At 49.9% G+C, this 144,179-nt stretch overlaps 1 protein-coding gene and 1 non-coding gene across 3 annotated transcripts; both read left to right on the forward strand.

The window, feature by feature from the left end:
- The first annotated feature begins 42,787 nt into the window (after positions 1–42,787).
- On the forward strand, positions 42,788–115,231 carry LOC139247611 (uncharacterized). Of its 2 annotated transcripts, none has more exons than XM_070871682.1 (11): positions 42,788–42,869; positions 51,719–51,828; positions 63,784–64,125; positions 67,904–68,173; positions 74,969–75,310; positions 75,389–75,658; positions 88,888–88,995; positions 108,532–108,609; positions 109,623–109,679; positions 112,596–112,639; positions 112,780–115,231. In XM_070871682.1, exons 2-11 carry the CDS (start codon positions 51,741–51,743, stop codon positions 112,849–112,851), a joined length of 1,671 nt encoding a protein of 556 aa, XP_070727783.1. In that variant the 5' UTR covers positions 42,788–42,869; positions 51,719–51,740; the 3' UTR covers positions 112,852–115,231. The 2 variants fall into 2 exon arrangements, with proteins under 2 accessions (XP_070727783.1, XP_070727784.1); XM_070871683.1 differs by having other exon boundaries at positions 75,395–75,658.
- Positions 115,232–139,630: 24,399 nt separating this feature from the next.
- On the forward strand, positions 139,631–139,792 carry LOC139247616 (U1 spliceosomal RNA). The gene has a single exon (XR_011590927.1). It is a non-coding gene; the product is annotated as a U1 spliceosomal RNA (small nuclear RNA).
- The last annotated feature ends 4,387 nt before the right edge of the window (positions 139,793–144,179 follow it).

Genomic DNA, 144,179 nt, shown 5'->3' on the forward strand with positions numbered 1-144,179 from the left:
TCATCAGACAGACCATCACCAGACACACCATCATTGGGCATACCATCACTGGGCACACCATCACCGGGCACACCATCACCGGGCACACGATCATGAGGCACACCATCACCAGACACACCATCACCAGACACACCATCACCCGGCACACCATCACCAGATACACCATCACCGGACACACCATCACCGGGCACACCATCACCGGGCACACCACCACCCGGCACACCATCACCAGACACACCATCACCAGACACTCCATCACCAGATACACCATTACCGGACACACCATCACCCGGCACACCATCACCACACACACCATCACCAGGCATACCATCACCGGACACACCATCACCAGACACTCCATCACCAGACACACCATCACCAGGCACACCATCAGCAGCCACACCATCACCGGGCACACCATCACCAGGCACACCATCACCAGGCACACCATCACCGGACAGACCATCACCGGACACACATCACAAGACACACCATCCCCGGACACACCATCACCGGACACACAATCACCGGGCCCACCATCACGATGCTCACCATCACTAGACACATGATCACCAGACACACGATCACCAGACACACCATCACCGGACACACCATCATCGGACAAACCATCACCAGACACACCATCACCAGGCACACCATCACCAGGCAAACCATCACCAGGCAAACCATCACCAGGCGCACCATCACCAGACACCCCATCACCGGGCACACCATCACCAGGCACACCATCACCAGACACACCATCACCAGACACACCATCACCAGACACTCCATCACCAGATACACCATCACCGGACACACCATCACCCGGCACACCATCACCACACACACCATCACCAGGCATACCATCACCGGACACACCATCACCAGGCACACCATCACCAGACACTCCATCACCAGACACACCATCACCAGACACACCATCACCAGGCACACCATCACCCGGCACACCATCACCACACACACCATCACCAGGCATACCATCACCGGACACACCATCACCAAGCACACCATCACCAGACACTCCATCACCAGGCACACCATCAGCAGCCACACCATCACCGGGCACACCATCACCAGGCACACCATCACCAGGCACACCATCACCGGACAGACCATCACCGGACACACCATCACCGAGCACACCATCACCAGGCACACCATCACCAGTCACACCATGACCAGGCACACCATCGCCACGCACACCTTCACCGGACACACCATCACCAGACACACCTTCACCGGACACACCATCACGAGGCACACCATCACTGGACACACCATCACCGGACACACCATCAACGGGCCTACCATCACCGGGCACACCATCATGATGCACACCATCACCAGACACACCATCACTGGACACACCATCACCGGGCACACCATCAACAGACACACCATCACCAGGCACTCCATCACCAGACACACCATCACCGGACACACCATCACCAAGCACACCATCGCTGGACAAACCTTCACCAGGCACACCATCACCAGACACACCATCACCGGACACTCCATTACCAGGCACACCATCACCGGACACACCATCATCAGACACACCAGCACCAGGCACACCATCACCAACACACCATCGCCAGACACACCATCACCGGACACACCATCACTGGACACACATCACAAGACACACCATCCCTGGACACACCATCACCGGACACACCATCACCGGGCCCACCATCACGATGCTCACCATCACCAGACACACGATCACCAGACACACGATCACCAGACACACGATCGCCAGACACACCATCACTGGACACACCACCACCAGACACACATCACAAGACACACCATCACCGGACAAACCATCACCAGACACACCATCACCAGACACTCCATCACCAGATACACCATCACCGGACACACCATCACCCGGCACACCATCACCACACACACCATCACCAGGCATACCATCACCGGACACACCATCACCAGGCACACCATCACCAGACACTCCATCACCAGACACACCATCACCAGACACACCATCACCAGGCACACCATCACCCGGCACACCATCACCACACACACCATCACCAGGCATACCATCACCGGACACACCATCACCAAGCACACCATCACCAGAAACTCCATCACCCGACACACCATCATCAGGCACACCATGAGCAGCCACACCATCACCGGGCACACCATCACCAGGCACACCATCACCAGGCACACCATCACCGGACAGACCATCACCGGACACACCATCACCGAGCACACCATCACCGGGCACACCATCATGATGCACACCATCACCAGACACACCATCACCGGGCACACCATCACCAGACACACCATCACCGGACACTCCATTACCAGGCACACCATCACCGGACACACCATCATCAGACACACCAGCACCAGGCACACCATCACCAACACACCATCGCCAGACACACCATCACCGGACACACCATCACTGGACACACATCACAAGACACACCATTCCCGGACACACCATCACCGGACACACCATCACCGGGCCCACCATCACGATGCTCACCATCACCAGACACACGATCACCAGACACACGATCACCAGACACACGATCACCAGACACACCATCACCGGACACACCATCATCGGACAAACCATCACCAGACACACCATCACCAGACAAACCATCACCAGACACACCATCACCCGGCACACCATCACCAGATACACCATCACCGGACACACCATCACCGGGCACACCATCACCGGGCACACCATCACCCGGCACACCATCACCAGACACACCATCACCAGGCACACCATCACCAGACACACCATCACCAGACACACCATCACCAGGCACACCATCACCAGACACACCATCACCAGACACACCATCACCAGACACTCCATCACCAGATACACCATCACCGGACACACCATCACCCGGCACACCATCACCACACACACCATCACCAGGCATACCATCACCGGACACACCATCACCAGGCACACCATCACCAGACACTCCATCACCAGACACACCATCACCAGGCACACCATCAGCAGCCACACCATCACCAGGCACACCATCACCAGGCACACCAGCACCAGGCACACCATCACCGGACAGACCATCACCGGACACACCATCACCGGGCACACCATCACCAGGCACACCATCACCAGTCACACCATGACCAGGCACACCATCGCCACGCACACCATCACCAGACACACCATCACCGGGCACACCATCACGAGGCACACCATCACCGGGCACACCATCACGAGGCACACCATCACTGGACACACCATCACCGGGCACACCATCACCAGACACACCATCACCAAGCACACCATCGCTGGACACACCATCACCGGACACACCTTCACCAGGCACACCGTCACCAGACACACCATCACCAAGCACACCATCGCTGGACAAACCTTCACCAGGCACACCATCACCAGACACACCATCACCGGACACTCCATTACCAGGCACACCATCACGGACACACCATCATCAGACACACCATCACCGGCACACCATCACCGGACACACCATCACCGGACACACCATCACCGGACACACCATCACCGGGCCCACCATCATGATGCTCACCATCACCAGACACACGATCACCAGACACACGATCACCAGACACACCATCACCAGACACACCATCACTGGACACACCATCATCGGAGAAACCATCACCAGACACACCATCACCAGGCACACCATCACCAGCCACACCATGACCAGGCACACCATCGCCACGCACACCTTCACCGGACACACCATCACCAGGCACACCATCACCAGACACATCATCACCGGGCACACCATCACGAGGCACACCATCACTGGACACACCATCACCGGACACACCATCAACGGGCCTACCATCACCGGGCACACCATCATGATGCACACCATCACCAGACACACCATCACCGGGCACACCATCACTGGACACACCATCACCGGGCACACCATCAACAGACACACCATCACCAGGCACACCATCACCAGACACACCGTCACCGGACACACCATCACCAAGCACACCATCGCTGGACAACCCATCACCAGGCACACCATCACCAGACACACCATCACCGGACACTCCATTACCAGGCACCCCATCACCGGACACACCATCATCAGACACACCAGCACCAGGCACACCATCACCAACACACCATCGCCAGACACACCATCACCGGACACACCATCACCGGACACACATCACAAGACACACCATCCCCGGACACACCATCACCGGACACACCATCACCGGGCCCACCATCATGATGCTCACCATCACCAGACACACGATCACCAGACACACCATCACCGGACACACCATCATCGGACAAACCATCACCAGACACACCATCACCAGGCACACCATCACCAGGCAAACCATCACCAGGCAAACCATCACCAGGCGCACCATCACCAGACACCCCATCACCGGGCACACCCTCACCAGGCACACCATCACGAGGCACACCAACACCGGACACACCATCACCAGGCACAGCATTACTGGGCACACCATCACCGGGCACACCATCACCGGGCACACCATCACGAGGCAAACCATCACCAGACACACCATCACCAGACACACCATCACCGGGCACACCATCACCAGATACACCATCACCGGACACACCATCACCGGGCACACCATCACCGGGCACACCATCACCCGGCACACCATCACCAGACACACCATCACCAGGCACACCATCACCAGACACACCATCACGAGGCACACCATCACCAGACACACCATAACCGGGCACACCATCACGAGGCACACCATCACTGGACACACCATCACCGGACACACCATCACCGGGCCTACCTTCACCGGGCACACAATCATGATGCACACCATCACCAGACACACCATCACCGGGCACACAATCACCGGACACACCATCACCGGGCACACCATCAACAGACACACCATCACCAGGCACACCATGACCAGACACACCATCACCGGACACACCATCACCAGACACACCATCACGAGGCACACCATCACCAACACACCATCGCCAGACACACCATCACTGGACACACCACCACCAGACACACATCACAAGACACACCATCACCGGACAAACCATCACCAGACACACCATCACCGGACAAACCATCACCGGACAAACCATCATCAGGCACACCATCACCACGCACACCATCACCACGCACACCATCACCAGACACACCATCACCAGGCACACCATCACCAGACACACCATCACCAGACACACCATCACCAGACACACCATCACCAGACACACCATCACCAGACAAACCATCACCAGCCACAACATCACCATACACACCATCATCGGACACACCATCATCAGACAGACCATCACCAGACACACCATCATTGGGCATACCATCACCAGACACACCATCACCGGACACACCATCACCAGGCACACCATCACCGGGCACACCATCACCGGGCACACGATCACGAGGCACACCATCACCTGACACACCATCACCAGACACACCATCACCGGACACACCATAACCGGGCACACCATCACCGGGCACACCATCACCCGGCACACCATCACCAGACACACCATCACCAGGCACACCATCACCAGACACACCATCACCAGACACACCATCACCAGGCACACCATCACCAGACACACCATCACCAGACACACCATCACCAGACACTCCATCACCAGATACACCATCACCGGACACACCATCACCCGGCACACCATCACCACACACACCATCACCAGGCACACCATCACGAGACACACCATCACCAGACACACCATCACCAGACACTCCATCACCAGATACACCATCACCGGACACACCATCACCCGGCACACCATCACCACACACACCATCACCAGGCACACCATCACTGAACACCATCACCGGGCACACCATCAACAGACACACCATCACCAGGCACACCATCACCAGACACACCATCACCGGACACACCATCACCAAGCACACCATCGCTGGACAAACCTTCACCAGGCACACCATCACCAGACACACCATCACCGGACACTCCATTACCAGGCACACCATCACCAGACACACCATCATCAGACACACCAGCACCAGGCACACCATCACCAACACACCATCGCCAGACACACCATCACCGGACACACCATCACTGGACACACATCACAAGACACACCATCCCCGGACACACCATCACCGGACACACCATCACCGGGCCCACCATCACGATGCTCACCATCACCAGACACACGATCACCAGACACACGATCACCAGACACACGATCGCCAGACACACCATCACTGGACACACCACCACCAGACACACATCACAAGACACACCATCACCGGACAAACCATCACCAGACACACCATCACCAGACACTCCATCAACAGACACACCATCACCGGACACACCATCACCCGGCACACCATCACCACACACACCATCACCAGGCATACCATCACCGGACACACCATCACCAGGCACACCATCACCAGACACTCCATCACCAGACACACCATCACCAGACACACCATCACCAGGCACACCATCACCCGGCACACCATCACCACACACACCATCACCAGGCATACCATCACCGGACACACCATCACCAAGCACACCATCACCAGACACTCCATCACCAGACACACCATCACCAGGCACACCATCAGCAGCCACACCATCACCGGGCACACCATCACCAGGCACACCATCACCAGGCACACCATCACCGGACAGACCATCACCGGACAGACCATCACCGAGCACACCATCACCAGGCACACCATCACCAGTCACACCATGACCAGGCACACCATCACCAGGCACACCATCACCGGACAGACCATCACCGGACAGACCATCACCGAGCACACCATCACCGAGCACACCATCACCGGGCACACCATCACCAGGCACACCATCACCAGGCACACCATCACCGGACAGACCATCACCGGACAGACCATCACCGAGCACACCATCACCAGGCACACCATCACCAGGCACACCATCACCAGGCACACCATTACCGGACAGACCATCACCGGACAGACCATCACCGGACACACCATCACCAGACACACCTTCACCGGACACACCATCACGAGGCACACCATCACTGGACACACCATCACCGGACACACCATCAACGGGCCTACCATCACCGGGCACACCATCATGATGCACACCATCACCAGACACACCATCACCGGGCACACCATCACTGGACACACCATCACCGGGCACACCATCACCAGACACACCATCACCAGGCACACCATCACCAGACACACCATCACCGGACACACCATCACCAAGCACACCATCGCTGGACAAACCTTCACCAGGCACACTATCACCAGGCAAACCATCACCAGGCAAACCATCACCAGGCGCACCATCACCAGACACCCCATCACCGGGCACACCCTCACCAGGCACACCATCACGAGGCACACCAACACCGGACACACCATCACCAGGCACAGCATTACTGGGCACACCATCACCGGGCACACCATCACCGGGCACACCATCACGAGGCACACCATCACCAGACACACGATCACCAGACACACGATCACCAGACACACGATCACCAGACACACCATCACCGGACACACCATCACCAGACACACCATCGCCACGCACACCATCACCGGACACACCATCACCAGGCACACCATCACTAGACACACCATCACCGGGCACACCATCACGAGGCACACCATCACTGGACACACCATCACCGGACACACCATCAACGGGCCTACCATCACCGGGCACACCATCATGATGCACTCCATCACCAGACACACCATCACCGGGCACACCATCATTGGACACACCATCACCGGGCACACCATCACCTGACACACCATCACCAAGCACACCATCGCTGGACACACCATCACTGGACACACCTTCACCAGGCACACCATCACCGGGCACACCGTCACCAGACACACCATCACCAAGCACACCATCGCTGGACAAACCTTCACCAGGCACACCATCACCAGACACACCATCACCGGACACTCCATAACCAGGCACACCATCACGGACACACCATCATCAGACACACCATCACCGGCACACCATCACCGGACACACATCACAAGACACACCATCCCCGGACACACCATCACCGGACACACCATCACCGGGCCCACCATCATGATGCTCACCATCACCAGACACACGATCACCAGACACACGATCACCAGACACACCATCACCAGACACACCATCAATGGACACACCATAATCGGAGAAACCATCACCAGACACACCATCACCAGGCACACCATCACCAGCCACACCATGACCAGGCACACCATCGCCACGCACACATTCACCGGACACACCATCACCAGGCACACCATCACCAGACACATCATCACCGGGCACACCATCACGAGGCACACCATCACTGGACACACCATCACCGGACACACCATCAACGGGCCTACCATCACCGGGCACACCATCATGATGCACACCATCACCAGACACACCATCACCGGGCACACCATTACTGGACACACCATCACCGGGCACACCATCAACAGACACACCATCACCAGGCACACCATCACCAGACACACCGTCACCGGACACACCATCACCAAGCACACCATCGCTGGACAAACCATCACCAGGCACACCATCACCAGACACACCATCACCGGACACTCCATTACCAGGCACCCCATCACCGGACACACCATCATCAGACACACCAGCACCAGGCACACCATCACCAACACACCATCGCCAGACACACCATCACCGGATACACCATCACCGGACACACATCACAAGACACACCATCCCCGGACACACCATCACCGGACACACCATCACCGGGCCCACCATCACGATGCTCACCATCACCAGACACACGATCACCAGACACACGATCACCAGACACACCATCACCGGACACACCATCATCGGACAAACCATCACCAGACACACCATCACCAGGCACACCATCACCAGGCAAACCATCACCAGGCAAACCATCACCAGGCGCACCATCACCAGACACCCCATCACCGGGCACACCCTCACCAGGCACACCATCACGAGGCACACCAACACCGGACACACCATCACCAGGCACAGCATTACTGGGCACACCATCACCGGGCACACCATCACCGGGCACACCCACGAGGCACACCATGACCAGACACACCATCACCAGACACACCATCACCCGGCACACCATCACCAGATACACCATCACCGGACACACCATCACCGGGCACACCATCACCGGGCACACCATCACCCGGCACACCATCACCAGACACACCATCACCAGGCACACCATCACCAGACACACCATCACGAGGCACACCATCACCACACACACCATAACCGGGCACACCATCACGAGGCACACCATCACTGGACACACCATCACCGGACACACCATCACTGGGCCTACCTTCACCGGGCACACGATCATGATGCACACCATCACCAGACACACCATCACCGGGCACACAATCACCGGACACACCATCACCGGGCACACCATCAACAGACACACCATCACCAGGCACACCATCACCAGACACACCATCACCGGACACACCATCACCAGACACACCATCACGAGGCACACCATCACCAACACACCATCGCCAGACACACCATCACTGGACACACCACCACCAGACACACATCACAAGACACACCATCACCGGACAAGCCATCAGCAGACACACCATCACCGGACAAACCATCACCGGACAAACCATCATCAGGCACACCATCACCACGCACACCATCACCACGCACACCATCACCAGACACACCATCACCAGGCACACCATCACCAGACACACCATCACCAGACACACCATCACCAGACACACCATCACCAGACAAACCATCACCAGCCACAACATCACCATACACACCATCATCGGACACACCATCATCAGACAGACCATCACCAGACACACCATCATTGGGCATACCATCACCAGACACACCATCACCGGACACACCATCACCAGGCACACCATCACCGGGCACACCATCACCGGGCACATGATCACGAGGCACACCATCACCAGACACACCATCACCAGACACACCATCACCCGGCACACCATCACCAGATACACCATCACCGGACACACCATAACCGGGCACACCATCACCGGGCACACCATCACCCGGCACACCATCACCAGACACACCATCACCAGGCACACCATCACCAGACACACCATCACCAGACACACCATCACCAGGCACACCATCATCAGACACAGCATCACCAGACACACCATCACCAGACACTCCATCACCAGATACACCATCACCGGACACACCATCACCCGGCACACCATCACCACACACACCATCACCAGGCATACCATCACCGGACACACCATCACCAGGCACACCATCACCAGACACTCCATCACCAGACACACCATCACCAGGCACACCATCAGCAGCCACACCATCACCGGGCACACCATCACCAGGCACACCATCACCAGGCACACCATCACCGGACAGACCATCACCGGACACACCATCACCGGGCACACCATCACCAGGCACACCATCACCAGTCACACCATGACCAGGCACACCATCGCCACGCACACCATCAAGGACACACCATCACCAGGCACACCATCACCAGACACACCATCACCGGGCACACCATCACGAGGCACACCATCACTGGACACACCATCACCGGACACCCCATCAACGCGCCTACCATCACCGGGCACACCATCATGATGCACACCATCACCAGACACACCATCACCGGGCACACCATCACTGGACACACCATCACCGGGCACACCATCACCAGACACACCATCACCAGGCACACCATCACCAGACACACCGTCACCGGACACACCATCACCAAGCACACCATCGCTGGACAAACCATCACCAGGCACACCATCACCAGACACACCATCACCGGACACTCCATTACCAGGCACCCCATCGCCGGACACACCTTCATCAGACACACCAGCACCAGGCACACCATCACCAACACACCATCGCCAGACACACCATCACCGGACACACCATCACCGGACACACATCACAAGACACACCATCCCCGGACACACCATCACCGGACACACCATCACCGGGCCCACCATCACGATGCTCACCATCACCAGACACACGATCACCAGACACACGATCACCAGACACACCATCACCGGACACACCATCATCGGACAAACCATCACCAGACACATCATCACCAGTCACACCATCACCAGGCAAACCATCACCAGGCAAACCATCACCAGGCGCACCATCACCAGACACCCCATCACCGGGCACACCCTCACCAGGCACACCATCACGAGGCACACCAACACCGGACACACCATCACCAGGCACAGCATTACCGGGCACACCATCACCGGGCACACCATCACCGGGCACACCATCACGAGGCACACCATGACCAGACACACCATCACCAGACACACCATCACCCGGCACACCATCACCAGATACACCATCACCGGACACACCATCACCGGGCACACCATCACCGGGCACACCATCACCCGGCACACCATCACCAGACACACCATCACCAGGCACACCATCACCAGACACACCATCACGAGGCACACCATCACCAGACACACCATAACCGGGCACACCATCACGAGGCACACCATCACTGGACACACCATCACCGGACACACCATCACTGGGCCTACCTTCACCGGGCACACGATCATGATGCACACCATCACCAGACACACCATCACCGGGCACACAATCACCGGACACACCATCACCGGGCACACCATCAACAGACACACCATCACCAGGCACACCATCACCAGACACACCATCACCGGACACACCATCACCAGACACACCATCACGAGGCACACCATCACCAACACACCATCACCGGACACACCATCACCAAGCACACCATCGCTGGACAAACCTTCACCAGGCACACCATCACTAGACACACCATCACCGGGCACACCATCACGAGGCACACCATCACTGGACACACCATCACCGGACACACCATCAACGGGCCTACCATCACCGGGCACACCATCATGATGCACTCCATCACCAGACACACCATCACCGGGCACACCATCATTGGACACACCATCACCGGGCACACCATCACCAGACACACCATCACCAAGCACACCATCGCTGGACACACCATCACTGGACACACCTTCACCAGGCACACCGTCACCAGACACACCATCACCAAGCACACCATCGCTGGACAAACCTTCACCAGGCACACCATCACCAGACACACCATCACCGGACACTCCATTACCAGGCACACCATCACGGACACACCATCATCAGACACACCATCCCCGGACACACATCACAAGACACACCATCCCCGGACACACCATCACCGGACACACCATCACCGGGCCCACCATCATGATGCTCACCATCACCAGACACACGATCACCAGACACACGATCACCAGACACACCATCACCAGACACACCATCAATGGACACACCATAATCGGAGAAACCATCACCAGACACACCATCACCAGGCACACCATCACCAGCCACACCATGACCAGGCACACAATCGCCACGCACACATTCACCGGACACACCATCACCAGGCACACCATCACCAGACACATCATCACCGGGCACACCATCACGAGGCACACCATCACTGGACACACCATCACCGGACACACCATCAACGGGCCTACCATCACCGGGCACACCATCATGATGCACACCATCACCAGACACACCATCACCGGGCACACCATCACTGGACACACCATCACCGGGCACACCATCAACAGACACACCATCACCAGGCACACCATCACCAGACACACCGTCACCGGACACACCATCACCAAGCACACCATCGCTGGACAAACCATCACCAGGCACACCATCACCAGACACACCATCACCGGACACTCCATTACCAGGCACCCCATCACCGGACACACCATCATCAGACACACCAGCACCAGGCACACCATCACCAACACACCATCGCCAGACACACCATCACCGGATACACCATCACCGGACACACATCACAAGACACACCATCCCCGGACACACCATCACCGGACACACCATCACCGGGCCCACCATCACGATGCTCACCATCACCAGACACACGATCACGAGGCACACCATGACCAGACACACCATCACCAGACACACCATCACCCGGCACACCATCACCAGATACACCATCACCGGACACACCATCACCGGGCACACCATCACCGGGCACACCATCACCCGGCACACCATCACCAGACACACCATCACCGGGCACACCATCACCAGACACACCATCACGAGGCACACCATCACCGGACACACCATAAACGGGCACACCATCACGAGGCACACCATCACTGGACACACCATCACCGGACACACCATCACTGGGCCTACCTTCACCGGGCACACGATCATGATGCACACCATCACCAGACACACCATCACCGGGCACACAATCACCGGACACACCATCACCGGGCACACCATCAACAGACACACCATCACCAGGCACACCATCACCAGACACACCATCACCGGACACACCATCACCAGACACACCATCACGAGGCACACCATCACCAACACACCATCGCCAGACACACCATCACTGGACACACCACCACCAGACACACATCACAAGACACACCATCACCGGACAAGCCATCAGCAGACACATCATCACCGGACAAACCATCACCGGACAAACCATCATCAGGCACACCATCACCACGCACACCATCACCACGCACACCATCACCAGACACACCATCACCAGGCACACCATCACCAGACACACCATCACCAGACACACCATCACCAGACACACCATCACCAGACAAACCATCACCAGCCACAACATCACCATACACACCATCATCGGACACACCATCATCAGACAGACCATCACCAGACACACCATCATTGGGCATACCATCACCAGACACACCATCACCGGACACACCATCACCAGGCACACCATCACCGGGCACACCATCACCGGGCACATGATCACGAGGCACACCATCACCAGACACACCATCACCAGACACACCATCACCCGGCACACCATCACCAGATACACCATCACCGGACACACCATAACCGGGCACACCATCACCGGGCACACCATCACCCGGCACACCATCACCAGACACACCATAACCAGGCACACCATCACCAGACACACCATCACCAGACACACCATCACCAGGCACACCATCATCAGACACAGCATCACCAGACACACCATCACCAGACACTCCATCACCAGATACACCATCACCGGACACACCATCACCCGGCACACCATCACCACACACACCATCACCAGGCATACCATCACCGGACACACCATCACCAGGCACACCATCACCAGACACTCCATCACCAGACACACCATCACCAGGCACACCATCAGCAGCCACACCATCACCGGGCACACCATCACCAGGCACACCATCACCAGGCACACCATCACCGGACAGACCATCACCGGACACACCATCACCGGGCACACCATCACCAGGCACACCATCACCAGTCACACCATGACCAGGCACACCATCGCCACGCACACCATCAAGGACACAACATCACCAGGCACACCATCATCAGACACACCATCACCGGGCACACCATCACGAGGCACACCATCACTGGACACACCATCACCGGACACCCCATCAACGCGCCTACCATCACCGGGCACACCATCATGATGCACACCATCACCAGACACACCATCACCGGGCACACCATCACTGGACACACCATCACCGGGCACACCATCACCAGACACACCATCACCAGGCACACCATCACCAGACACACCGTCACCGGACACACCATCACCAAGCACACCATCGCTGGACAAACCATCACCAGGCACACCATCACCAGACACACCATCACCGGACACTCCATTACCAGGCACCCCATCGCCGGACACACCTTCATCAGACACACCAGCACCAGGCACACCATCACCAACACACCATCGCCAGACACACCATCACCGGACACACCATCACCGGACACACATCACAAGACACACCATCCCCGGACACACCATCACCGGACACACCATCACCGGGCCCACCATCACGATGCTCACCATCACCAGACACACGATCACCAGACACACGATCACCAGACACACCATCACCGGACACACCATCATCGGACAAACCATCACCAGACACATCATCACCAGTCACACCATCACCAGGCAAACCATCACCAGGCAAACCATCACCAGGCGCACCATCACCAGACACACCATCACCGGGCACACCATCACCGGGCACACCATCACGAGGCACACCATGACCAGACACACGATCACCAGACACACCATCACCCGGCACACCATCACCAGATACACCATCACCGGACACACCATCACCGGGCACACCATCACCGGGCACACCATCACCGGACAAGCCATCAGCAGACACACCGTCACCGGACAAACCATCACCGGACAAACCATCATCAGGCACACCATCACCACGCACACCATCACCACGCACACCATCACCAGACACACCATCACCAGGCACACCATCACCAGACACACCATCACCAGACACACCATCACCAGACACAACATCACCATACACACCATCATCGGACACACCATCATCAGACAGACCATCACCAGACACACCATCATTGGGCATACCATCACCAGACACACCATCACCGGACACACCATCACCAGGCACACCATCACCGGGCACACCATCACCGGGCACATGATCACGAGGCACACCATCACCAGACACACCATCACCAGACACACCATCACCCGGCACACCATCACCAGATACACCATCACCGGACACACCATAACCGGGCACACCATCACCGGGCACACCATCACCCGGCACACCATCACCAGACACACCATCACCAGGCACACCATCACCAGACACACCTTCACCAGACACACCATCACCAGGCACACCATCATCAGACACAGCATCACCAGACACACCATCACCAGATACACCATCACCGGACACACCATCACCCGGCACACCATCACCACACACACCATCACCAGGCATACCATCACCAGACACACCATCACCGGGCACACCATCACTGGACACACCATCACCGGGCACACCATCACCAGACACACCATCACCAGGAACACCATCACCAGACACACCGTCACCAGACACACCATCACCAAGCACACCATCGCTGGACAAACCTTCACCAGGCACACCATCACCAGACACATCATCACCGGACACTCCATTACCAGGCACACCATCACCGGACACACCATCATCAGACACACCAGCACCAGGCACACCATCACCAACACACCATCGCCAGACACACCATCACCGGACACACCATCACCGGACACACATCCCAAGACATACCATCCCCGGACACACCATCACCGGACACACCATCACCGGGTCCACCATCATGATGCTCACCATCACCAGACACACGATCACCAGACACACGATCACCAGACACACCATCACCAGACACACCATCACCGGACACACCATCATCGGAGAAAAGGTGGTGTCTGCTGTGGGTTGTTCAGGGCAGTCTGTGAACCGCAGCCTCGTTTGGTCCAGGTGCTTTCTGCAAATTTGTCCATTGTCTAGTTTGACTACAAACACCCTACTCCCTTCTTTAGCTATCACCGTGCCCGCGATCCACTTGGGACCATGTCCATAGTTTAGCACATACACAGGGTCATTCAGATCAGTTTCCAGTGACACAGTGGCGCGACCATCATTTACATTTTGTTGCTGCCGCCTGCTCTCTACCTGATCATGCAGGTTGGGGTGAACCAGCGAGAGTCTGGTTTTAAGTGTCCTTTTTATGAGTAGCTCAGCCAGGGGCACCCCTGTGAGCGAGTGGGGTCTCGTGCGTTAGCTGAGCAGTACTCGGGACAGGCGGGTTTGGAGTGAGCCTTCTGTGACTCGTTTAAGGCTCTGTTTGATTGTTTGTACTGCCCGCTCTGCCTGTCCATTGGAGGCTGGTTTAAACAGGGCCGAGGTGAAATATTTGATCCCATTGCGAGTCATGAATTCTTTAAATTTGGCACTGGTAAAACATGGCCCGTTGTCACTGACCAGTATGTCAGGCAGGCCGTGGGTGGCAAACATGGCCCTCAGGCTTTCAATGGTGGTGGTGGCGGTGCTTCCCGACATTATTTCATATTCAATCCATTTTGAAAAAGCATCCACCACCACCAGGAACATTTTACCGAGAAACGGGCTCGCATAGTCGACATGGATCCTCGACCATGGTCTGGAGGGCCAGGACCACAAACTTAGTGGTGCCTCTCTGGGCACGTTGCTCAACTGAGCACATACGCTGCATTGCCGTACACAGGACTCGAAGTCAGAATCTATACCGGGTCACCACACGTGGGATCTGGCTATCGCTTTCATCATTACTATACCCAGGTGTGTGCTGTGCAGATCCGAGATGAACATCTCCCTGCCTTTTTTGGGTCGCACTACGCGGTTACCCCACAACAGGCAGTCTGCCTGAATGGACAGCTCGTCCTTTCGCTGCTGGAACGGCTTGATTAGCTCTTGCATTTCAATGGGGCTGCTGGCCCAGCTCCCATGCAATACACAGTTTTTTACTTGGGACAGCAGAGGATCTTGGCTGGTCCAAGTCTTGATCTCGCGGGCCGTGACAGGTGATTTATCATTTTCAAATAATTCCATGACCATCAACAAGTCTGTGGGCTGCGCCACCATCAACAAGTTTGGCAGACTGCGCCATTTCCACCCCCGTGGTGGGCAATTGTAGCCGACTGAGAGCATCCGCACAGTTCTCGGTGCCTGGCCTGTGGTGGATGGTATAGCTTTTCGCTGATAGTGTGAGTGCCCACCTTTGTAGGCGGGCTGAGGCATTAGTATTTTTCCCCTTGTTTTCAGCGAACAGGGATGTGAGGGGCTTGTGATCAGTTTCTAGCTCAAATTTGATGCCATGCAGGTACTGATGCATTTTCTTTACCCCGAACACGTACGCTAATGCCTCTTTGTCAATCATGCTGTAGGTCCTCTCGGCCTTAGACAAGCTCCTGGGAGTATAGACGACAGGTTACAACTTCCCTGCAACGTTAGCTTGTTGTAATACACACCCGACTCCGTACGACGACAAGTCACATGCTAGCACAAGGCTTTTACACGGGTTATACAACACAAGCAGCTTGTTGGAGCATAAAATGTTTCTGGCTGTCTCAAAAGCAATTACTTGTTTTTTTCACCATACCTAGTTCTCACCTTTGCGCAATAACACATGTAGGGGCTCTAAAAGGGTGCTTAACCCCAGTAGGAAGTCACCAAAATAGTTGAGGAGTCCCAGGAACGACCGCAGCTCCGTGACGTTCTGTGGCCTGGGCGCATTCCTGATAGCCTCTGTCTTGGTGTCTGTGGGCAGAATGCTGTCTGCCGCGATCTTTCTCCCCAAAAACTCCACTTCTGTTGCCATGAAGACGCATTTTGACTTCTTCAGCCGCAGCCCTACGCGATCCAGTCGCTGGAGGACCTCCTCCAGGTTTTGTAGGTGCTCAGCGGTGTCCCAACCCGTGACCAATATGTCGTCCTGAAAGTCCACCGTGTGTGGTACCGACTTGAGTCAGCTCTCCATGTTTCTCTGGAAGATCACTGCAGCCGACCGAATTCCAAACGGGCATCTGTTGTCGATGAACAGTCCCTTGATGCAGGTGAGACCCTTCGAAGACTACTCCAGCTCCTGTGTCATGTAGGCCGAAGTCAGGTCGAGCTTGGTGAACCTCTTGCCTCCTGCCAGTGTCGCAAATAGGTCGTCTGCTTTAAGTAGCGGGTGTTGATCCTGTAGCGAGAAACGATTAATAGGTACTTTATAATCGCTGCAAATCCTGACCGTGTCATCTGTTTTGAGTACTGGAACAGTCGGGCTGGCCCACTCGCTGAATTCCACTGGGGAGATGATGCCCTCGCGTTGCAGCCAGTCCAGCTCGATTTCCACTCTCTCCCTCATCATGTGAGCTACTGCTCGCCTGGCTCAAAAAGGGAAAGAAATTTGTTAAGAACCTGGTACATGAGGCCTCATCGACGTGTGATAGCGCTCGGATGTCATCCCAGTTCCAGCGGATTTTGCCCAGCCAGCTCCTTCCAAGCAGTGTGGGGCCATCGCCCAGGACAATCCAGAGTGGCAGTTCATGCACCGTACCCTCGTAGGTGACCTTCACCAGGACAGTGATAAGCTCTTTGATGTACGTTCTCAGTTTCGTGTGGATGGGGCTCAAGGCTGGTCTGAATGCCTTGTTACACCATCGTCTCTCAAACATATTTTTACTCCAATGGATTGGCTAGCACCAGTGTCAGTTCCATGGCTACGGGTAAGCCATTCAATTTTACGTTTAGCATTATAGGTAGACATTTCATCGAAAATGTGTGCACCCCGTGTACTTCAGCATCTGCCTCCTCTCTCTGATGCTCGAAATTGCTTTGATCCACCATGGACCGATCTTCTTCTGCCACGTGGTGGATAGCAGATTTTGCAGAGCTTGCAGCTCGCTTGCAAGCTCGTTGGAGGTGCCCCATTGTTCCACAGCTCTTGCAAACATATCCTTTGAAGCGGCTGAATGGAAGCCTCCACAACGCCAACAAGGTGTGAATTGCCTTGCATTCATCCTTTGTTGGGGATTCTGAGTCATCTGGGTCACCTGAGGCCTGCTGGCAGTTGCAGATTTGTGGGTTCTGCCCTGTACATTTCTGCTCGCAAACATAGTTCCAGTTAATTTATGAACATTGCTAGCACTTGTGTGCTGAGAGATTTGGTTGGTGTTATCACTGGTGGACTTAAAAGCCTGTGCTATCGCAATGGCCTTACTGAGGGCCAGTGTCTCTACAGTCAAACGTTTTCATAGGATAGTCTCGTGGCCAATGCCCAGAACAAAAAAGTCTCTGAGCATTTGCTCCATGTAGCCATCAAACTCACATTGTCCTGCAAGTCATCTTAGCTCGGCGACGTAGCTCGCCACTTCCTGACCTTCAGATCGCTGGCATGTGTAAAACCGATCCCTCGCCATCAGCACGCTCTCCCTTGGGTTAAGATGCTCCCGAACCAGTGTACACAGCTCCTCATACAACTTATCTGTGGGTTTCACCGGAGCCAGAAGATTCTTCATGAGGCTGTAGGTCGGTGCCCCGCAGACTGTGAGGAGGACCGCTCTCCTTTTTGCAGCACTTCCTCCTCTGTCCAGCTTATTGGCTACAAAGTACTGGTCTTGCCGTTCGACATAGGCTTCCCAGTCCTCACCCTCCGAGAACTTCTCCAGGATGCCCACAGTTTGTTGTATCTTTGCGTTGGATTCATATTCTCGTCGCCAGTTATTGTGTTCCTAACACAGATGAGACTGCACACAGGGAGGTTAAAGTAACAGTGACCTCAGTCTTTAATGAGACACTCCAGAGTGAGGAACAGGCCTTCGGGACTGGATGCTGGGATCCCTTGGGACTTTAGGGGATGCGCTCCCTGGTGGCGGAACATGGGAGTGCATGCTTTACAGATACACAACAGAATAAATTTAAGACAGAGATAGACAGTTTCTCAACCGATAAAGGGTTAAGGGGTTATGGGGAGCAGGCAGGGAAGTGGAGCTGAGTCCATGATCGGATCAGCCATGATTGTATTAAATGGCTGAGCAGGCTCGAGGGGCCGTATTGCCTACTTGCTTGGATGATGTGGAATCTATATGGGTAGAGCTGCAGAATACCAAAGGGCAAAAAACGTTAGTGGGAGTTGTGTACAGACCTCCAAACAGTAGTAGTGATGTTGGGGAGGGCATCAAACATGAAATTAGGGGTGCATGCAATAAAGGTGCAGCAGTTATAATGGGTGACTTTAATATGCACATAGATTGGGTTAACCAAACTGGAAGCAATACGGTGGAGGAGGATTTCCTGGAGTGCATAAGGGATGGTTTTTTAGACCAATATGTCGAGGTTCCAACTCGGGGGGAGGTCATCTTAGACTGGGTGTTGTGTAATGAGAGAGGATTAATTAGCAATCTCGTTGTGCGAGGACCCTTGGGGAAGAGTGACCATAATATGGTGGAATTCTGCATTAGGATGGAGAATGAAACAGTTAATTCAGAGACCATGGTCCAGAACTTAAAGAAGGGTAACTTTGAAGGTATGAGGCGTGAATTGGCTAGGATAGATTGGCGAATGATACTGAAGGGGTTGACTGTGGATGGGCAATGGCAGACATTTAGAGACCGCATGGATGAACTACAACAATTGTACATTCCTGTCTGGCGTAAAAATAAAAAAGGGAAGGTGGCTCAACCGTGGCTATCAAGGGAAATCAGGGATAGTATTAAAGCCAAGGAAGTGGCATACAAATTGGCCAGAAATAGCAGTGAACCCGGGGACTGGGAGAAATTTAGAACTTAGCAGAGGAGGACAAAGGGTTTGATTAGGGCAGGGAAAATGGAATACGAGAAGAAGCTTGCAGGGAACATTAAGACGGATTGCAAAAGTTTCTATAGATATGTAAAGAGAAAAAGGTTAGTAACTACAAACGTAGGTCCCCTGCAGTCAGAATCAGGGGAAGTCATAACGGGGAACAAAGAAATGGCGGACCAATTGAACAAGTACTTTGGTTCGGTATTCACTGAGGAGGACACAAACAACCTTCCGGATATAAAAGGGGTCGGAGGGTATAGCAAGGAGGAGGAACTGAGGGAAATCCTTATTAGTCGGGAAATTGTGTTGGGGAAATTGATGGGATTGAAGGCCGATAAATCCCCAGGGCCTGATGGACTGCATCCCAGAGTATTTAAGGAGGTGGCCTTGGAAATAGCAGATGCACTGACAGTCATTTTCCAACATTCCATTGACTCTGGATCAGTTCCTGTAGAGTGGAGGGTAGACAATGTAACCCCACTTTTTAAAAAAGGAGGGAGAGAGAAAGCAGGGAATTATAGACCGGTCAGCCTGACCTCAGTCGTGGGTAAAATGACGGAATCAATTATTAAGGATGTCATAGCAGCACATTTGGAAAGAGGTGACATGATAGGTCCAAGTCAGCATGGATTTGTGAAAGGGAAATCATGCTTGACAAATCTTCTGGAATTTTTTGAGGATGTTTCCAGTAGAGTGGACAAGGGAGAACCAGTTGATGTGGTATATTTGAACTTTCAGAAGGCTTTCGACAAGGTCCCACACAAGAGATTAATGTGCAAAGTTAAAGCACATGGGATTGGGGATAGTGTGCTGACATGGATTGAGAACTGGTTGTCAGACAGGAAGCAAAGAGTAGGAGTAAATGGGTACTTTTCAGAATGGCTGGCAGTGACTAGTGGGGTATCGCAAGGTTCTGTGCTGGGGCCCCAGCTGTTTACACTGTACATTAATGATTTAGATGAGGGGATTAAATGTAGTATCTCCAAATTTGCATATGACACAAAGTTGGGTGGCAGTGTGAGCTGCGAGGAGGATGCTATGAGTCTGCAGAGCGACTTGGATAGGTTAGGTGAGTGGGCAAATGCATGGCAGATGAAGTATAATGTGGATAAATGTGAGGTTATCCACTTTGGTGGTAAAAACAGAGAGACAGACTATTATCTGAATGGTGACAGATTAGGAAAAGGGGAGGTGCAACGAGACCTGGGTGTCATGGTACATCAGTCATTGAAGGTTGGCATGCAGGTACAGCAGGCGGTTAAGAAAGCAAATGGCATGTTGGCCTTCATAGCGAGGGACTTTGAGTACAGGGGCAGGGAGGTGTTGCTACAGTTGTACAGGGCCTTGGTGAGGCCACACCTGGAGTATTGTGTACAGTTTTGGTCTCCTAACTTGAGGAAGGACATTCTTGCTATTGAGGGAGTGCAGCGAAGGTTCACCAGACTGATTCCCGGGATGGCGGGACTGACCTATCAAGAAAGACTGGATCAACTGGGCTTATATTCACTGGAGTTCAGAAGAATGAGAGGGGACCTCATAGAAACGTTTAAAATTCTGACGGGGTTAGACAGGTTAGATGCAGGAAGAATGTTCCCAATGTTGGGGAAGTCCAGAACCAGGGGACACAGTCTAAGGATAAGGGGGAAGCCATTTAGGACCGAGATGAGGAGGAATTTCTTCACCCAGAGAGTGGTGAACCTGTGGAATTCTCTACCACAGAAAGTTGTTGAGGCCAATTCACTAAATATATTCAAAAAGCAGTTAGATGAAGTCCTTACTACTCGGGGAATCAAGGGGTATGGTGAGAAAGCAGGAATGGGGTACTGAAGTTGCATGTTCAGCCATGAACTCATTGAATGGCGGTGCAGGCTAGAAGGGCTGAATGGCCTACTCCTGCACCTATTTTCTATGTTTTCTATGTCTATGTTACTCCTGCTCTTATTTCTTTTATTTCCTTTAACAGGATAAGGCAGTGACTAAAAACAGCAAACTGGTCAAAACTGTCATTGGGTAATAATACAGAGGATCAGTGGGAGATGTTGAAAAATCATTTAGTTTAATGCAGAACTGGTATATAACCGTAAGTGGCAAGAACTCTACTTAATAAATAAAACAGCCCTGACTGATAAAAGAGCTGAGAGATAACATCAAACCAAAGGAAAGAGCAGACAGAAGTGTAACGATTAGTGTCGGTCCAGGGGACTGGGAGATATATAAAGACCAACAATACGACAATGATAGTAAGAGCTGCAAAAAGAGAATATGAAAAGAAAGTTGGGAGGGATATCATGATTACCACAAAAAAAGTTGTAATGATATTTGAAGATCAGGGTAGTCACGGTTAATGCGGGCCCTTTAATAACAGATGCAGGTAATATTACAAATGAGATGAAGTCATGGCTGTTACTGCTCTCGCCGCACACTCAACACTATACACCGCGACATGTACACTGTCGACCGCTCTCTTCAGCAGCACAGACTCACTCGATCTCTCAGCTGTCCTGGTCCACAGTTCCATTTCATCCTTCGTCTCATCCGGCACTTTAACAAATAACTTTTGTCCTTCCTTTCAGGTGTCAAGGATGGTAAACTTCAACAACTCTTGGGCACCTACGGCCTTCCAGAACCTTCTTCCCTCTTCACTTCCCTCTGATCTTATCCATTCTTCCAATCTCACTCCCTGCCATGTTTTCACTATCCCCTCTGACCTTCTCCTCTCTGATCCCGAATGATCAGTCCTCAGCAAAGGTCTGAGCTCCATTCCCTTACTGAGTCGAATACCTCTTGTGCTTTGAACAAAGCAGTCTTTATTACCGGCCAGTAAGACCTATCAGACAGAAGATATACTCTCTGGATAGAGCGTACACACTCCCTACGGATAGGTGAAGTTACATCGTAAAGCGTTAACAGTTATACAGTTTTGAAATCAGATAACAAAATACAAATGGATGGACAGTCTAACTCAGTCACTCATTAGTCAATCTATATGAGATGTTCTTCTTGAAAGCTCAAGTATTGCCTCTAAATGTTTCAATCTAATGGTGTGACTATTAACTGAGACCTTGCAATTCTGCAGATTTATTTCATGTTACAATTCGATGTCATTGGCAGGAGTAGTGACTTGAAACCTTGAGACAGACTGTTAGCTATGCTGATGTTGCACTATTTGCAATCTGACATTCTCCCAGCTATTCTTCCATGGCTTATACATTGTCATATATCCCGTTTACTTTACTGTCCTTAATTCCATATATTCCGTTCAGATATCCACAGCCCCACCTCAATGAATTTCGAGCTCGGCACGATGCTGAGCTCTTTTTCTGCCGCCTTCATCTCTGTACCCACCTCTTCGGCCAGGAGTCTTCCCCCGGCACAGCTGACCCTTTCTCCCGTTTTCAAAATTCTCACTCTGCCTGGACCCCTCTCTCTGGCCTCTGACCCTCTCTACATCTCTTCATTGCAAACTGCCGATGGAACATCGACTATCTCAATCTCTCTGCTCCCCTCACTCACTCCAACCTCCCTCCCTCTGAACTTGCAGCACTCCGCTCGCTCAGATCCAACCCCAACCTTGTCATCAAACCTGCTGACAAAGGTGGCACTCTTGTTGTTGGAGAACCGACCTCTGCCTTGCAGAGGCTAATCGCCAACTCTCTGACACCTCCTTCTACCTCCCCCTGGACCATGACCCCACTACTGAACACCAAGTCATCATTTCCCAGACTGTCACTGACCTCATCTCCTCCGGAGATCTTCCACCCACAGCCACAAACCTCATAGTTCCCCAACCCCACACAGCCTGCTTCTACCTCCTTCCCAAGATCCACAAACAGGACTTCCCCGGTAGACCCATCATTTCAGCCTCTTCTTGGCCCATGGATCTTATTTCTTCCGATCTCAACTCTATTTTTTTCTCCCCTTGTCCAGTATCTTCCCACCTACATCCACGACTCCTCCGACGCCCTCTGTTACTTTAACAGTTTCCAGTTTCCCAGCCCCAACCATCTCCTTTTCACCATCGTCCAATCGCTCTACACTTCCATCCCCCACCAGGATGGCCTGAGGGCGCTCCGCTTCTTCCTCGAGCAGAAGCCCAACCAGTCCCCATCCCCCACCCTCCTCCGCCCGGCTGAACTTTGTTCTCACATTGAACAACTTCTCCTTCAACTCCACTCACTTCCTCCAAATTAAAGGTGTTGTTATTGGAACCCACATGGGTCCTAGCTATGCCTGCCTTTTTGTGGGATATGTGGAACATTCTTTGTTCCAGTCCTACTCCGGTCCCCTCCCTCACCTCTTTCTCCGTCACATTGATGACTGTATTGGTGCTGTTTCCTGCTCTCGCCCTGAATTCGAAAATTTTATTCATTTTGCATTCAATTTCCACCCTTCCCTTCCTCGACTTCTCTGTCTCCATCTCTGAGGATAGGCTTTCGACCAGTATCCACTATAAGCCCACTGACTCCCACAGCTACCTGGACTACACGTCCTCCCGCCCCGCATCCTGTAAGGACTCCATTCCATTCTCCCAGTTTCTCCGTCTCCGTCGCACCTGCTCTGACGACGCCACCTTTCACACTAGTGCCTCTGACATGTCTTCCTTTTTCTTCAACCGAGGATTCCCCTCCACCGTGATTGACATGGCCCTCGACCTTGTCCGTTCTATTTCCCGCACCTCTGCTCTCACCCCTTCCCACCCACCACTCTCAGAACCACGACAGGGTTCCCCTTGTCCTCACCTTTCTCCACCAGCCTCCACACTCAACGGATCATCCTCCGCCATTTCCGCCACCTCCAGCATGATCCCACCACCAATCACATCCTCCCCTCCCCTCTCAGTGTTCCGAAGGGACCGCACCCTCCGCGACACCCTGGTCCACTCCGCAGTCACCCCCAGCACCCCCTCCCCTTCCCACAGCACCTTCCCGTGCAAGTGCAGAAGATGCAACACCTGCCCTTTTACCTCCTCCCTTCCCACTATCCAGGGCCCCAAATACTCCTTCCAGGTGATCAGCGATTTACTTGTACTTCTTTCAGTTTAGTATACTGTATTCACTGCTCACGATGTGGTCTCCTCTACATTGGGGAGACCAAGCGTAGATTGGATGACTGCTTTGTGAAACACCTCCGTTCAGTCTGTAAGGATGACCCTGAGCTTCCGGTCGCCTATCACTTTAATTCCCCGCTCCACTCCCACTCTGACCTCTCCGTCCTCGGTCTCCTACACTGTTCCAACGAAGCTCAACTCAAGCTCGAGGAACAGCACCTCATCTTTCGTTTAGGCACTTTACAGCCTCTGGACTCAACACCCAGTTCAACAATTTCAGCCGTAACCCCTGCCCATCTTTTGCTCTCTTTCCTCCTTTTTTAACCCCTCCCCCCCTCCCCCCCCCCACACCCCCCCTCCCCCCCTCCACCCCCCCTCCCCACACCCCCCTCCCCCCCACACACCCCCCCAACCTCCCCTCCCCCCCCCCCCCACCCCCGCTGATCTTATGTATTTTTTCTCTGTCTCTGTTTCCGATGGCAGCTGGTAATTATTCCACTGTTCACACCCAATCTAGACTCATCTTTTCTAACTTCCACCATCATCATCTCAAGGCGGCCCATTTTCCGTTTTCTCTCTCTAATCTCTCCTGTCTTCCACCCGATCACAGACCTTCCCTGTTGTTCTTTCCTCCCCTCCCCCTTTCAGTGCTTTTAAAGAATCTGTTCCTTTTGTACATTCACCGGTTCTGACGAAGGGTCATCGACCTGAAACATTAACTCTGTTTCTCTCCACAGATGCTGCCTGACCCACTGAGATTTCCAGCATTTTCTGTTTTTATTTCAGATTCCGGCATCCGCAGTATTTTGCCTTTGTGTTCAGTAATGGCAGACTTGCTGAATAATTACTTTGTGTCAGTTTTCACAGCGGAGGAGTAGGATAATATACCTGACATTCCAGGCAAACTAATAAAGTATCAAGGAGCGGAACTCACTAAAGTTAATGTAAGCAAGAAAATAGTATTGGAAACAATGATGGCACAACAGAGCACCAATCTCCAGGACCTGGAGCGAGCAGCAGTTTCACGGAAAGCCATGAACTCCGCCCGCATCAGACCCTCCGAGCCGGCAACATTCCGGCCAGTGTGACTGAGCACAGGGAGACATTTCAGCTGATTGGAGAGAGCCAACGTGGATTTGTAAAGCCTTTGTCATCTCTAACAAATTCATTGCCTTTTTTTGAGAAAGTAACTAAAGTGGTAGAGGAATGTCTGTGGATATAGTTGAACATCCAGAAGACATTAGATAAGGGAAGGGGAAGTCTGCAAAGCCCAAGAAGACATCGGGTGAACAATCAAGGAACAGCAAGAGGCAACGTGCAATCCTCATTGGGGCCTCCACCTTCAGGCACACAGACAGCACCCTTTGTAGTTGACCAACTGACTATTGAGGCGCCACAGTGCTGGGACCTCAACTATTTACAATCTATATTAATGACTTGGATGAAGGGACCGAGTGTAACGTAGCCAAGTTTGCTGATGATACAAAGATGGGTGGGAGAGCAAGTTGTGAGGAGGACACAAGAAATCTGCAATGGGATATAGGCAGGCTAAGTGAGTGGGCAAAACATAGTTGTATGGAGATGGAGTATAATGTGGGAAAATGTGAGGTTATCCACTTAGGCAGAAAAAAATAAAGAAGCAAATTATTATTTAAATGAAGAAAAATTACAAAGTGCTGCAGTACAGAGGGACCTGGGGGACCTTGTGCATGAAACACAAAAGGTTAGTATGCAGGTACAGCAAGTGATCAGGAAGGCCAATGGAATGTTGGCCTTTATTGCAAGGGGGATAGAGTATAAAAGCAGAGAAGTCTTGCTACATTTATACAGGGTGTTGGTGAGGCCACACCTAGTACTGCGTATAGTTTTGGTCTCCTTATTTAAGGAAGGATATACTTGCATTGGAGGCAGTTCAGAGAAGGTTCATTAGGTTGATTCTGGAGATGAGGGGGTTGACTTATGAAGATAGGTTGATTAGGTTGGCCCTCTACAAATTCGAGTTCAGAAGATGAGTGGTGATCTTATTGAAACATGTAAGGTAAAGAGGGGGCTCGGAATAAGGTGGATGAATTAACTGGGCAGATAGCAGTTAACGGATACGATGTGATTGGCATCACGGAGACATGGCTCCAGGGTGACCAAGGCTGGGAACTCAACATCCAAGGATATTCAGCATTTAGGAAGGATAGACAGAAAGGCAAAGGAGGCGGGGTGGCATTGCTGGTTAAAGAGGAAATTAATGCAATAGTAAGGAAGGACATTGGTTTGGATGATGTGGAATCGGTATGGGTGGAGCTGCAGAATTCCAAGGGGCAGAAAACGCTCGTGGGAGTTGTGTACAGACCACCAAACAGTAGTAGTGAGGTTGGGAACAGCATCAAACAAGAAATAAGGGATGTATGCAATAAAGGTACAGCAGTTATCATGGGGAACTTTAATGTACATATTGATTGGGCTAACCAAACTGGTAGCAATGCGGTGGAGGAGGATTTCCTGGAATGTATTAAGGATAGTTTTCTAGACCAATATGTCAAGGAACCAACCAGGGAGCTGGCCATCCGAGACTGGTAATGTGTAATGAGAAGGAACTAATTAGCAATCTTGTTGTGCGAGGCCCTTTGGGGAAAAGTGACCATAATATGGTAGAATTCCTTATTAAGATGGAGAGTGACAAAGTTAATTCGGAAACTAGGTTCCTGAACTTAAGGAAAGGTAACTTCGAGGGTATGAGGCGTGAATTGGCTAGAATAGACTGGGAAAGGATACTTAAAGGGTTGACAGTGGATCGGCAATGGCAAACATTTAAAGATCACATGGATGAACTTCAGCAATTGTACATCCCTGTCTGGAGTTAAAATAAAACTGGGAAGGTGGCTCAACCGTGCCTAACAAAGGAAATTAAGGATAGTGTTAAAGCCAAGGAACAGGCATATAAATTGGCTCGAGAAAACAACAAACCTGAGGACTGAGAAATTTAGAATTCAACAGAGGAGGACTAAGGGTTTAATTAAGAGGGGGAAAATAGAATATGAGAGGAAGCTTGCTGGGAATATAAAAACTGACTGCAAAAGCTTCGATAAATATGTGAAGAAAAAAAGATTAGTGAAGACAAACGTAGGTCCCTTGCAGTCGGATTCAGGTGAATTTATAATGGGGAACAAAGAGGTAGCAGACCAACTGAACCAATACTTCGGTTCTGTCTTCACGAAGGAAGATACAAATAACCTTCCGAAGGTACTAGGCGACAGTGGGTCTAGTGAGAAGGATGAACTGAAGGATATCCTGATTAGGCGGGAAATTGTGTTAGGGAAATTGATGGGATTGAAGGCCGATAAATCCCCGGGGTCTGATCATCTGCATCCCAGAGTACTCAAGGAAGTGGCCCTAGAAATAGTGGATGCATTGGTGATCATTTTCCAACAGTCTATCGACTCTGGATCAGTTCCTATGGACTGGAGGGTAGCTATTGTAACACCACTTTTCAAAAAAGGAGGCAGAGAGAAAACGGATAATTATAGACCGGTTCGTCTGACATCAGTAGTGGGGAAAATGTTGGAATCAATCATTAAGGATGAAATAGCAGTGCATTTGGAAAGCAGTGACAGGATCGGACCAAGTCAGCATGGATTTATGAAAGGGAAATCATGCTTGACGAATCTTCTGGAATTTTTTGAGGAGGTCACTAGCAGAGTGGACAAGGGAGAACCAGTGGATGTGGTGTATTTGGACTTTCAAAAAGCTTTTGACAAGGTCCCGCACAAGAGATTGGTGTGCAATATCAAAGTGCATGGTATTGGGGGTAATGTACAGGCGTGGATGGAGAACTGGTTGGCAGAGAGTTGGGATAAACGGGTCCTTTTCAGAATGGCAGACAGTGACTAGTGGAGTGCCGCAAGGCCCAGTGGTGGGACCCCAGCTCTTTACAATAAACATTAATGATTTGGATGAAGGAATTGAGTGTAATAACTCCAAGTTCGTGGATGACACTAAACTGGGTGGTGGTGTGAGCTGTGAGGAGGACGGTAAGAGGCTGCAGGGTGACTTGGACAGGTTAGGTGAGTGGGCAAATGCATGGCAGATGCAGTATAATGTGGATAAATGTGAGGTTAACTATTTTGGAGGCAAAAACACGAAGACAGAATATTATCTGAATGGTGGCAGATTAGGAAAAGGGGAAGTGCAACGAGACCTGGGTGTCATGGTACATCAGTCACTAAAAGTGGGCATGCAGGTACAGCAGGCGGTGAAGAAGGCAAATGGTATGTTGGCCTTCGTAGCTAGGGGATTTGAATATAGGAGCAGGGAGGACTTAATGCAGTTGTACAGGGCCTTAGTGAGGCCTCACCTGGAATATTGTGTTCAGTTTTGGTCTCCTAGTCTGAGGAAGGACGTTCTTGCTATTGAAGGAGTGCAGCGAAGGTTCACAAGACTGATTCCAGGAATGTCTGGGCTGTCATATGAGGAGAGACTGGATCAACTGGGCCTTTATTCATTGGAGTTTAGAAGGATGAGAGGGGATGTCATAGAAACCAATTAGATTCTGATGGGACTGGACAGGTTAGATGCGGGAAGAATGTTCCCGATGTTGGGGAAGTCCAGAACCAGGGGACATAGTCTCAGGATAAGGGGTAGGCCATTTAGGACTGAGATAAGGAGAAACTTCTTCACTCAGAGAATTGTTAACCTGTGGAATTCCCTGCCGCAGAGAGTTGTTGAGGCCAGTTCATTGGATATATTCAAGAGGGAGTTAGATATGGCCCTTACAGCTGAAGGGATCAAGGGGTATAGAGAGAAAGCAGGAAAGGGGTACTGAAGGAATGATCAGCCATGATCTTATTGAATGGTGGTGCAGGCTCGAAGGGCCTACTCCTGCACCTATTTTCTATATTTCTATGACAAGGTGGATGCAGAGAGGATGTTTCCACTGATGGGGGAGACTAGAACTAGGGGGCATAGTTTCAGAATAAGAGGCCGCCCATTTAAAACTGAAATGAGGAGGAATTTCTTCTCTCAGAGGGTTGTAAATCTGTGGAATTCTCTGCCCCAGAGAGCTGTGGAGGCTGGGTCATTGAATATATTTAAGGGGGAGATCGACAGATTTTTGAGCGACAAGAGAATAAAGGGTTATGGGGAGCGGGCAGGGGAGTGGAGCTAAGTCCATGATCAGATCAGCCATGATCTTATTAAACAGTGGAGCAGGCTCGAGGGGCCAGGTGGCCTACTCCTGCTTCTATTTTTATGTTGTTATGTAGAGGTAAGGCTCTGTCTAGAGCAGTTTTCTGTTTTCCAGGGGATAAGGTAGCTGATCTCCAGGATCTTGTACATAAACTGATGAAAGGTGAGTGTAAAGATACTGTAATAGGCTTACATATTAGAACTGATGATATTATGGATAGAAGACCATTGGTTTTGCAGGATACCTACAAAAGCCTCATTAATGTCCTTCAGCAAAGGGGTGCGAGGGCAATAGTCTCTGGGCTATTACCGGCCATGTCCCGATCGATGGAGAGGAATATCCGGATCGTGGGATTCAACATCTGGCTTCGGGATCTCTGTAAAAAGAAGCTTCACTTCGATAATTGGGAGCTGTTCGCTGGGCAAGGCAAGTTGTTTCGAAGGGACGGTCTCCATCTTAACTTTGTGGGAGCACAAAGGCTGGCAGAGGATATTGAGCATGTGTTCAGAAAGCATTTAAACTAAGTCAGAACGGGGAGAGTGGCGATAAGTTCAAAGTTAGTAATAACTACATACATGCTAAGCAGAAAGATGTACCAGGTAGGGAACAAATAATGAATAACTTTAAGAAATTTGATGGAGACCTTTAAATTGCTTTGCTGTAAATGCACGGAGTGTTAGCAGCAAATGCTGTGGTGAGGAATTTAAACGTATCGTGTATTTCTGAGACATGGCTGGATGACAATGATAGGTCAGACATTCACCTAAAGGGCTACGAGGGTTTGAGAAAGGATAGGGTGGGTCAGAGGGGAGGTGGGGTTGCTATTTTTATCAGTGAGAATCTAACAGCTAGACAGAGACTTGATATTGTCTGATCAGGCTCAGCTGGAGCTATCTGGGTTCCAGTGGACCAAGCTCACGGGCAGGGATTAATTATCGGTAATTGTTATAGTCCCCCGGGTCAGACACTTGAACGTGACGAGTTATTATGGAAACGGATCACTGATGTTTTTAATATAAAATGCCACCTTTGTCTGGTGGGTGATTTTAATTTTCTGCCATTCAGTGGCACCATGGTTTACCTGCTGCTGAGGTGGAAAGTGCAGCTGGAAAATGTATTGAACATTTACAGGACTGTTTCCTGAATCAACATGTGAATGAAGTAACTGGGGAAAACCATAGACTGAATCTGGTGTTCAGTCGTGAGCCTGACCTTGTATCAGGTCTCCGTATGGGGGAACATCTGGGCAACAGTGATCACATTATACATCCCAATTGGCCGGGAGAACCAAAGGGACTGAGAACCTGCAACTCAGACCACATTTCAGAAGGGCAACCTTCTCCAAAATGGCAGAGGTTGTGCAACAGGTAAATGGGCCAACCCTCCTCGTGGTGAAGCGTCCGATGTTGAATATAAATGGAAAGTTTTTAAGAATAAGATTAAAAATGTGGAAAACAAACATGTACCCAAGATCTAAAGGTGGAAATGTGGTAAGAAAAGGCCCAGGTGTCCGACTGACTCTGTACAAAGACAAATAAGATGTAAACAGAAATGTTTTTAGGAACTGAAGAAATTTAACACTCAACTAAATAGGGTTGATTACAAAGAACAACTAAAGAAAACTAAGGCTGCTATTAGATCAGCAAAAAGGCTGATGGAAAAAAGGATTGTCGACAACTGTGGCAGTAATGGGAAGAGCTTGTTTAGTTATGTGAAGAGTCAGAGAACTATCAAAGACTGTATTGGGCCACTGAAGGGTGTTCAAGGACATCATCATTATCACAGGCAGTCCCTCGTATCGAGGATGACTTGCTTCCACGCCAAAAAGGGATGAGTGCACAGGTGTTTCAATGAAGGACCGAATATTCCAGGTCCCAGACTCTATGTTGAAGGGTGGAAGATGCCTGTGTGTGGATGTTTTAACGTGGGGTGACCGTTGCACACCAGCCACCACACGGGCTTGACAGAGCGAGGTCTTGGTTCAGTGGCAAGGATGAACCAAGATGACTGGAGACCAGCTCTGCTGCACGGACCCAGTGTGCACACATATCACAGTGTGGGCTGGGCCGTGCTGCCCCTGGGCCCTCGCCTCTTCTGGGCCCCGAACTCTCGCCTCTCCTGGGCCCCGATCACATCGCTCCACAATCTCTCGCAGCTCCTTTGCCCCAACCTCGCCGCTCCTGCTGTACCTGCCCACGCTCCAATCAGCAACCTGGACCTTGGTGATGTCCAATCCAGTCATCCTCTCCACAGCCGTCGCTCTCCAGCCCGCGCTGTACCTTGAGGCGGTACGCTCCGCGCTGCTCCTTTGAAGGCCCCGACCTGTTGATGGTCCTTGCAGGTCGGGGCCGCTGTGCAGAATGCCGGATCGGGCCACACGTTCAAAGACAGGTTACTAATGACTCACTGAGTATGGCGGAAATATTGAATGAGTAATTTGTATCAGTATGCACCTTGGAAGATCATGCTCAAATATTAGACATTAATAATACTAGTTTTATCAGTAACATTAGCAGAGATAAGCACATCTGTAATGGATCCGTTGCTAAGGATCATGGCCTGCATGTCGCCGTGGAGCAGGTGAAGGATGATGGAAAACTTTTGGGGGCATCCGAAATGGAGGAGGACGTTCCATAGATTCTCGCGGTTGACATAGAAACATAGAAATGAGGTGCAGGATTAGGCCATTCGGCCCTTCGAGCCTGCACTGCCATTCAATAAGATCATGGCTGATCATTCAACCTCAGTACCCCTTTCCTGCTTTCTCTCCATACCCCTTGATCCCTTTAGCCGTAAGGGCCAGATCTAACTCCCTTTTCAATATATCTATCGAACTGGCCTCAACAGTTTTCTGCGGTCGAGAATTCCACACGATAACCACTCTCTGGGTGAAGACGTTTCTCCTCATCTCGGTCCTAAATGGCTTACCCCTTATCCTTAGACGGTGACCCCTGGTTCTGGAACTCCCCAGCAACGGGAACATTCTTCCCGCCTCTAACCTGTCTAATCCCGTCAGAATTGTATATATTTCTATGAGAATATATTTCTTCTAAACTCCAGTGGAGACAAACCCAGTTGATCCAGTCACTCCTCATATGTCAGTCCTGCCATCCCGGGAATAAATCTGGTGAACCACCGCTGTACTCCCTCAATAGCAAGAACGTCCTTCCTCAGATTAGGAGACCAAAACTGAACACAATATTCCAGGTGTGGCCTCACCAAGGCCCTGTACAACTGCAGTAAGACCTCTCTGCTCCTATACTCAAATCCCCTCGCTATGAAGGCCAACATGCCATTTGCCCTCTTCACTGCCTGCTGTACCTGCATGCCAAATTTCAGTGACTGATGTACCATGACACCCAGGTCTCGTTGCACCTCCTCTTTTCCTAATCTGTCACCATTCAGATAATATTCTGTCTTCCTGTTTTTCCTCACATTTATCCACATTATACTGCATCTGCCACGCGTTTGCCCACTCACCTAACCTGTCCAAGTCACCCTGCAGCCTCGTAGCATCCTCCTCACAGCTCACACTGCCACCCAGCTTGGTGTCAGCTGCAAACTTGGAAATATTACACTCAATTCCTTCATCTAAATCATTGATGTATATTGTAAATAGCTGGAGTCCCAGCACTGAGCCCTGCGGCACCCCACTAGTCACTGCCTGCCATTCTGAAAAGGACCTGTTTATCCCGACTCTCTGCTTCCTGTCTGCCAACCAGTTCTCTATCCACGTCAATACATTACCCCCAATACCATGTGATTTGATTTTGCACACTAATCTCTTGTGTGGGACCTTGTCAATAGCTTTTTGAAAGTCCAAATACACCACATCCACTGGTTCTCCCTTGTCCACTCTACCATCATCAAAAAATTCGAGAAGATTTATCAAGCATGATTTCCCTTTCATAAACCCATGTTGACTTGGACCGATCCTGTCACTGCTTTCCAAATGCGCTGCTATTTCATCTTTAATGATTGATTCCAACATTTTCCTCACCACCGATGTCAGGCTAACCGGTCTATAATTACCGGCTTTATCTCTCCCTACTTTTTAAAAAAATGGTGTTACATTAGCTATCCTCCAGTCCATAGGAACTGATCCAGAATCAATAGAATGTTGGAAAATGATCACCAAAGCATTCATTATTATTTTTGGGGCCACTTCCTTAAGTACTCTGGGATGCAGCCTATCAGGCCCTGGGGATTTATTGGCCTTCAATCCCATCAATTTCCCTAACACAATTTCCTGACTAATAAGGATTTCCTTCAGTTTCTCCTTTTCGCTACATCCTCGAACCCCGAGGATTTCCAGAAGGTTATTTGTGTCTTGCTTAGTGAAGACAGATCCAAAGTATTTGTTCAATTTGTCTGCCATTTCTTTGTTCCCCATTATAAATTCACCTGATTGTGTCTGCAAAGGACCGATGTTGGTCTTCACTAATCTTTTTCTCTTCACACATCTATCGAAACTTTTGCAGTCAGTTTTTATGTTCCGTGCAAGCTTCCTCTCATACTTTATTTTCCCCCTCTTAATTAGACCCTTTGCCCTCCTCTGCTGAATTCTAAATTTCTCCCAGTCTTCAGGTTTGCTGCTTTTTCTGGCCAATTTATATGCCTCTTCCTTGGCTTTAACACTATCCCTAATTTTCCTTGTTAGCCATGATTGAGCTACCTTCCCCTTTTTATTTTTACTCCAGACAGGAATGTACAATTGTTGAAGTTCATCCAAGTAATCTTAAAGGGTTGACAGTGGATAGACTTTAAGTATCATTTGCCACTGTCAACCCTTTAAGTATCATTTGCCAGTCTATCCTAGCCAAGGCCTTTGTAAGCTGAAAAAGGCCAGGTATAGGGCACTGAGCACTTCGAGTCTCAACGCAGAGAGCGTGCAGAAATCAAGCGCAGCCAGCAGAAAGAGCGTGCGGTAAACCAGTCCCACCCACCCCTTCCCTCAACAACTATCTGTCCCACCTGTGACAGGGACTGTGGTTCTCGTATTGGACTGTTCAGCCACGGAAGAACTCACTTGAGGAGTGGAAGCAAGTCTTCCTCGATTCCGAGGGACTGCCTATGATGATGATGATGATGAGATAAGCATGTTGTTTTAGAAAGAACAGGGCTCCTCAGGGCTCATATATCACAAACATTGAGAGGGTTCTGATCGCTCTGCTGTTTCTGTTTCTGTGAGGTGGATGGCCGCTGTATAATGGGTTTTACATTTAGAGAGAGAGAAAGGTGGATGGCCTGACTCGGTCCCCACCCCGTAATGTGTAGCCACACGTAGGGGATTTATTACAGAACAATAACATCTCCAGCGGAGACTCTCCCCTTCCCGTATCTTCAGTGCACCATCGCATCTCAAAGCACATTGATGTTCTCCATCTTCCCTCAGCTTTGGTCGTGGCCAGTGTTGTCCCGGCAACCATAAGGCTCCGTATCATGGTCTGTGGGAAACACCATCAGTGTAGTATTTACTCTTTGGCAGTTTTTAACTGATCAATGTGAACAATGTCTTGTACTTAACACCCTTGAACCTCCAACCATCCAACTCAGAGGCGAGAGTGTGACCACGGAGCGCAGGTCACTTGATGGTCCTTATATGAAATATTTTAACCCAGATCAGAGGTTTATTTGGTAAGTTTTAATTATAACTCAGAATACACAAATGAATAGTCACTAGCTCAAATTGTGAACAGGCTCCTTGAGCCTATTAACTGCCGTTCAATTAGATTATATCTGATCTCTCGATCTACTCCATTCACCCACCGTTGCTCCATATCCCTTGATACATTTACGCAACAAAGATCTTCCATCCTCAGCCTTGAACATTTCAATTGTCACAGCATCCACAAACTATTGGGGCAGTGAGTTCCACATTTTCACCAGCCTGTGTGTAAAGAAGGGTTTGCTTGCTGTAACATACGTTTTACAAATGATGCCCCTTCAGCACAGGAAGTGCTGCAGACAGGTTTCAGAGAAAAGCCAGCAACTCAGCCTGGCCATAAACAGACCACATTAGTTCTGTTCACAGATTGTGAAAGTCTGGGTGTATTCTGTAACATCAGCACGGAGTACAATGGAGGATGTACGAGGAAAGTGGAACGTTTTAAACACAAATAATTTCCCCAATTTCTCAACTTGTGAACCTGTCGTCATGGTGACTGACGTCCTGCTCCCCTCCCACTCCCCCACACTCCCCCCATACTCCTCCTCCCCCATACTCCCCCTTCCCCACACTCCCCCTCCCCCCACACTCCCCCTCCCCCACACACCCTCCCCTACACACCCCCCACACTCCCCCTCCCCCACCACACACACTTGCCCTCCCCCACACTCCCCCCACACTCCCCCTCCTCCACACTCCCCCCACACTCCCCCTCCCCCACACTCACCCCACACTCCCCCTCCCCCACACTACCCCCACACTCCCCCTCCCCCACAATCCCCCTCTCCACTCCCTCTCCTCCACCGCTCCCCCTGCCCCATAATCTCCATACTCCACCCCCTCCTCACACTTGCCCTCTCCCCATCCCACACCAACCCCTCCGCCTCCCACGCCCCCCACACCGTTCCCCTCCCCCCTGTACCATCCCCTCCCTTCTTCCCACTCCCCCTCCCCCACCCCCCCTACGCCCTCCCCCTCCCCCACACACACTCCCCCTCCCCCCCCACGCCCTCCCCCTCCCCCCACACACTCCCCCCCCCCCCCGTGTTACTGCCTGCCCGTACATCTGATGGACAGCTCCTTCTCCACACACTCGAATGTAACTGGCAAATGGTGCCTGAGACCAGGTGGACTGATGTTCCTGGTGTTTTTTTGGTATTTGCTTCTACATTAATCCAATTGAAAGGAAATCAGACCCACAGCAATGTGGTTGACCTTAACTGCCCTCTGCAATCACATAGCAAGCCACTCAGTTGTAACAAACCGCTACGAAAAACAAGAAGAATAAAACTGGACGGACCACCCGACATCGACCTCGGTACCTGCTTCACACACGACAACGGCCCACCCAGCCCAGCCCACCCGGCAAAGTCCTCCTCACCCACATCTGGGGACGTGGTAAAATTGGGAGAGCTGTCCTACAGACTAGTTCAGCAACAGCCTGACATAGTCATACTTACACAATCATACCTTTCAGACAATGTCCCAGACTCCTCCATCACCATCCCACCGGCAGGACAGACCCACCTGAGGTGGTGGCTCAGTGGTATACAGTGCAGAGGGAGTGGCCCTGGGAGTCCTCAACATTGACTCCGGACCCCATGAGGTCTCATGGCTTCAGGTCAAACATGGACACAGAAACCTCCTGCTGATTCCCACCTACCGCCCTCCCTCAGCTGATGAATCAGTTCTCCTCCATGTTCAACACCACTTGGTAGAAGCACTGAGGGTAGCAAGGGCACAGAATGTACTCTGGGTGGGGGACTTCAATGTCCATCACCAGGAGTGGCTCGGTAGCACCACTACTGACCGAACTGGCCGAGTCCTGAAGGACACAGCTGGCAGACTGGGCCTGCGGCAGGTGGTGAGAGAACCAACACGAGAGAGCAACCTACTTGACCTTGTCCTCACCAATCTACCTGTCACAGATGCATCTGTCCATGACAGCATTGGTAACAGTGACCACCACACAGTCATTGTGGAGACAAAGTCCCATCTTCACACTGAGGATACCCTCCATCGTGTTGTGTGGCACTACCACCGTACTCAATGGGATAGATTCAGAACAGACCTAGAAGATCAAATCTGGTCATCCCTGAGGCGCTGTGGGCCATCAGCAGCAGCAGAATTGTATTCCACCACAATCTGTAACCTCATGGCCCGACATATCCCTCACTCTACCATTACCATCGAGCCAGGAGACTAACCCTGGTTCAATGAGGAGTGGAGAAACAGCATGCCAGGAGCAGCACCAGGCGTACTTGAAAATGAGGTGCCAACCTGGAGAATCTGCAACACAGGACTACATACATGCTACACAGCAGAAGCAGCATGCTATAGACAGAGCTAAGCGATCCCACAATCAACGGATCAGATCAAAGCTCTGCAGTCTTGTCACATCCAGACGTGAATTTATGGAGCCTCCTCCTCCCATTAGTTGTTTAGTGGTGGACCATTAAACAACTAATGGGAGGAGAAGGCTCCACGAATATCCCCATCCTCAATGATGGCGGAAACCAGCTGTGAGCGTAAAAGACAAGGCTGAAGCCTTTGCAACCGTCTTCAGCCAGAAGTACTGAGTGGCTTTCTGCTGAGGTCCCCACCATCACAGAAGCCGGTCTTCAGCCAACTCGATTCACTCCATGTGACACCAAGAAATGGCTTAGTGCACGGGATACAGCAAAGGCTATGGGCCTTGACAACAGCCCGGCTGTTGCGTTGAACACGTGCTCCAGAACTAGTCTCGCCTCTAGCCAAGCTGTTCCAGTACAGCTACAACACTGGCGTGTACCTGACAATGTGGAAAACTGCCCAGGTATGTCCTGTCCACAAAAAGCAGGACAAATCCAATCCGACCAATTACTGCCCCATCAGTCTACTCTCAAACAAGTGTGGCAGCAAGGAGCCCTAGTAATGAAGTCAATGGGAATCAGGGGGAAAACTCTCCACTGGCTGGAGACATACCCAGCACAAAGGAAGATGGTTGTGGTGGTTGGAGTTCAATCATCCCTGACCCAGGACATCGCTGCAGCAGTTCCTCAGGGCAGTGTCTTAGGCCCAACCATCTTCAGCTGTTTCATCAATGACCTTCCCTCCATCATAAGGTCAGAAGTGGGGGATGTTCGCTGCTGACTGCACAGTGTTCAGTTCCATTCACAACTCCTCAGATAATGAAGCAGTCCATGCCTGCATACAACAAGATCTGGATAGCATTCAGGCTTGGGCTGATAAGTGGCAAGTAACATTCATGCCACACAAGTGCCAGGCAATGACTACCGAGAGTCTAACCACTGCCACTTAACATTCAATAGCATTACCATCACCGAATCCCCCACCTTCAACATCCTAGGTATCACCATTGACCAGAAACTTAACCGGACCAGCCACATAAATACTGTGGCAACAAGAGCGGGTCAGTGGCTGAGTATTCTGTGGTGAGTGTCTCACCTCCTGACTCCCCAAAGCCTTTCCACCATCTACAAGGCACAAGTCAGGAGTGTGATAGAATACTCTCCACTTGCCTGGATGGTGCAGCTCCAACAACACTCGAGAAGCTCGACACCATCCAGGACAAAGCAGCCACTTGATTGGCTCCCCATCCACCACCTTCAACACTCACTCCCTCCACCACCGGCGCCCCCTGGCTGCAGTGTGTACCATCTACAAGATGCACTGCAGCAACTCACCAAGGCTTCTTCGGCAGCACCTCCCAAACCCACGACCTCTACCACCTAGAAGGACAAGGGCAGCAGGCGCATGGGAACACCACCACCTCCACGTTCCCCTCCCAGTCACACACCATCCTGATTTGGAAATATATTGCTTTTCCTTCATTGTCACTGGGTCACAATCCTGGAACTCCCTCCCTAACAGCACTGTGGGAGCACCTTCACCACACGGACTGCAGCGGTTCAGGAAGGCAGCTCACCACCACCTTCTCAAGGGGCAGTTAGTGATGGGCAATAAATGCCGGCCTTGGCAGCAACGCCCACATCCTGTGAACAAATAAAAAAACATTATTTCGTGTAGATGAGACTAATTTTTTACTTTTAATTTTCACTTTAACAATAAATAGCAACAGGACCCAAAAGTGTAAAGACTGACAATAAGAGCTATGTGCAGAGAATGAGGGTAAACCAGTATTTCTGTGCCTGCCCCACACCAGCCATTCTGGACAGCAGCCTGGCTCCCATGAAGGTGAGCGCTGGGCTCAGGATTCCCTCAGACCCATTCCACTGTCCCCTGCTCATTCTTCCCCTTTGTTTTACTTTCTCAATCCCTCCTCTCTCTGGGAATGTATCCGATTCTCTCTTCATCCTCTGTCTACCATCTGATTCAATGGTCTTCCCTATTATCTGATCCCATCACTAATATCCTTTCAGTGAAAACATTCTCCCTGCCCTCGCTTCCTATGCAGAACTTAATTTGTGTCACCCGGTATGTCGCCCCTCATCATACGGAGCAACTTGTACAGATCAATTCTGTCTGCTCTCTAAGGATCTTGAACATTTCCGTCTGACAATCTCCAGGTGTGACTTCCTTAACCTTTCCTGATAAATTACACTCCTGATCTCCAAATCATCTTTCTTGCTCATCTCTGTAATCCTCTATTGGTAATAATATCCTTCCTGTTATTGGGTGACCAAAGATGTACACAGCAGTGCAGAAAGGGTTCCACTCATTGTCTGATAGATTTGTGGCTGTAAGATTTCAGTCCTTCTGAATCTGGTTATAATGTTCCTGATTTGCCCTCTCTCATTTTCTGCTATCTGGAGCTATCTCCCGATCCTTATCACCAGGAGTGGACCGAGGGGGAATCACAGATTAACCTGACAGGTCTGATGGAATCACCCAAACGTGCGAATGAACCCATCCCTGGGGATTTGGGGCGGCGTCAGTGTTTATGGCTAGAGATGGCCGGGAGATCTGCTCTGTCCCTGTTCTGTCGTGGGGCTGGAACCCCTGAATTTCAACCCTGGCACTTCATGGTAAACACTCCTTTCATTATCAAACAGCAGCTTCTCCCATTTACCATGAGCTCTGCCATTTGAGATCCTCCAGTAACATTTAAATGACCAAGACTAACCCCTTTGCCTCCCACCCCTAAATGTTTTTGAGCTTGATAAGTTCCCATTTTGAGCTGCCCTGTGTTTTATTTATTGAGCCAATATTCTATCTCAGCTCGAACAGGCACAGCACCAATGATGTCTGACCCCTGAGCTGAAAGGGAAGAGGAAGCTTGCCTGTCCTGTGCTTTCACAAGAGACTACGTCAGTTACTTTGTGCAGAGTAATGACTGAGACCTCAGAGTGTTGTGTATCGCTGGGAGCTTTGCTGCTCCGTCTCTAGACTCCTTCACTGGTCTCTTCCCACAAGGTAGGCAATCTTACTGCAATCATACTTCTTTTCAAAGGATTGATGTAAATGTGCTTTCAATAACTGATCCCATTTGGGCATTGCTCAAAGACCTTGTCCCTTGTTGATCTTTCACTCTTTCAGGTCACTTCCTCTGTTGCACCCTGTTCCTCTTTAGACTAAACACGGGCATCAAGTGCTTATTTATTTGGTTTGTCTCATTTTTCATAAAGCTCCAAGAAGGAGGTTTCTTACAACTAACTGATGGCCAACTTTTGTCTAAAATTAGGGTCTTAAATCTGAACAAAGCAAATTACGTAGGTATGAGGGGCGAGTGGGCTGAGGTAGATTGGGAAACGACTTTAAAAGATTTGACGGTAGTTAGGCAATGGCAAACATTTAAAGAAATAATTCACAACAAATATAAATTTGCTTAAGGAATAAAATCCCTACGGGAAACGTAGTCCAACCGTGGCTAACAAGGGAAGTTAAAGATAGTATTAGATTAAAGGAAGAGGCTTATAATGTTGCTAAAAGGAGAAGTAAGCCTGAGGGTTGGGAGGATTTTAGAATTCAGTAAAAGTGGACCAAGGAAAAAAAATAACAATTTTAGGCATTGCTCAACCGAGAGCCAATGTAGGTCAGCGAGCACAGGGGGTGATGGGTGAACAGGACTTGGTGCGAGTTAGGACCCGGCCAGTGAGCACAGGGGGTGATGGGTGAACAGGACTTGGTGCGAGTTAGGACCCGGCCAGTGAGCACAGGGGGTGATGGGTGAACAGGACTTGGTGCGAGTTAGGACCCGGTCAGTGAGCACAGTGGGTGATGGGGGAACAGGACTTGGTGCGAGTTAGGACCCGGTCAGTGAGCACAGTGGGTGATGGGGGAACTGGACTTGGTGCGAGTTAGGACATGGTCAGTGAGCACGGGTGGTGATGGGGGAACAGGACTTGGTGCGAGTTAGGACATGGTCAGTGAGCACAGGGGGTGATGGGTGAACAGGACTTGGTGCGAGTTAGGACCCGGTCAGTGAGCACAGGGGGTGATGGGTGAACAGGACTTGGTGCGAGTTAGGACCCGGTCAGTGAGCACAGGGGGTGATGGGTGAACAGGACTTGGTGCGAGTTAGGACCCGGTCAGTGAGCACAGGGGGTGATGGGGGAATAGGACTTGGTGCTAGTTAGGACCCGGTCAGTGAGAACAGGGGGTGATGGGGGAACGGGACTTAAACATAGAAACATAGAAAATAGGTGCAGGAGTCGGCCATTCGGCCTTTCGAACATGCATCACCATTTAATGAGTTCATGGCTGAACATGCAACTTCAGTACCCCATTCATAGAAACATAGAAACATAGAAAATAGGTGCAGGAGCAGGCCATTCGGCCCTTCTAGCCTGCACCGCCATTCAATGAGTTAATGGATAAACATGCAACTTCAGTACCCCATTCCTGCTTTCTCACCATACCCCTTGATCCCCCTAGTAGTAAGGACTACATCTAACTCCTTTTTGAATATATTTAGTGAATTGGCCTCAACAACTTTCTGTGGTAGAGAATTCCACAGGTTCACCACTCTCTGGGTGAAGAAGTTTCTCCTCATCTCGGTCCTTATCCTTAGACTGTGACCTCTGGTTCTGGACTTCCCCAACATTGGGAACATTCTTCCTGCATCTAACCTGTCTAAACCTGTCAGAATTTTAAACGTTTCGATGAGTTTCCCTCTCATTCTTCTGAACGCCAGTGAATACAAGCCCAGTTGATCCAGTCTGTCTTGATATGTCAGTCCCGCCATCCCGGGAATCAATCTGGTGAACCTTCGCTGCACTCCCTCAATAGCAAGAATGTCCTTCCTCAAGTTAGGAGACCAAAACTGTACACAATACTCCAGGTGTGGCCTCACCAAGGCCCTGTACAACTGTAGCAACACCTCCCTGCCCCTGTACTCAAATCCCTTCGCCATGAAGGCCAACAAGCCATTTGCTTTCTTAACCGCCTGCTGTACCTGCATGCTAACCTTCAATGACTGATGTACCATGACACCCAGGTCTCGTTGCACCTCCCCTTTTCCTAATCTGTCACTATTCAGATAATAGTCTGTCTCTCTGTTTTTACCACCAAAGTGGATAACCTCACATTTATCCACATTATACTTCATCTGCCATGCATTTGCCCACTCACCTAACCTATCCAAGTCACTCTGCAGACTCATAGCATCCTCCTCGCAGCTCACACTGCCACCCAACTTAGTGTCATCCTAATTTGGAGATACTACATTTAATCCCCTCATCTAAATCATTAATGTACAATGTAAACAGCTGGGGCCCCAGCACAGAACCTTGCGGTACCCCACTAGTCACTGCCAGCCATTCTGAAAAGTACCCATTTACTCCTACTCTTTGCTTCCTGTCTGACAACTAGTTCGCAATCCATGTCAGCACACTACCCCCAATCCCATGTGCTTTAACTTTGCACATTAATTTCTTGTGTGGGACCTTGTCGAAAGCCTTCTGAAAGTCCAAATACACCACATCAACTGGTTCTCCCTTGTCCACTCTACTGGAAACATCCTCAAAAAATTCCAGAAGATTTGTCAAGCATGATTTCCCTTTCACAAATCCATGCTGACTTGGACCTATCATGTCACCTCTTTCCAAATGCGCTGCTGTGACATCCTTAATAATTGATTCCATCATTTTACCCACTACTGAGGTCAGGCTGACCGGTCTATAATTCCCTGTTTTCTCTCTCCCTCCTTTTTTGAAAAAGTGGGGTTACATTGGTTACAATGCTGACACAGGTCAGTGAGCACAGCGGGTGATGGGTGAACGGGACTTGGTGTGAGTTAGGACACCGGTCAGCGAGCACAGGGGGTGAAAGGTGAGCGGATTCGGTGTGAGTTAGGACACAGGTCAGCACAGTGTGTGATGGGTGAGCGGGACTTGGTGCGAGTTAGGACACAGGTCAGTGAGCACAGGGGGTGATGGGTGAACGGGACTTGGTGCGAGTTAGGACACAGGTCAGTGAGCACATGGGGTGATGGGTGAATGGGTCTTGGTTTGAGTTAGGACACGGGTCAGCACCGGGTGATGGGTGAGTGGGACTTGGTGCGAGTTAGGACACAGGTCAGTGAGCACAGCGGGTGATGGGTGAGCGGGACTTAGTGTGAGTTAGGTCACAGGCAGCGAGCACAGGGGGTGATGGGTGAGCGGGACTTGGTGCGAGGTAGGACATGGGTCAGCGAGCACAGGGGGTGATGGGTGATTGGGACTTGGTGCGAGTTAGGACAGGGGTCAGCGAGCACAGGGGGTGAAAGGTGAGCGGATTCGATGCGAGTTAGGACACGGGTCAGCACAGTGGCTGATAGGTGAGCGAGACTTGGTGCGAGTTAGGACACGGCAGCAGACTTTTGGATGAATTTATGGAGCACAGGACGTGGGAGGCCAGCCAGGAGTGTGTTGAAATAGTCAAGTCTAGAGGTAACAAAGGCATGGATGAGGGCTTCAGCAGTAGATGAGCTGAGGTAGGGGTGGAGTTGGGCGATGTTACGGAGGTGGAAATAGATGGACTCAGTGATAGCACGTTCAACTGTATGAGGGACACCACCACCAGCGCTATTTAAATGTATCATAAAATACTTGCGGGTTAGTTGGTGGATTATTTCTTCTGTAAGTTGCTGAAATTCTATGGTTTGGATGTTTTCCATACTGGTTAAAAGTTTCAATATTCCACATGGAGCAGTCTGTCTGGTGCTGAATTACATTTTGGTAACGTAAAGGCTTGTGCACAAACCAGTTGCTTCCAGGCATAAGTGGCCTAGTAGGGTTTCCTCTTGGCTTTGAGCGTGACTGGGAGAGTGAGCAGAGGCCACGCAGAGCAGTACATCTGCTGGAAGAGGGAGGAGGAGGGAGGAGGAGGGGGGTAAGTGTGCTCAGCAGGAGGCCATATCCACAGAGAGCCTTCAGGGAGGAGGTCTGTTGATGAACAAACTCCTGGAGTGTTGTGATGCCCTGGAAAGTCCTTTGAACATTGGTATCTATGGCCACAATGGCAGCAGTCTGAGGATCCAATGACCACAAGCTGAGATTGCCTGACAACAGTCTGAGGATCCAATGAACACAAGCTGAGATTGCCTGACAACAGCGTGAGGATCCAATGACCACAAGCTGAGATTGCCTGACAACAGTCTGAGGATCCAATGACCACACGCTGAGATTACCTGACAACAGTCTGAGGATCCAATGACCACAAGCTGAGATTGCCTGACAACAGTCTGAGGATCCAATGACCACAAGCTGAGATTGCCTGACAACAGTCTGAGGATCCAATGACCACAAGCTGAGATTGCCTGACAACAGTCTGAGGATCCAATGACCACACGCTGAGATTACCTGACAACAGTCTGAGGATCCAATGACCACACGCTGAGATTACCTGACAACAGTCTGAGGATCCAATGACCATAAGCTGAGATTGCCTGACAACAGTCTGAGGATCCAATGACCACAAGCTGAGATTGCCTGACAACAGTCTGAGCTGCCAATGACCACAAGCTGAGATTACCTGACAACAGTCTGAGGATCCAATGATCACAAGCTGAGATTGCCTGACAACAGTCTGAGGATCAAATGACCACAAGCTGAGATTACCTGACAACAGTCTGAGGATCCAATGATCGCAAGCTGAGATTGTCTGACAACAGTCTGAGGATCCAATGACCACAAGCTGAGATTGCCTGACAACAGTCTGAGGATCCAATGACCACAAGCTGAGATTGCCTGACAACAGTCTGAGCTGCCAATGACCACAAGCTGAGATTGCCTGACAACAGTCTGAGGATCCAATGACCACAAGCTGAGATTACCTGACAACAGTCTGAGGATCCAATGACCACAAGCTGAGATTACCTGACAACAGTCTGAGGATCCAATGACCACAAGCTGAGATTGCCTGACAACAGTCTGAGCTGCCAATGACCACAAGCTGAGATTGCCTGACAACAGTCTGAGGATCCAATGACCACAAGCTGAGATTGCCTGACAACAGTCTGAGGATCCAATGACCACAAGCTGAGATTGCCTGACAACAGTCTGAGCCTCCAATGACCACAAGCTGAGATTGCCTGACAACAGTCTGAGGATCCAATGACCACAAGCTGAGATTGCCTGACAACAGTCTGAGGATCCAATGACCACAAGCTGAGATTGCCTGACAACAGTCTGAGGATCCAATGACCACAAGCTGAGATTGCCTGACAACCGTCTGAGCTTCCAATGACCACACGCTGAGATTACCTGACAACAGTCTGAGGATCCAATGACCACAAGCTGAGATTACCTGACAACAGTCTGAGCCTCCAATGACCACAAGCTGAGATTGCCTGACAACAGCGTAAGGATCCAATGACCACAAGCTGAGATTACCTGACAACAGTCTGAGGATCCAATGACCACAAGCTGAGATTGCCTGACAACAGTCTGAGGATCCAATGACCACAAGCTGAGATTACCTGACAACAGTCTGAGGATCCAATGATCACAAGCTGAGATTGCCTGACAACAGTCTGAGCTGCCAATGACCACAAGCTGAGATTGCCTGACAACAGTCTGAGGATCCAATGACCACAAGCTGAGATTGCCTGACAACAGTCTGAGCCTCCAATGACCACAAGCTGAGATTGCCTGACAACAGTCTGAGCCTCCAATGACCACAAGCTGAGATTACCTGACAACAGTCTGAGGATCCAATCACCACAAGCTGAGATTACCTGACAACAGTCTGAGGATCCAATGACCACAAGCTGAGATTGCCTGACAACAGTCTGAGGATCCAATGACCACAAGCTGAGATTGCCTGACAACAGTCTGAGGATCCAATGACCACAAGCTGAGATTACCTGACAACAGTCTGAGGATCCAATGACCACAAGCTGAGATTGCCTGACAACAGTCTGAGGATCCAATGACCACAAGCTGAGATTGCCTGACAACAGTCTGAGGATCCAATGACCACAAGCTGAGATTGCCTGACAACAGTCTGAGCTTCCTCTGCAACACTCAGACTTTGGGTGGGTGCTGCTTGTGTTGCAATGGAAGCTGGGACATTGGCCATCAGACGCTGCGTCCTGGTTGGTTCCACAGGTGTGCTGCTGGAGGTAGCCACCCGTTCCATGTTGGAAATGATGGGCTCCAAGCTCTGCACAAAGCCCTGTGCCAAGTTAGTGCCTGAGTTGTCCATGCTCCTTAACATTGAAGGTAGGCTTCTGGCAGGCTTTCCGGTGTGTCCACCCAGCAGCCTCTGGTGTAGCCTGGCCCATCGAAGTCATTAGCTGAGTCCTCTGTATCAGAACTAGTGCGTGGCCTCAACCTGCGGCGAGCTGCTACCTGAGCTGTCATTTCCCCCTGCCCTGGCTGCAGCGCACTTGTGCCCAGTGTCTCACCGTGTGCAGATCCCACCTCTTTCCTCTCGCAATTACACACAATGTCAGTATGTGAGCTGGTGGCTGCGACTGTGAAACCCAGTGACGGTGTGTCTTCCTGCTCTGCCTCCACTGTCTGGGCAGCTTGTAGTTCCTGGCTATTTCAAATGAAAAGTGACACGTGAAGGGTTGTGGTGAGGGGCGAGGAGAAAGTAAGAAGTGCTTGTTTACACCATCTGCAGCTTCTCAGTCAGAAGAGATTGTGGGATGGGACAGAGGTGGGATGAGAGAAGGAGGATTAGGAATGTGGATACCCTTATCTTCAATGGTCTCAGCCCCGCTGGTGGCCACGGCCTCAACAATGGCCCTTCCCAAAATGGCCAGCATCGTATCTCCATAGAGGTTCCAACATGCAGGCACGCCTCACCCTCTCCGGTTAGTCCCTGCTTCATCCGGTTCTGCATTACCTTCTCCACCGAGAAAGATGGAAGTGTGTCAGTGAGTATTGTGCAATCTGTCCGGGTGATGTGACTGACATGGTTGAATAGCTGCCTGTGTGTGCAAGCTGTGAGATGTTGGTTGGAGGATTGCAAAAGTGCTAAGTGTGTGAGGGTGAGGTGAAACACATGAATGTTTGGGTTGAGTCCTGATTGATAGAGATGAGAACGCTCTATCACGTTCTCAGGGGTTATTCAATTTAACCCCTACTGCCTTTCAAGAATTCTGTTTGGAAATATTTAAACGGAAGGATTGCTTCCCATTTACAGTTACCTGGGCCTTGACAGTTCAGTGAAGGATGTAAATGTGGTTAATGCGAAACAGTGACACTAAGATAACTATCTACTGCTTTGGGTCTCTCACATGACCAAAGTCAGGACCAATTAAACAAGCCCACCACTATTTCACTATTGTCCGACATTTCAAAGATTCATAAGAAAACATTTTAGCTCGTGTTTCGGAGTTGGTATTCTACGTTTTATTTGTAACACGAAATATAAAAATGATTAGTTTCACCTAACTTTCAGACACAAGACTCTGTATATAAGGTGTCAGCCGTGGCTCAGTGGAACACTCTCACAGATACGTTTGTGCATCTTTAAGGGAAAATTGGATAAATATTTGAAGCGGGGTAAGATTTAGGGCTGTGAGAGTGAGTGGGGCAGTGGGATTAGTTTTTGGATTGTTCGAGCAAAGTGTTGGCACAGACACAACGGGACAACTTCCTCTGATGTAATCTTCAATGTCCCTATAGAAAGGAGTGACGCCATTGAAGAATATAGTGAGCAATTATCTTTGTATCCATCAGAGAGAACCGAATCCTGGAGCGAATCAGTTACTTGTATAGATTCTGCCTGAGATGTAGAGAACAAGAAATGCTGCTGAGAGAATAAGCACAAAGTGGGAGATCTTGTACAAGGAATGGTGTCTCTTCAGCTTCACTCCAACCCAGTTCCACACACGCACACACGTGTATGTGCATGCACACACGCATTAGAGAGAAAGAACTGGTACTTATATACTGTGCTTGAAATCAAGACAGCATTTAACCAAGTGAGGCAGTAAGGAGCCCCTGTAAAACTGGTATCAGTGGGAATGAGCGACGACGATGGTTGTGACAATTTCAAGCCAATCATCTCAACCCTATGACATCGCTGCCCACCATATTGGAAGATTAGGGATCCAGCTTGTGCCCAAAAAATGGGCGCTGCCCCATCGAGTTTCCAGGCCTATGAGTCTCAGCCTCAAGATAGCTTCCAAATCCAGGCTGCTGATTTGATACAACCTCATTTACAAAGAGTTTCATTGGTCACTACAGAGAGCACCAACCTGAGGGAAGGCTGCCAAATAGATCACACAACTGAGGTGCAAAATGTAGCGGTGGTCAGGTGTGATGGAACTAAGTTAACTCTGATTTGGCTCAGTGTTAGTGATAGTCACACCAGGACTTTCCTTTTGCTAACTAGTTCTTTTAACCCCAATCCCGACCAGTAGTTTATGTTTTTACATCAGTTTGTGAGATGGTATCCTGTAATACCTTTTTGCCGGGGTGCATAACGGCCTGGTAAAGGTCTTTCAAATATATTTTATTTATAATTTTTCTCGGGATATGGGCATCGCTGGTACGGCTGGCATTTTTGCCCATCTCTAGTTGCCCTTGAGAAGCTGGTGATGGGCCGCCTTCTTGAACCACTGCAGTCCGTGTGGCAAAGATATTCCTACAATGCCCTTAGGGAGGGAGTTCAAGAATATAGACAGGGTGACATGTGACTTGGAGGGGAACTTGGAGGCGATGGTGTTCCCATGCGTGAGGAAATCATTTGGTAAGCTGTTTTATCTGTTTTATTTTTCTTCACAGTCCGAAGTGTTAAACATATTGAAGAAATGTGCCTCAGTTTTACGTCTGGTGGTTTTCTGGTACAATATATATCTGTATCTATGTGTGTATTTCTTACAGGGAAAGAGAGTGAACCTGTGAAATGAGTCAACGATTTGTCTGCAGCAAAATGCCAGCTGGTTTGATGTTCAGTTTCTGTGTGTTTCTCCTTCCGTCTGTTCTCACACACAGTAAGTGTCTTATTTCCACCAATCACAGTTTTACTGTATCACTGTTTAATGAATTCATTCAGCGGGTATTCAGGAAGTACGTAAGGTCTATGGCCTCAAATTTCCACAATGCTGTTTTTTTGCGTATTGCCAGAGTTACGCCTCAACTCCAAAAAAATAAGTAGCAAGTTTCCCCGTTCTATTGTTTGAAATTGGGGCCACGCAGCCTGCCCTGTATCTTCAGGGGGTGGAGCCTAATGTCTGCACCGAAAAAACAATGCCCCCCTTCTGCGCATGCGTGAAAAAAATGGATGTTTTTGACGTGATTGCTATGGGCGCGCATGTACAGGACAGCTCTCGGTCTGCTTTCGGCCATTTGTAAAGGACCAGTTGGGTGTGAGAACTTTAATTCTCATTGGAAAAATCCGAGCTGCAATACAAGATTTAACGCGGCACAAGGACCTAGAATTCCTTACAGGGTGAAGTGGACGCACTAGTTACTGTGATTGAGGCCAGATGGCACGAGCTGGACACCAGCAGAGGTCACATAAAAGTTTCACCAAAAGAAATGAAGAAACGCTGGAACCAACTTGCAGAAGATTACGGTGCAATGCTGACCACCCCGAGGTCTGGAGGTCGGTGCAGAGAGAAGTGGCAGGACCTTGGTCAAGTAGTCAGTGTAAGGAATATTTTCATTTATTCAATGGAATTGCAATTGTAAATGTGACCAGCTGCATGTCCCACCCAGCAGAAAGACACCCTCCCTCAAAAGTTATGTTTTCATCTTTGCAGAGGAAGCTGGCACACAACAAAAGGGAAAGAACTCGAACAGGAGGAGCCTGGTAAACCTGCACCCACTGACACCCTTGGAAGAGAGGCTCACTGCTTTGATGGTCCTGCCTGGAGAAAAGCAATCACCACGACACAAGCTGGGCCCACACTCGAGGGAGAGGGTAAGTCCTGCAAATTCCACAGTCTGCCTTTGCTAAATGTTAAGTACCGCGCGGGCTAGCCACGCTTCGGTTCATGGGGATGTCTCCATCAGCTACACTTCAGTTGATGCAATGTGCTATCATTCATCGTGGTCCTTCAAATCAGCCTGCTGCCTGCACTGTGTGAGCCTCCTCCTACCACCCACCCTGGCCCCTCCTCTGCTGCTAACCATTTGTGTGTTCTGTTATATTTTGCAAAACTTGAGGCCAACCTTGACGATGCAGAAGATTGAGACGCGGACGAGACAATCCCACCTTCCCGACCAAGAGCATGAGGGTGAGGGGGAGGGGTTGTACTCACTCTGGAGGAGGTGCAGGTGTCCCCCATTGAGGTGCCAACCCTTTTCCTGAGTGGTACGAGTGTTGCTGGGACATTCCATGGGTTCCCACAGTCCGAGGCTGTGGGTCCCAGTGGGATGTAGTGAGCCACACCCAGGGCCCCACTGTCTGAGGCTGTGGGTCCCAGTGGGATGTAGTGAGCCACACCCAGGGCCCCACTGTCCGAGGCTGTGGGTCCCAGTGGGATGTAGTGAGCCACACCCAGGGTCCCACTGTCCGAGGCTGTGGGTCCCAGTGGGATGTAGTGAGCCACACCCAGGGCCCCACTGTCCGAGGCTGTGGGTCCCAGTGGGATGTAGTGAGCCACACCCAGGGTCCCACTGTCCGAGGCTGTGGGTCCCAGTGGGATGTAGTGAGCCACACCCAGGGCCCCACTGTCCGAGGCTGTGGGTCCCAGTGGGATGTAGTGAGCCACACCCAGGGTCCCACTGTCCGAGGCTGTGGGTCCCAGTGGGATGTAGTGAGCCACACCCAGGGCCCCACTGTCCGAGGCTGCGGGTCCCAGTGGGATGTAGTGAGCCACACCCAGGGTGAGGAGGGGAAGGAGAGCTCGACAGCGCTCTCCTCAGGTGCAGGATCTAACAGATGTGGTTCAGATGATGACAATGAGTGCGGAGAGCATTGACCTTACACGATCACTCCTGGACACCAATAGTGGGGTGGGTGATGAGGTATCAGGACTGTCGGGAGAAGTAACAACACTCTCAGTAGAAATGGAAACACTGCGGGAACATGAGGAGGGAGTTTTGCAGGTGGCTGATACATTGTCGGTGAACATGAGGGAGGGAATGTCACAGGTAGGTGACACACTGTTAGTGAACATGAGGGAGGGAATGTTGCAGGTAGTTGACACACTGTTAGTGAACATGAGGGAGGGAATGTCACAGGTAGTTGACACACTGTTAGTGAACATGAGGGAGGGAATGTCACAGGTAGGTGACACACTGTTAGTGAACATGAGGGAGGGAATGTCACAGGTAGTTGACACACTGTTAGTGAACATGAGGGAGGGAATGTCACAGGTAGTTGACACACTGTTAGTGAACATGAGGGAGGGAATGTTGCAGGTAGGTGACACACTGTTAGTGAACATGAGGGAGGGAATGTTGCAGGTAGGTGACACACTGTTAGTGAACATGAGGGAGGGAATGTTGCAGGTAGGTGACACACTGTTAGTGAACATGAGGGAGGGAATGTCACAGGTAGGTGACACACTGTTAGTGAACATGAGGGAGGGAATGTCACAGGTAGGTGACACACTGTTAGTGAACATGAGGGAGGGAATGTCACAGGTAGGTGACACACTGTTAGTGAACATGAGGGAGGAATGTCACAGGTAGGTGACACACTGTTAGTGAACATGAGGGAGGGAATGTCACAGGTAGTTGACACACTGTTAGTGAACATGAGGGAGGGAATGTCACAGGTAGGTGACACACTGTTAGTGAACATGAGGGAGGGAATGTCACAGGTAGTTGACACACTGTTAGTGAACATGAGGGAGGGAATGTCACAGGTAGTTGACACACTGTTAGTGAACATGAGGGAGGGAATGTTGCAGGTAGGTGACACACTGTTAGTGAACATGAGGGAGGGAATGTCACAGGTAGGTGACACACTGTTAGTGAACATGAGGGAGGGAATGTCACAGGTAGGTGACACACTGTTAGTGAACATGAGGGAGGAATGTCACAGGTAGTTGACACACTGTTAGTGAACATGAGGGAGGGAATGTCACAGGTAGTTGACACACTGTTAGTGAACATGAGGGAGGCAATGTTGCAGGTAGGTGACACACTGTTAGTGAACATGAGGGAGGAATGTCACAGGTAGTTGACACACTGTTAGTGAACATGAGGGAGGAATGTCACAGGTAGTTGACACACTGTTAGTGAACATGAGGGAGGGAATGTTGCAGGTAGGTGACACACTGTTAGTGAACATGAGGGAGGAATGTCACAGGTAGTTGACACACTGTTAGTGAACATGAGGGAGGGAATGTCACAGGTAGGTGACACACTGTTCGTGAACATGAGGGAGGAATGTCACAGGTAGGTGACACACTGTTAGTGAACATGAGGGAGGGAATGTCACAGGTAGGTGACACACTGTTAGTGAACATGAGGGAGGGAATGTCACAGGTAGGTGACACACTGTTAGTGAACATGAGGGAGGGAATGTTGCAGGTAGTTGAAACACTGTTAGTGAACATGAGGGAGGGAATGTTGCAGGTAGGTGAGACGCAGTCGGGGCACATGAGGGAGGGAATGTTGCAGGTAGGTGAGACGCAGTCGGGGCACATGAGGGAGGGAATGTCGGAGTTAGCTGCTGCAATAGGGGAACGCGCTCAGACCCTGCGCCCATTGACAGAATCAGTTGCCACTCCCACTCCAATCCCCAGACCAGCCACTGAAGGGACCCAAGTCGGGCCTTCTACATTACCGCCCCTCCCCACCCCCCCGACCCCCCCATCAAGAAGTGTGCAATATCCGAGATGTTCGAAAGAATAAGCTTGGTACCAACCCAAGAAACGATGCGTGTCACCAACACCAAGTGCAGCGGGCGGTCTGAGAATAAGGTGGAGGAGAGATGGGTGCTGCCTTTCTTTGCTGCTGCTGTTCTTTTTATTATTGCTGTTACTGTTGTCACTGTTCTCAAATTAAACATTTTTGTAAGTTATATAAATTTACAAGTTTAAAAGTTTCCAAATGATCTTTAAGTTTTTAATGATCTTAGAGTTTGAAGTGATCTTAGATTTGCAAGCATTGTTAAAGTTTGAAAGTGATCTTAACTGAAAACTTTAAAGTTTGATCCAAGAATATTTTTATTAAAGGTAAGTACAAACAAATGTTTGTTAAACTTTTGAATAAAATATATTTTAAATTATAACTGAATCATTGCCATTATTTGTTCCATTACTAACACAAGATTTTGAAGTAAACAAGAATCATTGCCATGATTTGTTCCATTAACACAATTCACATTACGGAATAGTTGCTGCTGAGCCCTCGGCAGCAAAGTGTTCATGGATGAGCTGCTGGTGCAAGGCTCGAGCAATCGTTAAAGGGGCACGAAGGCCCGCTCTCCTCCGCCATCGTACTCTGGGTTCAGGTAGTTGCATGGCTTCCTCCTCCTCCTCCTCCTCCTCCTCCTCCTCCTCCTCCTCCTCCTCCTCCTCCTCCTCCTCCTCCTCCTCATCTGCAGCTTCCTCATCATCATCAGCCACTCTCACCTCAGGTGGGTCTTCACTACCAGCTGCTGCTGCCTCATGACTAAGTTATGCAGCATGCAGCACACAACAGTGAACTGACCGATAATCTCAGGGGAGTATAGCAAGTAGCCTCCAGAATGGTCCAGGCATCGGAAACACTGTTTCAAGATGCCAATGGTCCTCTCTATTATGCTGTGCGTCGCAATGTGCGGCATGTTGTATTCCCGGTCAGCTTCCGTCCGGGTTATACACAAGGGCATCATGAGCCAGGTGGCAGGCCGTACCCTTTGTCTCCCAGTAGTCAGCTCTGCCCTTCTGGCTGCTGCTGAAACATGGTAGATATAGCGCTCTTGCATAGGATGAATGCATCATGGGTGCTCCCAGGGTATCTTGCATCAACTGACATGATGCGATTCATGTCGTCACACATGAGTTGCACATTAATGGAGTGGAAGCCTTTTCTGTTCCTGTACAACTCACATTACTCCCAAGATGCACGCAAGGCGATGTGGGTACAATCAATGCCGCCTTGTACCCTTGGGAAGCCAGCAATCCTGGAGAAGCCCACAGCCCTTTCACGCATTGCCTGGGTGGACATGTAGTCATTCCTCCGGGCATATACTGCAGCAGTCACCTGCCGAATGCAGACATGTGTTGCATGTTGAGAAATGGTGCACACATCCCCAGTTGTAGCTGGAAACAATCCAGATGCATAGAATGAAAGTGCAGCTGGAAGCTTCACTTCAACTGACAAAGCAGTCCTCCTGACGCTTCTAGGTTGCAGGTCTGCTTTCACTAACTCACAGATCTCAGTTACAACTTTTTTGTGGAAATGCAGCCTTCTGACACAGTCTGCATCACTCAGGTGCAGGTACTAACACCTGTCTCAATATACCCGAGGTGAGTAAGGCCTCCTGCCCATCATCCTACATGTTCTGAGGTTCCTCACACGATGGTGTCTAATCAATTGTCTCCTCCGCAGCACCATCATGCAGAAGGCTTGCACGTAGTATGACATTGTCACTATTGCCCCCATGATTAAATTGTATCTTTGCAAGAAGCTCAAAACGACAGGCAGGACAAGTTTCTTTGTTGTCTCGCTCCCCAAGGTCAATGTCCCAGTATGGACCACACCCAGGTCTGAGCATGTGCAATGGGTTTGCATAGATCGGGAACCTCCCCCCGCTGGATTTATTTGATGCAGAGTGACATAGTGTAAGGGTTCTCATCCCTTCAGTTCAGATTCCACACCCCCCGCCACCCCCCAGCCCACCCCGCTGGGCTTTTCGAGCCGAGCCCCGAGCCCCTGTGTGCGGGCGAGGGACTGATTCTGCCGGTTGACGCTCCGACCCTCGAGCCCGGTTTGGAGATGTCCGGTGGGGGCGTGGCACTTTAAAAATTATCCAAACTTAAAGAATTGCACGAAAGCTCCATTCTCTGTATCTTCAGTTGGAAAAATGAAGCCCGATGATGTGTATTTATGTGTTCGTGACTCCCTCCAAAACTTCACCGAAACACAACGGTGTTTTTCTGCGTTGATTTTTTGACGTGCGCTGGTTTTTTGTAAGTGACCAGAAGGTTTTTTAGGAGTGGTCACATTCGCTGTCCTCGGAGAAATGGAAGTTGGCCAAACTTGCATAATTGTGTAAAAATGACGCAGACATCAGGTTACTATGTCTCAAACAAACCGTAACTAACTGAGTTACGCTGGCACACAATCTTTGGGGAAACTTGGACTTTAAAATTTAGGTCAAAAAAATGGCACAAATCACTGGGGAAAATTGAGACCCATAATTTTCATGTCCCTGCTCCTTTAGAATCAGAGAATCATCGGGGCTGAAATTGGGGAGCACCCCGTGTGGGCTGTTAACTTTTAAAAGTTTAAAAAATTAGTTCCAAACGCAAATCATTTCAAACTTTTACAACATTTTCCGTTTGCCCAGTGGGCAGTAAGGTTCCACTTCCTTCCTGGAGCGCGATGGGCAGCGGGCAGGGGGAGGGGTCACTGGCCTGGGGGGCACACTGGGCACAGGGGGGCACACTGGGCCGGGGGGGGCACGGGGGGGCACTGATCTGGTGGGGGGTGCACACTGGGCCGGGGGGGTAGGGGGGGGTCACTGAGTGGAGCCGTGGAGCAGAGACCTTGCAGAAAGCAGCGGTCCCAATACCGACCCTGGGGAACACCACTGTGTACCGACCCTGGGTAGCACCACTCTGTACCGACTCTGGGGAACACCACTGTGTACCGACCCTGGGGAACACCACTGTGTACCGATCCTGGGGAACACCACTGTGTACCGACCCTGGGGAACACTACTGTGTACCGACCCTGGGGAACACCACTGTGTACCGACCCTGGGGAACACCACTGTGTACCGACTCTGGGGAACACCACTGTGTACCGACCCTGGGGAACACCACTGTGTACCGACCCTGGGGAACACCACTGTGTACCGACCCTGGGGTACACCACTGTGTACCGACCCTGGGGTACACCACTGTGTACTGACCCTGGGGAACACCACTGTGTACCGACCCTGGGTAGCACCACTCTGTACCGACCCTGGGGAACACCACTCTGTACCGACCCTGGGGAACACCACTGTGTATCGACCCTGGGGAACACCACTGTGTACCGATCCTGGGGAACACCACTCTGTACCGACCCTGGGGAACACCACTGTGTACCGACCCTGGGGAACACCACTGTGTACCGACCCTGGGGAACACCACTGTATACCGACCCTGGGGAACACCACTGTGTACCGACCCTGGGGTACACCACTGTGTACCGACCCTGGGGAACACCACTGTGTACCGACCCTGGGGAACACCACTGTGTACCGACCCTGGGGAACACCACTGTGTACCGACCCTGGGGAACAACACTGTGTACCGTTCCTGGGGAACACCACTGTGTACCGACCCTGGGGAACACCACTGTGTACCGACCCTGGGGAACACCACTGTGTACTGACCCTGGGGTACACCACTGTGTACCGACTCTGGGGAACACCACTGTGTACCGACCCTGGGGAACACCACTGTGTACCATTCCTGGGGAACTACACTGTGTACCAATCCTGGGGAACACCACTGTATACCGACCCTGGGGAACACCACTATGTACCGACCCTGTGGAACACCACTGTGTACCGACACTGGGGAACACCACTGTGTACCATTCCTGGGGAACACCACTGTGTACCATTCCTGGGGAACACCACTGTGTACCGACCCTGGGGAACACCACTGTGTACCTCCCTCCAGTGCGATAAACAACTGTTGAGTTGATCTTCTCGCTGCAGATGGTCAGTAAATGTTTAGGGACCAGTATCGCCCCCCAGAGGTAACAACGGAGGTGCTCAGGAGGCCAATTCCTCGACCTCTGTGTTTAAACTTCACTGTGTATACATTGAGCATCGAACACTTTTATTTTTGGTAACTGTGATGTGAATTGCTATTTAATCTAGAGTCACAGATACTTGGAATTTATCACTTCAGCTAAGTTCATTTATGAACAAGTAAATTTAAAAATGGTTACAATGGGGATTGTACTGTTACCCTTGAGTATCCAATAATATTTGTTTACTGCTGTGCTTAGAGCGAAGGCACCTCATGAATCAAAGGAGAAAGTGCAGTTCTGTGATTGGTAGTGATGGACTATTGACTGAATGATGTGACCATTGTCACAGAGGCCACCTGGAAGTATCGGAATACATTAACCTAAAGTACATTTGTCACTGTCACAGCCACAGTTGACCAGGAGTTGTAACAGTAACATGGGGGTACTGGTGCATGAAACACAAAAGGATAGTAGGTAGGTACAGCAAGTGATCAGGAAGGCCAATGGTATCTTGGCCTTTATTGCAAAGGGGGTGGAATATAAAAGCAGGGAAGTCTTGGTACAGTTATACAGGGTATTGGTGAGGAGGCCACACCTGGAATACTGCGTGCAGTTTTGGTTTCCATATTTTTACGAAAGAATATGCTTGCTTTGGAGGCAGTTCAGAGAAGGTTCACTAGGTTGATTCCGGTGATGAGGGGGTTGACTTATGAGGAAAGGTTGAGTAGGTTGGGCCTCTACTCATTGGAATTCAGAAGAATGAGAGGTGATCTTATCAAAACATATAAGATGATGAGGTGGCTTGACAAGGTGGATGCAGAGAGGATGTTTCCACTGATGGGGGAGACTAGAACTAGGGGGCATGATCTTAGAATAAGGGGCCATCCATTTAAAACTGAGATGAGGAGAAATTTCTTCTCTCAGAGGGTTGTAAATCTGTGGAATTCGCTGCCTCAGAGAGCTGTGGAAGCTGGGACATTGAATAAATTTAAGACAGAGATAGACAGTTTCTTAACCGATAAGGGAATAAGGGGTTATGGGGAGTGGGCGGGGAAGTGGAGCTGAGTCCATGATCGGATCAGCCATGATTTTATTGAATGGCGGAGCAGGCTCGAGGGGCCGTATGGCCTACTCCTGCTCCTATTTCTTATGTTCTTATGTTCATAGTGGTTATGTTACTGGGCCAGTAATCTAGAGGCCTGGACTAATGATCCAGAGGCCAGAGTTCAAATCCCACCACGGCAACTGGGGAATAAAATATTCAGTGAGTTAAAATCTGGAATGAAAAGCTATTATCAGTAATGGTGACCATGAAACTATCTGATTGTTATAATCCCCATCTGGTTCACTAATGCCCTACCTGGTCTGGCCTACATGTGACTCCAGACCCACAGCAATGTGATTGACTTTGAACTGCCCTCTGCGGTTCAGGAAGGCGACTTACCATCAGCTTCTCACGGGCAATTAGGGAGGGCCACTAAAGGGTGACCTTGGCAGTGATGCTCATATCTCAAGAATTAATTCAAAAAAACATTTTTACAATTGCTGAAGTACAGAGAAAAGGAATAATCACTGGCCACAATGATCTAACACTACTTTGGGGGAAAGCTTGCCCTGTGCCCTGATTGGGGCAGTAAGTTTCTGGGGCCGGGACTTTGAGCGCCCGGAATTGCCCCACACAGGAAGTGGAACACAATCTCACGCGCTGCACTTCCTTTGGGGGTGGGACCCGGAGCACTATTGGGGAACTGAAGGAAGCTCTATGTGAATGCTCCACACAGTGTGCTGACACACTTCAACGCCTCTCCCCTTGCTCTCTGCAAGGCCTCAGATGTGGTTGACCCTTAACTGCCCTCTGCAATCACATAGCAAGCCACTCAGTTGTAACAAACCGCTACGAAAAACAATAATAAGAATAAAACCGGACGGACCATCCGACATCGACCTTGACACTGGCTTCGGACACGATAACGGCCCACCCAGCCCAGCCCACCCGGCAAAGTCCTCCTCACCAATGTCTGGGGACTTGTGGTAAAATTGCGAGAGCTGTCCCACTGACCAGTCAAGCAACAGCCTCACACAATCATACCTTTCAACCAATGTCCCAGACTCCTCCATCACCATCCCACCGGCAGGACAGACCCACCCGAGGTGGTGGCTCAGTGGTATACAGTGCGGAGGGAGTGGCCCTGGGAGTCCTCAACATTGACTCCGGACCCCATGAGGTCTCATGGCTTCAGGTCAAACATGGACACGGAAACCTCCTGCTGATTCCCACCTACCGCCCTCCCTCAGCTGATGAATCAGTTCTCCTCCATGTTCAACACCACTTGGTAGAAGCACTGAGGGTAGCAAGGGCACAGAATGTACTCTGGGTGGGGGACTTCAATGTCCATCACCAGGAGCGGCTCGGTAGCATCACTACTGACCGAACTGGCCGAGTCCTGAAGGACATAGCTCCCAGACTGGGCCTGCGGCAGGTGATGAGAGAACCAACACGAGAGAGCAACCTACTTGACCTCATCCTCACCAATCTACCTGTCATAGATACATCTGTCCATGACAGCATTGGTAGCAGTAACCACCACACAGTCATTGTGGAGACAAAGTCCCATCTTCACACTGAGGACACCCTCCATCGTGTTGTGTGGAACTACCACCGTACTCAATGGGATAGATTCAGAACAGATCTAGAAGATCAAATCTGGTCATCCCTGAGGTCCTGTGGGCCATCAGCAGCAGCAGAATTGTATTCTACCACAATCTGTAACCTCATGGCCCGACATATCCCTCACTCTACCATTACCATCGAGCCAGGAGACCAACCCTGGTTCAATGAGGAGTGTAGAAACAGCATGCCAGGAGCAGCACCAGGCATACTTGAAAATGAGGTGCCAACCTGGAGAATCTGCAACACAAGACTACATACATGCTACACAGCAGAAGCAGCATGCTATAGACAGAGCTAAGTGATCCCACAATCAACGGATCAGATCAAAGCTCTGCAGTTCTGCCACATCCAGTCATGAATGTAACAACTGGAGGAGGAGTCTCCATGAATATCCCCATCCTCAACGATGGCGGAACCCAGCACGTGAGTGCAAAAGACAAGGCTGAAGCGTTTACAACCATCTTCAGCCAGAAGTGCCGAGAGGGTGATCCATCTTGGCCTCTACCTGAGGTCCCCACCATCACAGAAGCCAGACTTCAGCCAAGTCGATTCACTCCACGTGATACCAAGAAAGGGCTGAGCGCACTGGATACAGCAAAGGCTAAAGGTCCCAACAACATCCTGACTGTTGTGCTGAAGACTTGTGCTCCAGAACTAGCCACGTCTCTCGCCAAGCTGTTCCAGTACAGCTACCACACTGGCATCGACCTGACAATGTGGGAAACTGCCCAGGTAAGTCCTGTCCACAAATGGAGGACAAATCCAATCTGGCCAATTACAGCCCGATCAGACTACTCTCAAGGCTTCTTCGGCAGCAACTCGCAAACCCGCGACCTCTACCACCTCGATAGACAAGTGCAGGAGGCACATGGGAACACCACCACCTCCACGTTCCCCTCCGAGTCACACACCATCCTGACTTGAAATATATCGGCCGTTCATTCATCGTCGCTGGATCACAATCCTGGAACTCCCTCCCGAACAGCACTGTGGGAGCACCTTCACCACACGGACTGCAGCGGTTCAAGAAGGTGGCTCACCACCACCTTCTCAAGGGGCAGTTAGCGATGGACAATAAATGTCGGGTTTGGCAGTGACGATCACATCCCATGAATACATTTTTTTAAAGATATTTGGAGCCTTTATATCCTGTAACCTGGAATGAACTATTTCCTCTCTTTTTATGTTGATAATTGTAGTAATGCTGTATGTTTTATCACTCTAGTAATGGATACACTGAATGTATAATGGAATTGTTCTGTTTTTCTCTGTAATAGTGACTGCAGTGAAGGTAACATGATCAGTTAAATATACAAATATGACTGTAAATAAATGAACTACATAAATAATTACTAACATTGGATTAAGGAATTGTGATTTGATATCAAAGTGCTGACATTGTTTCTCTTTCCAACAGGAAACACCAATCATATTTATTTTTTGGATGAGGGAGCTGACATTCGATTAAAAGGACCAGACAATCCTGGGGATGGCCCTGTTGTCTGGGAATGGAAAGCACACTCAGGGCAAGTAATGCGGCGGCTGGTTACTTTTCACAAGAGGAGTTCGGGCTGGTGGGACGCACAATGGAATGATCAGACTGGAGATCAGGACTTGTACAGAAAAGCACGGCAGGATTCTGATACCATCAATCTGAGAATTTACAATCCCACATTTAAACTTGCGGGATCATTCATCTTAACTCAAACACAGCCGAGTAATAAAACCCTGAAACTGTACGAACTATTTGGGATCAAAGGTGAGTGGGACAAAGAGCAGAAAAGGGTCAACAAAACGATTCTCGGTAAATAATTTCACATGTAACGATGAGAGATTGCCAGGACCACGTGAGATTGATATCACCCAGTGCAGAGAGCAGCTCTCATTAAACAGGGGAAAGATTTTGTTCGTTGTTTCTCCTGAAATGGTCAACATGAGTAAAAATGTGTTGATAATTTCACCAGAAATAGCAAACGGAGGAATCTAGCCCACAGAGAGTATTATGGTCTGTACACTGACGCACTCTCTGTAAGATAGAAACATAGAAACATAGAAAATAGGTGCAGGAATAGGCCATTTGACCCTTCGAGCCTGCACCACCATTCAAGATCATGGCTGATCATTCACCTCAGTACCCCTTTCCTGATTTCTCTCCATATGCCTTGATCCCTTTAGCCGTAAGCGTCATATCTAACTCCCTCTTGAATATATCCAATGAACTGGCATCAACAACTCTCTGCGGCAGGGAATTCCACTCACCTAACCTGTCCAAGTCACCCTGCAGCCTCGTAGCGTCCTCCCAGCTACCCAGCTTAGTGTCATCTGCAAACTTGGAGATATTACACTCAATTCTTTCATCCAATTCATTGATGTATATTGTAAAGAGCTGGGGTCCCAGCACTGAGCCCTGAGGCACTCCACTAGTCACTGCCTGCCATTCTGAAAAAGACCCGTTTATCCTGACTCTCTGCTTCCTGTCTGCCAACCAATAGGTCACTGTAGTAATAGGCCTCAGCACTGTGGGACAGGTATACGATGGGCCAGTATCACTGCTCCTGATTGGTGCCCACTGAACCCGTTAGATGTGGCACTTGGTTCAGGTCCCAGAGGATGTGGGGTGTCTGTGGAACTTGTGCTCTGCCAAAGAGTTAACGCCTTCAGGAAAGCGGGAAGGAACATGACAGAGAAAAATAGGTATATTGTGTCAATTCAATAATATTTAAAATCTTTAGTGTAAATAAATCAAAATCTTTAAATGGTGCCAACAAAAGATGTTGCTGAACAGCTTCACATCCTGGTTGATTGATGGGTGGAACATCTAAATGAGGCGAAGGTCACCGTCAAATGAACTTGACACAAAATATCATCCTATCCTGAAATATCATCATGGACAAAATATGATCGTGACAGTACTGTCCCTGGACCATTACATAGGAATACATCGGATATCATCATCATAGGCGGTCCTCGAAACGCCAAAAAAAGGACGAGTTCACAGGTGTTTCAATGAAGGACCTAATATTCCCGATCCCGAACTCCATGTTGAAGGGTGGAAGATGTCAGTGCGTGGATTTTTTAACGTGGGGTGACCGTTGCACACCAGCCACCACACGGACTTGACAGAGCTAGGTCTTGGTCCAGTGGCAAGGATTACCCAAGACAACTGGAGACCTGCTCTGCTGCACGGGCCTAGTGCGCTCACATATCGCAGTGTGGGCTGGACCGTGCTGCCCCTGGGCCCCTGGCCCTGAACTCATGCCTCCCCTGGGCCCCGATCACCTCCCTCCACAGTCTCTCACAGCTCCTTCGCCCTGACCTCGCTGCTCCTGCTGTATCTGCCCACACTCCAATCACTGACCTGGACCTTGATGACTTCACTCTTGGTTGCCGTCGCCCTCCTGCACCAGCTCGCGCAGTACCTTGCCGTGGTATGCAGCCACACTGCCCATGGCCATCGCTTGCTGCTACTTTTATGGCCCGACCTGCCGCTGATGTTCCCTCGCAGGTCGGGGTCTCCACACTGTCCATGGCCGTCGCTCACTGCTCCTTTTATGGCCCGACCTGCCGCTGATGTTCCCTCGCAGATCGGGGTCTCCACACTGCCCATGGCCGTCGCTCACTGCTCCTTTTATGGCCCGACCTGCCGCTGATGTTCCCTCGCAGGTCGGGGTCTCCACACTGCCCATGGCCGTCGCTCGCTGCTACTTTTATGGCCCCGAGGGGTCACTAAGGGGTTTCGGAAACATAGAATGAGCCATTGATCTCCAACCACTAAATTGATTGTTAATATCAAACATCCATCTGCCCCCTGTGGTTGTATGGTGGCTATATATCAGTTACAGATAGAGTATCCCTTCCACTTCTGCAACACCGCCCGACTCTTCCCCTACTCCAGCCTATCTGCCGCTAAAACTCTCATTCGTGTATTTGTCACCTCCAGACTTGACTATTGCAATGTTTTCCTGGCCGGCATCACACCCTCTACCCTCTGTAAACTTCAGCTTGTTCAAAACTCTGATGTCCAAATTCTATCCAACACCAAGTTCCACTCATCCATCACCCTTGTTCTTGAGGACCTACATTGGTTCCGGATCCCACAATTAATCTAATTGAAGATTATCATCCCTGTGTTTAAATCCTTTCATGGCTTCACCCTTAGGTCACTGTAACCTTCCCTAACCATGCAACCCATCCCTTCCATGCCCCATAACTGCATTCCTCTAACTCTCGCCTCTTGTAAATCCCCTCCTTCATCTCACCATCGGTGACCATGCCTTCAGCTATCGGATATACAGAACATAAACAGGCCATTCGGCCCAACCAGTCCAGTTTATGCTCCACTGGATCCTCCTCCCGTCTTACCTCATCTAAATCTATCAGCATAACCCTCCATTCCCTTCTCCCTCATAAGCTTATCCAGCCTCCCCTTAAATACATCGATACTATTCACTTCAACCCCTCCCTGTGGTAGTGAGTTCCACATTCTCACCACTCTCTGGGTAAAGAAGTTTCTTCTGAATTACCCATTGGATTTCTTGGGTGACTATCTTATATTGGTGGCCTCTAGTTCTGCTCTTCCCCACAAGTGGAAACTCTCTCTCTGTATCTACTCGATCAACACCATTCATCATTTTAAAGACCATTATCAGGTCACTCCTCAGCCTACTCTATTCAATAGACAAGAGAAAAGAAAATTGTTCCTGAGGTGTTGGCCCAAACTGCACCAGCACGAGTTGACCATGATAGAAAGTCCACCCATTTACACGTGTTAGTGGCACTCATGGTACATCGTGCGTGGTACATGGGGAATGCCACATGGGTCGGGCACCAGTGTGTTGGGTGCCAGCACCGAATGGATGCCACCATTATATTTGCCTGGCATTGGAAATAAAGTCCCTGTTGAAGATTTGATTTTTACTTGTTATGTTGTCGGTGGGACTGAACGTCAGGGTGAACATTTTTAGAACAAGTGTCTCCTGAAGTTCCATTCCTCGTGGAGGCTCAATGATTGGAGCTCTGCTCAGGAGCATTCTGGGAGCACACTCATTTAAATAATGTCTGGGACTGTAATGACCTTTGAGGTGGGTTTTGTGAACAGGCTCCCAGTGCATGTGTTGGCTGGTCTTACTGCAGTGTGCTCAGCCCATAGAGAACTGAGTAGGACTGGAGCCCTCTCCATGTCTGATAATATGGTGCTACATTTCCAGCACAGCCTCCTCTGGTGAGTTTCTTCACCTGACCATCCCCAAATACCATCCATACTGTGTAACCTTGACCTGACCCCGGATACTCCAGCAGGGTCAGGGGTAAAGTTCACCGACCCCACTCTGCCTCACTTACATTGGTGGAGCAGGACCGAGAGATTTCGGGCCCTATATTTTACTGATTAAAATGCACTGTGTGTAACCTGGCCTGACTCTTTAATGCAGCAAGTTACAAGTATTGATAATGGGCACATTCTACTGTCAGTTAGAACCTAATCATTGGATTGTACATGTCACGACGTACACTAAATCTTATTGATCTGTTTTTCACAGTTGAGAGAAGTCCACAGAGAGCTGTGGTGGGCAGTGACGTTACACTCAGCTGTACCATCTCCAAACTCTCAGATACAGTCAGTCTTCAATGGAAACCCAGAGATTCATCTCAGCAGGACAGGAGGAACACTGATCAGATCCGACTAAATAACACAGTCTATCTGATAGTCAGACACGTTGCAGTAGAGGATCAGGAGTTGTACACGTGTGAAGTGCAGGAAAATGGATCCAGTATTCTCACAGGAAAAGCACATTTCTCTGTGGCCAACAGTAAGTGCAGTTACCTCACAGTGGATATTAAAGAGTTACTAATATAAAACTGTTACATATAAAGTGGAACCATACATTACAACCATCAGCACCATGCCCACAGTCAGCATGTGGGGGCCTGGTGCACATATCAGCATTGAACACAAACTGGCCTCTCTCCCCTCAATGTCACTTCTAACCCAGTTCTGCTGCTATTGGAAGTGATTCCAGGCGCTGCATACTCTCAGCTTCAAATAAGCATTGAGCCAGGAGCAGGATTAAGGGAAGAGGGAAGGGCAGGGAATCAGTGGCCATGAACGGGAGAGGGAAGGATGGAAATGTTGGGAATGTAGAGGAGAGATGGTGGGCAGGGGGAAACGACAAAGGCTGGGAGTGGGGCTTTGGGGGAGGGAGAGAGGAAAAGCTGGGAGTGGGGCTTTGGAACAGAAGATAAGAATGTGTATTTGTGTGAAGTGTAGAAAAAATACTCTTATTAAAATAGCATCAAAACTATTGATGTGGATCTGGGTAAGCCCAGAACTACCTTACAGTAGATATTAAAGAGTTACTGAAATAACACTGTTCCACACAATGTCCAGGGAGCACAGAGACATCAGATGCTTTTACTACAGACTGGGCTGTATTTTCTCTTTGGAACATTGGTGTAAATATAACATTGCAATACTCTGGGCAAATATCAACAACCAGGTCTTGATGGATTGGATAATAAATAGCTAAAGGGTTAAAGGTGAACAGAAACATTCTCACACAGCTCATCAATGACCATAACACAGAGACAATTATTTTCTAAATATGGTTCACTTTACTCACTGCACAGGCACAGAATTACAGTCCAGCCCTGACTGACTACTCAGTGCTCTCCCAATACACACACATAGGGGACAATACTGAGTGACTTTGGTTGAACATCATTGGTCGTACCAGAAGTGTACAAACAGTTATGGTGCTGTGTGGTCGTTAGCATCTGATATCAATAGATTGGGAGTGGAGGGAGGGTGGGTGGTTATAATGTGGCCGGTTCTGTACAGGTAACTGAATGGGGAACCACTTCACCAGCTGTTGAGAGGCAAGTGGAGGAGAGTGACAAGGCTGCAGTCAATGTTGGTTTATCTTGTCTAGAATTGACAAAGTAAATGAAGCAGTTCAACACTGGAAGGTAGAAAATCTGAATTGCAGCGTTTTTTTAATAAATGGTACCGGAGATAAAACAAAAACAGAAAATGCTTTCAGTAACAGCACCTTGAAGAAAGAAATAAAACAATGCTTCACTGAGGAAGAATGAAGTGGACATCGGTATTAGTGAGAAAGAGAGGTGACTGAAAGCTTGGTCAGAGATAGGTTTTCAGTGTGTGTGTAGACAAAGTAGGAGGTTTTAGTGTGGGAGAGAATGTGGATGGGTCATTTTGACTTTGTGCAATAGTAAGTTATCTTTGTGAGATGTAAAATGTGTTTCCAATTCACTACCAGCTGTTTTACACTATCACATAATAGAGCTCAACCTGGTGGACTACTGATCCACCTAGTGGACTACTGTGGTAATGTAACTACTCACGTATATACAATAAAAGCATCATGTGACAAGGTCACCTGACAAGTTCCAGTACAGCCATCTTGTGTATGTGTGTGTTTGTGATGTTGTAAGGAAGATATCACATTGGCGATGTAGGATGGGATTTCTGGATTCCCGAGCTGAAATTTTTTTGGTGGCTGTTCCAGCCAACCAGCAGAGAGACTTTGAGAGATTCTTTGATTTGCAACACAACTAAAAATCCAAGGTAAATTTCAAGCACACTGTTGACATTGCCAGAGTCCAGATGGCCACACCTATGGGAATAATAGGGTGCTTGGGTGAGTTCCATCCTGACTGAGAGACTTTCGAGCATACATGGAGTGGCTAGAAATGTTTTTCACTGCGAAAAGTATCATCGAGGTCCCCGATGATGAAAACCGTAACCGGGTGGTGTTAGAAAGAAAACGGGCTATTTTCCTGACTTAATCAGGCCTGGAGGTGGATGCAACCCTGAAAAATGTGCTTGTTCCTGACAAGACAAAGGGCCCGCCACTGACGGAGATTGTTAGCACGACAGTCCTGAGCCCCTGGAAGTTGCTGAAAGTTAATGTTTTGGAATATGAAATCAATTCATTGACGAGAGTATCAGTGAGTACATTGTAGCTTTAAAAAAGCTTCCCATTCACTGTCATTTCGTAAACTTTCAGGACCAAGCATTGCGTGACCACATTGTCTGTGGAATGAAAAATAAAGCAATCAGAAGAAAGTTGTTGACAACCCCTAACTTGACTTTTGATTTAGCTTGTAAGACAGCTATGTCGATGGGTATGGCAGACCAATATTCCCGAGAATTTCACGCCATTTCCAGTCTTCAGACAACCGAAGTGACTCGGCTTCAGAATAGAAGTAAAAGGCAGTTGGACCTCAAGGCCTCCGCAACTGACCAAGGTAACAGCGCATTGAAGTCATGCTATCGGTGATTGGGACAACACATCGTTCAAAATTGTACGTATGTGAAGGCAGAGTGTTTCTTCTGCAAGAAAACTGGATATCTTGCGAAGGCATGCCGACTGAAGGGTAAACTATCAGTAGAAATCACCAGAGACTATGTAGCATTGAACAGAAGCATCAGGATGAGGAGGTTCTGAAGACACACGTCATCAGGAGCACAACGGTACCTAACAATAATTCATGAAGTATCGTCATCCAAGTAGACGTTGCAGGAACCAGGATACCCATGGAAATCAACACTGGTGCATCCGTGAGCGTAGTACTGGAATTGTTATATCTCGACAAGTTGAGTGATTTTTCACTGGAAAAGTCAAACATAGAACTGCGAGGCTACTCAGGAGAGCAAATCCCTGTGGTAGGATGTATCACCGTACCGGTAAAATACAAGGATCAGTTTCAGAGCTTACCTCTCTTAGTCATAGCAGGAGACAAGCCTTAATAGGTAGAAATAGGTGGGGATCATTGAAACTGGATTGGAGTGAGATTTTTTGAGTTGAAACGAGATTTGCATCGAAGGATGATGTCATCAAACGGTATCCAAAGGTGTCCGTGAAACAGGCAGTGCAATCCTAGGTTTCAAGGTGAATGTCAGGGTACAGAAGAATGCTTGACCAGTTTACTGCAAGCCATATCCCATGCCATACGAACTCAAAGAGAAAGTTGGTCAAGTACTCAAAAGACTAGAAACTGAGAACATTATCTCTAAAGTAGACCTAAGTATTGGGCTATACCCATTGTTGTTGTACCTAAGTCAGATGGTAATGCTGATGCTATGTCCAGGTTGCCATCCCCATCACAAGTTACACCCAATGAGGAAGAAGTGTTCTATTTTTCATACATTGATCAGTTGCCTGTCACAGCTGAAGAGCTTGGTAGAGCAACTAAGCATGACTCAGTTATGTCAAAGGTGTATGATTGTATAGCAAATGGCTGGCCAAACCAGATATCAGAGGAAGATATTCATCCATACTTCGTCCATAGGAATGAATTATCAGTCTATAAAGATTTATCATGTGGGTGCAAGAGTAGTTATCCCAAATAAGTTCAGGTCCAAGTTGTTAGGAGATCTTCATGACCAGCACCTGGGAATGTGCCTGACCAAGAGTTTTGCACACAGTTACTTATGGTGGCCAGGTCTAGATAAAGATACAGAGTGCATCATCAGTCAGTGTACAATATGTCAATCGGTAAGCAAGATACCACCATCAGTACCATTACAGCCATAGAAATGGCCTCCCAGGGTGTGGCAAAAGTTACAAGTAGATTTTGCTGAGCTAGAAGGACAACAATTGTTCATTGTGATTGATAATCATTCGAAATGGGTAGAAGTATTTCCGATGCAGAAAATAACAACAAATAAAATAATAGACAATTTGCAAAGATTGTTTTCTTCATATGGTGTCCCAGAAGAAATTGTTTCTGATAATGGGCCGCAATTTTGTTTAGAAGAATTTTCACAGTTCATGAGCAGGAACAGTGTGAAACATACCAAGGTTCCACCATACCATCCTGCTTCAAATGGTGCACCGAGTGCACAGTACAAATTGTAAAACCCTGTCCTCAACAAGCAAATATTGGATCCAAATCCAAAGAAATGGCAGTTGTCATTGGATCACAAACTAGCAAATGTTCTGATTATGTATCGTAATACTCCTCATACAACTACTAGTGGAACACCAGCAGAATTGTTTCTCAAACGACAACCACGAATCAGGTTCTCGTTGTTGAAGCCAAACTTGGCACAGTTAGTAGAAGAGAAACAACTAAGACAGAAAAAGAATCATGATAGAGGTAAAATAAGAGAGAGAAGTGTGAAATTAAATCAGAAGGTGAGAGTGAAGAACCATCACCATAATTGGTTAAAATGGTTACCAGGAAGCGTAGTGAGGATATGCGACTCTCGAACATATTTGGACAAGATGTTTGATCATGGAAAGGTTAGGTTTGTTCACATTGACCATATTTTACCTACAGATGTGGAAGGAGTTGAAAGTTGGAATGATTCGATTATTTCTGATGAGACAGATAGTCTTATTACAAGTAGAGTACCAGTAGCAAATCCTACATCAGATGTTCTAGAAACAAGTCCAAAAGAAAGTCAGAATTTAAGTCTGAGTCTGAGTCAGGCAGACAGATAGTCTGAAGTTGTAGAGAGTCAAAATGTAGATCAAGGGTTGCCCTTGAAGAAAAACTCTCCTCAGGCTCAGCCTAGAATGAGTTTAAGTTCGACATCAAGTTTGGAAAGATCTGTTCGAGAGTGAAAGTATCCTCTTCGAAACAGAAAACAAGTGGTAAAGTTTGATTTGTAAAAATGGAAAAATAAGTCTATATTTGTTGTGTTTAACCATGCAAATTATGTATGGTGATTGTTTAGAAACATAGGAAATAGGTGCAGGAGTAGGCCATTCGGCCCTTCGAGCCTGCACCACCATTCAATATGATCATGGCTGATCATACAACTTCAGTACCCCATCCTGCTTTCTCTCCATACCCCTTGATCCCTTTAGCCGTAAGGGCCACACCTAACTCCCTTTTGAATATATCTAACGAACTGGCCTCAACAACTCTCTGCGGTAGAGAATTCCACAGGTTCACCACTCTCTGGGTGAAGAAATTCCTCCTCATCTCGGTCCTAAATGGTTGCCCCTTATCCTTAGACTGTGACCCCTGGTTCTGGACTTCCCCAACATCGGGAACGTTCTTCCTGCATCTAACCTGTCCAGTCCTGTCAGAATTTTATATGTTTCTATGAGATCCCCCTCATTCTTTTAAATTCCAATGAATATAAACCTAGTCGATCCGATAAGATTACTGCACAAGAGATTACTCCAGAAGATTAAGGGGTGTGGAATTTGGAGGAGGATAGCAAACTGGATTAAAAGGAAGGTGAAAAAAAAAGTAGGGGTTAAAGGCAGTGTATTTTTATTTGTTCCCAATGATGTGGGCGTCGCTGGCAAGGCCGGCATTTATTGCCCATTCCTAATTGCCCTCAAAGTTGGCGATGAGCCGCCTTCTTGAACCGCTGCAGTCCGTGTGGTGAAGGTGTTCCCACAGTGCTGTTGGGGAGGGAGTTCCAGGATTTTGACCCAGCGATGATGAAGGAACGGCCGATATATTCCCATGTCGGGATGGTGTGTGACTGGGAGGGGAACGTTGAGGTGGTGGTGTTCCCATGTGCCTGCTGCCCTTATCCTTCTGGGAAGTAGAGGTCGCGGGTTTGGGAGGTGATTTTGGAGAAGCCTTGGCGAGTTGTTGCAGTGCATCTTGTAGATGGTACACACTGCAGCCACGGTGTGCCGGTGGTGGAGGGAGTGAATGTTTAACGTGGTGTATGGGGTGCCAATCAAATGGGTGCTTTGTCCTGGATGGTGTCGAGCTTCTTGAGTGTTGTTGGAGCTGCATTGTTATGATTACTTCTTCATTAAGAAGGGAGAAGTGTAATAGAGCTCCACTTAGTGGACTACTGTGGTAATGCAACTTCTCATGCAAATTCAATACAAGCATCATGTGACAAGACATAATAAGTTCCTGTCGAGCCATCTTGTGCATGTGTGTGTCTGTGATGTGGTAAGGCAGATATCACATTCACTATCACCTCTTTTACACTATCGCACAAGGCCAAATTACCCCCATGTTTTTGAAAGAAAGTATCGTGATTGCCCCTTGGACAATAAGGAAAGGTTTTCCAATTTTCCCATCTTGTCAACTGCCAAGTTGTATTGCAAAAGCAATTAAAATGACTCTGGGTTAGTCTTGCTGAGAAAATGTGAAGGCTTTAGTGGAAATAGTGAAAGAAATATCAGGAGAAAGAAAGAAAGTAACAAAGAAAGAATAGAAAAGGCACAGGTATAAAGTCTGTGCAGAATGTTCAATACAGAAGGAGACAGATGCTCACTGTGAATGAACCACTCCACTGAATACAAACTGAGTATCGTGAGCAGGTTATTGGTGAGTAAGGGCTGCTTGATAGCTCTGTTGACGACACCTTCCATCACTTTGCTGAAGATTGAGAGTAGACTGAAGGGGCGGTAATTGGCTGGATTGGATTTGTCCTGCTTTTTGATTGTAGGACATACCTGGGCAGTTTTCCACATTGTCGGGTAGATCCCAGTGTTGTAGCTGTACTGGGACAGCTTGGCGAGAGGCGTGGCTAGTTATGATAATCAAAACACAAAATAGTTTTATATAATTTTTGCCAATAATTATTCTGGCTTTTCTCTCTACCTTAGAAACTGTTAAATTCTAACACGTTGTTCTCTGTCTCTCTATCACAGATTTATATCAAGAGAGTTACACACTTTATCGGTCAGGCACAGATCGCAGTGAACTCGACCTGATTTGCTATTCTGTTGCCTCTACTTACAATGCTGCTGCATGGACCTGGAGCTCACATCATCTTCCAAATCAGGAGAAAAAAATAGCAACTGCTTCGAAATCTCAGCCTATCGATGTGAACAGGACCGACTTTGGGAGTCGACTGGTGCCCACAGTGGGACATTTTAATGGCAGGACCTTCAGTGTGAGGATTGTCCCTGTACTGTTTGACGATGCAGGAGTTTACACATGTTCTCTGGAATCAAGTAAATTTGTGACCATTAAACTAATCACAGTTAAAGGTAGGACACAGAATGTTGCTGGTGTTTTCAATGATAAAGTCATTGTGTAAAAGCTGAATGATTTTCCTGTTTCCCCAGTCACAGCTGAACCATCTGATGCAGAGACTGAGGGAGACACCGTTACCCCGACCTGCTCTGTGTCTGATGTCACTGAACCAATGAGACTGGTTTGGATCAATAGTGACGGCAGAACTGTTGGAGAGAAAACATTGAATGGACGGAATGGGGAAGAGAAATCATTGCGACTGATTATTCAGAAAGCTGACAGAGGCAGAGGGAACTGGATATGTGCTGTGTTTTATCAAAACCAGCCCCAGGTTTTAGTCCCGTACTATCTGGAGCCCAGTGGTAAGTGACTCAGGGTTTGCTCTTTAGTCTTATAATCTCCACAGGAAATTCTTGTCACTTATTGTTCTTGTTGCCAGGAGTAACCCCTCCTTTATATCCTGTGTGTGAAGCTGTACAGTGGTTCAGAGCCTCAGGAAATCTACCCTGAGATAACTCAGCACAGCCTGGGATCGAGCGAGGAACTTTCCTGGTCTGTGTGCCTCAACTACGCTCTTGGTAAACTCACTGAGACAGGACAAGCATTTAAGTTTGACAATCCAGTGGTACAGAAGTCATTTCTGTTGGTTTTCTGACACAGAATCAATCAGAATGCTCCGAAAAATCAGAGCAAATAATTCCCAGCTGCAAATATTGCAATTGGAAGTCTTCCCAAAGCCCATCTTGGAGAGCACGCCCATCAGGTACGTGTGCGATATCCTGTCAAAGGCCTTCTCCTGGTCCAAGCTGATTAAACAGGTGTCCACCCTCCTGTCCCGCACGTAGGCGATCGTATCCCAGAGTAGCGCCAGGCTATCAGAGATCTTCCTGCCGGGGACAGCGCAGGTCTGGTCCGGGTGGATCACCAGCTCCAGAGCAGACTTGACCCTGTTGGCGATGACCTTTGACAGGATCTTGTAGTCCACATTGAGCAGCGAGATGGGCCGCCAGTTTTTGAATTCCTCCCTCTCCCGCTTCTGCTTGTAGATGAGGGTGATGATGCCTTTCCTCATTGATTCTGACATACTGCCGGCCAGAAGCATACCCCCGTACACTTCCAGCAGGTCTGGGCCCATCCAGTCCCACAGAGCCCAATACAACTCGCCCGGTAAGCCGTCGCTTCCGGGAGTTTTACTCGTCGCCAGGGACCGGACGGCCTTTGTCAGCTTGTCCAGAGTTAGCGGGTGGTCCAGACTCTCCCGCTCGCTGTCGTCTAAGACCTCTGAGATAGACGACAGGAAAGACTGGGAGGCCACACGGTCTGTGGGCTTGATGTCGTACAGCCCGGCATAGAAGGATTTGCTGATCCTCAGCATGTCGGGCTGTGAAGACATCACAGAACCATCTTCTTCCTTTAGACTGGTGATCACAGAGCTCCCCGTGTGTACCTTTGGGAAGAAGAAACGCGAACACGTCTCATCCTGCTCGACGGAGCGGACTCTGGAGCGGAAGATGATTTTGGAGGACTCTGAGGCAAAGAGCGAGGCTTGCTGGCCCTTCACCTCTTGGAGTTCCTCCGCGACATCGACCCCCATCGACTGCAGCAGGAGCAGGTTTTGTATACTCTTCTGGAGTTGGGACAATTCCCTCTGTCTCCTCTCGCCTCCTGAACACCTTTGAGGATGAAGAGCCTCTTGATGTTTGTCTTGATTGTTTCCCACCAGTGCATCGGGGAATCACCGAGGGGTTTTACAGTTCTCCAACCTTTGTAATCCCTCTTGATTCCTCAATGGTTTCCGGAGTCAACAGTTTCATGTTGAGTTTCCATATCCCCTTGCCAACTTTCTGGTCTTCCTGTGGGAGGCAGTCGGCCAGTAGGAGGCAGTGGTCAGAGAAGAACACCGGCGTGACGTATGTGGATCGACCTTGAGCGTGTGGGACACAAACAGGAAGTCTATTCTGGAATGGACGGACCCGTCTGGTCTCGACCAGGTGTATCTGCGCGGTGCTCCGTCTGCAGGGTTGCTGAAGATGTCGCACAGCTTGGCATCTTTTACCGCGTCCATCAGGAGTCTGGACGTGGTGTCCAGTTTGCTGTCAGCTCTGCTGGATCGTCCAGCCACATCGATGGTACAGTTGAAATCACCGCCCAGAACGACCGGTCTGGATGTCGCCAGCAACAGTGGGAGCTGCTGGAGGAGGGCCAGTCGCTGGCTTCTGAGATGCGAGGCATACACGTTAATTAGCCTTAGAGGAACATTTTTATACAATACATCTGCTACGAGGAGGCGGCCGCCCACCACCTCCTTAACTTCGGTGATGGTGAAGTGACCTCCCCGCAGCAGAATGCCCAGGCCGGAGGCCCGGCAATCGTTGCCTCCTGACCAGACGGATGGTCCATTGCGACCACTGCCAGTAACTGCTGAAGTGCGGCAGGCCACACTCCGGCAAGAACAGCAGGTCTGCCTTGACCTTGGCGAGGTACCCCAAGGTGGAAACACATCGCGTAGATGACTTAATGCTACGCACGTTAATGGATGCTATCTTTAAACCCATTTTTAAATTGGTGATTACAATCCAAACATTACATTTCAAACACGCAGTCCTTTGGCCCTGTGGCCTGTTCCCGTATACATAGGTTAACTTTAAACTTTTCTACTGCACCTTGGCTGAGATATGGGTTGTCCTCTGCCTTGGGGATGGTTTGACCAGGGGACACCAGCAGTATGGACGGGGGACCTCCATGTTAACTGGGCTGCCCTTGCCTGGTGTTGGTTGTTCCTTGTGTGCATCCCCTGTGGTGTCGTCACTCCCAGAGATCCGGAGCGGGGGTGCATCTGTCACTTCATCGCTCCCAGAGATCCGGAGCGGGGGGCATCTGTCACTTCATCGCTCCCAGAGATCCGGAGCGGGGGTGTATCTGTCACTTCATCGCTCCCAGAGATCCGGAGCGGGGGTGTATCTGTCACTTCATCACTCCCAGAGATCCGGAGCGGGGGTGGATCTGTCACTTCGTCGCTCCCAGAGATCCGGAGCGGGGGTGTATCTGTCACTTCGTCGCTCCCAGAGATCCGGAGCGGGGGGCATCTGTCACTTCATCACTCCCAGAGATCCGGAGCGGGGGGGCATCTGTCACTTCATCGCTCCCAGAGATCCGGAGCGGGGGGCATCTGTCACTTCATCGCTCCCAGAGATCCGGAACGGGGGGGCATCTGTCACTTCATCGCTCCCAGAGATCCGGAGCGGGGGTGCATCTGTCACTTTGTCGCTCCCAGAGATCCGGAGCGGGGGGCATCTGTCACTTCATCGCTCCCAGAGATCCGGAGCGGGGGGTATTGGTGACATCACTGCTCCCAGGGTCCCGGAGCTGGACTGCGCTGGTCACATTGGTGTTTTGCCCCTTCTGCTGGTGGTAGTGGGGGCTTTTGCCTCGCCCTTCGTCATCGGGTGAGCTGCAGCCACTGCTGTCCGTCGTGGACAGTAGCTGTCTTTTGCCTCTCGTTTCTGCAGGAGGCCTCTTTTCCCTTGACTTGTGGGCCGCCTTCTTCTTCATCTTGACAAGCTGCCATTCGTGTTTTCCTTCTGCTCCTGCTCCCTCCTCTTCCATGGACTCGGTGTCTCGGGGGGAGTTTCACTGCTGGGTGCTAGTGTCTGGCGGCTTGCTGTGGCAGACTGCCCTTCCTCCTCTCGGTCAGTGTCGACTAGGGCAGTGGTTTGTTCGCACGGTGTGTTGGGAGGGAGGGCGGTGTCGGTCTCCTCTGGAGCATTGTGTTCCTCAGCTTTCTCCTCACGTGTCACCATGTTCTTTGCCGCCTGCGCAGAGCTGACATTGTGCTTGGGGCAGGCCTTGTACAGATCTCCAGCCTGACCACAAAGGTTGCAGCACTTGGTCTCCTTACAGTCCTTTGTCTGGTGGCCTTCCTTCTTGCAGTTGCAGCAGATGACAGTTGTGCAGCTTGCCACCACGTGGCCTGCCTTCCCGCAGGTCCGGCACACGTTGGGTTGTCCGGCGTACACCATGTAGCCCCGACTTCCTCCGATGGTGAAGCTGGAGGGAGGGTGCAGGATGGTTCCGCTGGCGTCCACTTTCATGGTGACCTGGATCTGGCACTTGCTGGTCTATATCCCGTGGAGGTCTTTCAGGTCGATGCTGCTTCCTGCCCCATCGACATACCTGGCGAGGAATGTCAGCACATCAATGACCGGGATGTGGGGATTGTACATCTGCACTGTGATAGTGTGTCTTCTCTGCGACGGGAGGATGAACAGTGGTTCCCAAGTCAGCATTGACCGCAGTGGTTCACTCACCTCCTTCAATCCCCTCAGGAACTTCAGGCATAGGGTGATGTTTCTGAAGGACACATCAAAGTAACCTCTCTTCGGGATGTCCTGCAAGGTGAAGATATCAGCGACTTTCATGCCGCATGTTCCAAGCAGGACTTTCTTCACGAAGAGGTCCCGGTGCATCGTTGTCTGTCCTTCCACTTTCTTCACCCTCACTCGGATGGTGTTTCGGACGCCCTGGTTCACCGCTTGGTTGGCCACCATCCATTTGCAGATTCCTCCTTTCAGCTTGTGTTTTGGCCGAAGCCTCCAATCTTTCGTGGTGCCAGTCCGGCACCTTGGCTGACCGTTGGTCGTTCGACGTGCAGATTTCTACAATTGGTGCTTGTCCCGAGCAAAAAGACCAGACCCAGCCAAACTGGAAAGATGAGTTTCTGCAATTAGTCAATTAGCACATGAATGGCCAATCCACAGAGAGTGCCACTGAGCAGCAACACTTCAAAGCACTCAGCTCCCAAAAGGGACTGCCTATGATGATGATCCCTCCTTTTTTTTAAATTTCAAAATGTACTTTATTGATATAAAAATGTGCACAATACATTGGAGGCAGTTCAGTACATTTGGATGTGGTCAGTAATTCCATACAATACATTTGGGTGCTGACGGCAGTTCAGTTCAATACATTTGCTTGCTTTACATTTCGAGGTATATTTCAGTACAATCCAGGATACATTGTAATACAGTCATCATATTACTTTACTAGTGACACTATACGGTACACGGAATGGGTGAGGGTACAGTTACATTTCTTTGCAACATACATTACTAAACAGAACTTGCATTATACATGGCACTACACAGGTGTTTTCAGATCATGGTGCTCTATGTATACAACAAGTTTACAAGTACAGCCCGAGGGGAGTTTTATACTGATTCCAGCCCCTGGGTTTACCGTGGTGGAAGGGCTTTAAACTGTGGCCCTTCCCCACCGTGCCTTTGCGGCGACTGCACCAATTGTTAGTGTGACCCTCAGCACGTACTCCTGGATCTTGGATTGTGCCAGTCTGCAACACGCAGACGTGGACATCTCCTTGCTCTGGAAGACCAGCAAGTTTCGGGAAGACCAAAGTGCGTCTTTCACTGAGTTGATGGCCCTCCAGCAGCAGATGATGTCTGTCTCGGTGTGTGTCCCTGGGAACAGCCCGTAGAGCACAGGGTCCTGTGTTACCTCGATGAACCTCGACAGCAACCACTGCATCTCCATCCAGACCTGCCTTGCAAAGGCGCAATCCCGAAGGAGATGGATGACTGTCTCGTCCGCACCACAGCCAACTCTGGGGCAGAGGGCCGTGTCTCTGAAACCCCGGCTGTGTATGAAGGATATGACGGGTAGGGCCCTCCTCACCGCCAACCAAGCCACACCTTGGTGCTTGTGTGAAAGCTCTGGCGATGAGACGTTCTGCCAGACGAGTTCGACAGTCTGCTCGGGCTTGTGCACTGTGAGATCAAAAGCAGGAAATTCAAGGCTGCAAATCCACTGGCCCTCCTTATAATGTATGTAAATGAGCTAATTTGGGAACTCCACAGGCAGATTGTGGGCAGGGACATTCCCGGGGATTAACGTTGGTATGAAAATTAAACAACTTCTTCTGCATTTCACTGTCAGAAACATTTACACTGGGAGTGTGGAATTGCTGAGTTTACTCTCAGTCAGTGAGCACTGGTTGGGAGGTCCCCCTCAGGTACAAATCTCTTCACCTGTGCAGCCTTCTGTAAGCAGATAGAGAAGAGACATTTTCTGGTATTGTGAGCAGAGACAGTGCCACCCTAGACCGAGCCTAACATCCACCGTTTGTGAGTCTGTGAACACGCAGTGTGCAGATATCTTGTGTTGGCAGTGTGCTCGGGTGTACAGTGTTTCTGTGTATTTGCAAAGTGGGTGAACAGTTGTCAGAGAGCTGTACATTTTCCCACCTTGATGCCCCATTAAACTTGCAGTGAAGTGCTGACAGCCTGTGTTGGAAGGTCAGATTGTAAAAGGAGGCAAAGTGTAAGCACAGTTACCATAGCAACCCTTGGGCGATTAGTGAATGTCTTCCTCCTCGGATCACGAAGCAGTGTGTAAGATGGGGGAGAGGAGGGAGCAGAGGAGCCACAGGCTGCCTAGCTTTTGGTCAAAACGTTCCATTAACTCATTGCACAACAACAATAACACAACAACTTGTATTTATAGAGCGCCTTTAACGTAGTGAAACATCCCAAGGTGCTTCATAGGAATATTATGAGACAAATATTTGACACCGAGCTGCATAAGTAGAAATCACGGCAGGGGACCAAAAGCTTGGTCAGAGGTATGTTTTAAGAAGTGTTTTGAAGGAGGAAAGAGAGCTAGAGAGGCGGGGAGGTTTAGGCAGGGAGTTCCAGAGCTTGGGGTCTAGACAACAGAAGGCATGGCCACCAATGGTGGAGCGATTCTAATCAGGGCTGTTCAAGAGGGCAGAAATAGAGGAGCGCAGACATCTCGGGGGATGGGGGGCGGGGGGTGAGGGGCTGGAGGAGATTACAGAGATCGGGAGGGGCGAGACCATGGAGGGATTTGAAAACAAGGATGACAATTTTGAAACCGAGATGTTGCTTAACTGGGAGCCAATGTAGGTCAGCGAGCACAGAGGGTGATGGGTGAGTGGGACTTGGTGCGAGTTAGGACACGGACAGTCGAGTTTAGGATCATCTCTAGTTTACGTAGGGTAGAATGTGAGAGGCCAGCCAAGAGTGCTTTGGAATAGTGAAGTCTAGAGGCAACAAAGGCAAGGATGAGGGTTTCAGCAGTGGTTATCATGGCCAACAGTGGAGGCTGTGGGAAGGGAGGTCTGAAGAGGTAGTACAGTATGTGGTAGAGGAGGAGAGTTTGCAGGGGTCCAGCATGAACCTGGAGTGTTGGGGATATTTGGTCACAGGGCGATGCCATGAAAAGGTCCAGAATGTGCTGCCCACCCTCTGGAGGGTAAGAAAGCGCACCTAAAGTTCTGGAGTTTTTCTCTGCCCTGGTCCATAGACTCGATACCTGTGGAAAAGCAAAAACGTAGATGAGGTTGAAAAAGGCAGCTGGTTGTTTCCGAATATAATGTTCCTTCCTTTTCCTAATCTACATGCTGCGTCTCGGTGACATCATGCACGGGGTCACTGCCCGTGTGTTGAGGACACCCAGCTCTCCCACTCCACTATTTCCCCTGACTGCCGTGACTACCTTTGATCTTCAGCCTTCAGCCAGAGTCTGGAAATACCACAAAACTTTCCTCCTCTTCATTTCTCCGCGCTGCTTTAAAAACATTCTCCTATTTTTTTTAATATTGAGTCTCATCTCCTAATTTTCATATCGAGGTTGGATGAAACCCTCCGAGATCTCTGCTCTCCTACAATGTTGGCATTTTGTGCAAGCCTGATTTTCATTGCTTCACAATCGGTGGGTGTGGCTTCAGCTGCCTATGCCCTGAGCTCTGGAATTCCCTCTCTGTCATGTATGTACTTTTGGGCTCACTAGCCACTAGATGGCGTCACTGTTGGAGGCCATTGGGCTGCATGCACCCAAGTATAAAAGGCCAGCCATTTTGTATATGAGTCACTTTGGCCTTAATAAAGCAGAGCCAAGGTCATACCTCTTGGAGTTACACAGTACTCAGTCTAACAGTTATTGCATACACAACACTCTCTAAGGCCAGAATTTCTATCAGGAGGTTGGGTGGGAGAGGGGGGTGCTAGAAGCTGATAACTTAATGGTTTTCCTTGCATGCAGTGTTGCTATGTGGCTATTTAGATGCTCAGTTCAGTCGATTCTCCCCTTAAATGTTTGGGAACATTTTTCTTTTGGTATCCCATCTCTTGCACCATGTCGTGTGGAAAATGCTAGAATCTATTATTAAGGATGTGGTAACGCCATTTAGAAAATAATAATAGGAGTGGGCAGATTCAACAAGGATTTATGAAAGGGAAATCATATTTGACAAATCTGTTGGAATTCTTTGAGGTTGTAACCAGTAGAATAGATAAGGGCGGACCAGTGGATGTGGTATATTTGGATTTTCAGAAGGCATTTGATAAGGTGCCACACAAGAGGTTATTAAACAAAATTAGGGTTCATAGGACTGGGGGTCATTTTTTAAATTCCTGGGATGTGGGCGTCGCTGGCAAGGCCGGCATTTATTGCCCATCCCCAATCGCCCTTGAGAAGGTGGTGGTGAGCCGCCTTCTTGAACCGCTGCAGTCCGTGTGGTGAAGGTACTCCCACAGTGCTGTTAGGGAGGGAGTTCCAGGATTGTGACACAGCGATGATGAAGGAACGGCCGATATATTTCCAAGTCAGGATGGTGCGTGACTCGGAGGGAAACTTGGAGGTGTAGGAATAAACGGGTCATTTTCGGGTTGGCTGGCAGTAACTAGTGGGGTGCTGCAAGGATCAGTGCTTGGGCCCCAGCTATTCACAATCCATATCAATGATTTGGATGAGGGGACAAAATGTAATTTATCTAAGTTTGCTGATGATACAAAGCTCGGTGGGAATCTAAGTTGTGAGGAGGATACAAAGAGGCTTCAAGGGGATATAGAAGGCTGGGCAAGAACATGGCAAATGGAATATAATGTGGAGAAATGTGAAGTTATCCACTTTGGTAGGAAAAATAAAAAAGCAGAGTATTTTTTAAATGGTGTGAGATTGGGAAATGTTGGTGCTCTTGTTCACGAATCACTGAAAGTTAATATGCAAGTACAGCAAGCAATTAAGAAAGCAAATGGTATGTTGGCCTTTATTATATAAGGATTTGGGTATAAGACTAAAGACATCTTACTGCAATTATATCGGGTCCTGGTGAGACCACACCTGGAGTATTGTGCACAGTTTTGATCTTTTTACCGAAGGAAGGATATACTTGCTGTAGAGGGAGTGCAACGAAGGTTCACCAGACTGATCCCTGGGATGGGGGGATTGTCCTATGAGGAGACCTTGAATAAACTAGGCCTATATTCTCTAGAGTTTAGAAGAATGAGAGGGGTTCTCATTGAAACATATACAATTCTAACAGGGCTTGACAGGGTAGATGCAGGTAGGATGTTTCCCAGGCTGGAGAGTCTAGAACCAGGGGTCACAGTCTCAGAATAAGGGGTCGGTCATTTAGGACTGAGCTGAGGAGAAATATCTTCACTCAGAGGGTGGTGAATCTTTGGAATTCTCTACCCCAGAGGGCTGTGGAGGCTCAGTCGCTGAGTATATTCAAGGCAGTGATCGATCGATTGTTGGATATTAAGGAAATGAAGGGATATGGGGACAGTGCAGCAAAGTGGAGTTGAGGCATGATCGACTCTCGAGGGACTGAATGGCCTACTCCTGCTCCTAAACCTTATGTTCTAGGATCTACCTGAGACAGTGTGGACAGGTCTCTACCAAAGGTGCCCTCCAACCTGCCACAGGGAGGTGCATGAGGTGAGTTGTTGCCGCTGCATTTTTTCATCCTCCCTGGGGAATGCTCATCCACACTTTTTCTGAAACTTGGACTGAGATTGTATGTTTGGGTTGTGACACATCGTGGTCACAATCTCATTCCATGGTCATGTCTTGCTGCTCTAATATACATTGTCAGGCCATACCTGAGGGAGCACTGTCATGGATTAATTATTGCTCAAAATTATAGCCAGGAAGATATTGTACAAATTTTCTGTCAAAATTATCTGTCTGTTTCTCCTCTTTCCTCTTCACCTCCCATGTTGGGGTAGATCTTCATAGAATCATAGAAATTTACAGCACGGAAGGAGGCCATTCGGCCCATCGTGTCCGCGCCGGCTGACCAAGAGCTACCCAGCCTAATCCCACTTTCCAGCTCTTGGTCCGTAGCCCTGAAGGTTACGGCACTTCAAGTGCATGCCCAAGTACTTTTTAAATGTGGTGAGGGTTTCTGCCTCTACCACCCTTTCAGACAGTGAGTTCCAGACCCCACTACCCTCTGGGTGATAACATTTCCCCTCAAATCCCCTCGAAACCAATTACTTTAAATCTATGCCCCCTGGTTGTTGACCCCTCTGCTAAGGGGAATAGATTTTTCCTATGCACTCTATCTAAGACCCTCATAAGTTTATACATCTCAATCAGGTCTCCCCTCAGCCTCCTCTGTTCTAAAGAAAACAGACCCGGCCTATACAATCTTTCCTCATAGCTAACATTCTCCAGTCTAGGAATCAGCCTCGTAAATCTCCTCTGTACCCTCTCTGTGGCAATCACATCTTTCCTGTAATGTGGTAACCAGAAATGCACATAGCACTCCAGCTGTGTCCAAACTAGTGTTTTATACAGTTCAAGCATAACCCCTCTGCTCTTATATTCTATGCCTTGGCTAATAAAGGCAAATATTCTGTATGACTGTCCCTGATTAATCTATGTCTTTCTCAATGAAGATTTATTCTGTCCCTCAGTATTTTCTCCAACAATTTTCCCACCACCGAGGTTAGGCTGACTGGCCTGTAATTACTCGGTCTATCCCTTTCTCCCTTTTAAATAAGGGTACCACATTAGCAGTCCTCCAGTCCTCTGGCACCTCACCTGTGGCCAGAGAGGATTGGAAAATGATAGTCAGAGCCTCTGCTGTTTCTCTTAACAGCCTGGGATACATTTCATCCGGGCCTGGGGAGTTATCCACTTTCAAAGCTGCTAAACCCCTTAATACTTCCTCTCTCACGATGTTTATTTCATCTAATATTTCACACTCCTCCTCTCCGATTGCAATGTCTGCATCGCCCCTCTCTTTTGTGAAAACAGACACAAAATATTAATTAAGAACCAAACCCAGGTCTTCCGCCTCCACACACAGATTACCCTCATGGTTCCTAATAGGCCCTCCCCTTTCTTTAGTTATCCCCTTACTCTTAATGTATTTATAAAACATCTTTGGATTTTCCTTGATTTTACTTGTCAAAATGTTTTCAAGGTCTCTCTTGGCTTTCCTAATTTCCTTTTTAATGTCACCCCTGCACTTCTTATGCTCCTCGATGGTTTCTGCAGTATAGAGCCCTCGGTATCTGTCATAAGCCTCCCTTTTATTCTTTATCCTACCCTGTATGGCCCATGACATTCAGGGGGCTCTAGTTTTGTTAGCCCCACCCTTTTTCTTTAAGGGAACATACTTGCTCTGAACCCTCAGGATCTCCTCCTTGAATGCCTCCCACTGCTCTGTCACTGATTTACCTCCCAGGAGCTGTTTCCAGTCCACTGTGGCTAAATCACCTCTCAGCTCAGTAAAATTGGCTTTCCTCCAATTGAGAACTTTTATTCCTAGTCTATCTTTGTCCTTTTCCATAACTACCCTAAATCTAACTTAATTATGATCACTAGCACCAAAATGCTCTCCCACTGATACCCCTTCCAGCTGCAAAAGCAGAAGGCATTTGACAAGGTGCCACATAAAAGGTTACTACACAAGATAAAAATTCACGGGTTTGGGGGTAATATATTAACATGGATAGAGGATTGGCTAACAACAGAAAACAGAGAGTTGGGATAAATGGTTCATTTTCTGATTGGCAATCAGTAACTAGTGGGGTGCCGCAGGGATCAGTGCTGGGACCCCAACTATTTACAATTGATATTAACGACTTGGAAGAATGGACCGAGTGTACTGTTGCCAAGTTTGCTGACGATACAAAGATGGGAGGAAAAGCAATGTGTGAGGAGGACACAAAAAATCTGCAAAAGGACATAGACAGGCTAAGTGAGTGGACAAAAATTTGGCAGATGGAGTATAATGTTGGCAAGTGTGAGGTCATGCACTTTGGCAGAAAAAAATCAAAGAGCAAGTTATTATTTAAATGGAGAAAGATTACAAAGTGCTGCAGTACAGCGGGACCTGGGGGTACTTGTGTATGAAACACAAAAGGATAGTATGCAGGTACAGCAAGTGATCAGGAAGGCCAATGGTATCTTGGCCTTTATTGCAAAGGGGATGGAGTGTAAGAGCAGGGAAGTCTTGCTAAAGCTATACAGGGTATTGGTGAGGCCACACCTGGAATACTGCGTGCAGTTTTGGTTTCCATATTTAGGAAAGGATATACTTGCTTTGGAGGCAGTTCAGAGAAGGTTCACTAGGTTGATTCCAGGGATGAGGGGGTTGACTTATGAGGAAAAGTTGAGTAGGTTGGGCCTCTACTCATTGGAATTCAGAAGAATGAGAGGTGATCTTATTGAAACGTATAAGATGATGAGGTGGCTTGACAAGGTGGATGCAGAGAGGATGTTTCCACTGATAGGGGAGACTAGAACTTGGGGGCATAATCTTAGAATAAGAGGCCGCCCATTTAAAACTGAGATGAGGAGGAATTTCTTCTCTCAGAGGGTTGTAAATCTATGGAATTCACTGCCTCAGAGAGCTGTGGAAGCTGGGACATTGAATAAGGGGTTTTGGGGAGCGGGCTGGGAAGTGGACCTGAGTCCATGATCGGATCAGCCATGATTGTATTAAATGGCGGAGCAGGCTCGAGGGGCCGTATGGCCTACTCCTGCTCCTATTCCTTATGTTCCTATTATTCCCTAGAACAAATCCAGAACCGCCCCCTCTCTTGTTGGGCTTGCGACATACTGGCTAAATACGTTCTCCTGAATGCATTTTAGGAATCCCGAACACTCCATACCTATCACATTACATCTATCCCAGCTAATATTAGGGTAGTTGAAATCCCCTTCGATTACAGCCCTATAGTTTTTGTACTTCTCAGAAATTTGCCGACATATTTGCTTTTCTATCTCCCTCTGACTACTTGGGGATCGATAGTATACACCCAGCAGTGTGATCGCCTCTTTTTTGTTCTTCATTTCAACCCATATGGCCTCATTTAATGATCCCTCTGACATATCATCCCCCTCACAGCTGTAATTGTTTCTTTAATCAATACTGTGACCCTCCCTCCTTTTCCCCTCTCTATCCCGTCTGGAAACCCTGTAACTGGGAATGTTGAGCTGCCATACCTGCCCTTCTTTCAGCCATGTCTCAGTAATAGCGATAATGTCGGACTCCCAACTCTATCTGTGCTGTCAGCTCACCTGCCTTATTCCCCAGACTCCTTGCATTGAAGTATATACCATGTAGCACGGCCAAACTCCATTGTTGTCTATTTTCTCTCCGTTTCCAGGAATGAAACCGAGGGCCCTCTGCTCTGTATGGTTCAATGGTGAATCAGGCAGTAGGTTTATCCACTGGGTCATTGGGGCAGCCTATTTTTGTTTAAGAAGTTAATGTATAAACTAAACGTGAAATCTATGCTTATTCTTCTGCCAGATGATTACACTTTTAAACACACCAATGTGGTTATTTTCGGGAGTCTGGCTCTTCTCCTCGTCATTGTCCTGACAGTGGTGCTGTGTCTGAGAAAACGCAAGGTTGCAGGTAAGATCTGGAAATTGCTGCAAACTATTTCAGGTTTCATACATGTGATAAAATGTGAATGTGGCACATGATTCCAAAAATTAGGAATGACAATTATATCCTTGTTTGAAATTGATAATTTAATCCATTAGGATTAGATTAACCAATGTGTTTGCATTTCTATGTGTCAAATATTCTCGGGAGGCAATAGTTCCTGAACTGGTCAGAATGATAGGAGTTCAAGACTGGGTTATCCAACTGGTCACAGATAAATAACAACAACAACTTGCATTAATATAGTGCCTTTAATGTATTAAAATCTCAAAAGGCACTTCACAGAAGCAGTATAAAATAAAATTTGATACTAAGCCTGTTGTGGAGTGTTACAAAGATACTCAACACAAGTCTGTTTTGGAGAAAAGAATTGTTTATTATAAAGTACTCGATCAAGGAAGAGACAGCTTCTACACGAGTTTAGTAACTCGGTGACCCAAACCAGCCGTTCTCTTCGAACAATCATCGGGTTACTGTTTTTATACAGTCAAAATACTTTCCATTTGTTGTTTCCCTGCCGCATCACAAAGTTTCGACTAACTACTATGATTACAAATATTAATTGGGTAATACAATTATATTGACAGCAAGCTTCATTACCTCCCCTGTGCGCCTTTTATCTGATCAGTTACGTGCTACATCATTACTTTTCTACGGTTAAGCAATTCCTGTGAAAGTACTTTTTCCCAGACCTATTTGTACTTGGCCAAATCTTCTGTTAATAAACAGACAAAGCTGGGGTGTTTATCGATATCTCGTGTAATTCTGTCTATGCTAGGACATCTGCCAAATACTCCCTTCTCGAGAGTTATACGTTCTGGTCCCACGCTCAATTTAAGCTTAGCCACAAACTTTTTAGAAATACTAAATGATTTTTAATTCCTTCAGATCCACACAAGGAGATATTGGGATAGATGACAAGAAGCTTAGTCAAAGAGGTCGGTTTTAAGGAGCATCTTAACTAAAGATAGGCAGTTGGCACGGCGGAGAGGTTTGAGGAGGAAGTGCCAATGCTTAAGGTCTGGGCACGGCGCCATGATGCAGAGATGATCATTGGGGATACGCAAGCGGCCAGAATTGGAGGAGTGCAGAGATCTCGGAGGTTGTAGGGCTGGGGGAGTTTACCGATGTAGAGGGGGCGAGGCCATGGAGGGATTTGCAAACAAGGATGAGAACTTTAAAATCAAGGCATTGCCAGACTGGACATTGTATCGGTTACAAGATTTGACGGGTATTCTGGATATTTTCTGTTATCTTTGAAACCAGGGGAAACATAATTTGGGATATTTAGTAAGTTGGTTGGATTTCACAATAGGACCATCTGCACACGGTCTGCCGGAGGAATGGGTTTAATGGGCTGAATGGTCCTCATATTATCTTTGGCACTTATTTTGGTTATATCTGGTAATGAAAAGATTTGTATGGCACTGGAATAAACCAATATATTATAATATTCTCTCTAGCTCTGTTCATTTTCTGAAGTTTATCCAGGAGATGTAGAATGTTGCCTTGAATAATGTTGATTATGTCCTCGAGTTTTTCATGAAATGTGTGGATGGGCACATTTGTAGAGAAGAAGATTGGGCCCAACAGTGAGGCTCCAGGTTCACACATGACGGCCGGTTGCTCAGTTGAACAGGTCCCCTGGTGAGAAAGTGGAAGCACACAGGGGTCGAGATTGGTTATGGCCGTTTTTGGAGCGGTGTCACTGCCTGAGTGCTGATTTTAGTGCCGGACGTTAGGCGCAGCCTCAGAGTCCTCAGTTCAGTTTTTACACCCAAGGATGAGAGAGCAACACCAACAAGTGGTGTTGTACACTGATCCTCGAACAGGAGCTCAGCAGGCCGACTGAATCTCTCATCGGGAGGCTGCCGACATGCTAGAGAAAAAAGGGAAGAAAAAATCACTCACACTTCTACGATCCACACACACACACTTTGTCACTCTTAAAACTAATGAAAACACGCAGAAACGAATAAAGATTCTGCCCGAGATCCACTCGTTTATGACCACCTTTTCCTGGCTGTACAGCCGCCTCCTGTTACACCAGCCGTACAAAGCAAATCTCGCGACAGAGGCGACAGAGGGATTGTACGCTGGATGATGTCACCTCGGGGGTGATGTTGGCTGGTGCAGCGTTGCCTCTGGCACCTCTGTCAAAGAGCCGACTGAATTTAGGATGCAGCGTCAATGCCGCTTACTGTCGAAGGAAGTCCTTTGCCACCCGTTAGTCACCTAACACCGGGTGTTAACAGGCAGCGTTATCAAGCAAGTTTCACCCTGTTGTGTTCATACTCCGTTTGTTTGTTACACGAACCCTCACTAGGCAGGCATTAGGACCCTGCAGGAGATATTCACATACTGCTGTAAACATGCTGGTTCATGCTGGTTTGGGGACAACCATTTTGGGAGTTGCTTTAAAGGGCACAGTTAAGTTACATTACTCCTGTTTCAGTTAGTCTGTTATTTATGTACACAACATAGTTTGGTGACGAGGATGTGTTGTGTATCTGGACTTGTATATATTCTGTACAGCCACCAGAGGGCTCATTCCCCAGAGTCCCAAGGGATCTGATAATCCCTTAGGAGCACAGGTATTTAAGAGTGCTTCACAGGTTGGAGAGGCACTCTCGAGACCTGCAATAAAAGGCTAAGGTCACACTTTACTTTGAGTCTGTTCAGTCTGACTCTTTCTCCATACACCACAACTGGCGACAAGATACAGATAGTGAACCAAAAGATGCAGAGAACAGTGGGCATCCTAGAGAAATTCTCAGAGGGAGATGATTGGGAAACTTTTGTGGAGCGACTCGACCAATACTTCGTGGCCAACGAGCTAGATGGGAAAGAGAGCGCTGCCAAACGAAGGGCGATCCTCCTCACCGTCTGTGGGGCACCAACGTATGGTCTCATGAAGAATCTGCTCACTCCAGCAAAACCCGTGGAAAAATCATACGATGATTTGTGCACACTGGTCCGAGAGCATTTGAACTCGAAGGAAAGTGTTCTGATGGCGAGGTACCGGTTCCACACCTACAAAAGATCTGAAGGCCAGGAGGCAGAGGAGGCCAGAAAGTTATGTCGCTGAGCTAAGATGTCTTGCAGGACACTGCAAATTTGAAGGACATTTGGAGCACATGCCCAGAGACTTTTTCTTACTTGGCATTGGCCACGAAATCATACTTCACAAACTTCTGACTGTAGAGACCCCAACCTTGAGTAAGGCCATAGCGATAGCCCAGGCGTTCATTGCCACCAGTGACAATACGAAGCAAATCTCTCAGCACGCAAGTGCTGCTCCAAGTACTGTGAACAAAGTGATGTTGTTTTCGAGTTGTAACGGACAGGGCAGGTCACACATACCTGCAGCTACACGTCCACAGATGTCTCAGAGTCCACCATCAAGGGTGATGAATGCAAGGCCATTAACTCCTTGTTGGCGCTGCGGGGGTGATCATTGTTTCCATTCATGCTGATTCAAAGGATACATTTGCAAGGGCTGTGGAACAATGGGACACCTCTAACGAGTGTGCAGGCGAGCTGCTCGGCCTGCTAAATCTGCAAACCACCACGTTGCAGAGGAGGACAGATCCACGGAGGATCACGATGAAACAGAACCTCTGATAGAGGAGGCAGAGGTACATGGGGTGCACACATTCACCACGAATTGTCCCCCGATAATGCTGAATGTTGAACTAAATGGACTCCCGGTGTCAATGGAGCTGGACAGAGGCGCGAGCCAGTCCATCATGGGCAAAAAGACTTTTGGAAGGTTGTGGTGCAACAAGGCCTCAAGGCAAGTCTTAATTCCAATTCGCACGAAACTAAGAACTTGCATGAAAGAACTGATACCTGTCATTGGCAGTGCGACCGTAAAGGTCTCCTACGATGGAGCGGTGCACAAGCTCCCACTCTGGGTGGTACCGGGCGATGGTCCCACGCTGCTCAGCAGGAGCTGGCTGGGAAAGATACGCTGGAACAGGGACGATGTCTGAGCACTGTCGCCCGCTGACGACACTTCGTGTGCCCTGGTCTTAAACAAATTTCCTTCGCTGTTCGAACCAGGCATCGGGAAATTCCAAGGAGCAAAAGTGCAGATCCACCTAATTCCGGGGGCGCGACCCATCCATCACAAGGTGAGAGCAGTACCGTACATGATGAGAGAAAGGGTAGAGATCGAGCTAGACTGCCTGCAAAAAGAGGGCATCATCTCACCGATCGAGTTCAGCGAGTGGGCCAGTCCTATTGTCCCAGTCCTCAAGAGAGACGGCACCGTCAGAATCTGTGGCGATTACAAAGTTACTATCAATCATTTCTCCCTCCAGGACCAATACCCAGGACCAAAAACCGACGACCTCTTTGCAACGCTGGCGGGAGGAAAGACGTTCACGAAGCTGGATCTGACTTCAGCCTACATGACGCAGGAACTGGAGGAATCATCGAAGGCCCTCACCTGCATCAACACGCACAAAGGTCTTTTTGTTTATAACAGATGCCCGTTTGGAATCCGATCAGCGGCGGCGATATTTCAGAGAAACATGGAAAGTTTACTGAAGTCAGTCCCGCACACCGTGGTCTTCCAGGATGACATCTTGGTCACAGGTCGGAACACAGTCGAGCATCTGCAGAACCTGGAGGAGGTTCTTATCGGCTCAACCACGTGGGACTTAGGTGAAGTGCGTTTTCCCGGCACCTGAAGTGGAGTTCTTTGGAAGGAGGATTGTGGCGGATGGCATCAGGCTCACCAATGCGAAGACAGAGGCAATCGAGAACACACCGAGACCACAGAATGTGACGGAGCTGCAGTCGTTTCTGGGACTCCTGAACTACTTTGGTAACTTCTTAGCGTGTCTCAGCACACTGCTAGAACCACAACCTGTCTGACTACGAAAAGGGGGCGAATGGGATTGGGGCAAAAGCCAAAAAAATGCCTTTGTAAAAGCAAGAAAATTGTTATGCTCAAACAAATTGCTTGTGTTGTATGATCCAGTAAACGTTTGGTACTAGCATGTGATGCGTTGTCATATGGTGTCGGGTGTGTATTGCAACAAGCTAATGATTTCGGGAAACTGCAACCGGTTGCTTATGCATCCAGGAGTCTGTCTAAGGCCGAGAGAGCCAATAGCATGATTAAAAAAGAAGCATTAGCGTGTGTCTATGGGGTAAAGAAAATGCATCAATACCTGTTTGGGCTAAAATTTGAATTGGAAACTGACCATAAGCCACTTATATCCCTGTTTTCCGAGAGCAAAGGGATAAATACCAACGCATTGGCCAGAGATGGGCTCTCATGTTGTCCACATAAAACTACACCATCTGCCACAGGCCAGGCACAGAAAACTGCGCCGATGCTCTCAGTAGGCTGCCATTGCCCACCACGGAGGTAGAAATGGCGCAGCCCGCAGATCTAGCCATGGTTATGGAAGCATTTGAGTGTGAGCAATCACCCGTCACTGCCCAGCAGATCAAAACCTGGACAAGCCAGGACCCCTTATTATCCCTAGTCAAATGCTGTGTGCCTCATGGGAGCTGGTCCAGTGTCCAGTGGAATTGCAGGAAGAGATAAAGCCGTTCCAACGGCGCAAAGATGAAATGTCTATACAGGTAGACTGCCTTCTGTGGGGCAATCGAGTAGTGGTCCCCAAGAAGGGCAGAGACACCTTCATCAATGACCTCCACAGTACCCACTCAGGCATCGCAATGATGAAAGCGATAGCCAGATCCCACATGTGGTGGCCCGGCATCGATGCGGACTTAGAATCCTGCGTTCACAGATGTAATACACGCTCGCAGTTAAGCAATGTACCCAGCTAAGTTTATGGTCTTGGCCCTCCAAACCGTGATCAAGGGTACACGTCGACTATGCAGGCCCGTTTTTGGGTAAAATGTTCCTTGTGGTTGTAGACCATGAGTCCATTTGAGTCCAAGTGGATTGAATGTGAGATAATGCCGGCCAGCACGTCCACTACCACCACTGAAAGCCTGCGGGCCATGTTTGCCACCCATGGCTTACCTGATGTCCTGGTGAGCGACAATGGGCCATGTTTTACCAGTGCTAAGTTCAAAGAATTTATGACCCGTAACGGGATCAAACATGTCATATCTGCCCCGCTTAAACCAGTGTCCAATAGTCAGCCTGAGAGAGCATTGCAAGGCTTGAAGAGGGTAACTGAAGGCTCACTGCAGACTCATCTATCCCGAGTCCAGCTTAGCTGCCGCACGAGACCCCACTCACTCACTGGGATACCACTTGCTGAACTGCTCATGAAAAGAGCATTTAAGACAAGGCTCTCGTTAGTTCACCCTGATCTACATGAACAGGTAGAGAGCAGGCGGCTTCAACAAAGTACATACCATGATAGCGCAAATGTGTCACGCGAGATTGAAGTCAATGATGCTGTATTTGTATTAAATTATGGACAAGGTCCCAAGTGGCTTCCTGGCACTGTCGTGGCCAAAGAGGGGATCAGGGTGTTTCGGGTCAAACTTTCAAATGGACTCATTCACCGGAAACATTTGGACCAAATCAAACTCAGATTCACGGACTACCCTGAGCAACCCACCTTGGACCCTGCCTTTTTTGATCCCCCAACATACACACCAGTGGCAACCAGCACCACGGCTGACCACGAAGCAGAACCCATCATCCACAGCAGCCCAGCGAGGGACTCAACAACACCAGCCTTCACACCGAGACGATCAACCAGGGCAAGAAGGGCCCCAGATCGACTCACATTGTAAATAATTACACGATTAACTTTAGGGGGGAATGTTGTTATGTATCTGGACTTGGATATACTCTGTACAGCCACCAGGGGGCTCATTCTCCGGAGTTCCAAGGGATCCCATAATCCCTTGGGAGCACAGGTATTTAAGGTGGCTTCACAGGTTGGAGAGGCACTCTGGAGACCTGCAATAAAAGACTAAGGTCACACTTTACTTTGAGCTCACAGTGTTCAGTCTGACTCTTTCTCCATACACTACAGGATGAATCAAATTAACCTCCCTACGCCCCAACCCACTGACCCCGCCTTGCCTCTCCACACCCGGGGACCCTCCAATCCCGTGGCCGAGATGGATAAAACGTTTTTCGACCTACATCACGGTGAGTGGGTTAGACGGTGACAACGCAACACCAGCTCACCACCGTGCAATACTTATCCACTGCCTCAGCACCGAAGGCCAACGCATCTTTGGCCAAATCGAAGACACGGAGTCCTACGACAAAGCGGTAAGCGCCCGAGAGAAATATTTTTGGCCGAGGAAAAGTATCATGATGGAAAGATTCCATTTTCATCAAAGGGGGCAAGAGAACGGTGAACCAATCAAACAGCACATCATTTCATTAACTGAACTGGTCGCTACGTGTAACTTTGGAGCATCACCGAGGAAATGATCAGGGATCAAATGATTGAGAAAACAACGATCTCCCGCATTCGGGAACGCTTGCTAATGGAAGGTGACAAATTGCCATTTGACAAAGCAACTAATTTGGCCATCCAAATCGAATCAGCGTTTTCCGATTCAAAAGTGATCAGATCCCCTGCTCCCCCTGTGCAGTCGACCAGTTACAGCCCATGTGCAAGGCGTTCGTCCAAAGTGGGAATCACAGCAGAGACCCAGGGCTGGTAATAAGCCACCCACTATGGATCACGGGCTTAACTTCCACTGCTTTAACTGTGGAGACAAATCACATGCAGCAAAGAGTCCTAACTGCCCTGCACGTGGGAAGAGATGCTCTGCATGTGGTAAAATGAACCATTTTGCTTGTGTCTGTCGCTCATCGCAGCATATTCTACAGGTGGATAACTCCAATAATGATAAACCCAGTATGGTTTACACCGTTAGTGACATTTCGCAAATCGGTTTGGGCAAACTCAAGGACTGTGATGTAAACATTGACGGCACGCCCATCTGCCTCCTCATTGACCTTGGAGCCAAAGTCCCCATTTTGAGCGAGGCTGTGTACAAAACCCACTTCACGCACTGTCAACTGCAGCCCGCAACTTCCACTCGACATGGGCACTCCGACTCCAAAATTGAGGTACTTGGGGTCATATATGTCCCGATATACTACAAGGGCATAACATTGGAGAACTTTTCCTTTCATGTCGTGAAGGGACGAAGCATCATGGGTGTTGACCTTTTTGACAAGCTTGGGTTCAAAGTTTACGACCCAACCGACACACCTGTATACACGGTGGACTTTGACAAGCAGTATCCCTCAATTTTCACAGGGTTTGGAGTGACAACAAAATTCTGCCGTTGTCCCTGCATTGACCCTTCCGTCAAACCAGTTACGCAGTGACTTCGCCGTCTCCCATTCGCGGTTTGTGACCAAGTATCCGCAGAATTAACGCGACTCGAATCTCAGGGAATCATTGAGAGCATCGACTCCTCACCCTGGATCTCGAACTTAGTCATTGCTTGGTGTAAACATGGGGAGATCCGCCTATACATCGACCTGAAAAAGGTCAACAAGGCCATCATCCCCGACAAGTATCCTCTTCCTACCATCGTCGAACTGTCTTCAGAATTCCACGGCTCAATAGTTTTTACGAAACTCGACATGCGCCGCAGTTACCTGCAAATACCCCGAGCGGAGGACAGCAAACTGCTCACGGTATTCACGACACATGATGGTCTGTATCAGTATCGACGCATGCCCTACGGACTATCTTCTGCACCAAGTGCATTTCAGAAGATTGTCACTACTATGCTAGCAGGCATAGAGGGAGTCCTCAATCTGCTTGACGATATCGCAGTCCATGGACGGACAATGGAAGAACATGACCAGCGACTTCACACATTTATGGCTAGACTTGCTACACATAACATTACACTTAATGCCAATAAATAATGTACATTCGCTGCTGGAGAAATAAACTTTCTGGGCTACAGAGTCACAGCACAACATTGAGGCGATCCAGCGAATGCAGGAGGCTACCAATGTCGAAGAACTTACATCATCCTCGGCACTTGCAACTTCTATCTGAAGTTGGTCCCGCACTACGCGCACATTGCCGAACCACTTCTCAAGTTGCTGTGCAAGGACATCCCTTGGGAATGGACAGATCCCCAGGCTCAGGCATTCACCACTCTTAAGGGGAAAATCACATCCCCTCCTATCCTTGCACACTTTGATCCGAATGCCACTACATATGTCACCATAGATGCATCAGGCACCACCATGGGTGCTGTGCTCTGGCAATGGATTGAGGGCCTGGAACATCCAGTCGCATTCGCCTCTCACACGCTCTCGTCTGCAGAACGTAAATACTCTACAGGAGAACGCGAAGCACTCGCTTGCATCTACGCATGTGAACGCTGGCACATCTACCACTATGGCAGGAAATTTACCCTCCGTACAGATCACCAAGCACTAACTACGCTACTCGCTACAACTGGATCTGGGCACAGACCACTACGGATCAGCCGATGGTCAGATCGCCTTCATCAGTATAACTTTGATGTCCAGTACATTGCTGGCAGTCACAACCACGTAGCTGACATGTTCAGCCGCTCGACACCTGTTTCAGACTCTGGTGCTGACTTGTTCACAGATGACGACACACATGTCACGTTGATCATCACTCAGTCCATCGCAAATCTTTTCTCCTGCGACAAATTCGAAGGCCTTTGTGAGGTCAAAGAAAGCCATGTACAGAGGTTGATGCTGCTCTCTACATTTTACGTGGATTTTTCACGTGGTGAAGATCATGTCCGTTGTGTCCCTTAGTGGGTGGAATCCACATTGCGACTCTGGGAGGAGTTCTTCAGCCACTGGGAGGAGATGATTGAGGAGGATTCTTGTGATGGTTTTCCCTGTGGCAGACAGCAGGGAAGCTCTTGTTTAATTACCGCAGTCGGACTTGTCTCCTTTCTTTAATATGGTCACGATTATGGTGTCTCTGTGATCCCCTGGCATGCTCTCCTCCTTCCAGATCAGAGAGAAGAGGTCATGGATTTGTGCCAAGAGTACTTCTCTGCCATGTTTTAGTGCTTCAGCGTGGATTCCAGCTGCTCCCGAGGCCTTGTTGTTCCTCAGTTGTCGGATGGCCTTTTCAACCTCGTGCCGGGCTGGGGTTTTATTGAGATGGTGACGGGTGACATGCTGCGGGATGGAGTCAAGGACACTCAGGTCAAAGACAGAGTTTTGGTTGAGAAGATCCTCGAAGTGCTCCTTCCAGCGGGCATTGACCTTTCTAACCTCTCCTTGACTCTCAGTGGTATTGGACCTTGAGTGCTTGGGCCGTAGGTGGACTTGATGGCGCTAAAAATTCCATGCACCTCGTGATTATCGGTTAGATGCTGGATCTCCTGCGCTTTTTCCAGCCACTGTTTATTCTTTAGGTCGTGAGATTTTCATTGGACCTCGGCCTTCAGTTGTCTGTAAGTCTGCTTTCTTTCACTCCAATTGTGGAGTTGTTTCAATTCAAAAATGCCTTGTATTTGCGGTTTATTAGCTCCTGGATCTCCTGATCGTTCTTGACAAATCTTCTGGAATTTTTTGAGAATGTAACTAGCAGAGTGGACAAGGGAGAACCAGTGGATGTGGTGTATTTGGACTTTCAAAAGGCCTTTGATAAGGTCCCACATAAGAGATTGGTGTGCAAAATCAAAACATATGGTATTGGGTGTTAATGTTCTGGCATGGATAGAGAATTGGTTTGCAGACAAGAAGCAGAGAGTCGGGATAAACGGGTTCTTTTCGGAATGGGAGGCAGTGACTAGTGGAGTGCCGCAGGGCTCAGTGCTGGTACCCCAGCTCTTTACAATATACATTAATGATTTGGATGAAGGAATTGAGTGTAACATCTCCAAGTTTGCAGATTACACTAAACTGGGTGGCGGTATGAGCTGTGAGGGGGACGCTAAGAGGCTGCAGGGTGAATTGGACAGGTTAGGTGAGTGGGCAAATGCATGGCAGATGCAGTATAATGTCGATAAATGTGAGGTTATCCACTTTGGGGGCAAAAACACGAAGGCAGAATATTATCTGAATGACGGCAGATTAGGAAAAGGGGAGGTGCAACGAGACCTAGGTGTCATGGTTCATCAGTCATTGAAGGTTGGCATGCAGGTACAGCAGGCGGTGAAGAACGCAAATGGCATGTTGGCCTTCATAGCTAGGGGATTTGAGTATAGGGGCAGGGAGGTCTTACTGCAGTTGCACAGGGCCTTGGTGAGGCCTCACCTGGAATATTGTGTTCAGTTTTGATCTCCTAATCTGAGGAAGCACGTTCTTGCTATTGAGCGAGTGCAGTGAAGGTTCACCAGACTGATTCCAGGGATGGCTGGACTGTCTTATGAGGAGAGATTGGATCAACTGGGCCTTTATACACTGGAGTTTAGAAGGATGCGAGGGGATCTCATAGAAACGTATAAGATTCTGACTGGACTGGACAGGTTAGATGCGGGAAGAATGTTCTTGATGTTGGGGAAGTCCAGAACCGGGGACACAGTCTTAGGATAAGGGGCAGGCCATTTAGGACTGAGATGAGGAGAAACTTTTTCACTCAGAGAGTTGTTAACCTGTGGAATTCCCTGCCGCAGAGAGTTGTTGATGCCAGTTCACTGGATATATTCAAGAGGGAGTTAGATATGGCCCTTACGGCTAAAGGGATCAAGGGGTATGGAGAGAAAGCAGGAAAGTGGTACTGAGGGAATGATCAGCCATGATCTTATTGAATGGTGGTGCAGGCTCGAAGGGCCGAATGGCCTACTCCTGCACCTATTTTCTATGCTTTCTATGTTCTCATCGAACCAGTCTAGATGTTTTCTGGTAGAGTGACCGAGTGTCACTTCTCAGGTGCTAATTATGGTGGACTTGAGGACAGACCAGGCACTGTGGACACTCTGCGGCTCCGGTTCATTGGAAGTCGTCAGGTTGTCTATGAGGTGTTGGCTGACTCGGGCTTTCTTTGTCGGGTCTTTTTGATCCTCTTGCGGCAGTCATTCTGTTGCCACAGTATTTTGAGGCTACATTGATGGACATCACCGAGGGGTTTAGGCAGTGGTCCGTCCAGCAGCTCCTGTCATGGCGCGAGTGATGTGCACACCCTTGCGATCTCTCGCTCGAACGATGATGTAGTCGAGCAGATACCAGTGCTTGGAGCGAAGGTGTTGCCAGGAGGCCTTGTAGTTACGAAACAAGGTGTTTGTTATAACAAGCCCATGTTCTGAGCATTTTGTCAGGAGGCAGATACCATTGGAATTGGTTTTCTCTACCCATTCCCTGCCACTCACCCCTCCCCAGAGCTCTGTATCCTTTCCAACTCTGGCATTGAAGTCGCCAAGGAGGATCAGCTTGTCGCCCGTTGGGAGTCGGGACAGGGATTGTTCAAGGCTGGAGTAGAATTCCTCATCAGTAGCTTCCAGGTTTGGGACATATGCACTGATGACCGTAGCACACTGGTTCTGGGTTAGGGTGAGCCGAAGGGCCATGGGGTGTTTGTTTATCCTGTAGGGGGAATCTCTGAGACGGCCCACTAGCTCATTTTTGATGGTGAAGCCAACCCTTACTACTAGGGGGATCAAGGGGTATGGCGAGAAAGCAGGAAGGGGGTACTGAAGTAGAATGTTCAGCCATGAACTCATTGAATGGCGGTGCAGGCTAGAAGGGCCGAATGGCCTACTCCTGCACCTATTTTCTATGTTTCTATGAAACAGCATTCTTCTTCTGGTTTGCCTTTCAAGAAGAAAGTGTATCCAGCACCTTGTTCCTTGAGCTGACCTTCTCCTGCCCGACGCATCTTGCTCAGGGTTTTTTTTAATTTCAAAATATACTTTATTCATATAAAATTTGGACAGTACATTCAAAAGCAGTTCAGTACGTTTAGCTGCGGTCAGCAATCCCATACACTACATTTGGGTGCTGACGGCAGTTCCGTTCGATATATTTCCTTGCTTTTCAGTCCAAGTACAATTAGGTCCAATACGGGATACATTGTAGTACATTCAACAAATTACATTACGTGTGTCACTATACAGGACACGGAATGGGTGACGGTACATTTACATTTTTCCTTTCCAACGTGCATCACGAAACAGACCTTGCATTATACATGGCACTACACAGGTGTTTTCAGATCATGGTGCTCTATGTATACAACAAGTTTACAAGTACAGCCCGAGGGGAGTTTTATACTGATTCCAGCCCCTGGGTTTACCGTGGTGGAAGGACTTTAAACTGTGGCCCTTCCCCACCGTGCCTTTGCGGCGACTGCACCAATTGTTAGTGTGTCCCTCAGCACGTACTCCTGGATCTTGGATTGTGCCAGTCTGCAACACGCAGACGTGGACATCTCCTTGCTCTGGAAGATCAGCAAGTTTCGGGAAGACCAAAGTGCGTCTTTCACTGAGTTGATGGCCCTCCAGCAGCAGATGATGTCAGTCTCGGTGTGTGACCCTGGGAACAGCCCGTAGAGCACAGAGTCCTGTGTTACGGAGCTGCTTGGGATGAACCTCGACAGCAACCACTGCATCTCCATCCAGACCTGCCTTGCAAAGGGGCAATCCTGAAGGAGATAGATGACTGTCTCGTCCGCACCACAGCCAACTCTGGGGCAGAGGGCCGTGTCTCTGAAACCCCGGCTGTGTATGAAGGATCTGACGGGTAGGGCCCTCCTCACCACCAACCAAGCTACACCTTGGTGCTTGTGTGAAAGCTCTGGCGATGAGACGTTCTGCCAAACAAGTTCAACAGTCCGCTCAGGGAACCACCCGACAGGGTCCATCATCTCCTTCTTCCGTAGGGTGTCCAGGGCCTTACGTACCGACCACTGCTTTATGGCCTTGTGGTCAAAGGGGTTTTTGCACATCTTGCTCAGGGCGGTGATGTCGATGGCGTAGTGTCTGAGTTCCCGGGTAATGATAGTAATACGACGTAAGTCGTGGAGTACGGATGGTGGCGGCCCAACGAACAGGTGTCCCAACGAACAGGTGTCCCAACGAACAGGTGTCCCAACGAACAGGTGGCCCAACAAACAGGTGTCCCAACGAACAGGTGTCCCAACAAACAGGTGTCCCAACGAACAGGTGTCCCAACGAACAGGTGTCCCAACAAACAGGTGTCCCAACGAACAGGTGTCCCAACGACGACATCCGGCGGCAAGGTACGAGAATCCAGTAAAAAATGTAGCGCCGGGGGCCATGGGTGGTGATAATCGGCGGGTGGCAGGAATTGGAGAATCGGCGAGCGGCAAGGAGCGGAGAATCGGCGAGCGGCAAGGAGCGGAGGATCGGCTGGATCGGCAAGGAGCGGAGAATCGGCGATCGGCAAGGAGCGGAGGATCAGCGAGCGGCAAGGAGCGGAGGATCGGCTGGATCGGCAAGGAGCGGAGGATCTGCGGGCGGCAAGGATTGCCAACAGGGAGGTGGGGACCCAGGGAAGGCTCAGCATGGACCAGCAGCGAGGTCGGGACACGAGGCCAGAATATGCGTGGTCACTAGTAAAGAACTAACGGCCAAAGCGTGAGCGGCTGGAGAGAGCGGAGAAGTGCAGGAGACCAGTGCGCTGGAGATGCAGCCTCGGGGCCCAGGGCACAATGTCAGTATTTTATGGACAAATTCACAAGCTGCTCCAAGATGCCTTCACCTACACTGCGATCTCTGAAAAGCAGAGCGAGAGGACCTGAGGGAGGGAGGAAGGGAGGCAGGGGCTCAGTAGGAATGTAGGCCAGACCCACAGTAGGAGTATGTTTGTGTCTATGTACTAGGCCCATGTAGCGGAGCCTGGTCTCCAGTCGTGTTTGATCCCATTGCCACTGGACCAAGACATCGCTCTGTCAAGCCCGTGTGGCGGCTGGTGTGCAGTGGCCATCGCACGTTAAAAAAATCATCGCACAGGCATCTTCCACCCTTTACAATGAAGTTCGGGACCTGGAACATCAGGACCCTCATGGACAACCCCAACAGTGACAGACCGAACGTCATACTTCTATCATTGTCTTGAACATAATCAAGGACTGAGCCTCCACAGCCCTCTAAGCTAGTGAATTCCAAAGATTCACCACCCTCTGAGTGAAGAAATTCCTCCTCATCTCAGTTCTAAATGGCCGACCCCTTATTCAGAGACTGTTACCCCTGGTTCTCGACTCCCCAGCCCGGGGGAAACATCCTCCCTGCATCTACCTTATCAAGCCCTGTAAGAATGTTGTACGTTTCAATGACATCACCTCTCATTCTTCTAAACTCTAGAGAATACAGGCCTAGTCTATTCAATCTCCCCATCCCAGGAATCAGTCTGGTGAACCTTCGTCGCACTCCCTCTATGGCAAGTATATCCTTCCTTACGTAATAGATCAAAACTGTACACAATACTCCAGTTGCGGTCTCACCAGGGCCCTATATCATTGCAGTAAGACGTCTTAATCTTATACTCAAATCCTCTTACAATAAAGGGCAACATACCGTTTGCTTTTTTAATTTCTTGCTGTACCTGCATGTTAACTTTCAGTGATTTGTGTACCAGGACACCCAGGTCCCTCTGAACACCAACATTTCCCAATCTCTCACTGTTTAAAAAATATTTTTCTATGTTTCCTACCAAAGTGGATAACTTCACTTTTCTCCACAATATATCCCATTTGCCATGTTCTTGCCCACTCACTCAGCCTGTCTGTATATCCGCTTGAAGCCTCTTTGAATCCTCCTTACAACTTACATTCCCACCGAGCTTTGTATCTTCAGCAAACTTGGGTATATAACATTTAGTCTTCTCATCTAAATCATTGATATAGATTGTGAAGAGCTGGGGCCCAGCACCGATCCTTGCGGTACTCCACTAGTTACAGTCTGCCAACCCGAAAATGGCACGTTTATTCCTACTCCCTGTTTTCTGACGGTTAATCAATCTTCAATCCATTCCAGTATATAATCCACAATACCATGAGCACTAATCTTGTTTAGTAACCTCTTGTGTGGCAACTTATCGAATGTCTTCTGAAATCCAAATACACCACATCCACTGGTTCCCCCTCATCTATTCTGCGAGATACAACCTCAAAAAACTCAACAGATTTATCAAACATGAATTCCATTTCTTAAATCGAAGTTGCCTTTCCACAATCCTATTAATATTTTCTAAGTGCCCTGTTTCCACATCCTTAATAATAGATTCTATCATTTTCCCTCCGACTGATGTCAGGTTAACTGGTCTGTAGTTCCCCGCTTTCTCTCTCCTTCCTTTCTTAAAAAGTAGGGTTACTTCCATAGATTCTCATTGGATCTTTGGTTCTCCACTCCAGGGAGGTTTTTTACATCTTCTTCTGTGAGAATATGGACACAAAGTATTTGCTTATTTTCTCTGTCATTTCCATATTCCCCATTATAATTTCTCCTGTCTCAGCCTATAAGGGACCCACATTTACTTTCGCTAACCTTTTCCTTTTTACATACCTATAGAAGCTTTTACAGTCTGCTTTTATGTCTCTTGCCAGTTTACTCACATTCTATTTTCCCTTTCTTCGCCAATTTCTTGGTCCTCCTTTGCTGAATTTTAAAACCCTCGTAATCCTCAGGCTTACTGCTCTTTTTGGCAACATTATAAGCCTCATCCTTTGATCGAATACTATCTTTAACTTCTCTTGTTAGCCACAGTTGGACCACTTTTCCTGTGGGGTTTTTGTGCCTTAAAGGTGTGTTTGTTGTAAATGATGTATTAGTTCTTTAAATGTCAGCCATTGCTTGTTTACTGTCATACCTTTTAATGTCATTTCCCAATCTATCTTAGCCAACTCATAGAAACATAGAAACATAGAAAATAGGTGCAGGAGTCGGCCATTCGGCCCTTCGAGCCTGCAGCACCATTCGATAAGATCATGGCTGATCATTCCCTCAGTACCCGCCCCTCATACCTACGTGGCTTGCTTTGTTTAGATTGAAGACCCTAGTTTCGGATTTAACTAAATCACAATGAAACTTAATATAAAATTCTATCATATTATGTTCACTCTTCCCTAAAGGCCCCTTTACTACAAGGTTATTAATTAACCCTTTCTCATTGCACAAACTATAAACATTCAGAAATCACATCACACAACAATGCAACCTGCATTAGTTTAAATCTCACTTACAGTTAGCCATGTATCTCAATTCATCATCATCTCATCCCTGGAACCAGGATGACTTGCTTCCACATGAGTTCACAGATGTTTCAATGAAGGACCCGATGTTCCAGTCCTGATCTCCAATTGAGGGGGTGGAAGATGCCTGTGTGTGAATTTTTTTAACGTGTGGTGACGTTGTACATCATGCACCACACGGGCTTGACAGATCTAGGTCTTTATCCAGTGGCAAGGGTTAACCAGGACGACTGGAGACCTGTTCTGCTGCACAGACCTAGTGCGCACACATATCGCAGTGTGGGCTTGGCCCGTGTTGCCCCTGGGCCCTCGGCTCTTCTGGGCCCCATATCCTCATTTGCCGTACCTCAGCCATGATGGTCCAGGCCCGGTGCTCCAGCTCTATTTATAGCCCCGACCTGCGGTGATGTTCTCACACAGGTCGGGACAGCCCATGATGTTCCAGGGCCCAGTGCTCCAGCTCTATAGCCCCGACCTGTGGTGATGTTCTCACACAGGTCGGGACAGCCCATGATGTTCCAGGGCCCAGTGCTCCAGCTCTATAACCCCGACCTGCGGTGATGTTCTCACACAGGTCGGGACAGCCCATGATGTTCCAGGCCCCGGTGCTCCAGCTCTATAGCCCCGACCTGCGGTGATGTTCTCACACAGGTCGGGACAGCCCATGATGTTCCAGGCCCCGGTGCTCCAGCTCTATTTATAGCCCCGACCTGCGGTGATGTTCTCACACAGGTCGGGACAGCCCATGATGTTCCAGGGCCCAGTGCTCCAGCTCTATTTATAGCCCCGACCTGCGGTGATGTTCTCACACAGGTCGGGACAGCCCATGATGTTCCAGGGCCCAGTGCTCCAGCTCTATAACCCCAATCTGTGGTGATGTTCTCACACAGGTCGGGACAGCCCATGATGTTTCAGGGCCCAGTGCTCCAGCTCTATTTATAGCCCCGACCTGTGGTGATGTTCTCACACAGGTCGGGACAGCCCATGATGTTCCAGGGCCCAGTGCTCCAGCTCTATTTATAGCACCGACCTGCGGTGATGTTCTCACACAAGTCGGGACAGCCCATGATGTTCCAGGCCCCAGTGCTCCAGCTCTATTTATAACCCCGACCTGTGGTGATGTTCTCACACAGGTCGGGACAGCCCATGATGTTCCAGGGCCCAGTGCTCCAGCTCTATAGCCCCGACCTGCGGTGATGTTCTCACACAGGTCGGGACAGCCCATGATGTTCCAGGGCCCAGTGCTCCAGCTCTATAACCCCGACCTGTGGTGATGTTCTCACACAGGTCGGGACAGCCCATGATGTTCCAGGGCCCAGTGCTCCAGCTCTATTTATAGCCCCGACCTGCGGTGATGTTCTCACACAGGTCGGGACAGCCCATGATGTTCCAGGGCCCAGTGCTCCAGCTCTATTTATAGCCCCGACCTGTGGTGATGTTCTCACACAGGTCGGGACAGCCCACGATGTTCCAGGCCCCAGTGCTCCAGCTCTATAACCCCGACCTGTGGTGATGTTCTCACACAGGTCGGGACAGCCCATGATGTTCCAGGGCCCAGTGCTCCAGCTCTATTTATAACCCCAACCTGTGGTGATGTTCTCACACAGGTCGGGACAGCCCATGATGTTCCAGGGCCCAGTGCTCCAGCTCTATTTATAGCCCCGACCTGTGGTGATGTTCTCACACAGGTCGGGACAGCCCATGATGTTCCAGGCCCCGGTGCTCCAGCTCTATTTATAACCCCGACCTGTGGTGATGTTCTCACACAGGTCGGGACAGCCCATGATGTTCCAGGGCCCAGTGCTCCAGCTCTATAACCCCGACCTGGGGTGATGTTCTCACACAGGTCGGGACAGCCCATGATGTTCCAGTCCCCAGTGCTCCAGCTCTATAACCCCGACCTGAGGTGATGTTCTCACACAGGTCGGGACAGCCCATGATGTTCCAGGCCCCAGTGCTCCAGCTCTATAGCCCCGACCTGCGGTGATGTTCTCACACAGGTCGGGACAGCCCATGATGTTCCAGGGCCCAGTGCTCCAGCTCTATAACCCCGACCTGTGGTGGTATTCTCACTACTTTATATTCTGATTAATAGCTGTATTTTGAGTCCTCTTCCCCTCCAAAAGCGTGGTCACACATTTACTAAACTATCACGCTACAACCCTTAAATACCTCGAGCACACGTCACAAATACTCCAGTGTTTCTAAATCCACTCGTAACATCTAATGCCAAAGATTCAGTATAACGTGAATATCTTTTCTAGGCAATATTGCTTTCTCTGAAGGACTGATCCCACTTTGCTGATCATTCCAATATATCTCATTCGCAATGGAGAAGCTTTTGTAGAAATACCTGATACAGCTTTCTGAAAATCAGGCCATGCTAATGTCTTCATCATAAAAATATATTTTCCAGGTGTTACCGAGATGCCGGTGCCTGAGACAAGTCGTGTGGCTGAAAATACAACTGTCAATAGAAAGGCAAAAGTAGACGGTGAGCAGATGAATCATATTATGTGGTTCTCTCTGTGTAGGGATTGTTAACATAGCAACTGTCAGAGTTCATAAAATGTTGTTTCTAGTTTCATACTTTGGCTCAGGAGCTCTCCAGATATGTAATGTTAGACTCTGAAATACTTGAACAATCTTCAGTAAAATAGATCTTTGTGATGCTGGTCCACTATAAAAGGTTTCACGCACAATACAGAAACCTATTTATTCAGTCACTTTACTGATTGTGTATATCACAAGTTTGCAATAGGAATGGCTGTTTAGAAACAATATGAATCACTAAAAGAAAGTAAACAAGTAGCAACAAGTGCGGATGTCAGGATCCCGCTCAGTTTGAGACTCCACATGATCTGAGAGCTTCCCAACACTTCATATCCAGGCTCACACATGAAGCACCAACATTTGAGTTATAGACTGGAGGACTGTCAGGCCTTGTGGACCCAGAGCCCAGTGAGAGTCAGGAGAGGTGGGAGAAAAGAGAATCAAATGGGAAAAGTCCTGATCCGTGAGCAATGCTTTTCATTTAACTTGTTTAGTAAATCTGCAGCCACAGAACCACTTTGTTCATTCTCCAATTTATGAGTCAACTTGTCATTTTGGGGGCAGGAACTTGTGGGTTCAAGCCCCACTTCAGACTTTCACAGAATCATAGAATGGTTACAGCACAGGGGGCCATTCGGCCCATCGAGCCCGTACTCTTCACTGACACTTCAGGGGATTGCTGCATTTTCAAAAGTGCTGCCTTTCAGTTAAGACCTTTTTTGGTGAATGTTAAAGACATCATTGTATCTATTGATGGCGAGCAGGGTGTTGTCCTGACATAATTCTTCCCTCAACCAACACCACCACATTTCCTGCTTGTGGGACCTTGAATGGTGTTTGTTTACCTGACAACAGGACTTCCACTTTAACAGTGATCATTACTTGCTTTGGGATATGGCCAGCCGCGATATATATATCGATGCAAATTCTTTATCTCCATCTTATTCTCTGCAGACACAGAAAGAGAAGATATTCATTACGGATCCATCGCTTTTCAGACAAGTTCACCAGGTAATGAAACCCAATATTGCTATTTCTTTCTCTCAGTTTTGTGTTCTTCAAGGTGAGGAATGTTAATGCTGGGTAATAAAACTCGTTGCTGCCTCTGTTTTTTCCCCGGAGGGGCGGTAATGGCGGCAGAAAGCATTTCCGAGCCGGGGGCCAGCATCCAGTGCCCTGCCGGGACATTCGGTGTCAGGTACCCGGCGGGCGGGGGAGGGGCAGTACGGCCTGGGGGAGGTGAGCCGTGTGTGTGTGTGTGTGGGGGGGGGCAGTACGGCCCGGGGGAGGTGAGCCGTGTGTGTGTGTGGGGGGGGGGGCAGTACGGCCTGGGGGAGGTGAGCCGTGTGTGTGTGTGTGGGGGGGGGGCCCGGGGGAGGTGAGCCGTGTGTGTGTGTGGGGGGGGCAGTACGGCCCGGGGGGAGGTGAGCCGTGTGTGTGTGTGTGGGGGGGGGGGCCCGGGGGAGGTGAGCCGTGTGTGTGTGTGTGGGGGGGGGCCCGGGGGAGGTGAGCCGTGTGTGTGTGTGGGGGGGGGGGGCCCGGGGGAGGTGAGCCGTGTGTGTGTGTGCGGGGGGGGGGGGCCCGGGGGAGGTGAGCCGTGTGTGTGTGTGTGGGGGGGGGCAGTACGGCCCGGGGGAGGTGAGCCGTGTGTGTGTGGGGGAGGGGGGCAGTACGGCCCGGGGGAGGTGAGCCGTGTGTGTGTGTGGGGGGGGGGGCCCGGGGGAGGTGAGCCGTGTGTGTGTGTGTGGGGGGGGGCAGTACGGCCCGGGGGAGGTGAGCCGTGTGTGTGTGGGGGAGGGGGGCAGTACGGCCCGGGGGAGGTGAGCCGTGTGTGTGTGTGTGGGGGGGGGCAGTACGGCCCGGGGGAGGTGAGCCGTGTGTGTGTGTGGGGGGGGGGGCAGTACGGCCCGGGGGAGGTGAGCCGTGTGTGTGTGTGGGGGAGGGGCAGTACGGCCCGGGGGAGGTGAGCTGTGTGTGTGTGTGGGAGGGGGGCAGTACGGCCCGGGGGAGGTGAGCCGTGTGTGTGTGGGGGAGGGGGGCAGTACGGCCCGGGGGAGGTGAGCCGTGTGTGTGTGTGGGGGGGGGGCAGTACGGCCCGGGGGAGGTGAGCCGTGTGTGTGTGTGTGTGGGGGGGGGGGGCAGTACGGCCCAGGGGAGGTGAGCTGTGTGTGTGTGTGTGTGGGGGGGGGCAGTACGGCCCGGGGGAGGTGAGCCGTGTGTGTGTGGGAGTGGGGGGGGGGCCCGGGGGAGGTGAGCTGTGTGTGTGTGTGTGTGGGGGGGGGCAGTACGGCCCGGGGGAGGTGAGCTGTGTGTGTGTGTGGGGGGTGGGGCAGTACGGCCCGGGGGAGGTGAGCCGTGTGTGTGGGGGGGGGGGGGGCCCGGGGGAGGTGAGCCGTGTGTGTGTGGGGGGTGGGGCAGTACGGCCCGGGGGAGGTGAGCCGTGTGTGTGGGGGGGGGGGGGCAGTACGGCCCGGGGGAGGTGAGCCGTGTGTGTGTGGGGGGGGGGGGCCCGGGGGAGGTGAGCCGTGTGTGTGTGGGGGGGGGGGGGCCCGGGGGAGGTGAGCCGTGTGTGTGTGTGGCGGGGGGGCAGTACGGCCCGGGGGGAGGTGAGCCGTGTGTGTGTGGGGGGGGGGGGGCCCGGGGGAGGTGAGCCGTGTGTGTGTGTGGGGGGGGGGGGCCCGGGGTAGGTGAGCCGTGTGTGTGTGTGCGGGGGGGGGGGGCCCGGGGGAGGTGAGCCGTGTGTGTGTGTGGGGGGGGGGGGGGCCCGGGGGAGGTGAGCCGTGTGTGTGTGGGGGGCGGGGGGCCCGGGGGGAGGTGAGCCGTGTGTGTGTGGGGGGGGGGGCCCGGGGGAGGTGAGCCGTGTGTGTGTGGGGGGGGGCCCTGACGACTTCCAGTGACCCAGAAATGCAGAATGTCCAGAGTGCCTGGTCTGCCCTCACCTGGGACAGCACCGGACCGAGATAGCAGTGGGTCATGTAATCTCCCAACAATCACAGAAGGAGCTTTGTTCATTAATGACCACCCCTGTGGCTCACTGTGTAAATGCAGGGCTCAGTGTGGATCTGAGTCATACAGAGGACAACTGGGTTCACTGTCAATCACTGTCTTGCTGATCATTGGCTGTCCCAGTGAAATGCAGTAAGTTGGCCCAGAATTCCCGGTTTCTTCTTCCCGTGGGCGTTCGACTACCAATAGGACAGAAGATGCGCACTTACCTTTTGGTCGAATGCCCGCCAGAGATCCCGGACTTGAGGTCTCCTCTTCTTGCGCAACGGAGCGTGCTCACATCGGGACGTGCGCAGGCCGGGAGCTGGAGTCACATGGCTCTGGGCAGCCAATCAGGTAAAGTATATTCCCATTATTATGAATGAGAACCCTCCCCAAAACACTAATATGCAATAATAAAAGTTATTATTATAAAATATTAAAAACATATTTTTATTAATTTAATTTTAAATTATTTATGTATTTTAAAAATATTTTTCCAATTTTTAAAAAAGTTTTTAAAATTATAGTTTAAAATAAACTTACTGTAGTGGGGAGGGTTTTAACAATAATACGTATTTTTAAAATGTTACTTTACAATGTGTTTGTGTGTTTTAAAACTCTTATGCCTGTAACAGTGGGCTATGCACCTGGTTTTATCAGGCGCGAGAGTTTTGAGGATATTTGCCGGGCAAGATATGGGTAAATCCCACAATCCTGCCCGTACAAATATCCTCGCTCCCGAGATGTGCGAGATCTGTCAAGCAAGAAACTTGACAGATCGGAAAAGCCGGTCTCAGCGCATTGCGTATTGCGTAGACGCTCCGTACGGACTCAGGGAGTCCGGGATTTCCGGGCCATTGGTTTACCGTTAGTCAGGTTTTATTGTTAGAGCAATCGATCAATGTCATCCTTTAATTGTGATATTTGCAATTATCACAGGGTCCAGACACGGTACGCAGTGCAATAAACAATCTTCAGATCCTGTAAGTATATCAATCCCTATTGGTGAAATCACACAACCGACAATATTAATAACGGCAACAAATTTGTAAAGTTGTTATCTGATGTTAGGAGATGCAATAATAGATCACATTATTATAAATGGTTAATTTCTCTCTTGCAGAACCTGGCTCCTTCAAAGGAAGATGGTTCATCTGTCATCTATGCACAAATAGCACAAGCAGACTATACATGAGTTGCACAGGACAGAGAGGAAGAGCTTGGAGTTCGATATGTGGAACATAACATTTTGGGAATTTATATTTTTACCTGAGAACAGATATGGAGCTTTCTTCCTGGTATCTGCTCTGATTTATCACAATCATTGCAGCACGCTTTTCAAACATGAACATAACTTATGAATGATAACTTGCAATAGAAATGGTTCTTTTAACATTGCTTCAACAACGCTTCTGCAGACGCTATGTAAACACAAACATCGGCTACATTATGGAAATTAATTGGATGTTGCACGTAATTTTGTTGCCCACTCAATTAATATCTCAGAAGTGTAATAACCAACAATGATGATTCAACTGCGCAATGTATTGATTAAGCTCAAATTTTTCTGTTCCCGACTGGGTTAATTTGGATAAATTCATCCCATTAACAGCCACCAGCATTGAATTAGTTCACTCAACAATGCATCGACTGCTGTTATCCTTATTTACTAGTGTCAGTTCCATCTAATGCGGCCATTTTTCACCACACCCGACTAAAAACTCAAAATTAAAAATCAACTTTTTATGTAGAATTACTTTTATACGGGGCCTGAAATTGCTGGAGGCTCCTGCCCCTGATGGAAGTGCAGGGGATGGGATTTCCCATTGTCAGCATGGCCCAGCGTTGACCCTGTCCCGAGGGCCTGTGGCCCCACAGGGTGGCTGGCAGTACAGAGGGGCAGCTTCCCACTCTCGGGGTGCCGGCCCCTACAGACAAGGGTGGGTTTTATTCAAGATGATCCTCAGATTGCTCCATTTTTAATGTAAATAAAATCAATGTCCATTTTCACTCTAGAATTTAAAATTCTGAAAAATGGTCAAAAAATTAAATCTTGTGCCTTCGAAACTGGTGCTCTCCTAAAACTTTCATAAACTTCTGACTTTTCTCGTTCACGATGAGTAATAATTTTGGGTGCACTTTGCAGCATAAATGACCACACACATTGTACACTCACATTCAGGCTGGCTTGGGAGTTGTTGGTCTTTCTGATTGTGTGGCAACTTTCTTTTGAAGCTGTTGCTTAGCTTTTAGTCAATGGCAGTGTATTTATATCTTGACTTCAACACGTTGAGGATGTGGGTAAGAGGCAGAATGAGTCAGATGGCAAATCTGTACCTTAGGAGGAACAAGGAGAAAAGCTCAGAGAAGCATTGACTACAACAGTATGGTTAATATAGCACGACAAGAAATGTTGCAAAGGGAGATCCATCTGGTCCATGCAAGACTTTGGTTGAAGTGAAATCAAGATTTCCCATCAATGCCTGAAGAATGATTCCTACTTCTGATAAGACTGTGTTCCCACAATCCAGGTCTGTACCATGTACATGTTATTCTCGCAGGCTGGTGTAAACTGACTCTGCCCCAAAATAGATGGCCGCTGTAAATAATGGCCGATGAGCTGTGAGGATAAGGAGTTGGAGTGAAAGTGAAGTGAGACACAGGCCAGTCATAACTTTAACAACATCTCCTTTAATGCGAAAAAATCAGTGAATGATTTAACAATTTACCCAAGGGAAACACAAGTGTTGTAGACATGTGACTCTGGTTAATTTTAACTTGAAGCATGTTTCTAACAGGCGGGGCGAGCCTCAAAACCCTCCCCCACACCTCAAACCCCTCCCCCATACCTCAACCCCCTCTCCCACACCTCAAACCCCTCTCCCATACCTCAACCCCCTCTCCCACACCTCAAACCCCTCTCCCATATCTCAACCCCCTCCCCCACATCTCAAACCCCTCTCCCATACCTCAACCCCCTCTCCCACACCTCAAACCCCTCTCCCATACCTCAACCCCCTCTCCCACACCTCAAACCCCTCTCCCATACCTCAACCCCCTCTCCCACACCTCAAACCCCTCTCCCATACCTCAACCCCCTCTCCCACACCTCAAACCGCTCTCCCATATCTCAACACCCTCCCCCACATCTCAAACCCCTCTCCCATACCTCAAACCCCTCCCCCACACCTCAAACCCCTCTCCCATACCTCAAAACCCTCCCCCACACCTCAAACCCCTCCCCCACACCTCAAACCCCTCCCCCACACCTCAACCCCCTCTCCCACATCTCAAAACCCTCCCCCACACCTCAAACCCCTCCCCCACACCTCAACCCCCTCTCCCACATCTCAAAACCCTCCCCCACACCTCAAACCCCTCTCCCATACCTCAACCCTCTCCCCCACATCTTAAACCGCTCCCCCATACCTCAAACTCCTCTCCCACATCTCAAACCCCTCCCCCATACCTCAAACCCCACTCCCACAGCTCAAACCCCACCCCCACAGCTCAAATCCCACCCCCACAGCTCAAACCCGTCCCTCACACTTCAACCTCCCCCCCACACAGACCCCTCCCCATACCAAAAACCCCTCCCCCACTCCCCACCTCAAACCCCTCACCCACGCTCACCCCTCCCGCACACCTCAACCCCCTCCTTAGCGCCTACCCCTCCCCATGCCTCAAACACTTCCCCCACCACTGCCCACACTCGGGCAATTTTAACCTCTGGGCCTCATTTACATCTCACCAGCCAGCTGCCCCCCAGCAATGGGGGAGGGGCTGCCCTCCGGCAATGGGGGAGGGGCTGCCCTCCGGCAATGGGGGAGGGGCTGCCCCCCGGCAATGGGGGAGGGGCTGCCCTCCGGCAATGGGGGAGGGGCTGCCCCCTGGCAATGGAGGAGGGGCTGCCCCCCAGCAGGTGAAGATTGTGTGGCCTAGAGGCAACCCACTGGCACTGAACAAAGTTGCAAGGGAGGGATGGCAGGGGTTCCGTGGGGTATAACGGGTTCAAACGGCAGAGCCCAGGACATCAGAGGCCTAGACCTGACTCCTAAAGATAAGTTAAAATTGATTAATTTGAGGCTTTCGCTTCTTCCCCAAGAAGGTTTACTGAGTGGAGTTGCTGCAATCAGTTACCAGTTAAAATGCCGTCATGTCCTAACGGCAGGCTCTTGATTTGCAAATAGTGAGACAACTCCCACTCCAGGTACCTGGGCGTTACCTAAGAAACAGCCCAGTTAAGGTGGGAGCATGTGGGATTGGAGCGACAACACAACACGACGGTCTGAGGGCAATTTTAATGACATTGCCCAGTAGCTGCTGGACAGGGGGTTAATGTCACCCCCTTATTTTCGAGAGGAACATTCCCAGAAAGTTACGATTTGATCAAGTCTTTATTTGGTGCATTGCCTGATAGTTTGAAGCCAACTGTAATTCTACCTTTTAAGCCAAACATAATTTCTCCAGAGTTTCAGATATTGTAAATATATGAGAGTAATAGTGACTTCAATAAACTTTACAGGTGCAGTAAATCTGACCCTGGGTACAGCCGCTTGTGTGAACTGAATCTTTTACATCACACACCGATAGAAAGAGCTGGTCCTTTTAAAGAACTGTCATATCTTCAGGTTATTTCGATCGTCAATGAAGCACTTTGTGAACTGAGGGAAAGAGGCCGTTAATGGGCCCACAGCCAGCAAACAATGGGGGAGAAAGTGGACATGGCTGAGGACACACAAGGGGCAGAATGGTGTTTGCCGACTGTTATACAACACGCCCGATTGTTGTATTGAAGTCAATGGAACTGAAAAAATACCGCGGAGGCTGGAAATTGGGAATACAAACAATGCTGGAAATACTCAGCGGGTCAGGCAGCGTCTGTGGAGAGAGAAACAGATAATGTTTCAGGTCGATGATCTCTCTGCAGAACTGACTATCGGGCGGAGAGTATCCCAGATGAACGATGTGATATCGACTAATTTACATTCCTGCCCTCGTCCAATTGCACCCCCAACCTGTTTTAGTGATGTTTGCTGAGCAACAAATGTGGACCACAATAACTCTGCTGCTAATATAGGTCACTGCCCTCTATATCGAATCGGTGGCGATATTGGACGACTTTTTCTGCTTTTGCATTCGCCAATCTGTGATTTCTGTTGTGTGTTTTCACATTAATAGTAAGAAAGTCAGAGGCTGTGAGCACAGAGTGGAAAGCACAGGCCAATCGGTCATGGCTTTGAGTATCCCAAATTCTGCACCAGCTCAATTAAAACAACACTTTTTTTTGTAGAATTATGCAAAGTTAAGAGAGACTTTAAGTGGACTATCCATCCAAAAGCAAAGCATCAGTAATGAAAACATGAAGCATTGAGGAGAAATGTTCACTCAGAGGATGGTGAATCTTTGGAATTCTCTACCCCAGAGGGCTGTGGAGGCTTAGTCGTTGAGTATATTCAAGACCGAGATCAATAGAGTTGTGGCTATTAAGGGAATCAAGGGATATGGGGATAGAGCAGACAAGTGGAGTTGAGGCAGAAGACCAGTCATGATCTCATTGAATGGGAGAGGGAATTGGTGGGCCCAATGGCATATGTTGTCTGGGTACATGTTGTCCTTGTGGTTCCTCGAAACCTTTATACCCTGTTTTGATAGTGTCCACCGCCGTCCCATTGACGGACTTTCCTTTCAATCAGGGATATGATATATCCCTGAATATCGATGACTTCTTTTGGCACAAAACAGAAGTCGATGATCGTGATAGGCAGCGGGTAATTCTCCCCACCGTCATGTTGATCGCCGTGGTGCTCACATACCATCCTCCCTTTCCTTGTGAGGCAGCAGTCGTTTCGGAGTCCAGTGTCAGCGGTGTGACACTCAACACACATCCTACTGTTCTGTTATGTCTGTGATGTGCTTATGAATGACTCCACGAGGCAATGTGTTGTACTCAAACTGTAGTGACCTTGGTCCTTTATCCGTAACTCCAGAGTGAGGCACATGCATTGTGGGCAGCCTTTTATACAGCCCCTGCCACCAGGGCAGGAAACCCTGGTCTCCACCAGTTGCACCCTCTAGTGGTGCCAGCATAGTATAGACACAGTGTAAACCTTATTGTCAATATATCAGGTAAACAAGCCTCCAACTTATGCAACTATACAGTGACTACACAGAGAGTATATCTATAGTCTGCATATATAACATCACTCTCCCCCAAGTCCTTTGTGCCAATTACCTTTGCACTATATGCTCTGGTTGAGCTCTCCCCAGACATAAGTGCCAATAGCCCTTGCACCTTGGCTGTGCTTTGGCTTGGCTCTCTCCCTGTTAACCCCAAGTCCTTTTGCCACAACGTTGGGTAGTGGGTGTCCGGCCAGTTCCCAGCGCTGTCCCAGCGGGCCTGGAGTGGGCTGGTTTGAGCCGGAGCAGGATCCGTGGTCCGGACTGTAACGTAGAACGGGGACTCAGGCCTGCCGTTGTTGCTGCTGGTGTCGCGAGGTGTGGATGTCTGAGGCAATCGGCGGGCAGGGGGTGGGGGGGGCGCTCGGTGCCCAACAGCTGCCGCGGGAGCCCGGCCGCTGCCATCTTGGATGTGTTGGAAGCCGCCGCGGGGACGCAGGAGTGTCGACACAGATTACTGCTGTCAAGGTACAGCACGAGCTGGTGCAGGAGGGTGACGGCAGTGAAGAGGGACATCATCAAGGTCCAGGTCGGTGATTGCAGCGTGGGCAGGTACATCAGGAGCAGCAAGGTCGGGGCGAAGGAGCGGCGAGAGAGCGTGGAGCAACGTGATCGGGGCCCAGGAGAGGCGCGAGTTCAGGGCCAGAAGAGGCGAGGGCCCAGGGGCAGCACGGACCAGCCCACATTGCGATATGTGTGCACTAGGTCCGTGCAGCAGAGCAGGTCTCCAGTCTCCCTGGCTAATCCTTGCCACTGGACCAAGACCTCACTCTGTTAAGCCCGTGTGGTGGCTGGTGTGCAACGGTCACCCCACGTTAAAAAAATCCACGTACAGGCATCTTCCTCCCTTCAGGATGTAGTTCGGGATCGGGAATATTAGGTCCTTCATTGAAACACCTGTGAACTCATCCCTTTTTTGGCGTGGAAGCAAGTCATCCTCGTTTCGAGGGACTGCCTGTGATGATGGGTTAGTGATGACCAGTTTGGATGGTTCGATGATACTGTGGAGGTTCCAGTGGGTTCTGGGTGTGATCCACATGTGTGTGTGTCCCTGGCTATATACATCCATTCCCCCCCCACAGCGAGATCATGCAGCTGGCCCGTTACATTAACATACAGGATCAGACACAGTGCAAGTACAAAGAAAGGAAGAAAAAGAAACAGTTTGTATTGTGACACCTTGGTTCAGTGACTTACATTTGTTACGTTTTACGGTCGTGCGCCAGGATTGGGTAGATTGCGTTCATGGTTCAGTCATGGTCAGTACTGAGGTATGTACAGGTATACGAGGACGCAGGTTCCAGAGCAACCGGACAGGGTCCTAGTCGTCTGAAAGCAGCGCTGTGCCCCCTGCTAGCGGGGGGGCTTGGTTCTCTCACCGAGCCAGGACTCAGGGCCTTTACCGTTGCCTAGTGGTGGGCAGAGCCACAGATGTGTGTGGCCTCCCTGTCCTCCTTTGAGGTGCTGCAGAATCTTTTGCCTGCTCTCTCACGGTGTTGGGAACCTGGCTGTTCCAGGTCCCGTTTGGGGAACTCCTTGGTTCTGACCTTTCGCTCCTGGACATGGCCGAGGTAGTGACTGGGTCTGGGGGCTGCACCGTCTCCACCCGGGGGGTGGGCAATGGCAGCCAACTGCGTGTATTGGCGCCATTTCCGTTTCCGGGTCCCTGGCGAATGATGCCATTGGATGCCTGCAGCATGGGATCGGCTTGGGGCAGGGTATCAGGGTCAGTGTCTTCACCCTCCTGAGGTCACTGACCTATAACTTGTGGGGACACCTGGGGCAGGGTATCAGGATCAGTGTCTTCACCCTCCTGAGGTCGCTGACCTATAACTTGTTGGGACACCTGGGGCAGGGTATCAGGGTCAGTGCCTTCACCCTCCTGAGGTCACTGACCTATAACTTGTGGGATAGACCTGGGGCAGGGTATCAGGGTCAGTGCCTTCACCCTCCTGAGGTCACTGACCTATAACTTGTGGGGACACCTGGGGCAGGGTATCAGGATCAGTGCCTTCACCCTCCTGAGGTCACTGACCTATAACTTGTGAGGACACCTGGGGCAGGGCATCAGGGTCAGTGCCTTCACCCTCCTGAGGTCGCTGACCGATAACTTGTGAGGACACCTGGGGCAGGGCATCAGGGTCAGTGCCTTCACCCTCCTGAGGTCACTGACCTATAACTTGTGGGGACACCTGGGGCAGGGTATCAGGGTCAGTGCCTTCACCCTCCTGAGGTCGCTGACCTATAACTTGTGGGGACACCTGGGGCAGGGCATCAGGGTCAGTGCCTTTACCCTCCTGAGGTCGCTGACCTATAACTTGTGGGATAGACCTGGGGCAGGGCATCAGGATCAGTGCCTTCACCCTCCTGAGGTCGCTGACCTATAACTTGTGGGATAGACCTGGGGCAGGGTATCAGGGTCAGTGCCTTCACCCTCCTGAGGTCACTGACCTATAACTTGTGGGATAGACCTGGGGCAGGGCATCAGGATCAGTGCCTTTACCCTCCTGAGGTCGCTGACTTTTAACTTGTGGGGACACCTAGGGCAGGGCATCAGGATCATTGCCTTTACCCTCCTGAGGTCGCTGACCTATAACTTGTGGGGACACCTAGGGCAGGGCATCAGGATCATTGCCTTTACCCTCCTGAGGTCGCTGACCTATAACTTGTGGGGACACCTGGGGCAGGGTATCAGGGTCAGTGCCTTCACCCTCCTGAGGTCGCTGACCTATAACTTGTGGGGACACCTGGGGCAGGATATCAGGATCAGTGCCTCTACCCTCCTGAGGTCGCTGACCCTATAACTTGTGGGGACACCTGGGGCAGGGTATCAGGATCAGTGCCTTCACCCTCCTGAGGTCGCTGACCTATAACTTGTGGGGACACCTGGGCCAGGGTATCAGGATCAGTGCCTTTACCCTCCTGAGGTCGCTGACCTATAACTTGTGGGGACACCTGGGGCAGGGTATCAGGATCAGTGCCTCTCCCCTCCTGAGGTCACTGACCTATAACTTGTGAGGACACCTGGGGCAGGGCATCAGGGTCAGTGCCTTCACCCTCCTGAGGTCGCTGACCGATAACTTGTGAGGACACCTGGGGCAGGGCATCAGGGTCAGTGCCTTCACCCTCCTGAGGTCACTGACCTATAACTTGTGGGGACACCTGGGGCAGGGTATCAGGGTCAGTGCCTTCACCCTCCTGAGGTCGCTGACCTATAACTTGTGGGGACACCTGGGGCAGGGCATCAGGGTCAGTGCCTTTACCCTCCTGAGGTCGCTGACTTTTAACTTGTGGGGACACCTAGGGCAGGGCATCAGGATCATTGCCTTTACCCTCCTGAGGTCGCTGACCTATAACTTGTGGGGACACCTAGGGCAGGGCATCAGGATCATTGCCTTTACCCTCCTGAGGTCGCTGACCTATAACTTGTGGGGACACCTGGGGCAGGGTATCAGGGTCAGTGCCTTCACCCTCCTGAGGTCGCTGACCTATAACTTGTGGGGACACCTGGGGCAGGATATCAGGATCAGTGCCTCTACCCTCCTGAGGTCGCTGACCCTATAACTTGTGGGGACACCTGGGGCAGGGTATCAGGATCAGTGCCTTCACCCTCCTGAGGTCGCTGACCTATAACTTGTGGGGACACCTGGGCCAGGGTATCAGGATCAGTGCCTTTACCCTCCTGAGGTCGCTGACCTATAACTTGTGGGGACACCTGGGGCAGGGTATCAGGATCAGTGCCTCTCCCCTCCTGAGGTCACTGACCTATAACTTGTGGGGACACCTGGGGCAGGGCATCAGGGTCAGTGCCTTCACCCTCCTGAGGTCACTGACCTATAACTTGTGGGATAGACCTGGGACAGGGTATCAGGATCAGTGCCTTCACCCTCCTGAGGTCACTGACCTATAACTTGTGGGATAGACCTGGGGCAGGGTATCAGGGTCAGTGCCTTCACCCTCCTGAGGTCACTGACCTATAACTTGTGGGATAGACCTGGGACAGGGTATCAGGATCAGTGCCTCTACCCTCCTGAGGTCACTGACCTATAACTTGTGGGATAGACCTGGGGCAGGGTATCAGGGTCAGTGCCTTCACCCTCCTGAGGTCGCTGACCTATAACTTGTGGGGACACCTGGGGCAGGGCATCAGGGTCAGTGCCTTTACCCTCCTGAGGTCGCTGACCTATAACTTGTGGGATAGACCTGGGGCAGGGCATCAGGATCAGTGCCTTCACCCTCCTGAGGTCGCTGACCTATAACTTGTGGGATAGACCTGGGGCAGGGTATCAGGGTCAGTGCCTTCACCCTCCTGAGGTCACTGACCTATAACTTGTGGGATAGACCTGGGGCAGGGCATCAGGATCAGTGCCTTTACCCTCCTGAGGTCGCTGACTTTTAACTTGTGGGGACACCTAGGGCAGGGCATCAGGATCATTGCCTTTACCCTCCTGAGGTCGCTGACCTATAACTTGTGGGGACACCTAGGGCAGGGCATCAGGATCATTGCCTTTACCCTCCTGAGGTCGCTGACCTATAACTTGTGGGGACACCTGGGGCAGGGTATCAGGGTCAGTGCCTTCACCCTCCTGAGGTCGCTGACCTATAACTTGTGGGGACACCTGGGCCAGGGTATCAGGATCAGTGCCTTTACCCTCCTGAGGTCGCTGACCTATAACTTGTGGGGACACCTGGGGCAGGGTATCAGGATCAGTGCCTCTCCCCTCCTGAGGTCACTGACCTATAACTTGTGAGGACACCTGGGGCAGGGCATCAGGGTCAGTGCCTTCACCCTCCTGAGGTCGCTGACCGATAACTTGTGAGGACACCTGGGGCAGGGCATCAGGGTCAGTGCCTTCACCCTCCTGAGGTCACTGACCTATAACTTGTGGGGACACCTGGGGCAGGGTATCAGGGTCAGTGCCTTCACCCTCCTGAGGTCGCTGACCTATAACTTGTGGGGACACCTGGGGCAGGGCATCAGGGTCAGTGCCTTTACCCTCCTGAGGTCGCTGACTTTTAACTTGTGGGGACACCTAGGGCAGGGCATCAGGATCATTGCCTTTACCCTCCTGAGGTCGCTGACCTATAACTTGTGGGGACACCTAGGGCAGGGCATCAGGATCATTGCCTTTACCCTCCTGAGGTCGCTGACCTATAACTTGTGGGGACACCTGGGGCAGGGTATCAGGGTCAGTGCCTTCACCCTCCTGAGGTCGCTGACCTATAACTTGTGGGGGCACCTGGGGCAGGATATCAGGATCAGTGCCTCTACCCTCCTGAGGTCGCTGACCCTATAACTTGTGGGGACACCTGGGGCAGGGTATCAGGATCAGTGCCTTCACCCTCCTGAGGTCGCTGACCTATAACTTGTGGGGACACCTGGGCCAGGGTATCAGGATCAGTGCCTTTACCCTCCTGAGGTCGCTGACCTATAACTTGTGGGGACACCTGGGGCAGGGTATCAGGATCAGTGCCTCTCCCCTCCTGAGGTCACTGACCTATAACTTGTGGGGACACCTGGGGCAGGGCATCAGGGTCAGTGCCTTCACCCTCCTGAGGTCACTGACCTATAACTTGTGGGATAGACCTGGGACAGGGTATCAGGATCAGTGCCTTCACCCTCCTGAGGTCACTGACCTATAACTTGTGGGATAGACCTGGGGCAGGGTATCAGGGTCAGTGCCTTCACCCTCCTGAGGTCACTGACCTATAACTTGTGGGATAGACCTGGGACAGGGTATCAGGATCAGTGCCTCTACCCTCCTGAGGTCACTGACCTATAACTTGTGGGGACACCTGGGGCAGGGCATCAGGGTCAGTGCCTTCACCCTCCTGAGGTCACTGACCTATAACTTGTGGGATAGACCTGGGGCAGGGCATCAGGGTCAGTGTCTTCACCCTCCTGAGGTCGCTGACCTATAACTTGTGGGATAGACCTGGGGCAGGGTATCAGGGTCAGTGCCTTTACCCTCCTGAGGTCACTGACCTATAACTTGTGGGATAGACCTGGGGCAGGGTATCAGGGTCAGTGCCTTTACCCTCCTGAGGTCACTGACCTATAACTTGTGGGGACACCTGGGGTAGGGCATCAGGATCAGTGCCTTTACCCTCCTGAATTCGCTTGCTTGTTACTTTCGGGGACACTCTGTTCCTGACATCTCACAACAACATTTAGTTCTTTATATTAGTAATGGTACCGATGCATTGATTGCCATGCATACACTGTCTCTTTAAGTTCAGTTGGTTGCAGGTTTCCTTTAAGAGAACCCTGCTGGCTTTACCCCAATCAGATCCTTTGTTGGACACCACGTGTTGGTCCCTCAGCGTTGCACCTCGAGGTCTGGCCGCGGACATCTTTTTTTTCAGCCACGCTGCCCCTCACTGCAGCAGGGACACATCTTGCCTCTGTCCTCGAGGTCGACTGCCTTGATCCTTCTCTCCCGCGATTCTGCCACAAAAGCTGGAAGCGTGCCTGTGAATTCGATCTTCCCCCCCAGGAGTCCTGCCACTGGAGCTGGGAAGGTACTTTTAGGTCGTGCCACGCAGCCGTGATGGACGGTCTGTGCCTCAGGTGCTGCACTGGTCTGTTCTCTGGTGCCTGGCCCAAGTGAAGGTGAGGTTTTGCTCTACCTCTCAGCACGGGGGACATCGATTGCTGGAGTGAAGAGGTCTTCCCATTTCCACTGGATCTTCCCCATCCACCTTCTTCCGAGTAACGTTGGACCATCACCTGCAACAATCCACAGAGGTCACTTGTGCACCACGCCATTATGGATTACACTTACATCCGCACTACCAAGGACTGGGATCAGCTCCTTGGTGTAGGTGCGCAACTTTTCCTGTACTGGAACCAGCTTGGGTCATTTTTCAATCCATAGCCTCTCAAAGGCATCCTGGCTCATCACTGACTGGCTCACTCCCGTGTCCACTTCCATGAAGACTGGAACGCTGTTTATCTCGACTTCCATCTTCACTGGAGGACAATCGGTGGTGCAGGTATACATTCCATACACTTCTTCTTGGGGCTGAGCTGCCTCTCTGGCCAAATCATCAGACTCCCCACTGGATTCAAAGTCATCTACCGACTCCTCAGCTAGACAGTGAGTCGTATTTCTTTTATACATATGCTGGAGGTGGCCCTTCATGTTACAGGCTTTGCCGATATACTCAGCAAACCGACACTGGTGAGCCCTATGCTTTCCTCCACAACGCCAGCATGGTGCTACTCGATTAGCACCCCTCGGCAGACTCTGAGTTCTGGAACCCTGAGGTCTGTGCTCTCTGCCCTGGGCAGAGCTGCGTTCTACAGACTTGCCTGTGAAAGGCACCATTCTGTGTACAGTACTTGCCGGGTTTGAGACCCACAGGATGAATAATTTGCTTGGTGCTGCAGGTCGGGGTCATGAACACCTGACTGATGCTGATGGCCTTCTGCAGGTTGACTGTGGTGTCGACAGATAATAGCTTGTGAAGGAGGCCCTCGTGGCCAATTCCTGTAACGAAGATGTCTCGCAATGCTTGAGGTGCGTGCCAAAATCACATGGTGCCGCAAGTCTCCTGAGGTCGGCAGCTTATTTTGCAATCTCCTGGCCCTCAGGTCTGCGGTGAGTGTAGAACCTGTGCCTGGCCGTGAGGATGCTCTGTTTTGGTTTTAGCTGGTCACGAATTAGTTCAATCAGCTCATTGTATGTCTTATCCTTGGCCTTCGTGTGTGCCAGCAACTCCCTGATGAGGCGGTAGACCTCGGGCCCACAACTGGGCAGCAGTATAGCCTTGCGCTTCTCCGCCAATGTGTCCATCTCCCCTGCCAGGTCGTTTGCCATGAAATATTGCTTGAGCCTTTCCGTGAAGGCATCCCAATCATCACCCTCTACAAAGTCTTTTAGTGTGTCAAAGGTAGCCATAATTGCGTGAAATTCTGTATTCTCATCGCCAGTTGTTATGTCTGTGAATGACTCCACGAGGCAATGTGTTGTACTCAAACTGTAGTGACCTTGGTCCTTTATTTGTAACTCTAGAGTGAGGCACAAGCTTGGTGGGCAGCCTTTTATACTGTGCCCTGCACACCTGTACAGGTGACCCTCAGGTCTCCCACCACAATGCCCTCTGGTGGACAGTCTCTGCCACAGGGGCAGGAAACCCCGGTCCCCACCAGTTGCACCCTCTAGTGGTGCCAGCATAGTATATACACAGTGTAAACCTTATTGAAAGTACATCAGATAACAAGTCCCCATCTTATGCAACTATACAGTGACGACACAGAGAGTCTGCATATATAACACTTCCAATAGTACAATTTCTCTTAAAGTTGCCTTTCTGTTACCTCCTCCCACTCCTTGTATGCTGATCGTTTCCTTGGTAAGGGGTAAGTCTCGATTAGTTATGGATATTGATGCTCCTGTGTCTATCAGCATCTCGCACTGCCGATCCTCTAACACTGCGCTAACAAACATTCTTGCGTCCTCTCTTTGTGATCCCACATCTTCACTGGGGGCCGGTAACCCCTATTGGGTGGCTGCCAACCGTAGCACACTTGTGATGTACTCGTTAGAAAGCGTCTCTTGTGGGGGGGTTGGCCGCGGAGGCCGCTGAGCTTCTCTAAGGAGCACTACCACTTCTCCCCTGGTCAGAGGTGGTCCTACACCTGGGACTGCTCTAATCTGTCCTGGTCCCTGTCCTTCCCCCTCCCCCCTTAGCCCAGCATATCCTCACTACCACTTCTCCCCTGGTCAGAGGTGGTCCTTCACCTGGGACTGCTCTAATCTGTCCTGGTCCCTGTCCTTCCCCCCCTCCCCCCTTAGCCCAGCATATCCTCACTACCACTTCTCCCCTGGTCAGAGGTGGTCCTTCACCTGGGACTGCTCTAATCTGTCCTGGTCCCTGTCCTTCCCCCCCTCCCCCCTTAGCCCAGCATGTGCTCACTACCACTTCTCCCCTGGTCAGAGGTGGTCCTACACCTGGGACTGCTCTAATCTGTCCGGGTCCCTGTCCTTCCCCCTCCCCCCTTAGCCCAGAATATCCTCACTACCACTTCTCCCCTGGTCAGGGGTGGTCCTTCACCTGGGACTGCTCTAATCTGTCCTGGTCCCTGTTCCCCCCCTCTCCCCTTAGCCCAGCATGTGCTCACTACCACTTCTCCCCTGGTCAGAGGTGGTCCTTCACCTGGGACTGCTCTAATCTGTCCTGGTCCCTGTTCCCCCCCTCCCTCCTTAGCCCAGCATATCCTCACTGTGTGGCCAAGTTTGTCACAGTTCTGGCACTCTGGCCTTGATTGTCCACCCCTCCCTTGAGCCCCTTTTTTCTGCTGGCACTCTCTACTAAAGTGGCTTTCTTTTCCACAATTAAAACACGTCAAGGGGGCTTACTCATTCCTTCCACAGCTGCTGCCACTGCAGCCACATGTGCTTCTGTCGCTGCTACTTTCCTTTTCTGAGTAGCATCCAACTCAGATGCCCATCTGGACAAGTGGTCATAGTTTGGCCTTGTGACTAGCCCTGTTTATAATACGTCGAGGTGTGCAGTACTCAACCCGTCTTTGTATATTTTCAGGAATACTTGATTATCCCTGGTGGGGCTCAGTATTCCCGAATACGCTGGGAAGTTCAACCATTTTCGCTCTGCATAGTCCTGTGCGGACTCCCCCTTGTTTTGAGTGACCCCCCCATGATTATTCCCCAGTTTATGGGTATTGTCCCTGCTACCCGAGTTAGGTCTGCTTTAAACGCCTGATATTCTGCCTCCGATTGGCAACAGTGGGGGTTATCATCGCACACCAAGTGCCGTCCCTGTATCGTTGTCCCAGCTGTTGCCACATTTCTTCAGTCATTTTTGCTCTTACTAACGCTTCCACATCGCGGTTGTGAAGGCTGAGCATATTCTTATTTCCCGTATTTTCTGCCAAAACTCTTCAGTACTTCGTCTCCTCTCTAACTTGGGTAACATTTGTAATAACTTCAATGTGTCCCCGGGTGTCAGTGACACAGAGGTGGTTTTTATCCGAGGCACCACGGCGGGTATTGTGGGTGTGCCCGGGTTGCCTCCGGCAGCTGGTACCGCTGGGACAGCTGGGTACAGATTCTACCCAGATCGGGGCTGCCTGTACCTTCTGGTATGGGGGAGGCCCACCTTCTCGTCCCCAATCGTCATAGTCTGGATTATATTTGTGATCCTCATTGGCCAACTCATCCCACTCTGGTCCCTCACTATTCTCGATTTCTTCACTCAGTGGGGGATATATTGTGGGGCAGTGGGGCAGTGGGGCAGTGGCGCTGTTGGTCGCCCAGTTACTGCGGAACATTTTCTACCATTCCTGCTGCTTACTTCTGCCTCTTCCATCTTTTTTATTTTAGCTTTTAGTTCCTGTATTATCTTATCCTTTCTTTCCATCTCTTTATTTTTTTTCCAATAGCAGGCTAATATTACCATATGAGCCTGGTCCCCTTTATTTCTTGGCTGGCACTCCCACCACTTTGCCTGCCTCTCCAGTGGGTCATCTGGTTGCCATCCCTTTTTCTTCATTCCCTCAATTAATTTCATGTTTTATCTGCTAGCATGTTCCCGACAGATCCCTCGGTCCCCAGTCATATTCACCGGCCATTTCCAAGATCGCTAAGGGGCTGCCTTTCCCTTAGTGGGCTACTCTTATACCTCCATCGTGTCTCCTGACCAATACTTGTTCACTAGTACTGCACCCCGGTTGACCATGTTAGAGCCTACTCACACCCCAAACCATCCTTATTCCTTGGTCTCCATCCTCTCCGTGGCTCATTTATTTCTTCTTTCTACAGATTTCCTCCTTTCCCATAAACAGTGTAACAGCTCTAACTTGTAGCTGGTATTTAAAACTTACTCACCCCAACAGCTGCCACATCGTTTCGGGTCAGCGAGTCTGTATCCTGCCGACTACGCCAATTGATGGGGAGAATCGCCCTTGTCCTCTCTTAACAAGCCCGGATCCAACAGACGGATTCCTTGGATAAGTTTCAATTACATTAATTCCAACACGTGAAGGGGGAGCATCTCACTTCTCAGCCCCTGAGAGAGGATCACCATCGAGCTGTTCAAATTGCACCTTAATTATACAGGGTTTAGCACATGGGTGTCCTCGTGGGCAGACCTTAACAGTGACGTGATTGGTTCTATCAACGCATGATCAAATACCCATTTGTTCCCTCTTTCCAGGTGTCACTCGCCTTATATGGTTATATGGTTCTATTAGTTCCTCTTTGGATGTTCTTTATTGCTGCCTTGAGCCCGAGGTCAACGAGTGGTCATCTTGTATACGTCTGGTTCTAAGCATACCTTTTGTTGAGCCAGCTCAGGGCCTGCATAATAGCCAGATAACATCCTTGATATTCAATCTTGTTCTTGCACCAATTAGTCCTACTCCTTGTTCACTCGGAGCGGGTGCAGGACATTCTGAAAAGGGAGGGTGAACAGCCAGTTGTCATGGTGCACATTGGTACCAATGATATAGGTAAAAAAAGGGATGAGGTCCTATGAGACGAATTTAAGGAGCTAGGAGCTAAATTAAAACATAGGACCTCAAAAGTAGTAATCTCGGGATTGCTACCAGTGCCATGTACTCGTCAGAGTAGGAATTGCAGGATAGCTCAGATGAATACGTGGCTTGAGCAGTGGTGTAGCAGGGAGGGATTCAAATTCCTGGGGCATTGGAACCGGTTCTGGGGGAGGTGGGACCAGTACAAACCGGACGGTCTGCACCTGGGCAGGACCGGAACCAATGTCCGAGGGGGAGTGTTTGCTAGTGCTGTTGGGGGAGAGTTAAACTAATATGGCAGGGGGATGGGAACCGATGGAGGGAGACAGAGGGAAACAAAATGGAGACAAAAGCATAAGACAGAAAGGAGATGACTAAAAGTGGAGGGCAGAGAAACCCAAGGCAAAAAACAAAAAGGGCCACTGTACAGCAAAATTCTAAAGGGGCAAAGTGTATTAAAAAGGCAAGCATGAAAGCTCGGTGCGTCAATGCAAGGAGTATTCGGAACCCAGGATAGGGCTCTGAGCTGGTTAGAGTGGGTGAGAACTCAGATGAACAGGACCCCAAGAAAGAATGCAAAGGCAGGAGGCAACAGAGCAGAGTAGCACTGGGGTAAGTGTAAACCACAAGTAGTAGTGATGTTGGGGAGGGCATCAAACAGGAAATTAGGGGTGCGTGCAATAAAGGTGCAGCAGTTATAATGGGTGACTTTAATATGCACATAGACTGGGCTAACCAAACTGGAAGCAATACGGTGGAGGAGGATTTTCTGGAGTGCATAAGGGATGGTTTTTTAGACCAATATGTCGAGGAACCAACTAGGGGGGAGGCCATCTTAGACTGGGTGTTATGTAATGAGAAAGGATTAATTAGCAATCTCGTTGTGCGAGGCCCCTTGGGGAAGAGTGACCATAATATGGTGGAATTCTGCATTAGGATGGAGAATGAAACAGTTAATTCAGAGACCATGGTCCAGAACGTAAAGAAGGCTAACTTTGAAGGTATGAGGCGTGAATTGGCTGAGATGGATTGGCGAATGATACTTAAGGGGTTGACTGTGGATGGGCAATGGCAGACATTTAGAGACCGCATGGATGAACTACAACAATTGTACATTCCTGTCTGGCATAGAAATAAAAAAGGGAAGGTGGCTCAACCGTGGCTATCAAGGGAAATCAGGGATAGTATTAAAGCCAAGGAAGTGGCATACAAATTGGCCAGAAATAGCAGCGAACCTGGGGACTGGGAGAAATTTAGAACTCAGCAGAGGAGGACAAAGGGTTTGATTAGGGCAGGGAAAATGGAGTATGAGAAGAAGCTTGCAGGGAACATTAAGACGGATTGCAAAAGTTTCTATAGATATGTAAAGAGAAAAAGGTTAGTAAAGACAAACGTAGGTCCCCTGCAGTCAGAATCAGGGGAAGTCATAACGGGGAACAAAGAAATGGCGGACCAATTGAACAAGTACTTTGGTTCGGTATTCACGAAGGAGGACACGAACAACCTTCCGGTTATAAAAAGGGTCGGGGGGTCTAGTAAGGAGGAGGAACTGAGGGAAATCCTTATTAGCCGGGAAATTGTGTCGGGGAAATTGATGGGATTGAAGGCCGATAAATCCCCAGGGCCTGATGGACTGCATCCCAGAGTACTTAAGGAGGTGGCCTTGGAAATAGTGGATGCGTTGACAGTCATTTTCCAACATTCCATTGACTCTGGATCAGTTCCTATGGAGGGGAGGGTAGCCAATGTAACCCCACTTTTTAAAAAAGGAGGGAGAGAGAAAACAGGGAATTATAGACCAGTCAGCCTGACATCGGTAGTGGGTAAAATGATGGAATCAATTATTAAGGATGTCATAGCAGTGCATTTGGAAAGAGGTGACATGATAGGTCCAAGTCAGCATGGATTTGTGAAAGGGAAATCATGCTTGACAAATCTTCTGGAATTTTTTGAGGATGTTTCCAGTAGAGTGGATAAGGGAGAACCAGTTGATGTGGTATATTTGGACTTTCAGAAGGCGTTCGACAAGGTCCCACACAAGAGATTGATGTGCAAAGTTAGAGCACATGGGATTGGGGGTAGTGTGCTGACATGGATTGAGAACTGGTTGTCAGACAGGAAGCAAAGAGTAGGAGTAAATGGGTACTTTTCAGAATGGCAGGCAGTGACTAGTGGGGTACCGCAAGGTTCTGTGCTGGGGCCCCAGCTGTTTACACTGTACATTAATGATTTAGATGAGGGGATTAAATGTAGTATCTCCAAATTTGCGGATGACACTAAGTTGGGTGGCAGTGTGAGCTGCGAGGAGGATGCTGTGAGGCTGCAGAGCGACTTGGATAGGTTAGGTGAGTGGGCAAATGCATGGCAGATGAAGTATAATGTGGATAAATGTGAGGTTATCCACTTTGGTGGTAAAAACAGAGAGACAGACTATTATCTGAATGGTGACAGATTAGGAAAAGGGGAGGTGCAAAGAGACCTGCGTGTCATGGTACATCAGTCATTGAAGGTTGGCATGCAGGTGCAGCAGGCGGTTAAGAAAGCAAATGGCATGTTGGCCTTCATAGCAAGGGGATTTGAGTACAGGGGCAGGGAGGTGTTGCTACAGTTGTACAGGGCATTGGTGAGGCCACACCTGGAGTATTGTGTACAGTTTTGGTCTCCTAACCTGAGGAAGGACATTCTTGCTATTGAGGGAGTGCAGCGAAGGTTCACCAGACTGATTCCCGGGATGGCGGGACTGACCTATCAAGAAAGACTGGATCAACTGGGCTTGTATTCACTGGAGTTCAGAAGAATGAGAGGGGACCTCATAGAAACATATAAAATTCTGACGGGGTTAGACAGGTTAGATGCAGGAAGAATGTTCCCAATGTTGGGGAAGTCCAGAACCAGGGGTCACAGTCTAAGGATAAGGGGTAAGCCATTTAGGACCGAGATGCGGAGGAACTTCTTCACCCAGAGAGTGGTGAACCTGTGGAATTCTCTACCACAGAAAGTTGTTGAGGCCAATTCACTAAATACATTCAAAAAGGAGTTAGATGAGGTCCTTACTGCTAAGGGGATCAAGGGGTATGGCGAGAAAGCAGGAATGGGGTACTGAAGTTGAATGTTCAGCCATGAACTCATTGAATGGCGGTGCAGGCTAGAAGGGCCGAATGGCCTACTCCTGCACCTATTTTCTATGTTTCTATGTTTCTAAGGTGATAGGAAGGGACAATATGAATGAATATAAAGGGGCTGCAGGAGGGGTCAAAACTAAAAATCATGGTTTAAAAACTAGTATTAAAACACTCTACTGAAATGCACGCAGCATTCGAAATAAAGTAAATGAGTTGACGGCACAAATCATTACAAATGGGTATTATTTGGTGGCCATTACAGAAACGTGGTTGCAGGGTGGCCAAGACTGGGAATTAAACATACAGGGGTATCTGACAATTCGGAAGGATAGACAAGAAGGGAAAGGAGGTGGGGTAGCTCTGTTAATAAAGGATGATATCAGGGCAGTTGTGAGAGACGATATTGGCTCCAATGAACAAAATGTTGAATCATTGTGGGTGGAGATTTGAGATAGTAAGGGGAAAAAGTCACTGGTGGGCGTAGTTTATAGGCCCCCAAATAATAACTTCACGGTGGGGCGGGCAATAATCAAGGGAATAATGGAGGCATGTGAAAAAGGAACGACAGTAATCATGGGGGATTTTAACCTACATATCGATTGGTCAAATCAAATCGCACGGGGTAGCCTGGAGGAGGAATTCGTAGAATGCATACGGGATTGTTTCTTAGAACAGTATGTTACAGAACCTACAAGGGAGCAAGCTATCTTAGATCTGGTCCTGTGTAATGAGACAGGAATAATAAATGATCTCCTAGTAAAAGATCCTCTCGGAATGAGTGATCACAGTATGGTTGAATTTGTAATACAGATTGAGGGTGAGGAAGTTGTGTCAGAAACGAGCGTACTATGCTTAAACAAACGGGACTACAGTGGGATGAGGGCAGAGTTGGGTAAAGTAGACTGGAAACACAGACTAAATGGTGGCACAATTGAGGAACAGTGGAGGACTTTTAAGGAGCTCTTACATAGGGCTCAACAAAAATATATTCCAGTGAAAAAGAAGGGCGGTAAGAGAAGGGATAACCAGCCGTGGATAACGAAGGAAATAAAGGAGAGTATCAAATTAAAAACCAATGCGTATAAGGTGGCCAAGGTTAGTGGGAAACTAGAAGATTGGGAAAATTTTAAACAACAGCAAAGAATGACTAAGAAAGCAATAAAGAAAGAAAAGATAGATTATGAAAGTAAACTTGCGCAAAGCCTAAAAACAGAGAGTAAAAGCTTTTACCAATATGTAAAACGGAAAAGAGTGACTAAAGTAAATGTTGGTCCCTTAGAAGATGAGAAGGGGGATTTAATAATGGGAAATGTGGAAATGGCTGAGACCTTAAACAATTATTTTGCTTCGGTCTTCACAGTGGAAGACACAAAAACCATGCTAAAAATTGCTGGTCATGGGAATGTGGGAAGGGAGGACCTTGAGACAATCACTATCACTAGGTGGGTAGTGCTGGACAGGCTAATGAGACTCAAGGTAGACAAGTCCCCTGGTCCTGATGAAATGCATCCCAGGGTATTAAAAGAGATGGCAGAAGTTATAGCAGATGCATTCGTTATAATCTACCAAAATTCTCTGGACTCTGGGGAGGTACCAGCGGATTGGAAAGCAGCTAATGTAACACCTCTGTTTAAAAAAGGAGGCAGAGAAAAGGCAGGTAACTATAAGCCGGTTAGTTTAACATCTGTAGTGGGGAAAATGCTTGAAGCTATCATTAAAGAATAAATAGTGGGACATCTAGATAGGAAAAGTGCAATCAAGCAGACGCAACATGGATTCATGAAGCGGAAATCATGTTTAACTAATTTACTGGAATTCTTTGAGGATATAACGAGCATGGTGGATAGAGGTGTACCGATGGATGTGGTGTATTTCAAAAGGCATTCGATAAGGTTACTGTTGAAGATAAAGGTATGCAGAGTCAGAGGAAATGTATTAGCATGGATAGAGAATTGGCTGGCCAACAGAAAGCAGAGAGTCGGGATAAATGGGTCCTTTTCAGGTTGGAAATCGGTGGTTAGTGGTGTGCCACAGGGATCGGTGCTGGGACCACAACTGTTTACAATATACATAGATGACCTGGAAGAGGGGACAGAGTGTAGTGTAACAAAATTTGCAGATGACACAAAGATTAGTGGGAAAGCGGGTTGTGTAGAGGACACAGAGAGGCTGCAAAGAGATTTGGATAGGTTAAGCGAATGGGCTAAGGTTTGGCAGATGGAATACAATGTCGGAAAATGTGAGGTCATCCACCTTGGAAAAAAAAACAGTAAAAGGGAATATTATTTGAATGGGGAGAAATTACAACATGCTGCGGTGCAGAGGGGCCTGGGGGTCCTTGTGCATGAATCCCAAAAAGTTAGTTTGCAGGTGGAGCAGGTAATCAGGAAGGCGAATGGAATGTTGGCCTTCATTGCGAGAGGGATGGAGTACAAAAGCAGGGAGGTCCTGCTGCAACTGTACAGGGTATTGGTGAGGCCGCACCTGGAGCACTGCATACAGTTTTGGTCACCTTACTTAAGGAAGGTTATACTAGCTTTGGAGGGGGTACAGAGATGATTCACGAGGCTGATTCCAGAGATGAGGGGGTTACCTTATGATGATAGATTGAGTAGATTGGGTCTTTACTCGTTGGAGATCAGAAGGATGAGGGGTGATCTTATAGAAACATTTAAAATAATGAAAGAGATAGACAAGATAGAGGCAGAGAGGTTGTTTCCACTGGTCGGGGAGACTAGAACTAGGGGGCACAGCCTCAAAATACGGGGGAGCCAATTTAAAACCGAGTTGAGAAGGAATTTCTTCTCCCAGAGGGTTGTGAATCTGTGGAATTCTCTGCCCAAGGAAGCAGTTGAGGCTAGCTCATTGAATGTATTCAAGTCACAGATAGATAGATTTTTAACCAATAAGGGAATTAAGGGTTATGGGGAGCGGGCGGGTAAGTGGATCTGAGTCCACGGCCAGATCAGCCATGATCTTGTTGAATGGCGGAGCAGGCTCGAGGGGCTAGATGGCCTACACCTGTTCCTAATTCTTATGTTCTTATGTTCTTATGTTCCTCTGTTTTTCCCCAAAGACTTGCCATTTCATTTCCTTCAAGTATTATCCAAATTCCCTCTTCAATGTCACTATTGTATTTGCTTTCTCCGACCTTTCAGGATGTGATTCCAGGTCAGAATAATTTTCTGCAAAACATGTTTTCATTCTGTCACCTCTGGGTCTTTTCCCAATGTTCTTCAATCTGTGTCCTTGGGTTACCAACCCTTCTGCCACTGAAATCAGTTTTTCCACATTTACTCAACAACAACTGTATTTATATTGCACCTTTAACGTAGTAAAATGTCCCATACAAGACTCCCAAAAAAGGCCCTCTACTCTGAGCTCCAACACAGCAAGCAAGTCCCAGGAGGGCAGAGAAAATGCTTCAAGGACATCCCCAAAGCCTCCTTGAAAAAATGTACCATCCGCACCGACTGTTGGGAATCCCTGGCCCTCGGCCCACTCAGAGTGGAGAAGCAGCATTGGGGAATGTGCCGAACACTTTGAGTCTCTTTGTTGGAACCACCACCTGCTCAACCTGGGACAGAGTCTGTAGATCCACATTGGACTCAACAGCCAGCTTCGAACTCATGTTAGTGTGGAAGGTAGTCATCCTCGACTGCGAGGGGCTGTCTAACAACAACTTTAATTTATATAGTGCCTTTAACGTAGTTAAACATCCCAAGGTGCTTCACAGCAGTGTTACAGACAAAACAGATAGATTGGACACCGAGCCACAAAAGGAGAAATAACGGCAGATGGTCAAAAGCTTGGTTAAAGAGAGCGGTTTAAAGGAGCGTCTTGAAGGAGGAAAGAGAGGTGGAGAGGTTTAGGGAGGGAGTTCCAGAGCTTGGGGCCCAGGCAACAGAAGGCACGGCCACCGATGGGTGAGCAATTATAGTCAGGGATGCTCAAGCGGGCAGAATTTGAGGAGCACAGACACCTCGGGGGTGTTGTGGGGCTGAAGGAGATTACAGAGATAGGGAGGGGCGAGGGCCATGGAGGGATTTGTAAACAAGGATGAGAATTTTGATATCAAGATGTTGCTTCACTGGGAGCCAATGTAGGTCAGCGAGCACAGGGAGTGATGGGTGAGTGGGACTTGGTGTGAGTTAGGACACGGGTCAGCGAGCACAGGGGGTGATGGAAGATCGGGACTTGGTACGAGTTAGGACACGGGGCAGCGAGCACAGGGAGTGATGGGTGAGTGGGACTTGGTGTGAGTTAGGACACGGGTCAGTGAGCACAGGGAGTGATGGGTGAGTGGGACTTGGTGCGAGTTAGGACACGGGTCAGCGAGCACAGGGAGTGATGGGTGAGTGGGACTTGGTGTGAGTTAGGACACGGGTCAGCGAGCACAGGGAGTGATGGGTGAGTGGGACTTGGTGCGAGTTAGGACACGGGTCAGCGAGCACAGGGGGTGATGGGTGAGTGGGACTGGGTGTGAGTTAGGACACGGGTCAGCGAGCACAGGGGGTGATGGGTGATCGGGACTTGGTGCGAGTTAGGACACGGGGCAGTGAGCACAGGGAGTGATGGGTGATCGGGACTTGGTGCAAGTTAGGACACGGGGCAGTGAGCACAGGGGGTGATGGGTGATCGAGACTTGGTGCGAGTTAGGACACGGGGCAGTGAGCACAGGGGGTGATGGGTGATCGAGACTTGGTGCGAGTTAGGACACGGGGCAGTGAGCACAGGGGGTGATGGGTGATCGGGACTTGGTGCAAGTTAGGACACGGGGCAGTGAGCACAGGGGCTGATGGGTGATCGGGACTTGGTGTGAGTTAGGACACGGGTCAGCGAGCACAGGGGGTGATGGGTGATCGGGACTTGGTGCAAGTTAGGACACGGGGCAGTGAGCACAGTGGGTGATGGGTGATCGAGACTTGGTGCGAGTTAGGACACGGGGCAGTGAGCACAGGGGATGATGGGTGATCGGGACTTGGTGTGAGTTAGGACACGGGTCAGTGAGCACAGTGGGTGATGGGTGATCGGGACTGGGTGCGAATTAGGACACGGGGCAGTGAGCACAGGGAGTGATGGGTGATCGAGACTTGGTGTGAGTTAGGACACGGGGCAGTGAGCACAGGGGGTGATGGGTGATCGGGACTGGGTGTGAGTTAGGACACGGGGCAGTGAGCACAGGGGGTGATGGGTGAGTGGGACTGGGTGCGAGTTAAGACACGGGGCAGTGAGCACAGGGGGTGATGGGTGATCGGGACTGGGTGCGAGTTAGGACACGGGGCAGTGAGCACAGGGTGTGATGGGCGAGTGGGACTGGGTGCGAGTTAGGACACGGGGCAGTGAGCACAGGGGGTGATGGGTGATCGGGACTGGGTGCGAGTTAGGACACGGGGCACAGTGGGTGATGGGTGATCGGGACTTGGTGTGAGTTAGGACACGGGGCAGTGAGCACAGTGGGTGATGGGTGATCGGGACTGGGTGTGAGTTAGGACACGGGGCAGTGAGCACAGGGGGTTATGGGTGATCGGGACTGGGTGTGAGTTAGGACACGGGGCAGTGAGCACAGGGGGTGATGGGTGATCGGGACTGGGTGTGAGTTAGGACACGGGGCAGCGAGCACAGGGGGTGATGGGTGATCGAGACTTGGTGCGAGTTAGGACACGGGGCAGTGAGCACAGGGAATGATGGGTGATCGGGACTGGGTGTGAGTTAGGACACGGGGCAGTGAGCACAGGGAGTGATGGGTGATCGGGACTTGGTACGAGTTAGGACACGGGGCAGTGAGCACAGGGGGTGATGGGTGATCGGGACTGGGTGTGAGTTAGGACACGGGGTCAGCGAGCACAGTGGGTGATGGATGATCGGGACTTGGTACGAGTTAGGACACGGGGCAGTGAGCACATTGGGCGATGGGTGATCGAGACTTGGTGCGAGTTAGGACACGGGGCAGCAAGCACAGGGGGTGATGGGTGATCGAGACTTGGTGCGAGTAAGGACACGGGGCTGTGAGCACAGGGAATGATGGGTGATCGGGACTTGGTACGAGTTAGGACACGGGGCAGCGAGCACAGGGAATGATGGGTGATCGGGACTTGGTACGAGTTAGGACACGGGGCAGTGAGCACAGGGGGTGATGGGTGATCGAGACTTGGTGTGAGTTAGGACACGGGGCAGTGAGCACAGTGGGTGATGGGTGAGTGGGACTGGGTGTGAGTTAGGACACGGGGCAGTGAGCACAGGGGGTGATGGGTGATCGAGACTTGGTGTGAGTTAGGACACGGGGCAGCGAGCACAGGGGGTGATGGGTGAGTGGGACTGGGTGTGAGTTAGGACACGGGGCAGCGAGCACAGAGGGTGATGGGTGATCGAGACTTGGTACGAGTTAGGACATGGGCTGCCGAGTTTTGGATGACCTCAAGTTTACGTGGTGTAGAATGTGGGAAGCCAGCCAGGAGTGCATTTGTGTAGTCAAGTCTGGATGGAGATGCAGTGGTTGCTGTCGAGGTTCATCCCAAGCAGCTCCGTAACACAGGACTCTGTGCTCTACGGGCTGTTCCCAGGGACACACACCGAGACAGACATCATCAGCTGCTGGAGGGCCATCAACTCAGTGAAAGACACACTTTGGTCTTGCCGAAACTTGCTGGTCTTCCAGAGCAAGGAGATGTCCACGTCTGCGTGTTGCAGACTGGCACAATCCAAGATCCAGGAGTACGTGCTGAGGGACACACTAACAATTGGTGCAGTCGCCGCAAAGGCACGGTGGGGAAGGGCCACAGTTTAAAGCCCTTCCACCACGGTAAACCCAGGGGCTGGAATCAGTATAAAACTCCCCTCGGGCTGTACTTGTAAACTTGTTGTATACATAGAGCACCATGATCTGAAAACACCTGTGTAGTGCCATGTATAATGCAAGTTCTGTTTAGTAATGTATGTTGCAAAGAAATGTAACTGTACCCTCACCCATTCCGTGTACCGTATAGTGTCACTAGTAAAGTAATTTGATGACTGTATTACAATGTATCCTGGATTGTACTGAAATGTACCTCGAAATGTAAAGCAAGCAAATGTATTGAACGGAACTGCCGTCAGCACCCAAATGTATTGTATGGAATTACTGACCACATCCAAATGTACTGAACTGCCCCCAATGTATTGTGCACATTTTTATATCAATCAAGTATATTTTGAAATGTAACAAAAAGGTGCTCCCAGGCTGAGGCTATCTCTCCCATTGCACTTGGGGTGTGGTGACTCCTGCGATGTCCCCAAATGTGGGATACTCGACTGCAGAATTTGTGGTAGTGGGGGACTGCGTTCGCTCTCCCCTGGCTTTACAATCAAAATCAGAATTTCAAATGCATCTATTGGCAAATTCAACATTTTGTTGATCAATCTCACGGTCTGTTTCAATTCCAGCTCTATTTTATTTCCAATAGAGGGAACTACAAAATCGGCCTTCCTCAGAAACACACAACACCATCCTGCACCTTTTCCTTCCACAGTCCCCCTGGTCCACCATCACTTCTTTCCTCACTAACATCACTTCCAACCTCACTCAGCACACCAATGTCGATCCCCTGCACCACCTTTAAAACAACTCACCAGTCAGTCTATTCAAATGGCCCCATAAGTCATACCAACATTCACATTCAGTTCATCTCCACGTTCACATTTAGATTCATCTCTACAACTATCAAATGCCACATTTTACACAAAAAATCAACAATTATTCACACTTGCAACTCAGTCAGTCATAGGCAGTCCCTCGGAATCGAGGAGGACTTGCTTCCACTCCTGAAGTGAGTTCTTTGGTGACTGAACAGTCCAATACGAGAGCCACAGACTCTGTCACAGGTGGGACAGATAGTCGTTGAGGGAAGGGGTGGGTGGGACTGGTTTGCCGCACGCTCCTTGCACTGTCTGTGCTTGATTTCTGCATGCTCTCGGCGATGAGACTCGGATGTACTTCCTCCACTGAGGGCGGTCTTTGGCCAGGGACTCCCAGGTGTCAGTGGGGATGTTGCACTTTATCAGGGAGGCTTTGAGGGTGCCCTTGTAAAGTTTCCTCTGCCCACCTGTGGCTCATTTGCCGTGAAGGAGTTCCGAGTAGAGCGCTTGCTTTGGGAGTCTCGTGTCTGGCATGTGAACTATGTGGCCTGCCCAGCGGAGCTGGTCGAGTGTGGTCAGTGCTTCAATGCTGGGGATGTTGGCCTGGCTGAGGACGCTGATGTTGGTGCGTCTGTCCTCCCAGGGGATTTGTAGGATCTTGCGGAGACATCGTTGGTGGTATTTCTCCAGCGACTTGAGATGTCTACTGTACATGGTCCATGACTCTGAGCCATACAGGAGGGCGGGTATCACTGCAGCCCTGTAGACCATGAGCTTGGTGCAGGATGGTGTTGTGTGTTTCTGAGGAAGGCCGGTTTTGTAGTTCCCTCTATTGGAGGGCCTGGTCTTCAAACACTCTTTTCCTCAGACAACTCACACCACATCCAACAACATTTTCAGAGCAACATGCCAACTCTGCACTTTACCTCATAAGTATTAGTGTCAGGCAGTCCCTCATATGGAGGATGACCTGGTTCCACACCAAAAATAGATGAGTTCACAGGTGTTTCAATGAGGGACCTGACAATCTAGGTCTCGAACTACAACCTGAAGGGTGGAAGATGCCTGTGCGTGGATTCTTTTAACGTGAGGTGGCCGTTACACACCAGCCACCACACGGGCTTGACAGAGCGAGGTCTTGATCCAGTGGCAAGGGTTAACCAAGGCGACTGGAGACCTGCTCTGCTGCACAGACCTAGAGCGCGCGCATGCTCCTAGTATCCATAGATCGCAGTGTGGGCTGGCCTGTGCTGCCCCTGAACCCTCCCTCTCCTGGGCTCCGAACCCTCACCTCTCCTGGGCCTCGAACCCTCGCCTCTCCTGGGCCCTGAACCCTCGCCTCTCCTGGGCCCTGAACCCTCGCCTCTCCTGGGCCTCGAACCCTCCCTCTCCTGGGCCCCGAACCCTCACCTCTCCTGGGCCTCGAACCCTCGCCTCTCCTGGGCCTCGAACCCTCGCCTCTCCTGGGCCTCGAACCCTCGCCTCTCCTGGGCCCTGAACCCTCGCCTCTCCTGGGCCTCGAACCCTCGCCTCTCCTGAGCCCCGAACCCTCGCCTCTCCTGGGCCTCGAACCCTCCCTCTCCTGGGCCCTGAACCCTCGCCTCTCCTGGGCCCTGAACCCTCGCCTCTCCTGGGCCCCGAACCCTCGCCTCTCCTGGGCCCTGAACCCTCGCCTCTCCCGGGCCCTGAACCCTCGTCTCTCCTGGGCCCCGAACCCTCGCCTCTCCTGGGCCCTGAACCCTCGCTTCTCCTGGGCCTCGAACCCTCGCCTCTCCTGGGCCCCGAACCCTCCCTCTCCTGGGCCCTGAATCCTCGCCTCTCCCGGGCCCTGAACCCTCGCCTCTCCTGGGCCCCGAACCCTCGCCTCTCCTGGGCCCCGAACCCTCGCCTCTCCTGGGCCCTGAACCCTCGACTCTCCTGGGCCCTGAACCCTCGCCTCTCCTGGGCCCTGAACCCTCGCCTCTCCTGGGCCCTGAACCCTCGCCTCTCCTGGGCCCTGAACCCTCGCCTCTCCTGGGCCCCGAACCCTCGCCTCTCCTGGGCCCTGAACCCTCGCCTCTCCTGGGCCTCGAACCCTCCCTCTCCTGGGCCCTGAACCCTTGCCTCTCCCGGGCCCCGAACCCTCCCTCTCCTGGGCCCCGATCTCTCACTGCTCCTCCACCCCAATCACAAATGGAACAGTCAGAAACAGGACATCAATTAGTCTCCTCTTATCTTGGAGACATCAAATATGAACACACTGTTATTTGAAATATCAAAATATTAAACTCCAGCCTAGTTGAAGGGTTATTAACATCAGCAGAAACAAACAGTAACTAACAGAATGAAGACAATTCTGTTGGATGTGAATAACAGCAGAATCCAAACCCTGCAGTCACTTGTGAACTCGCTGGTGTCTCAGCAGGTTGGATGACTGAGTGAATCCCTTCCCACACTCAGAGCAGGTGAACGGTCTCTCCCCAGTGTGAACTCGCTGGTGTGTAAGTACTTTGATGGCTGTAAACTGCTTTGCGGTTGTCAAAGGCGCTATATAAATGCACCTCTTTCTTATTCCACAACATTTTCAATCTTATACGACACAGCACAAGAAGAGACCATTCGGCCCATCCTATCGCTGACGGCCCTTTCAAAGGGCTATCCAATTCATCCCACTCCTCTCTTCTTTCCCCAAAGCCCTGACATTATTTATCCTTCAAGTATTATCCAAATTAACTTTTCAACATTACTGTTCAATGTGCTTCCACCATGTTTTCAGACAGCTCACAACAATTTGCTGCCTAATGTTGTTTTACCTGAAGTCGCTTCAGGCCGGCGGGGGAACATCCTTCTGTTGCCTCTGGTTCTTTGGCAAATTTTCTCCAATCTCTGTCCCCTGGTTAATGACCCTTGTGACACTGGAAAAAGTTAATCCTTATTTACTTATCAATTTATAATTTATATAGCGCCTTTAACGTAGTAAAACATTCCAAGGCACTTCACAGGAATGTTATCAAACAAAATTTGACACGAGCCACATAAGGAGATATTAGGACATGTGACCTAAAGTTTGGTCAAAGAGCGAGGTTTCGAGGAGCGTGTTAAAGGAGGCGAGGTTTGGGGAGGGAATTCCAGTGTTTAGGGCCGAGGCAGCTGAAAGCAGGCCCACCAATAGGGGCTGTGCAAAAACGTGAAACTCCACTTAAAGCAAAGAAGGTGGAGTGAGATGAGCTACGGGAAACTGGTGAAATGGTTCCAGCACAGGGGGTGAATGTCACAGTCCTGGGAAATCCCTTGGGAAGTCTCACTGTGTGAGTTGATTTGTAGCAAAACTTTGCAGGATGTATTGAGAGAGTGTTTGAGCAAATATTGCAGTGAGGCAAAAGTTGCAGCCTTGGGTTGCATATTGACCTTGAAAGTAAGGAAGTGTGTCGATGAGTAATTACTCTGGAGCCAATTAGGGCGGGAAAAATGTCTTGCAAATGCACGACAACTCTTGGTGCAGATAAAGTAACTGTTGGTGACGTGCGTGTGAAGAAAGCAGTTTCTATTGTCACAGACAAGGACAAACTAGGGAGCGAGAGCAGAGGATAAAGAAAGTGTAGAAGAGAGGCACTTTGCTGAAATCTAACTTTGAATTGTAAAGCCAGGGGAGAGTGCAGACGCAGTCCCACACTACCACAAATGTTACAGTCGAGTATCCCACATTTGGGGACATCGCAGTCTCCAGCACACCCCAAGTGCAATAGGCTAGCCTCATCCTGGGAGCTTGTTTTTTGTTTCACAAATATACTTTATTCATATAAAAATATTCACAATACATTGTAAAATACCTTGCGGTCAGCAATTCCATACAATTCGATGGACGCTGACAGCAATTCCATACAATGCACTAGCGTACATTTCATTTCAAGGTACAGTTTAGTACAATCCGTAAATCACGTTACATGTAGTACTGAGCAAATAAGGGTATTACATGGAGCAGGTAAGGACAGGTTTACATTACATTTCGGGATACATTTCAATACCGATGACCAATCACGGTACAGGTAGCACTATGCAGATGAAAGCAGTACACAGAACGGATGAGAATACATTTACATTTCTTTATAAGTTACTAAACAGTGCAGA

This window comes from Pristiophorus japonicus, unplaced genomic scaffold, assembly GCF_044704955.1.
Source record: "Pristiophorus japonicus isolate sPriJap1 unplaced genomic scaffold, sPriJap1.hap1 HAP1_SCAFFOLD_275, whole genome shotgun sequence".
Lineage (NCBI taxonomy): Eukaryota > Metazoa > Chordata > Chondrichthyes > Pristiophoridae > Pristiophorus > Pristiophorus japonicus.

Excerpts from the sequence above, each read along its gene's own strand:
- LOC139247611 (XM_070871682.1), top strand. The coding sequence starts at position 51,741 with ATGAGTCAACGATTTGTCTGCAGCAAAATGCCAGCTGGTTTGATGTTC. Across the intron at positions 109,680-112,595 it reads TTTTCAGACAAGTTCACCAG|GGTCCAGACACGGTACGCAG; the intron begins GTAATGAAACCC and ends CAATTATCACAG. Across the intron at positions 112,640-112,779 it reads ATAAACAATCTTCAGATCCT|AACCTGGCTCCTTCAAAGGA; the intron begins GTAAGTATATCA and ends TCTCTCTTGCAG.